The sequence below is a fragment of the Stenella coeruleoalba genome (assembly GCF_951394435.1).
Source record: "Stenella coeruleoalba genome assembly, chromosome: 4".
Classification (NCBI taxonomy): domain Eukaryota; kingdom Metazoa; phylum Chordata; class Mammalia; order Artiodactyla; family Delphinidae; genus Stenella; species Stenella coeruleoalba.
In genome coordinates, this window is record NC_137149.1 from 5,229,155 (window position 1) to 5,373,333 (window position 144,179).

A 144,179-nucleotide genomic window follows, 5' to 3' on the forward strand; every position below is an offset into this window, starting at 1 on the left:
TCTGCACTTGGCAAAACCCACAGAACTGTAAGACAGCGAGTAAACACTGATGCAAACAGTGGGCTTTAGTTAATAATGGATCAATATTGGTTCCTCAGCTGTAACAGCTATACCACACTAAAGCAAGATAATAGGGGAATGATATTAATTAATTATTAGGCTTGTGAAAAGTCTGATATTAATAATAACAGGGGAACCTCATTATGTTGTACATGGGAAACGAACATATAATGTTATATGTTAATTATACCTCAGTTAAAAACAGCAATTAAAAAAATAGGGGGGAGGAAAAGGAATATCTGGCTAGCCTTATTCATGCCCACACCTTTCAAAGTCCTCGCCTTCCCCGCCTCATCACCCAGGTAGGGGGTCATGAGCTCTCACACCAGTTGTGCTCCTACTGCTTCATTTGACGTGCTTGCGTCTGACCGGGTCTTCTGAGAATGTCCTCCCAGTTGCCCAAATGGTTGACAGAGGAGCTGGGAGGGACGTTTGCTGTGTGTGGCACATGTGGGCCCGTGAGCGTGCATGTTGGTGTGGCCGCCTCACCCAGATGCTTCGGTCCCAGCTACGCAGGTATACGACAAGAATCCCAGGGCACAGGTATGGTCTTTGGAAGCAAACCCACTTGGGATGGAACCCTGATTCAGTGACCTGCTAGCTCTGTCTTCTTGCACAAGTTCTTAAACTTCTCTTGTCTTTAATTCCTCATCTGTGAAGTGAAGATTATGATAGTCGTCAACTCAGGAGTTTGTTATGGGGATTAGATGAAATGAGGCAAATTATAGCTCATTGTAGGTTCTAGTAAATGTTAGTTATTTTTTTGGACCCAGGTGTGTGTGCGACAGAGTGGGGGGCATGTCAGTTCCTGAGATATCCATGAAGGCAGAGGGCCATCACCTACTGGCCTGATTTAGTCATTCCACAAACATTCGTCAAATGCATATTACGTTGTATGCTCTCTGCTTTAGGCCCCAGAAGAAAACTGAGTAAAAGCAGACATGGTCCCTGTCCCCATGGAGCTCAGAGTCCAGTGGGAGAGATAGACGTTAATCAAGTAATCACAAAAATGTGTGTAACTGTAAACTATGATACGTGTGCCAAGAAAAAAAAAAACCATGTGATACTGTGAAGGTATTACATAGGAGCACTTGATCTAGCTTGAAATATGGTAAAGCGTAAATTAAGTGCAGAAGGAGAGACCTGTATGTGTGAAGGTCATGTAGCAGAGGTAACCATGGTTTACTTGAGGAACCATAAGAGCACACGTGTGGTTGGAACCCACAGAAAAGTGGGGGGATAACTGTATGAAATGAGACTGGCAACGTAGGTGGAGTAGGTAGAATAATGGCCCTCAGAGATATCCATGTCCTAACCTCTGGAACCTGAGAATATGTTCCCTTAGTTATGGCAAAGGGACTTTGCATAAGTAATGAATGTTAAAGATCTTGAGAAGGGAGATTATCTTGGATTATCTGGGTGGACCAGATAATGTATGAGAAATGAGAATGGAAATGGGAGAGGGGTAGGGTGAGAGAGAGAAAGAGAAGGGGAGGGGAGGGGATGGGAGGGGAGGAGAGAGGAGAAGAGAGGGAGAGAGAGAGAGGTGCTATACTGCTAGATTTGAAGATAAAGGAAGGAGGCTACAACTCAAGGAATGCCTGTGACTTCTAGAAGGTGGAAAAGGCAAGGAAACAGCCCTGCTGACTCCTTGCTTTTGGCCCTGTGAGACCCATTTTAGATTTCTGACCTCCAGAACTATAAGCTAATAAATTTTTGTTGTTTTAGGCCACTAAGTTTGTGACAGTTGGTTCTGCAGAATAGGAAATGAATATGAAGGCTAGTATCAAGTCTCATTCTTGCAGGTCCAAAGGGCTCCCACTTAGAGTGCCCTCTGGGGAAATGAGAGGTAAAGGAATAGCTGGGGTGGTTGTGGCCATGCTGAGAGAAGGGTAGGGGCTGGGCAACAGTGGGAAGAGAAGAGATGAACCTGAAAAGTCGTGGGACGTGGCAGGATCTGGTGACTGACTGGCTGTGAGGGACAAAGAAGCAGCTCCGTCATTTAAGGGTTTTGAGACTGAAAGAGTGAGAGGATAGTGGTTGAATTGAACAAGAGAGGAAGAGGGAAAGGGGAGCTAGAGTGGACGGCAGGCTGCAGGTCAGTGTGGTTGAGGCAGAATTAACAGTGAACCTGATTTTATTGTTGTCGAACTTGGAGCACTGATGGAAGAGCCCTTGAACTTGAGCACTAGGATTTGGGGAAACATGGGATGATAGTAGATGAACAGGTAATAATTAGGTTAATAGAGTGAACAACAGAAGAGAAGTTTGGGTTGAAGATGTGCCTCTGGAAGATGAAGATTGAGATGGGAGCTGAAGCAATGAATAGAAAAAAAATTTCTTTGAGACAGTCTAAAGGTAGCAGGGAAGAGGGAAGTTAAGCTAGCATTCATTGAGCACCTGCTTCGACCAGGCATTAGAGTACATTTTATTTTTTAAATACATGTTAACTAATTTAATCCCAGTAACAGCCGTCCATTTTATCCATTATGACATAGTGTCGGAACTGTTTTGATGATAAGTACAGAATCAGAGAAGATAAGTAACTTGCTTATAATCAAACAATCAGTAAATTGTCTTTTACACCATGTACACAGTTAGGAGAAGCCAAGAAGCAGGAGGGATCTACAGGGTCAAATATTACTAGTCAAAGATCGTCCGATCAGAATTCAGAATCCTGAACGGTGCTTCACTAGAACCCAGCCTCTGGATCGCTGGGTATTAGGCGGCACTCTTTTGAGGTATGTTTCATTGTCAATGGTCTCTTCAGTTGTATCAGGGCTTCTATTGAAGTGTCTCTACAATATGCTGTGATGAGGAGGAGGATGATGATGTGTGTGTGACAGAGAGAGAGAGAGACAGAGAAATCATAGATCGCCATTCTCTCAGGCACGATTAAGCTTCCTGACTATAACTAAGGTTATAGAAGATGTTTTTGGTTTTCAAGATGCCAGACCTTCCCAGAAGTACTGGTTATAATTTTATGACAAACACGGTGGGAAGTATTTGACTTTTGGCTCGGAAGTTGCGTGGTCCAGATAAATCAATGATATACGACACATCTTTTAAATTCCCCCCAATCAGGTCTATGAAAGGCACACTTTCATGGCCCACCCACATTCAGGCAGAATCAGATGGTGTATTCATTCAGACTTGAATTAAAAACCCTCCCCTCTCTTGTTTTAGCTGTTCACGATGTGGTCTGCATCTAGTTATTAGAATGAACACTTCCAGTGACCATAGCCCTGGATCTAATACTCCACATGGCACCGGAGTGAAGGCTCTTGACATGTGCACTTTTGTCTTTGGTCATTTCAGACTGAAAATACAATTAGACTTGGCTGTCAGACAGATGAAATCTGTTATATTTCCCCTATAGGACCTGCACTTGGTCCAGATCAATAAATATAAAACCGCTTGCCCATAAATTGCAAACTAAGCTTGCAGCTTCAGTACATGTGGGCTTAAATTCACTTGTATCTGGCATCCACTGCTTCCTGGCCAAACAGTCTGTTTCTGTGATTAGTGCAGTATCATAGCTGGACCAGAAAAACAAGGCTGCAAACCATCACTATAAAGCAGCAGGTGGCTTTGCCACACCTTCCCTGTAAGGGCAGTTCCGCCAGAAAATGGGGTTGTAGCTGCTGCTGTCTAGAATGGAACTTTAAAATTGGGATGAGTTCAAGTCATTTCCTGAGTATAGCTCCACAAATCTGTTCTTATTTTTTTCCTATGCCTTCTCAAGATTTCAAATGGCATTTGTAATAAGCTTTGCCTGGACACGACTTGTCACACGGAAGAGACGTGCTTTATACACAGAGACACAAGATTCTCTGTGTGTGCTTGACAGAGGCAGCTTTTACCTGATGATACGTACGTACATGTTGGAGTGGCTTCATGGAGAATATGAGATGTGCTTTCTCTTTCTCCAGAGGACATTAACCGAGATAACATTGATTTGGGGGAAAGGTAAACTCTTAAAGCCTATTTTCTTTCCCCATTTAGTTTAACGTAGAGGTCCGGATTCACACAAAGGGAATTTTTTTCTAGTGGAATTAGGCTGTAGAATTTGCTGCGGTGGGATATTAAGGGAGGCAATTAACCTAGACTGTTTAGAGGCAAGAATTAGACATTTGCTGTATCTGAATAAGAAGAACATCTCTATTTTCAGGAGCTACTGTGGAATCAAAACCTTCATATTTCCAAATATGGTGCTTGCTAAGCAAAGTGATTACAAAATCAGGTCAAGAAAAAAAATCCTTTGAAGCAGACAATATAAAAAGACATGTCAAGCGAGCTGGTGGTGTAACTTCCTCGAAGGCCACTGCTCTTGGGGCTAGAACAGATTCTGAGATCACGGACATAGAGAAAAGACTGGTGGCTGCCAACGGGAAGGGGGTTGGGGGAGGGATGGAGTGGGAGGCTGGAGTTAGCAGATGTAAGCTATTATATAGAGAATGGATAAACAACAGAGTCCTACTGTACAACACAGAGAACTATATTCAGTATTCTATGAGAAAACATAACGGTAAAGGCTATGAAAAAAAGAATGTATATATATATATATATACGTATACACACACACATATATATGCATACATATATATATATATATATATATACACACACACACATGTATAACTGAATCATTTTGCTATACAGCAATACTTAACACAACATTGTAAATCAACTATACTTCGAAAAGAAAAATATTCTGAGGATGGCTAAATCCACCCGGCTGAGTGCTGCTTCCTTGCTTGGTCCGGACATTCCTCTTCTGGGAATTCATGGGGGTCCAGTAACATGGATGACGGATGTCTGACACTGCCCACTTTGATGTGCTCATGTTATAACAGAATCTTCTCATGAGTGGTGAATGAGAATAGCCCTTTGAGGGCCATTTAAAATTAATAATTCAAAATAGGTGGAACAAACAATACATATTATTATTATTTTTTTAACATCTTTATTGGAATATAATTGCTTTACAATGGCGTGTTAGTTTCTACTTTATAACAAAGTGAATCAGTTATACATATACATATGTTCCCATATCTCTTCTCTCTTGCGTCTCCCTCCCTCCCACCCTCCCTATCCCACCCCTCTAGGTGGTCACAAAGCACCGAGCTGATCCCCCTGTGCTATGAGGTTGCTTCCCGCTAGCTACTATTTTATGTTCGGTAGTGTATATATGTCCATGCCACTCTCTCACTTTGTCACAGCTTACCCTTCCCCCTCCGCATACCCTCAAGTCCATGCTCTAGTAGGTCTGTATCTTTATTCCTGTCTTACCCCTAGGTCCTTCATGACTTTTTTTTTTTCTTAGAGTCCATATATATGTGTTAGCATATGGTATTTGTTTTTCTCTTTCTGACTTACTTCACTCTGTATGACAGACTCAAGGTCCATCCACCTCACTACAAATAACTCAATTTCATTTCTTTTAATGGCTGAGTAATATTCCATTGTATCTATGTGCCACAACTTCTTTATCCATTCATCTGCTGATGGACACTTAGGTTGCTTCCATGTCCTGGCAATTGTAAATAGAGCTGCAATGAACATTGTGGCACATGACTCTTTTTGAATTATGGTTTTCTCAGGGTATATGCCCAGCAGTGGGATTGCTGGGTCGTATGGTAGTTCTATTTGTAGTTTTTTAAGGAACCTCCATACTGTTCTCCATAGTGGCTGTATCAATTTACATTCCCACCAACAGTGCAAGAGTGTTCCCTTTTCTCCACACCGTCTCCAGCATTTATTGTTTCTAGATATTTTGATGATGGCCATTTTGACCAGTGTGAGATAATATCTCATTGTAGTTTTGATTTGCATTTCTCTAATGATTAATGATGTTGAGCATTCTTTCATGTGTTTGTTGGCAATCTGTATGGCTTCTTTGGAGAAATGTCTATTTAGGTCTTCTGCCCATTTTTGGATTGGGTTGTTTGTTTTTTTGTTATTGAGCTGCATGAGCTGCTTGTAAATTTTGGAGATTAATCCTTTGTCAGTTGCTTCATTTGCAAATATTTTCTCCCTTTCTGAGGGTTGTCTTTTGGTCTTGTTTATGGTTTCCTTTGCTGTGCAAAAGCTTTGAAGTTTCATTAGGTCCCATTTGTTTATTTTTGTTTTTATTTCCATTTCTCTAGGAGGTGGGTCAAAAAGGATCTTGCTGTGACTTATGTCATAGAGTGTTTTGCCTATGTTTTCCTCTAAGAGTTTGATAGTGTCTGGATTTACATTTAGCTCTTTAATCCATTTTGAGTTTGTTTTTCTGTATGATGTTAGGGAGTGTTCTAATTTCATACTTTTACATGTACCTGTCCAGTTTTCCCAGCACCACTTATTGAAGAGGCTGTCTTTTCTCCACTGTATATCCTTGCCTCCTTTATCAAAGATAAGGTGACCATATGTGCGTGGGTTTATCTCTGGGCTTTCTATCCTGTTCCATTTATCTATATTTCTGTTTTTGTGCCAATAACGTACTGTCTTGATTACTGTAGCTTTGTAGTATAGTCTGAAGTCAGGGAGCCTGATTCCTCCAGCTCCATTTTTCGTTCTCAAGATTGCTTTGGCTATTCGGGGTCTTTTGTGTTTCCAAACAAATTGTGAAATCTTTTGTTCTAGTTCTGTGAAAAATGCCAGTGGTAGTTTGATAGGGATTTCATTGAATCTGTAGATTGCTTTGGGTAGTAGAGTCATTTTCACAATGTTGATTCTTCCAATCCAGGAACATGGTATCTCTCTCCATCTATTTGTATCATCTTTAATTTCTTTCATCAGTGTCTTATAGTTTTCTGCATACAGGTCTTTTGTCTCCTTTGGTAGGTTTATTCCTAGATACTTTATTCTTTTTGTTGCAGTGGTAAATGGGAGTGTTTTCTTAATTTCACTTTCAGATTTTTCATCACTAGTGTATAGGAATGCCAGAGATTTCTGTGCATTAATTTGGTATCCTGCTACTTTACCAAATTCATTGATTAGCTCTAGTAGTTTTCTGGTAGCATCTTTAGGATTCTCTGTGTATAGTTTCATGTCATCTGTAAACAGTGACAGCTTTACTTCTTTTCCGATTTGGATTCCTTTTATTTCTTTTTCTTCTCTGATTGCTGTGGCTAAAACTTCCAAAACTATGTTGAATAAGAGTGGTGAGAGTGGGCAACCTTATCTTGTTCCTGATCTTAGTGGAAATGCTTTCAGTTTTTCACCATTGAGGACGATGTTGGCTGTGGGTTTGTCATATATGGCCTTTATTATGTTGAGGAAATTTCCCTCTATGCCTACTTTCTGCAGGGTTTTTATCATAAATGGGTGTTGAATTTTGTCGAAAGCTTTCTCTGCATCTATTAAGATGATCATATGGTTTTTCTCCTTCAATTAGTTAATATGGTGTATCACATTGATTGATTTGCGTATATTGAAGAATCCTTGCATTCCTGGAATAAACCCCACTTGATCATGGTGTATGATCCTTTTAATGTGCTGTTGGATTCTGTTTGCTAGTATTTTGTTGAGGATTTTTGCATCTATGCTCATCAGTGATATTGGCCTGTAGTTTTCCTTCTTTGTGACATCCTTGTCTGGTTTTGGTATCAGGGTGATGGTGGCCTCGTAGAATGAGTTTGGGAGTGTTCCTCCCTCTGCTATATTTTGGAAGAGTTTGAGAAGGATAGGTGTTAGCTCTTCTCTAAATGTTTGATAGAATTTGCCTGTGAAGCCATCTGGTCCTGGGCTTTTGTTTGTTGGAAGATTTTTAATCACAGTTTGAATTTAATTACTTGTGATTGGTCTGTTTATATTTCTATTTCTTCCTGGTTCAGTCTCAGAAGGTTGTGCTTTTCTAAGAATTTGTCCATTTCTTCCAGGTTGTCCATTTTATTGGCATAGAGTTGCTTGTAGTAATCTCTCATGATCCTTTGTATTTCTGTAGTGTCAGTTGTTACTTCTAGTTTTTCACTTCTAATTCTATTGATTTGAGTCTTCTCCCTTTGTTTCTTGATGAGTCTGGCGAATGGTTTATCAATTTTGTTTATCTTCTCAAAGAACAAGCTTTTAGTTTGATTGATCTTTGCTATTGTTTCCTTCATTTCTTTTTCATTTATTTCTTATCTGATCTTTATGATTTCTTTCCTTCTGCTAACTTTGTGTTTTTATTTTTGTTCTTCTTTCTCTAATTGCTTTAGGTGCAAGGTTAGGTTGTTTATTTGAGATGTTTCCTGTTTCTTAACTTAGGATTGTATTGCTATAAACTTCCCTCTTAGAACTGCTTTTGCTGCATCCCATAGGTTTTGGGTCATCATGTCTCCATTGTCATTTGTTTCTAGGTATTTTTTGATTTCCTCTTTTATTTCTTCAGATCACTTCGTTATTAAGTAGTGTATTGTTTAGCCTCCATGCGTTTGTACTTTTTACAGATCTTTTCCTGTAATTGATACCTAGTCTCATGGCTTTGTGGTCGGAAAAGATACTTGATAAAATTTCAATTTTCTTAAATTTACCAAAGCTAGATTTGTGACCCAAGATATGATCTATCCTGGAGAATGTTCCATGAGCACTTGAGAAAAATGTTTATTCTGTTGTTTTTGGATGGAATGCCCTATAAATATCGACTAAGTCAATCTTGTTTAATGTATCATTTAAAGCCTGTGTTTCCTTATTTATTTTCATCTTGGACGATCTGTCCATTGGTGAAAGTGGGGTGTTAAAGTCCCCTACTATGATTGTGTTACTGTCAATTTCCCCTTTTATGGCTGTTAGTATTTGCCTTATGTATTGAGGTGCTCCTATGTTGGGTGCCTAAATATTTACAATTGTTATATCTTCTTCTTGAATCGATCCCTTGATCATTATGTTCTGTCCTTCTTTGTCTCTTGTAATAGTCTTTATTTTAAAGTCTATTTTGTCTGATATGAGAATTGCTATTCCAGCTTTCTTTTGATTTCCTTTTGCATGGAATATCTTTTTCCATCCCCTCACTTTCAGTCTGTATGTGTCCCTAGGTCTGAAGTGGGTCTCTTAGACAGCATATATATGGGTCTTTTTGTTGTATCCATTCAGCCAGTCTCTGTCTTTTGGTGGGAGCATTTAATCCATTTACATTTAAGGTAATTATCAATATGTATGTTCCTATTCCCATTTTCTTAATTGTTTTGGGATTGTTATTGTAGGTCTTTTCCTCCTCTTGTGTTTCTTGCCTAGAGAAGTTCCTTTAGCATTTGTTGTAAAGCTGGTTTGGTGGTGCTGAACTCTCTCAGCTTTTGCTTGTCTGTAAAGGTTTTCATTTCTCCGTCAAATCTGAATGAGATCCTTGCTGGGTAGAGTAATCTTGGTTGTAGGTTTTTCTCCTTCATCACTTTAAATATGTCCTGCCACTCCCTTCTGGCTTGCAGAGTTTCTGCTGAAAGATCAGCTGTTAACCTTATGGGGATTCCCTTGTGTGTTATTTGTTGTTTTTCCCTTGCTGCTTTTAATATGCTTTCTTTGTATTTAATTTTTGAGAGTTTGATTAATATGTCTTGGTATGTTTCTCCTTGGATTTATCCTGTATGGGACTCTCTGCACTTCCTGGACTTGATTAACTATTTCCTTTCCCATATTAGGGAAGTTTTCAACCATAATCTCTTCAAATATTTTCTCAGGTCCCTTTCTTTTTCTCTTCTTCTGGGACCCCTATAATTCGAATGTTGGTGCGTTTAATGTTGTCCCAGAGGTCTCTGGGACTGTCCTCAGTTCTTTTCATTCTTTTTTCCCTATTCTGCTCTGCAGTAGTTATTTCCACTATTTTATCTTCCAGGTCACTTATCCATTCTTCTGCCTCAGTTGTTCTGCTATTGATCTCATCTATAGTATTTTTCATTTCATTTATTGTGTTGTTCATCATTGCTTGTTTCCTCTTTAGTTCTTCTAGGTCCTTGTTAAATGTTTCTTGTATTTTCTCCATTCTATTGCCAAGATTTTGGATCATCTTTACTATCATTCTGAATTCTTTTTCAAGTAGACTGCCTATTTCCTCTTCATTTGTTAGGTCTGGTGGGTTTTTACCTTGCTCCTTCATCTGCTGTGTGTTTTTCTGTCTTCTCATTTTGCTTATCTTACTGTGTTTGGGGTCTCCTTTTTGCAGGCTGCAGGTTCGTAGTTCCCGTTGTTTTTGGTGTCTGTCCCCAGTGGCTAAGGTTGGTTCAGTGGGTTGTGTAGGCTTCCTGGTGGAGGGGACTAGTGCCTGTGTTCTGGTGGATGAGGCTGGATCTTGTCTTTCTGGTGGGCAGGCCCACGTCTGGTGGTGTGTTTTGGGGTGTCTGTGGACTTATTATGATTTTAGGCAGCCTCTCTGCTAATGGGTGGGGTTGTGTTCCTATCTTGCTAGTTGTTTGGCCTAGGGTGTCCAGCACTGTAGCTTGCTGGTCGTTGAGTGAGGCTGGGTCTTGGTGTTGAGATGGAGATCTCTGGGAGATTTTCCCGGTTTGATATTATGTGGAGCTGGGAGGTCTCTTATGGACCAGTGTCCTGAAGTTGGCTCTCCCACCTCAGAGGCACAGCACTGACTCCTGGCTGCAGCACCAAGAGCCTTTCATCCACACGGCTCAGAATAAAAGGGAGAAAAAGTAGAAAGAAAGAAGGAAAGAAAGAAAGAGGATAAAATAAAATAAAGTAAGGTAAAATAAAATAAAGTTATTAAAATAAAAATATTATTAAGAAAAAAAATTTTTTGTAAAGTAAAAAAATAAAAAAAAGGACGGATAGAACTCTAGGACAAATGGTGAAAGTAAAGCTATACAGACAAAATCTCACACAGAAGCATACACATACACACTCACAAAAAGAGGAAAAGGGGAAAAAATAATCTGTGTTGCTCCCAAAGTCCACCTCCTTAATTTGGGATGATTCCTTGTCTATTCATGTATTCCACAGATGCAGGGTACATCAAGGTGATCGTGGAGCTTTAATCCGCTGCTCCTGAGGCTGCTGGGAGAGATTCCCTTTCTCTTCTTTGTTCTCACAGCTCCCAGGGCTCAGCTTTGGATTTGGCCCCACCTCTGCGTGTAGGTCGCCGGAGGGCGTCTGTTTTTCGCTCAGGCAGGACAGGGTTAAAGGAGCCGCCGATTCGGGGGCTCTGGCTCACTCAGGCCGGGGAAGGGAGGGGCACGGAGTGAGGGGCGGGCCTGCGGCGGCAGAGGGCGGCGTGACGTTGCACCAGCCTGAGGCGTGCCGTGCGTTCTCCCGGGGAAGTTGTCCCTGGATCCCGGGACCCTGGCAGTGGCGGGCTGCACAGGCTCCCCGAAAGGGAGGTGTGGAGAGTGACCTGTGCTCGCACACAGGCTTCTTGGTGGCAGCAGCAGCAGCCTTGGCGTCTCATGTCGTCTCTGGGGTCCGACGGCTCCTTTAAGCAGAGCTCTGAATTCCCTCTCCTCGCGCACCAGAAAACAAAGAGGCAAGAAAAAGTCTCTTGCCTCTTCAGCAGGTCCAGACTTTTCCCCGGACTCCCTCCCGGCTAGCCGTGGTGCACTAACCCCCTGCAGGCTGTGTTCACACCGCCAACCCCAGTCCTCTCCCTGCGCTCCAACCGAAGCCCGAGCCTCAGCTCGCAGCCCCGCCCGCCCCGGCAGGTGAACAGACAAACCTCTCGGGCTGGTGAGTACTGGTCGGCCCTGATCCTCTGTGCGGGAATCTCCCCGCTTTGCCCTCCGCACCCCTGTTGCTGCGCTCTCCTCCGTGGCTCCGAAGCTCCCCCCTCCGCCACCTGCAGTCTCCGCCCGCGAAGGGGCTCCTAGTGTGTGGAAACCTTTCCTCCTTCACAGCTCCCTCCCACTGGTGCAGGTACCGTCCCTATCCTTTTGTCTCTGTTTATTCTTTTTTCTTTTGCCCTACCCAGGTACGTGGGGGGTTTCTTGCCTTTCGGGAGGTCTGAGGTCTTCTGCCAGCCTTCAGTAGGTGTTCTGTAGGAGTTGTTCCACGTGTAGATGTATTTCTGGTGTATCTGTGGTGAGGAAGGTGATCTCCGCATCTTACTCGTCCGCCATCTTCTCCTCTCACCTCCAACAATACATGTTATAGCTTCAGGCTGTGTATTTTGGGGGAATCATGATTTGGGTAAATTATCCCGAAGTCACGTTAGACTTTATGTGTCTTTTTAATTCTAGTAAGTAAAATCTGATCAAGGTTTGAATTGGTATAGACCAAGGATTACAATCTTTCAGACATTGTAGGAGGGGGAAGGGTACCGAACTGGTCCATGAACAGGCCAGAGAATGAACTTCAACCTTAAAAAAATCAAAGCACAACTGTAAGCCTCATTTTACTAACTAGAGATTAGTGTATATCAACAAACTGGTTTAAAAACATTCCCTCCCCTTTGCCCCTCAAACCCAGCAATACTTAACAGGAAACAAATGAAACACTCAAATTAGGATAACTCAAGGAAAATCTAAGGAGTTTTATTTACTGATACAAAGGGGTGAGTTCACGGAAACGAGAAGGGATAGTTTAGTAAACTGGAGCTGTAACAATTGAGCTGTTACCACCCCTGGGGCTGAGGGGGGGTGAAGATGGAGAGGTTACTGAACCAGTTACCAAAGCCACAAGAGGAAAGAGTTTCGTAAAATGTGAAAAACATGGTTTGAAAAGACACACGCAGCCCAATGTTCACTGTTGCACTGTTTACAATAGCCAAGACATGGAAGCAACCTAAATGTCCATTGGCAGATGGATGGATAAACAAGATGTGGTACACATATAAAATGGAATATTACTCAGCCATTAAAAAGAATGAAATAATGCCACTTGCAGCAACATGGATGGACCTGGAGATTATCACACTAAGCGAAGTAAGTCAGAGAGAGAAAGAGAAATATTATGTGTTATCACGTATATGTGGAATCTAAAAAAAAATGATACGAATGCACTTATTCACAAAACAGAAACAGACTCACAGACTAGAGAGTGAACTTATGATTACCAGGGGGAAGGGGTTGGGGGGAGGGATAGGGAGTTTGGGATTGACAGGTATACACTGGTATATTTAAAATAGATAACCAACCAGGACCTACTGTAAAAAAAAAATTTATTGGTTTCTAAATTGGTAATAAAATATGCCAAGATTGAAAAAAAAGTGTCCTCTTGAGAGATGAGTAGTGACTTTTAATTAAGGCATCTGTCATCTCCAGTGAAGCTTACAGGGAAGCAGCCAGGGAGATACACGCCCTTCTTCTCCTTTCTTCCTTCCTCGGATTTCCTGTTAGGACTTCCCACTGGCCAGAGGGCCCAGGAGCTCTGCTGATGTGGTCCATGATGGTTAGAGTAAAGGTGGAGAGCGTGTCTCCACCAATCGGAAGAGGTACCGCACACCAACCTAGTTTACCAAGTGAGAGCGGAGTCAATCAAATATTTTACTTTCTTGATAACATTCAGCTGCGCTGCAAGCATGGTAGTTTTGAGCAAGTGGGCATTTCTAGAAGGACAGGCTTCTGTGTGAGAATTAGATGCAGCCAGAGGACAGCGCAAGGGGTCTGGGAGGACACGGTAGCCGGGGAAAAATCTTTGCCTGCGTGGGTAAAGGATAAGCTTTGAGGTGGGAGAGCAAAAAAGGATGCTGTACATGACATTTTGTAGTTGGCAAAAGCACAGAATCCACTCCCCTGATTTTGCTATTAGAGGTTGGAGAGCTTATGGGCTAGCTCGGAGGCCCGTGAGAGTCATTGCAGTGTCAGTGTTCAAATCTTGGTCTATTAACTTGCTCTCTACTCAGGTTTTCTCTTTTCAACACTGTCTCCTGAACAGATATCATCAACTTAACATTTTGCCAAGACTCCTATTGACAGTGGCTACTCTATGTTTGAGCTACGTTTTTTCTCCTTTTTTTCAAATTGAAGTGTAGTTGATTGACAATATTTTATTAGTTTCAGGTGTACAGCATAGTGATCCAATATTCTTATAGATTATACTCCATTCCATTTAAAGTTACTACAGAAGAATGGCTACATTTCTCTGTGCTCTACAATATATCCGTGTTGCTTATCCTTGTTGCTTATCTATATTTTATACGCAGTAGTCGGTATCTCTTAATCCCCTCCCCCTCTCTTGCCCCTCCCCCCTTTCCTTCTCCCCACTGGTAACCGCTAGTTTGTTTTCTATATCTGTGAGTCTGTTTCTCTTTTGTTATATAAATTCGTTTGCTTTACTTTTTAGATTCCACATATAAGTGATAACACACAGTATTTGTCTTTCTCTGACTTATTTCACTAAGCATAATACTCTCCAGGGCCATCCACATTGTTGCAAATGGCAGAATTTCATTCTATTTTGTGGCCAGGTAATATTCAATTATATATTGAATATATAATTCAATGTAACCTTCATCCATTCATCTGTTGATAGATACTCGGGTTGCTTCCATATCTTGGCTATCGTAAATAATGCTGCTATGAATATTGGGGTGCATGTGTCTTTTCAGATTAGTTTTTGTCTTTGTTTTGGGTGTATACCCAGAAGTAGAATTGCTGGATCATATGGTGGTTCTATTTTTATTTTTTTTGAGGGCGCTCCGTACTGTTTTCCGTAGTGGCAGGGCTACATTTTGAATGCCATTTCCTGTGTTTCAGGCAGAAAAATATACAAACGTATACTTGGAAACTACTTAATGCTCATTATATATAGTTTATCTACCTATCTCTTGATCTATCGATCTATCATATATCTGGCACTGTGCTAGGTGTTAGGATAGTTATAAGCGAAATAATAGTCGTGGTGTCTGCCCTCAAGTGGTTTACCACCTACACTGTCTCACGTACAGCCTTGAACATCACTCTCTGTTTTCTGTGGTGTTTCCTGGGTTCTGTTCCCAGACCTTTTCTCTGTGGGCTCACTGCCTGAGAAGAGGTGATTTTCCAGAATGGAATTGGGCATGAAACCTCCAGTTCTCTGAACTTAACGTTGACGGGTCTGGAAGAATCATGAATGCAGAAGAGTGAGACATCTATAAGTGATGTGTGCGCTTCTGAGATGAAAACAGAAAGTACAGCAACATCAGAAAGCAAGGACTATGTTGGGAGTTCCTCTGATAATTACTGGTAGAATGCATTGAGATCTCCCTTTGGAGCTGAAATGCCATTAAAAAAAATCATAATGGCTACAAAACCTTGGAACTCATGAAAATTTATAAACAGAAAATAGAGATATTGAAGAAATGACGTGACGTGGAGACAATAGAACCTTAGACAAAATTATAAATGATGCATAAAAGTAAGAAAAATATGAAGTTCCACCGTATTCCACACTAAGCATATACCTGTTAAGCTGAGTAATCAATGAAGATGTGTTTTTGGCGCACAGCTTCTGCCCTAGAGGTACAAAAGTACACCGTGTAAGTTAGTTACTGAATGAATAAGTTAAGACAGAGGTGAGGTCATAGTCAGTTTATTTGTTCCACCATTTTTCCTTTTATTCGCATTGGACATTTTTTTTACCTGCTTTCTCCTTTCTGACGTTTCAGAGTACACACAGTGATTTGAATTCCGAGATATCCGATACAAGCAAGTTGGTGGTGAGATTTACCCAAAGAATCAAGCTTTGAGACATTGAAATCTTACAATAAACCTATGTCATCATATAACATAGGCAGATCTTCAATAAGCATTCCCGGGCGAAACATACAACTATACACACAGGGTGGGAACAGCAGAGCAGACAGTACCCCTGAGGCCAGCCCCTTACGCTTGTCTAGCTGGAACCTCACCTTCTGTCAGCCTTTTGGAGACCACACAGTTTTCCTGGATTTTGCTTCCAAAGAAAGGAGGCTGCCTTTGCCAGGCTATGAGACTTTAAAGAAGATTACTAAGCTTAGCTGCCATTTTAGGATTCAGACATTCATTCCACGCTCTAGTACCTAGAGAGAGGGGGGAAAAAAATGAGACAGGCTTTTCACGCTCATAAAAAGCACCGGGCATTCAAGCTAATGGACAGAAGGAGAGATGTGGGCTGTGGACTTGCCTCGTGCGGGACGGATGTTACACCTTTCTGCTGTGTCTTTGCTGATGGAAAGGCAGGGGCTGGCTGAAGACTCCCATGGGAGTGGGCATGAGTACCACCCCCTGGCCTCCTCTGGGGGTCAAGATATAAAAGTGGGTGCTTAGAAAGTCAGCAGGTCTGATTCACATCCTCCAGGCAGTACTTACGGGGCATTTTGGGCCCATCAGATGGCTCGTGATAAACTACAGTGGTGCAGTTTGTATTTTTACCGCAGGCCAATTAAGAAGGGGGAGAGAGAGGGGTAAGCAAAATGGTTATGTCCTTGCAAAGCGGAAACAACAGTCAGAGCAGCTGGAGGAGAGGAAAAAAAAAAAAAGACACAGAAAGGAACTAGCCAGCCACTTAAAGCAGTTAAAAGGGTCAGGCAGCTCGTGCTATGTTGCCCACCCCCTGCCAGAAAATCCCTTTTCCTGCTGGTTGGTGGAGCAGTGGGGATTTTCAACAGGGAATAATTGTGTGGTAACTTAGGTTCATCCAGACATAGACTGCTGAGCTTAAAATCAAAAAGTATTTTTTTTAAAAAAACATCATTGGAAGAGGAAATGATGTTTCTGGACATTCTTATCAGAGTGCTGTAAGGCTCGCACTCTCCCGTTTTGTGATTTAGCCCTTCCCTCCTATATCTGTTTCTATTCTGCCTTTAGAAAGCCAGGGAGGGCTTCCCTGGTGGCGCAGTGGTTGAGGGTCCGCCTGCCGATGCAGGGGACGCGGGTTCGTGCCCCGGTCCGGGAGGATCCCACATGCCGCGGAGCGGCTGGGCCCGTGAGCCATGGCCGCTGAGCCTGCACGTCCGGAGCCTGTGATCCGCAACGGGAGGGGCCGCAGCAATGAGAGGCCCAGCGTGCAAAAAAAAAAAAAGAGAGCTTTCGAAAAAATTTAATCATTTGATGACTATTTTTTTTCCAGCTTCACTGAGGGCAAGTTTTTGAGTGTGGGTTTGTAAAAACGCACCCTTTCTCTGATGTTCAGGGTGTACTACCTACTCCATGAAATTCTCTTGGGGCCTGTCCTCACCAGGCTGCTTCTTAACTTGCTTTTATTTCCTTGAGGTGCCTGGGATCGCTGGAGAACAGGAATAAGAAGAGAGAGCAGGGGGAAGGGAGGGATGGATAAAAGGGGAAATACATCAGGGATTACTTAACGAAGCAAGGACGAGAGAGAGGAAGGAGGAAAGGTGGAATCAATGGAAAATGTTAGTAATTTGAACAAGAATAACATCTTGCTACTTAAAACCAACGATGGGAAACAAATTCATCAGCCCTGCTGACTGCCTGTGGGAGGAGGGACAGAGTAGAAGAGTTGGGGTAAATACACCCAGTTTATGAATATCTGAATGTATTTGGTCGCTTAAGACATAATGATTGCTCCTGAGACAGGGGAAAAAAGAAGAAATTTTCCAGGTAATTTAAGCCCTAAATGCTACTATTGAAAAAAACAGGGGTGTAACAGAGCTAGGAGTAGGGGTGACATATCCACTCCCAGATGGCTGTTTAAGCTGATGGAATTCCCTGGCTGTTTTGTTTTTTTTCCCCTCACTGTTGTGGCCTCTCCCGTTGCGGGCCTCTCACTGTTGTGGCCTCTCCCGTTGCGGAGCACAGGGTCCGGACGCGCAGGCCCAGTGGCCATGGCTCACTGGCCCAGCCGCTCCGCGGCATGTGGGATCCTCCCGGACCGGGGCACGAACCCGCGTCCCCTGCATCGGCAGGCGGACTCAACCAGTGCGCCACCAGGGAAGCCCCCTGGCTGTTTTTGCACATTCTAGTTTTCTTTTTTTAACGAAGTTTTAATATTTTATTTTATTTTTAAAAATTTTTTGGCCGTGCAGCATATGGGATCTTAGTTCCCCGACCAGGGATCAAACCCGCGCCCCTGCATCGGAAGCGCAGAGTCTTAACCCCTGGACCGCCAGGGAAGTCCTGCACATTCTATTTTTTTTTTGGCGGTACGCGGGCCTCTCACTGCTGTGGTCTCTCCCATTGCAGAGCACAGGCTCCGGACGCGCAGGCTCAGCGGCCATGGCTCACGGGCCCAGCCGCTCCGCGGCATGTGGGGTCCTCCCGGACCGGGGCACGAACCCGCGTCCCCTGCATCGGCAGGCGGACTCTCAACCACTGTGCCACCAGGGAAGCCCTGCACATTCTATTTTGACTTCACTTTTTCAAACACAATTTCAAGCTTTATCTTTCTACCTGATTATAAAAATGCAACCCAAGTATCAGCCCTGTGCTTTCCCGACTCAAGGATCCCAGTGCTGTAGTCTTAGGGGCAGGAGGTGTATGTCTCACGTCCTTTTCTGAGTTGTGCCCCTGGCATCTGCCTGAGTCACACACAACCCTTGGGTTCTTCTGGGTGAAAAAGAGTGGCCATGTGAAAAGTGAGAGGGGCAAGCGTTAGCTGTGTCTCATGATCTGGATCTCAGGTTATCTGTGAAAATGTATCTCAGAGCTAATTCCAACGAATATGATGATCTTCTGCAAGTAAACAATCATTAGCAAAAAGCAGGAGCAAAACCACACAGTCCATCTAACCTATTCTATAAATTCACTGAAGTCCTGTAATTCCTCCTCTTAGGGACTCCAACCATCACTTCAGTGAAAGGGTCCCTTGAAACCCCACTGAATTCTCGAGACAACCTTCTCTCGCCCTTCATTTCATCAATAGGCACCTGGGAGTCTTTAAACTTGTGGCTGGATGCAGGACTATTAAGAATCTAGACTCACCCTGAAAATATAGCCCTCAGGCTGCTCTAGTTACCTGTTACCCTGTTGGTGCAAAAGGAGGAGGTGTCTTTAAAACGTTTTAGCCACTTCACAAATTTGAATCCTACACATTTCACCAGTGATTTGCCCATTTCTGATATCCATTATGCTCATTAGCAACCCATTAATGTCTCCTATGAAAACCCATTTCTGAAATTCAGTATGCTAATTAGTGGAACCATTTCTTGTTCATGAGAGATGTGGATTACAGAAGGGCTTTTAGTAACTGCCTCTGGAGTGTGGCCTTTCTGATAAAATGCCAGCTGACCGCCCCAGGGTGTGGATTCCTGATTAGAACAATTGTCTTCTTCTAGGGTGTAGCCTAAACTAGAAAGAAAAAAACCCGTGCACATCTATATTATACTATATTTGCTAAAGTATTTAGTAAGTTATGGATACGATAGGTCATGTGAATACAAATCTTTTTACTGTAAGTTTAAATGGCTATATCATATTAATTGTGTGTGTGCCACAGTAACGAATTCCCTTTTGTTTGGACATTTATCGGAGCGTCCTTATTTTTACTCACCTGTTTGGTTTCTTCCTTAAAATGAATTCCTAGAAATGGAATTGCTGGGTCAAAGATATGCATGTCTAGGTACACACTACTGTACATAGAATAAGCAACAAGGTCCTGTATAGCACAGGGAACTATATTCAATACCTTGTAATAACCTGTAATGGAAAAGAATCTGAAAAAGGATATATATGTGCGGGTGTGTATACCTGAATCACTTTGCTGTACACCAGAAACTGACACAACATTGCAAATCAACTATACTTCAGTAAAAAAGAGACACGCATGTTTAAATTATGTGCTACTGCTTTCCAGAAGGGCTTGTCTTGATTTAGATAGAGGGCGTATGAGAATGTGCATTTTCTTAGGCACCTGTCGGTATTTGTATTGTCCGTATTCTTAATCTTTGCCAGTCTCTTGGTAATCTCACTCAGCCTCATGGCCTTGAATTCCATCTCTCTGCTGATGATTCCCAAATGTCCATCTCCAGTTCAGGGAGGGAAGGGAGCATGGGAACGTACCTTGTAGATCCAGCTGACTCTTTGACATCTCCACTTAGATTCTTAGTATCTAAGAATATTCTTAGTCTAAGAATATTCTAGTATCCTTTCTGTTGCCAAAAACCTTGATGCCACCTTTGACTCATCGCTCAGACATTCAATCCTTTGCTGTCACATGGCCCAAGTCACTGATATCTCTCACCTGGATTAATGCAATAGTCCCCGAACAGGTTGTCTTACTTCCAGGACAGTCTAGTCTTCACGTGGAAGCCAGAATGATTCTGAGAAGTTGTGAGATAACATCACCCCCTAGTCAAGACCCTCCAATGCCATCCCATCTCATTCATAGTAAAAAGCCTGAATCCTTGCAGTGGCCCACAGGGCCTGGGCGATATTGACCACTCCCACCTATGTCCACTCTTACCCTTGTCTTCTCCCCCTCTGGCCACATTGGTCTCTTTGCTTGCAGATCAAAGCCTCAGGATTTCACAGTGGCTCAAACTCTGCCCGGATCACTAGCCTGGCTTGCTAGAGAGACCTTCCCTGATGATCCTACTTAAAATGCCACCTGTCCCATCCTTAGTAGCCTTCGTCCCCCTTTCCAGCTTAATTTTATTTCATATTTCATTTTATTTTATTGCTTATCTGGACCCAGTGGAATGTACATGTCCCAAGGATAGAACTTTTTTTTCCCTGTTTTCTTTATTCCTGGATCCTCAGCTCTTAGCATAATGCTTGTCACATAATGGTCACTTGACAAACATTTTTTTAAAAATTTTATTATTATTTTATTTATTTATTTTTGGCTGTGTTGGGTCTTTGTTGCTGTGTGCGGGCTTTCTCTAGTTGCGGCGAGCAGGGGCTACTCTTCGTTGTGGTGACCGGGCTTCTCATTGCAGTGGCTTCTCGTTGCAGAGCACAGGCTCTAGGCGCCCGGGCTTCAGGAGTTGTGGCTTGTGGGCTCTAGAGCACAGGCTCAGTAGCTGTGGCTCACGGGCTTAGTTGCTCTGCGGCATGTGGGGATCTTCCCTGACTGGGGCTCGAACCCGTGTCCCCTGCATTGGCAGGTGGATTCTTAACCACTGTGGCACCAGGGAAGCCCGACAAACATTTTTTGAGGAAATAAAGGAATGAATCTGATAGGTAAGAAATTAAACCTCATTTTTATTTGCATTTTTGATTACTAGTGGGTGAAATTTTAATAATTTTACTTGTACAGAAGGCGTTTCTTAGCTTAATAATCAGTTCACAAAGCATGAAGAAAAAAAATGGTAGTTTGATTACAAATTTAAAACATCTGTGTGGAAAAACATCCCTACCACAAACGGGACTGAAAAACAGGAAAGCTACTCGCAATACCTATTTCAGAAAGAAAGGTCAATAGCCCTAATACACAAAGAGTGCTTACAAATCAATAAAAAAGATGAACCCTATAAGAGAAAAATGAAGGTGAACTGGCCATTCATAAACAAGAAATGTGAAGAAGGTATCTGGAAAATGTTCATAATCACTTCATTTTTTCTTACATGTGCCTGCTTTGAGCCAGAGAGAATTTTTATTTCCTCTTGCTTCGAATGTCATCTTCCCTGAATTTAATTTCCAAGAAACTTTCATACCTTCTCTGACAACCACAGTGGATTTCCAGCTGTTTTTCCCAGAGCAAATAGAACCCCGTATCCTGTCTCCCTGTTCTATAATCACCTTCCCCCCTTTCCCCTCCTTAACCTCCAAAATACTCTATTATCATGGGCAACACTCCCCAGAGCTCTACGTCTGGCTACAATGCTTGCCTTCACCATCAAGAAAGAATTGGAATGTGAGGACTGACACCATGCTTATATACTGAGTAGCAGTGCTATTACAAATATTTTTGAATCACACAAAATGTACAGATTTGCTATTTCAACAACGATAAAGACCTGCTCGACTTGCATAGCATTTAATGAACAAACGTGCCAGGAATGCTGACTGACACTGTTTGGCTATCGAGTTTCCCAAGATTATTTTGCACAGTTTGTAAACTTAGGCTCTGAAATTATTTTTCTTTCATGCAGGCCAAGTGCAGCGCCCTTGTCTCACTTTGGAAAAAGCGTTGTGTCTTATCTTCAACTATGTATCTCCAAAGACAAGGAGAGAGGAAATAAGAGAGAATCCCTAACCAGGAAACGCAGGAGTGGAAACGGCTAGCAAGCAGAATGAGCATACACGACGAAACAAAGATGGTTTGGAGACTTTGATAAGGAGAGAATCCTCTGCAGACACCCACTCTCCACTCTAACTGGACCACCCCAAAATTCCCAGAGGAGTGTGGTAAACAGAGGAGCACTGCCATCCCCTTCTCCCCACCCCATGTCCACGTCTAATCCCCAGAACCAGCGGATATGGTATTTTGCACGGCAATGGGGACTTTGCAGATGTGATCAAATTAAGCATCTTCAGATGGGAGAGATTATCCTGGATAAGCCTGGTGGATCCAATCCAATCACAAGGGTCTTTTTAAGTGAAAGACGAAGGCCAGAGAGTCAGAAGCAGAAAATCAGAGATGGGAGTGATGCAGTTGCTGGCCGGGGCCCGCAGACCAAGGCATGCAGGCGGCCTCTAGACGGTGGAAACGCAAGGAGACATTCTCCTTTTGAACCTCTGGAAGGAACACAGCTCTGCAACACCTGTGTGAGCCCTGTAAGACCTCTTTTGGACTTCTGACCTCTTGAACTGTAAGATAATAAATTTGTGTTTTTTCAAGCTACTGAATTCGCTGTAATTTGTTACAGCAGGAAGAGGACATTGATACAAAGAGGATAAATCTTTTGTCATTTCGCTGCTAATGCTCATCTTTAATGTCAACTTGGAATATCTGGAAGGTGTGATGGGAAGTAGGGCCCCTCTCGGGAGCGCCTTCCATTCGAGGTCACATCCTGAGGTCCATGGGTCTTGGGTCTAGCTGCATAGCAGAAGCACCTGTGGACCTTTGAAAAACCACGGATGCCCAGCTCTTCCCCATACCTACTGAATCGCGTTTGCCAGCAATGGGGGTCTAGTCTTGAGTCCTTTATTCTTCGGCTCCAGAGGTGACAGTGACACTAGGAAACAGGGTCTCCGGTAGTTAGTTGCACTGCGGCCCAAACCGTCTCAGCCCACAAGACAGCCCTTCCCAAAGGGGCGCCCTCCAGCTGGACAGAAAATCCACTGTCCTCGCCCCATTGCCAGCTCAGAACAGCCCAGGCCAACCTGCCGAAGCACTTCCCACCTAAACTCCTCCCTACAGCCCACGGGGAGGAACTGATGGTGAGGGATGCTGGTTGCTGTTGCCTCAGGGAGATCCAACGATGATGTTTTCTCCATCTTCGGTGCCTGGCTCTGCATTACATGGTTAGTTTTGTTTTTCTTTTTCTTATTTTCTCTTTCCTTTTTAAGAAAAGAAATGAGAAAGAACAGAAGAGAAGAGAGTGTAGGTACCTAAAAATGTTACTTTGTAGGAGAAATCGGATGGTACTCCTTTTTAAAAAATTTGAAAAAAAATTTATTGAAATATAGTTGATTTACAATGTAGTGTTAGTTTCAGGTATACAGCAAAGTGACTCAGTTATACGTATATATCTATATAGATATATATATTCATTTTTTACATTCTCTTCCACTATAGGTTATTGCAAGGTATTGAGTATAGTTCCCTGTGCTATACAGTAGGTCCTTGTTGGTTATCTACTTTATATGTAGTAGTGTGTATATGTTAATCCCAAACTCCTAATTTATCCCCCCCCCCGCCCCGTTTGGTAACCATAAATTTGTTTTCTGTGTCTGTGAGTCTATTTCTGTTTTATAAATAAGTTCATTTGTATCTTTGTTTTAGATTCCACATATAAGCGATATCATTGATATTTGTCTCTCTCTGACTTGCTTCGCTTAGTATGATAATCTCTAGGTCCATCCGTGTTGCTGCGAATGGCATTATTTCATTCTTTTTTACGGCTGAGTAATATTCCGTAACATATATATGTACCACATCTTTATCCACTCACCTGTCGATGGACATTTAGGTTGCTTTCTAGTCGTCACTCCTTAGGCTTAGTCCAGGACAGACACATGGAAAGAATGGTGACAGAAGTTAGCTCTGCCCTGGTTGAGCATACGGCATATATGTACCTACACCTGACGGCCCCCCAGCCCGACCCTGCCAGTGGGAGCCTGGGGTCCGGGGCTGAGGATGGAAAGACAGGCTCCAGGGGCAAAACGAGGCTGTTCAGGCCACCCCTCAGGCCCCCGAAGATGCTGGGCCCAACGAACTGCTATCCAGTCGGCAAGCAGCTGGGGTCTGCCCCCTGAACCCATTCCTGGTACCCCTGGAGCTTCTGGGCTGGGTGGCCACCCCTGCAAGGTGAGGGGCCTGGCAGGCAGAGGACAGACAGACATTGGTGTTCTGTATCCCATGTCCTATAACTGTCCTATAACTGTGAATATTTTTTTGCCAGTCTCCCTGGCAAAAAAAGAAAAAAAAAAAAGTTGGCTTCCCGTGCTCTTATATGACGTCACACTCATGCATGATGTCATTGTTCTAAAATTAGTTACAGAGAAGGAAGATAGAGAGTTGGGTAGATAATTAAGTCCTAAATAAATCGACCCCTCCCTATTTCGAAGATTCTGAGGTTTGACCTGAAGAGGAGAGTGCTTTTTCTTCTCCGTGAATGCCCAGGGGCGGGGAAGTACAGGGCGATTTTGTGGCTTCCAGGAGCTCTGGGTTCCAGAGGGGAACCCAAGAAGGGAGAGTGGAGATGCCACGCTGGTGCCTGCAGGGAGGGGGCAGAGAGGGGGTTTCTGGATGAGTTAAGGGTCATGGGGTTATTGATAGTGTCTGGCCAGGGGACAACGGGGCTTATTAGGTTTCCAGAATTGATCCAAGCAGTAGATGTGTCTAAGGATGTCTCAGAAACAAGATGCTGGAAATGTAGGGGGAGGAAAAATAATCTTCGGATTTTCTTTGATTCAGGAAAGAGGCCAACTGAAACCTTTCTCCTGGGTTTGTAACTCACGTTTTCATGACACCAAAAGCTTTTCTAGACTATTATTTTTTCCTTGATGCAAAACTCTAATTCTTGGACAAGTCTTTAAAGAAGGAGAGACATGGAAAAGAAAGTGTGGATTTTCTTGGAAGCTCCCAAGATAGGTTCCTTATCAAAGTGGATAAATGTGTTATTCTCATTTTCTTCCTTGAGGAAAGCATTATTTATTTGCAGGAGAAAAGGACACGTTTGTTGGTTGATGGTTCTGTTACCATGGAAACATATAAATTTTAAAAATAAGAAGAATGTTTTAATATATGAATTTGTGGATCTCAGACACCAGCCTCCTTTTCCCTTGAGCTATGGCACGGCAGAATGAAGACACAGCCCTGACCGGAGGCAAACACAAACCCTCCCTTTCTCTCCTGCCTCACAGATTGGCCAGAAATGCATTTTAAACACACACGCTTTCAACGTGAGTAGGTTGCCTTGGGTGCATATAGAAAAATCTTCAGGCTCCACGTGGGCTTTGCAAATCTTTGCACATTGCCTGTGGGACTTGGTTGAATAGATACATAGAGAGAAGTCATTGGAATCGCTGACGGACCACTGTCAAGGTTTCCAAGTGTATGCTTTATTCAGTCCTCTAGATGTAATTAGCTCCTCTCTGCCTTCCTTGTGGGTGTGATGTGGTGGAAATTGGGATGGTGTTAAGATATTAAAAAGCTTAATTAAAGTAACCTCAGTGTTATTTTGAGCTCATGTCTAAACATCCCACTGCATTCACTTGTTTGGAGAGACTGTATCCTGTAGAAGGGGGAGCTTACCATGGCACTGAGGAGGCTTTGGAATCAGGCGTGACCTGGTTCTCGATTCTTCCTCTCCCTCTAACTAGTTTGATCACCTGGGGCAGGTGACATCTATTTAAGCCTCGATTTCATCGTCTGAAAAATGGGGATAATCTTGCATCGCAGTGATTTTCTATACATGTAAAGAGATCATACTGTCTGTATAAGGTGCCTAGCATCTTGCTGAGCTCTCAGTGAGTCCTTGGTATAGCGTGGCTGTGATTATAACCATCACTGAAATATACCAAATGTGTCAGGTGCTTCATAACGCTTCCCGTGGAAGGGGGGCGCCCTTCTGTGGGTTCACAGGGCTTCCCCATTCCTCAGAGAAGACCCCCCAAATCCCTGCTCTTTTGTTTACAGTTCTATTGGAAGCTAAACACCATCACGTTTCACTTTGCCAGTGTAAATTTGAAACTATTTCACAGAATTCTCCTTAATAAATGCATTTGTCTCTTTTTTATTTATCCAAGCAATATTTCTTGAGGACCCATTCTATGCCAGGCCCTGTGCTAGGTGCTGGGGATAAAAGGATGAATGAGATAGAAATGGCTTCTGCTCTCACGGATATTGCAGGGTAGTGGGGACGAAAAAATGCCAGTGAACAGGCAGTTACAAGGCAATGAATGAATCGAGGGCTCTGTCGGGAGAAGGGCGCTGCTGGAGAATTTTCCTGGGGCACCTAACTCAGGGTTCGGAGGGCTATCTCTGGACTGGGATCATTTTTAGAACCATCTCAGAGCTGGAGGTCTTTTCTGGGGCCCTTCTCACCCTGCTGGTGCAGCCCTGAATTGCTAGAGTTCATTCATTTATGCCTTCATTCATTCATTCATGCATTCATTCATTCACTCAGTGTTCATCAGTGCCTGTTAGTTGCCAGGCTTTGTGCCAAGCGCCGGGAAAACCACGTGAGTAAAACAGACGCCGTCCCTTCCTTTACCAAGCTGATGGGGTCAGCGGAAAGTGGGATGGTCTAGAAATAAACAGCAGTACCCAGGATGGAGAGTGAAGGGAGCTGAGATCATCCGGCAGGTGGACTTCATCTCTCCAGGGGAGGGGTTTGGGCCCAGAGCTGACACCTGAGGGGGAACAGAATTCAGCTGGGGTGAGGGGAGAGGCGACGGCCGGGCGTCCCAGGCCGAGGGAGCGGCATGGCGTGTGGGAAGGTCCCGAGGTGAAGGAGAGCCTAGCCCTCGGAGGGATGGGCAGAAGGTGAGACGTGCCGGAGGGCGGATTGGGGGAGCCCTAGACCTGGGAGGGGAGACTAGACCTGGGCGGCCCTAGACCTGGGAGGGGAGACCAGACCTGTGCGGCCCTGGGCCTGGGAGGGGAGACTAGACCTGGGCGGCCCTGGGCCTGGGAGGGGAGACTAGACCTGGGCGGCCCTGGGTCTGGGAGGGGAGACTAGACCTGGGCGGCCCTGGGCCTGGGAGGGGAGACTAGACCTGGGCGGCCCTGGACCTGGGAGGGGAGACTAGACCTGGGCGGCCCTGGGCCTGGGAGGGGAGACTAGACCTGGGCGGCCCTGGCCCAAGGAAGGCATTCCTCTCCTTCCGAGCCTTTGGGGCTGGGCGGACTTGATTCCTGGTGAGCCCTTCCCATCCCCACCGCCTCTTCAGTTCTTCTCCGGTTCTCAGTTTGGTAGGGAACGAGTGAGGCTTTCTCCAGGAATTTCGGGTTCTCCTTCCTGGAGGATGCTGTGATGTGTTGCCCATCTGCCCCTCCAGGAGTGAAAGACTTATTTTCCCAACTGCCCAGATGCTGCTGACAGACAGCTCAGCTTTCCGCTTCCTCTGGGGACTGCTTGGGCTCTAGATCTGCCTTGCCCACTTTCAGGGTGGTCCACAGCCCCTGACTGAGGGCTACAGGAGTGTAAAGGCCTGACCCCCTCATCCCAACTTGGGAGAACTCTGAAGGGTCATCCCAGCTTCCCAGCTCCAGGGCTCCCTGAGGGGGTGGCTGAGGTCCTCATTGGGCCGCACTGCTGCCCAGTGTCTTCCTCTGCCCTCTCATGCTTCCTCCCCCCCCCACCCTTTGTACGGGTGGTGTTCCCCAGGGTGCCCCTTAACCAGCGTTCTCCCTCAAAGTTGCCTTCCCTGGGAACCTAACTTGGGATACCCTTAAAATTCACCCCGTGAGAACAGAGTACAGATATATGGACATCACTTAATAAAAACAGACCGATTCCTAGGAAAGCGAGGATTCGGTTATAACTTGACAGAATTTCTCAAGGAGGAGGAGGGTTGTTCAGTCACAGGTAGAGAGAGCAAAGGGGCTCACAGAGATCTCCTCACCTCAAAGGCTCGTCCAAGCGAGAGGAAACCTCCGGCAGTCGAATTCAGGCCTGATTCACGAGGCTGTCCCTAGTGTGGAACTCGGTCCTGCATAAGCCATCATCATGAGATGCCTCGAAAGCTGCATCTCAGGACGTATATTCTGATTCCACGTTCGCCCCCTACTGGTTACGGGCTGAGTTGCCTATGGGTCAGCAGAAAAGGGAGACTGAGGTGGACAGTCTTCACGTGGCAGGTCAATTTTTATTGGACATTAATGCTTTGGGATTCCGGTTTTATACATGATTGCTCTTCCTCGACTACCTCTGAGATAGACCGGCGTCCACTCTTTGTGTAGTGAAGTGTCTCTTTGGAGACAGTCGTCTGACCGTTCCCTGGAGGCCACACACTAACTCGCTGCGCTCTGAATAAGCTGGCTTTTTTTCCTTTAAAAATCCACACCCATATTTCTGGAATCCGTTGGGACCGATCCATCCTTTGCATGATAGGCTTGAAAGTCACCTGGCTGGCTTTTACCAGACTCATGAATGAAAGGTGTCTTAAGTATTGTTTATGTGCAGGGGAGGTGGCTGGCATAATCTAATGGATCTTCTCTAAGTTTTTGGGGGGTGGTGGTGTAAGAAGACGTTTAGAGCAATCAGCATATCAGAGTGATGGGTGAGGGGTGAAGGGCCAGTGAAGCTGGGCTTGAATTCTAGATCTGCCATTGAGTAGCTGTGTGGCTTGCTAAGATTCCTTTCCCGCTCTGTGCTGCGACTTCCTCATAGGTTGTTGGGAAAAAGAAAGTGCTCAGAGTGCTGCCTGGCACCTGAAAGCACTCCCTGTGTGAAAACTACTCTTATTATAGAAAAAAGGCACCACGATAACCATTCATATTGCAGCCGTTTCCACGGCGCTCCAGAAGCTTTGTTTCAGGCGGCTTGTATGCTTTTCAAGTGCTATAATAAATAAAACTTGGATGCTCCCACCCCAAATAGATTTTCAAGGTCTCTTAGGATGCAAAGCAGTAAGGCAGATCTCTTAACGCGTCCCCGGGTCGGAGAGTCAGGTCTGACGGAAGGGCCGGAGCGGTGGTGTCTATGATTGTCGGTCGCCGTCAGCTGGGAGGACCTCTGCAAATGTGCAAACGTGTTAAATCTGTGGCATGTGGCGTCATTTTCCTCTCCCTCTCTCCCCAGTTGCGTTTTTTTAAAGTAATGCACTTAATTTTCATGAGCGTTTTAAGCCCAAATTAGATCTTATGTTGTAAACACTGAAGAAGCTGAGAAAGATCTTGTTAACAAAAGCAAATTACCAAACTCCCAGAAATCGGAATCAGACCCACAGAATTCAGACTTAGACGAAGTCTGTGCCCACCAAATTCATCCCGGTTCATTTCTGCAGGATTAAAGTGGATGCAGGCGCTCTGAGCTGCCAGCAGATCTGTGACCGTGGTCTCTAATTGCAGCCGCCTTTAAACTTTGAGCAGGTCAGTGGAGGCACAGTGACGTCAGGGATCATTTGTCTCTTATGCATTTCTCTGGTGTAATATGTAATCCCTTGCGGAAAAGAGTCCTTGTCAGTGTCAGCTTCTTCCCAAATGTAATGGAACGAGGAACTGGTGATTCTTTACGTCTCTCTCTTTCGTCCTGCATAATGTGGGCCAAACGGACGAGCCCACCTCTGTTAAGGCGGCGATGGGGGCACTCGACCCAGAAATGATTCTGGGCTTGCTTTGTGCTGCGACAGGGCTCAGCTGTCAGATGCTCCTGAAATCTCGCCACACTATAGTAACGTGTGGAAGAGCCAGAGAGCTGTTTTCCACTTGGCATTTTAAGTCCTACTTTCTCTGCTCACTCTTGAGAGAGCTAAGCACCTCCGCCGGGGTGGAGTAAAGAGATCTGAAGGAGTAATGGTGCTGTCTTGAGATGCAGGAGCCAGGGAGCGTGAAGAACTAGTTGCTCTGTGTCTGAACGTGTCAGAAGTCCTCTGCTAAAGTGCAGAGGGTCAGGTGGTCAGCAGAGGTTGATAGGAAAACACACACGCAGAGCAGGTGTCGAGCACAGCCCTGCCCTCGACGTTGCAGGTGTGCAGAAAGCACAGGGTTTCTACCCTCTTGACTTTATAGTCTGTTGCCTTTGCCTCCCCCGCTTTTTCCCTCCCTCCCCACCCCAGGCTGTTTGTAGACTTGAAGCGCCGAGGGATGGGGATGCTTCCAATAGAAAGGATGTGGGGAACCTTAGTCAGGCGGTGCCAGGAATTCCTCCCCTCTCCCTGCCCACTATCCAGGGTCGCCTCGCTGTACACCCATCCGTGGGAACTCCGTTTGGGGATACGGCAGAACCAGGCAGAATGAACCCATGTGTGAACGTGAGTCTGTACATCCCAGCTCCTTCCTCCCAGGGGGGAGGAGGGGCTCTCTGGACTCAGCTGCCCCCTCTCCTCAGCATCCTTTATCTCTCTCAAGGCTGCATTGCACAAGTGCCTCCTCCTGTTCTGAAATCCATTTACCTCCATTTTCTCTTCCTGAGTCCCTCCCTCCCTCCAGTTTCCTTTCTTTTGTAATCATTATATAACTCAGGTAGACAAATAGCCCACATGTAAGCTATTATGTAAGTAAAGATGAGAGTCGACTGAAAAGGTCAGCGATTGTGGAGAAATTAATGGGCAAAGCTTCAAGGAGGCGGTGGACCTTGGGCTTCTTTTATTTTTTTTAATTTATTTATTTTGAAGGTGACCTTCATTTTATTTATTTTTTTAATTTTAAGTTTTTAAAATGAAGTATAGTTGATTTACAGTGTTGTGTTAGGTGTACAGCAAAGTGACTCAGTTATACACACACACACACACACACACACATATTCTGGGAGGGATGGAGTGTGTATATATATATATGTATATATATATATATATATATATATATATATATATATACACATATATATTCTGGGAGGGATGGGGTGTATATATCTATTACATACATACTCTGGGAGGGATGGGGTTGGCTGATGGAAGGAGGAAGAATATCCTGTGTTGACAAAGATGGTCCAGGGTTATAGTCCCAGAGGTCTGGGGTTGTATCTTGGCCTCCACGTTCGTTTAGCTCTGTGGTGTTGGCAACATTACTCCAGCTCTCTGAGACTCAGGCTTCTCTCCTGTAAGATGGGTATAATCATACCTGGCTTCCATTGTTGTGGGATAAGTGAACAAACACATAATTAAAACTCTATTACGAGCCAAGAAGGATGCAAACAGAATAATGGTGTCGGTGGTTTCCACAGAGTGGTCAGAGGAGGTTCCTAGGATGTGGGAATGTCATCACAGCTCCTGGCAGGGAGTAAAATGAGCTCTTGGTAGATGATTGTCTCTCAGGGACACTTGCACGAGGATGGGAGAATTAGGGAAGGGCTGTGGGAGAAGAGCACATCTGGTAGCAAGGGGGACTGTTGTAGCAGTGGACTCTCCTTTCCCATCATGCCCTTTTTCTTCTAGAAGAGGTTCTAGAACCTTCTTCTAGGTTCACGTATAGCTTCAGGTGGAGGAAGAGGAGGAATTTGTTGGTTCACCACGTGTCCTTGGCCGGAACGCCCTCTCTACTCCATCAGCGTGCCGCCCACCATTGTGACGAGGTGGACAGAGTGCCCGTCAAGCATCTCGACCTTGGAAGGAACGCAGCCAGTGCGGTGGCAATATTAACAACATGGTTACTGGGCTTTGGATTCACGGAGTGTTTTCTCTCAAGTGCTCAGAGGAGAGGTGGTCCCAGGGTTTGTCATTATTGCCTCTTGGGAGAGAAAGAGGAACACCAAGGCACTGAAGGCATTTGCTAGAAATTTCACGGCTGGAATCAGCCAGGCCTTTCACGTGGGTTCTTGTCGCCAGTTCAGGACGTGAACCACTGGGCTGTTGGCTTTAGGTGCCTCCTTCATGCCACCTCCTTCTCTTCTGGCTACTTCGTGCTCATCCTCTCCAGGCTCAGCCAGCCCACAGCCCGGAGGTCCTGTCTGGGCTTGTCAGCTCCCCACCAGGGTTAGACAGGGCTGCACTCTCTTCTTAGGATAGTCAGACGACTGGGAAGCGAGATGGAGAGATTTTCTTTTTTTGTTTTTTTTGCAGTACGCGGGTCTCTCACTGTTGTGGCCTCTCCCGTTGCGGAGCACAGGCTCCGGACGCGCAGGCTCAGCGGCCATGGCTCACGGGCCCAGCCGCTCCGCGGCATGTGGGATCCTCCCGGACCGGGGCACGAACCCGTGTCCCCTGCATCGGCAGGCGGACTCTCAACCACTGCGCCACCAGGGAAGCCCGAGAGATTTTCTTGACATGGTAAAGAAAGCCGCAGCTTCTTAACCATGAAATTAACACGAGGAGGTCAGAGGTCAGACACTTTAAGAGGCCAATGTCTGGTTTAGCCCAGGCTAAAACCAAAGACAACTTATGGTTCAAAAGGTAGGGAAGATGTAGTTTTCGGAAGGTTCAGGGGAACCAGAGTGGGAAAGGGTGAGCATCCAGGATTTCCCACTGGATTTCCTTTCTTTAAAACCATGTTTAGAAATTGAAGTATAGTAAATTTACAATGTTGTGTCAGTTTCCGGTGTACAGCAAGGTGATTCAGTTATGCGCACACACACACACACACACACACACGTATTCTTTTTCAGATTCTTTTCCATTATAGGCTATTACAAGATATCGAATATAGTTCCCTGTGCTATTCAGTCGGTCCTTGTTGTTTATCCGTTTTAGGTATGGTAGTGTGCATCTGTTAATCCCAAACTCCTAATTTCTCCCTCCCCCCTACTTCCCCTTTGGGAACCACAAGTTTGTTTTCCATGTGAGTCTCTTTCTGTTTTTCCACTGGATTTCCTGAGAGACCTTGTACGAGGTGGATGAGTTCCCTGGTCAGAAGCAGATGCGGCAAATGTCAAAAGACCAGTGCGGGGCACCTGGGGCCTCGGGAGCCTCAGGTGAAAGGTGGAAGGGCAGATCCAAGGGTCGCTCAGCGGGTGATTATTATTTTTGCATTCGGTTAAAAATCGACAAACTAATTGCTGAGCCCATTGTTGGAAAACCGGCAACCCATTAGAGATGATTGTAAGCAATTTCTCTCTATTATTCCTAATGAGATGGACACGGCCTCCTCTTCTGTACTTACTGCTTCGAGAGAAAGGAGGGTTTTCTCTCCCTCAGAGCTGGAGAGCGTCTGCTGCACCAGACCTACTCTGGGCTGAGTGCAGGATGCAGCTCTCTCCCTCCTTCCCCACCTGAGCCCCAAGACAGATGATTTGTTTGCTGGTTGCTCGAGTGAATCTCTCACTGCCTCTTCATTTTCCACCTTCTCTCCCTTCCAAAAACTCCCTTCTTACTCCTGGCCAGCTCTCAAGACACCATTAATCTAAAAACCAAGAAAACAAAACTGGATAGGAAAACAAAAGTCAAACTGTTTGGGAAGTGAAACTTTACTGAAAACCAAAGGTTGTAGGAGTTTAATGTTTCAGTGGGGCTTGGGAAGGACCAAAATAGTCTTTAAAAAACACTGAAGATTATTTCCCACTTTCAAATATCAGAGTAAGTACTTGTGCCCCAGTGGAGTGTCCAGGATCTTGATTATAAAAGAGAAAGGTGGGACTTCCCTGGCGGTCCAGTGGTTAGGACTTTGCCTTCCAATGCAGGCGGTGCGGGTTCAATCCCTGGTCGGGGAGCTAAGATCCCACCTGCCGCGTGGCCAAAAAACCGAAACCTAAAACAGAGGCAATATTGTAATAAATTCAATACAGACTTTAAAAATGGTCCACATCTGGTGGTGGTGTGATGAAGTGGGACATTGGGATTGACATATATACACTGATGTGTATAAAATGGATAGCTAATAAGAACCTGCTCTATAAAAAAATAAAATAAAATTCAAAAATTAAAAAAAATGGTCCACATCAAAAAAAAAAGAAATCTTTAATAAAAACAAAAAAGAGAGAGGTATCTGATAGCCCTTCACTCTGGGTTATTACCTCCCAGCCTTTTCTCCCTGAGCTAGCCTAGAGAGAGTCCATATTTACGAGTCCAGTTCAAAGACAGGGTTCCTCACGTCAAGTCAGACCCTGGTGTCCCCTCTTGGTGGGGGCGTGGCCGTCATCTTCCTCCTGTGGCAGGGACGTACGTGCTCTGTGATGTCTCCCCCTCGTGCTCATCCCTTCCATGGTCTTCTATGACTGGGATGCATGTACCCCTTCTGTTTTTAGCAACAGAATGAGTTCTTGTCCATCTGGTAGATATACAGGTAGGGAAGTCCATTTTAGTGGAGCTCTCTCCCTCATTTGAAAAAAAAAAAACCTGTTTCTACAGATTCACAGGCAAAGAAAACCAACTTGTGGTTCCCAAAGGGAAAGGAGGGAGAGGGATAAATTAAGGGTTTGGGATTAACAGATACATGCTACTATATATAAAATAGATAATCAACAAAGACCTACTGTATGGCAAAAGTTGACACAGCAGGATAAAGCAACTATACTCAAAAAAAAAACAAACGCACACCAAAAAACAAGGACCTACTGTATAGAACAGGGAACCATATTCAACATCTTATAATAACTTGTAACGGCAAAGAATATAAAAAAGAATGTGTGTGTGTGTGTAACGGAATCACTTCGCTCTACACCTGAAACTAACACAACATTGTAAAGCAACTATGCTTCAATAAAGCAAACCCACACACACACAAAGACCTATTTCTGGGTCGGTTGCCCACTCTTTGTTAATCGTGAAGATCAGAAGAAATGATAAAATCACCGGAAAACTGCCAAGTCAGTTTCCATGAGCAGATTTCGTCATTCCAGTGCTGTCTCTGATGAATCCTTAATCATTTTTACTTTAAAAAGTCAAATGTTCAGTGGTAATTTGTTTTTTCGCTGGTAGTCGGCACCTATAGCTATAAAGTATGGGTCAGATTCTAATTATGCCCAGGAATATGACCGACTTTGAATGTCTGGCCACTGCTGTGGTGTATTGTCAATTTTGGATACATAGAGAATGGTTGTCATCATTCCTTTCAGAAAGGGCTTGGAGACTCTGTTCTTATTGCCACTGAAACAAATGACCACAAACTTAGCAGCTTAAAAAAATCACGAATTTAGGGCTTCCCTGGTGGCGCAGTGGTTGAGAGTCCGCCTGCTGATGCAGGGGACATGGGTTCGTGCCCCGGTCTGGGAAGATCCCACATGCCGCGGAGCAGCTGGGCCCATGAGCCATGGCCGCTGAGCCTGCACGTCTGGATCCTGTGCTCCGTGATGGGAGAGGCCACAACAGTGAGAGGCCCGCGTACAGCAAAAAAAAAAAAAAAGAAAAAAAAATCACAAATTTAGTATTCTGTAGCTCTGGAGGTCTGAAGTCCAAAATGGGTCTCACGGGACAAAAATCAAGTGTCAGCAGGGCTGTGTTCCTGGAAGCACCCAGATTCCTTGGATGGGGGCCCCCTTCCATCTTCAAAGCCAACAAGTACATCACTCCTCCCTCTGCTTCCACCACGGCAGCTCCTTCTTTGAACAACTCCCCTGCCTCCCTCTTAGAAGGACCCTTGTAATTACATCGAATCCACCAGATAATCCAGGATAATCTTCCCAACTCAAGGTCCTGGACTTGATCATATCTGCAAAGTCCCTTTGCCATGTAAGATAACATATTCACAGATTCCAGGGTTTAGGATGTAGATAGTCTTGGCGGGCGGGGGAGGGGAGGCATTCTTTTGCCTATCGAAGGAGCAAAAAACAAAATCAGACCAGAAAATCTGTTTTTACAAATAAGCAATATTAATACAGTTTTGGATTCCTTTTTTTTTTTTTTAATCTTTGCTTGAAACAGTTGTGTTCAGTCTCCTACAGGCTTGAAAATGGCAAAAACATTGATCGAATTTCTGTTCGACTGTGCTCTTCATGATTTATTTCATGTGTGTGGAAGTATAGTCGTTTTGCAGGATGAAAAATTTACTTTCTAATCTTCTCTTAAAGGTCAGGTGGCAAAGGGAACTAGTTTTAAATGCAAGTTACCCACGTGGAGCAATTAAGGAGAGAGAGAAAGTGGTATAGATTTTAAGATGCGACATAGGCCGGATACACGTGGAGAATTGACAACGACGTTAGCTGACGTAGGAAAATTCAAATCCTACCTCTGGGAAAATACTTGGATTCATATATATTCATTGTAATTCATTTTAAAAAAGCCCTCTCTCTTCTAAACTGTTTTATCATTAAATTTGCAATTTGCTTCTCTTTGGAGCCAGACATAACCCCTAACAGCCAACCTCTGAGGTAAATTCTTGTCCTAGGCCTCTCGTTGCTGTCACTGGGTAGCTGTGACTTAGAAACCACTTCAGCAGATGTATTGAAATTCTATATTAAGCTAAAGGGTGCTCTGTAGTATTTGATCTCTCTCCCAGAACAAACAGACCTGACATGGCCCCAGTATCCCTCCTCAGAATAAACCAGAAGTTTCTCTTCTTTTTTTTTTTATCGAATGAAAGATTCTTTAAATTTTATAGTGCTTGACAATTTTCAAAAGTTTCACACACGTGATTTCATATAGTCCCATAATAACCCTTCTTTCCCCCCATCCCTATATTGCCCCTGCCCACTGGTAGCCACTAGTTTGTTCTCTATATCTGAGTCTGCTTCCGTTTTGTTTTATTCACTAGTTTGTTGTATTTTTTAGACTCCACAGCTAAGTGATATCATACAGTATTTGTCTTTCTCTGTCTGACTTATTTCACTTGGCACAATGTCCTCCAAGTCCATCCATGTTGCTGCAAATTTCATTCCTTTTTATGGCTGAGTAGTATTCCATCGTCTTTATCTATTCCTCTGTTGATGGACACTTAGGTTGCTTCCATACCTTGGCAGTTGTACATAGTACTGCTATGAACATTGGGGTGCATGTATCTTTTCGAATTAGAGTTTTCCTCTTTTCCGGATATATACCCAGGGGTGGAATTGCTGGATCATATGGTAACTCTATTTTTAGTTTTTTGTGAAACCTCCCCACCGTTTTCCACAGGGCTGCACCAATTTACATCCCTACCAACAGTGTATGATGGTTCCCTTTTCTCCACATCCTCCAAAAGGCTCTTTTTTAAAAAATTTTTATTTAATTTATTTGTTTTGGCTGCATTGGGTCTTTGTTGCTGCACCTGGGCTTTCTCTAGTTGCGGCGAGTGGGGGGCTACTCTTCATTGCGGTGCGCAGGTTTCTCATTGCGGTGGCTTCTCTTGTTGCGGATCACGGGCTCCAGGCACGCGGGCTTCAGTAGTTGTGGCATGTGGGCTCAGTAGCTGTGGCTGGTGGACTCTAAGGGCAGGCTCAGTAGTTGTGGTGCACGGGCTTAGTTGCTCTGCGGCATGTGGGATCTTCCTGGACCAGGGCTCGAACCCGCGTCCCCTGCATTGGCAGGCGGATTCTTAACCACTGCGCCACCAGGGAAGCCCAAGGCTCTTTTCTTAATGTCATTCATGCTCTTAGAACTTCCCCTGCAGCTGTTGCTCTTGGACATCAGCTTGACCGCTGTGGGTCTTTCTAGATTTCCCCATCAGGCTGCTCTCCCTGTGGTGTGAGTGTGAGGGAGATTCCTTTTCATGGTTGGCTTCTTTGGCTGCCCCGGCCTGGTGGAGCTGAGGCGCTGCCCTCCCCACACACGGGCTGTGAAACTTGGGGGACCTGGCTCTTTCTGCTGGTGGCCGACAGCCGGCTGAGGGGGATGGCCCACAGAGCTGGTAGACCGTCTTTAAGCCTCACACAGGTTCCCTGAGGCGAAGACACAGCTCTTCTCCACCTCTCGCTGCCCCCTTCTGTGGTTCATCGAGGGGAACATGAAATACAGCCCATTGGTACTGGCACCCGTCCAAGCACTACAGCCTGCAAGGAGATAGTCTGACTGGGCTGGCATCCCAGCCCGGGCTTGGCAGGACCAGAGCACACTCCATTTTCACCAAGCCCTGGAACCGGACCCAGGGACAAGCGGCCACGAAATGTGGACAGAGAGAGGCCGAGAACTGTGGCTCAGGGGGAAGGGAGGGAAGCAGGAGGTGGCACCAGGGCCAGCCATGCAGTTCAGAAGGGGTGAAAAATAGGGAGTGCTAGCATATATATATATTTTTATTTCCTTTTCTTTTTTGTTTGGTTTTGTCAGGTGTTCCTCTATGAGGGCAGAGAGCTGTGTGGTACTCAAGGCTGTCTTATCTTCTGATGTAGTGACTGTTTCTGCCTAATGAATCATTTCATGTGACTTCCGGATGGGGCTTTTAGAAAGAATGGCTTTAGGGTAAGAAGTACAGTTAGAAAGGATTACCAGCAACGACCAGATGGTATCTGTGATCTGGGTTGGCTGTTGTCATTGTCTACTGGTTGGAGAGTGCCTTGCGTGGCCAAGTGATACCCTTTAATTTTGTAGAAAATCAAGGAAATGTGTTCATTGATAGGTATCATTTTATTTATTTTTTTGGTTATTCTGTAGTTTTATAATGGTTGAGAATTCCTGAATAGGAAAATTTTCTTAATGGAAATTTAAAAAATTTTATTGAAATTTTACTCATTGGTTCTCAAAGTTTAGTATGCACATTTTACCAAGAAGCTTCTAGATCCTATACCCAGAGTTTCAGACTTAATAGAGCTTGAATGGGCCCCCCAGTTTGCATTTTTATCAATCTCCCAGATTATTTTGATGCAGGTGGTTGGAGTCATGGTTTGAGGAAAAAGGAGATCATATAATACTTGACCTTGGGTAATCGTGGAGGGAGGAGTTCTCCACTCAACCCCTCCTCACATGTTTTCATATGACATAATTTTCTCTAAGATAGCAGTTGTATTTTCATGCAGCACAGGAAGGCGGCTTCTGATAGTGTCGTGTGTCACCTGCATTGTTGTTTTCAGAGTTTTCGGTCTCAGGTTTACTCCCGCTGCAAAGATTGAAGGATGATCTGAAATCAGGTACATTTGTCTGGGAGCTGAATGTCTATCAGACTCAGGCATTGATTTCCTTGAGCTTGGGTTCTCAGGAAATGTCTTACCAGTGAGAATTCCAATCAGGATTCTAAAGGTTATATGAAATAGGCCTGATTTCTGAGCTTTCTCTGGGGAGATCACTTAATTTACAAGCAAAAAGGGAGAGAAATTCTCTCCTCACCACTGCTTGTTTTGTAATCACCACGCATTTCGTGTTTTAGAATAAAACGCTATGTTGATTACCGGTGTGAAGCAGGCTGAGCCAGAAAAAATCTCTGTGCAGAGGATCTTTATGAAAAGATAGCAAAATGAAATCTAGGGAGGTTTGCCTCGGAGAGTCTCCATTTCTACAGGTGCTCTTGCGTTGTTCTATCACCAGGGGGCAGCATTGCACTTCGGTTGGAAAATGGTCTCTGTGGCCAGCAGCCCTTAAAACGAAAATACATCCAAGTGAGCAAAGCTAAAAACCAGAACATTAGAGAGAACCAGAAAACCAACAACACAGAACCCAAACTCTCTTTGTTATAATGCGCCATCTTTGCTCTTCTTGGTGTACAGAGTTTGATATTGTAGTATTAAGGCTCTCCAGGGCATACCTTATCGGTTCATTAATACATACTTAGGGGTGGTGGAAAATGCAGTAAGATTATTTTTCCTTTTCTCACTTTTTGTTTGGCTCTCCCGTCTTTTCTCACTGTCCTTGTCTCGTGGAAAGCAGCTACCCGCCTACGTACTTCCCGCCAGGAAGAGACAGACCTGGCAGCTGGCTGTGCCTTGGCATTGCTGGTCTTTTTGTGGAGCTGGTAGATGTGTATAGAGCTGACTGGAAAGCTCTGTCCTCTCTCCTTCTTGGTGTAAAGTCAGGCTCACAATTTGCATGATTCTGGCAAGTTCCTGGGGGTCACAGTTACTTTCAGGCACCCACACAAGCACACCTTTATAGGAGTCAAGCCATCACTTTATAGGGAGTGATACAAAATAAATAGATGCTCAAATGTTGCATCTTTTAAATTGACTCATATTATTACTGGATAAAGCGTGGGTGGATTCAAAACAAATTTAACCATCGGCTTTAGGAATGTAAGTTCCACCAGTACGGGGATTGTGTCCCAAGTTCTTAGAATATGCCTGGCGTGGAAGGCACTCAATGAATTTGTTGAGTGAATGAATGAATTTAAACACATATGCCATGACGGCCCCTCCCCGCCTTCTGGCTTTGCTCTTGAGCAGTGATTCTCTCAGGGTACTGAGGCCAACTTCCGCACCTGCCTTGTCTTCCTTCCTTGTTCCAGCCTTTGTTTTGTTTCTGGGCTCATGGAATTCCAAGGGCTGAGGATTTCCTGAAGGAAAGTTCTGAAATTCATCCTCCAAGGATAACTATAAACCCCGAACATCTTTGTTTCTCTGAAATTTGCTTGTAATGTTACATACACTTACAGTGTGAATTCCACCGTTTTTGGAGGGGGATTGATAAAGACTAGGTTGGAAGGTGATTTTCTGTTTATGTCCTTCTCTAAGGAAGTCTATTTCACTTCTTCCTCCCTTTTCTTCTTTGCAAGAAACAGGCAGGTTGGGAAACTTGACTTTGAACAAGAGAAGAAGTGTGCACAGGACAGGGAATAGCAGGCACTGTGAAGATGAGTTACCCTCGTTGGAATCTAGCTTGACTGGGAAGGGTGAGACAGTTCAGTTATTTAATCACATCGGCGCTCTTGGCTTCCGAGGCCTTCAGTGCTGGGATAGCCCTCCCTTCCCACTTCATTTATATGAGGAACGAATCCTCACCTCTCTGCTCCCAGTTGGACCCTCGGGCAGAAGAGAAGGAGCGATCCATTTTGGGAGGAGATGTTCCCATCTCTGCATCCTCCCAGGGTGTGTCCCCGCAACTTCTCATTGCTTTCGGAGCCTTTCAGGCTGTGCTCCGTGTAGTGGATGCTTCTTCCCTCTCGCACGTAGCTTTCTTTTGGCTTGAGAATGGTTACCCAGTGAGGTACAGGTCAGAGCACGCCACTGGATCAGAATACACCAGGGCAGCACCGTCGCATAGGACCTGCTGTGCTGATAAAAATATTCTGTATCTGCTCTGTCCAACATGGCAGGCATTGGCCCAGGGCGGCTATTTGCATTTGAAATGTGGCTGGTGCAATAAATTTAAAAACCCGAACAAAAAGTTCGTTCGGGTTTTTCCATACTATCTTACAGAAAAACGCGAACAAAATTTGTGGCCAACCCAGTAGTTCCCTGGGGCCAGTGAAAGATGGCGCCCGCAATGCCCGGGGGAGACATTGCCTTTCCAGGAATGATTTTAGTTTTTATGATGGAGCGTGACTGTTTCGCGCTATGATACGGAAGGGATGGCGTGCACCCCAGTTCCTGTGTTACTGCTGTAGTTTTTTCACCACATCTCGCCGGGCCCTCTTGTTGCGTCTTGGCCCTGTCTCTCCTCATCGGCGGCCAAGGAGGGACAGGAGAATGGAGTTTTACATATTCTGCCATAGTTCCTTGTTTCCCCATGGGGTGAAAAACCTTCATCACCATGGAAACTGTGCTCTCTCAAAACAGAATGAGTTAGGCTGGCGTGTCTTCTCTAGACACTGGAGTCTTGCATCGCCATGGATTTCTGCCATGGTGACGCCTCCTACTTAGCGACCCAACCTGGAAGTCAAATGCTCTGTTTAGTGTAGGGTTTCAAAGTTGTTCAGAGATTTAACGCATATCTAAGACCCGTCGACAGCCTGTGTGTCAAGATATCTGAGCCCTTTAAAAAGAGTGCCTTAGGATCCAAATGTCCATGGTCCCCACTAGACCCAACAAGAAAGGGATAGGACATAAAATATCACGTAGGTAAGAATGGAAGAAAATGGCTGAGTCATCCAGGTTGAGGTGTGAAGTCACAATCAATGACGTCCGTCTTCCCCATCCTCCAGCATCCTACCCGACCCGTCAACTCGTTCTTTTCCTGCTGCCTCCACCATGCTGACACTCAGACCTGTGCACCTCACGCCCTACTCGCTACAATAATACAAACAGAGAAGAGAAAAAGTCTGAAGAAAGTCTCCTGGTTCCCGTGGTTAACACTTGCTAGTTAATTGGAGCCCTAACGTGGGTCTCTCAGGCGACAGAAGCAACAACCAGTCTGCCGTCGTACAAGCAAGCGCGTGCAGCCTAGTTGCTAACACCCCTGAAAAATGTCCCCAGGAATGCAGCTCACGGAGAGTGTTCTTTAAGCTCGATTTGTAAAAAGCCCATTTACTGCCTGACTTAGAGCTAAATCCCGTGGCAGAATGGAATTCGAGGCTCGCTGCCAGTGAACAGAAAACAGCTTGGGTACCAAACCGTGAGCCGGTGAGCGGCGGGGAAAGGAGGGATGTTAGAACAGAAGGCGCCCTGAAGTCAGAAAGGAAAGAAAGAAATCAAAACAGAGGGAACTGTCTGGAGGCCAAGTACGGAGAGGTTGTCCAGGAAAGTTGGGACGCAGAGAATAAAGGGTGAGAGAGGGAGAAGGAATGAGAGAGGAGACGTCACAGGAGAGAAAAGGAGGTAGGGGAAGGAAAAGAGACATCATCTGCATTGTTTTCTTGCTTTGTATCCTTAAAGAGATGAGGCTGAATATCGAGTCATGTCAGCAGACAACCAGACAGTAGCCAGTCCTCAGGCAAAACTGCTTCCCTGCCTAGGTCACGGGTACAGATAAACAAGGAAGCAAGCAAACCCCATCCTCATGTCCTTGTAATCTGTTCTTTCTGGACTGCATTTGCTTCTTTTTTAAATTGAAGTATAGTTAATTTACAATGTTGTGTTAGTTTCGCGTGTATAGCAAAGGGATTCAGTTATATGTATCCCTTTATATATATATATATATTCTTTTAATATATATATATTCTTTATATATATATGTATATATATATTGTTTTTCAGATTCTTATCCATTGTAGGTTATTACAAGATATTGAGTACAGTTCCCTGTGCTATACAGTAGGTCCTCATTGTTTATCTCTTTTATACATAGTAGTGTGTATATGTTAATTCCAACCTCCTAGTTTATCTCCCCCACCCCCCAAAATCCCCTACTTGGCAACCACAAGTCTGTTCTCTATGTCTGTGAGTCTGTTTCTGTTTCGTAAACAAGTTCATTTGTGTCATATTCTAGATTCCACATATAAGTGATAGCATATGGTATTTGTCTTTCTCTGTCTGACTTACTTCACTTAGAATGATAATCTCCAGGTCCATCCATGTTGCTGCAAATGGCATTATTTCATTCTTCTTCATGGCCGAGTAATATTCCATTGTATAGATGTACCACATCTTCTTTATCCGTTCATCGGTTGATGGACTTTTAGGTTGCTTCCATCTGCTTTTAATAGGAGGATTTTTTCCAATATAGTTGATTTCAAATCTCTTGGTGAAGAATTTGGACCGTGATGAGAAGGAGGGTTTCCCTTCAGCCAGCCCGCTTCTCTTAACCTCCTGTTAAAATGCAGTCCTTCTGCATTTTCTCCATAAACGAAGACACCATGACTGACTGATAGCCTAGTTTGTTGTTGCTATTGTTGCTGATTGTTCCAAGAAGACATGAGAGACCAGCAGGTGCTCTGCCTATAAGGCGAGGTCAGCCTGGTTATGTCAGCGCCCTCCGTGTTGTGCGTGCCTGAGACGGGAAGGACCCCAAGAGTTCTTTGAGTAGCCTTGTTGTGAAGCACAATTATTTATTGGCGGGGAGGGATTTATCCCATGATTTCAAGGATTGACGTGTTAAAATTTTCGACGGTGCCTGTCCTTGATCCCTCCTGGGCAAGAGACAAGTTAGAGAGTCTGACACCCTCGTGGGAATTCAAACACATCAGACTCACTGACAGGCAATCATGATTCTAATGAGGGCAGAAGAATTTAACTCCATAAAAGAAACCTATTAGAATTGACAGTACAAATGTAAACAGGTCCCCGATGAATTGTTTTGCTGGGCCTTCTTCCTCTGCTGCCGTATTTGCTGACAAGAGACCATCACCAAACGTGGAAGGCAGATGCCCAGGTTTATTCCAGCGGGACGGGATAGATGCGCACCTTTCACTTTAACCGGAGATGCGGTGCGACACACCCTATGCGTGGAAACCATGGACATGGTCCCTGGGAATGGTCCCATGGAAGTGGCATTTTTGCCTCTCTTTTTTTTTTTGGAGGAGAGGGTTCGATCTTTTAATGACTGGAAGTGGATACTGTTGGGGATTTGTGTGTGTGTGTGTGTGTGTGTGTGTGTGTGTGTGTGTGTGTCCTTTTCAAGAGATTCAGGCGGTAAAAGGAAGTCTTTAGTCAGAGGTTTGGTTTTCCCTTGAGACTCTTAACCAGTCATGCTGAATAATTGTGTGAGTGTCTGGGGTTTTCCTTCTGTTTTAACAGCTGGATTTGAAGGACTTTCCGCTGGGCCAGTTTATGAGTTGTTGCCTCTTAGGGCAAATTTAAATTTCATCCAACAATACAGAACTTCATTTTTAGCAGTTATAATTGATAAGAATTAATCAGCATTCTTTCCAAGACACTCTGAGATGAGCTATGTTATTGTGACCACAAGTTCTTGTGAAAACAGTGGTCTTTTCTTCACTGTGGTTTTCTTCTAGTGCTTCAGAAAACAGATACTACAATGTTTGATCTCTTCTTTAAAAAAAGAGAATAATCTTAAACGTCGGTCTTACAAAAAAAATCTCTTTGGTTCATTAATGATATCAGGGATAAAAATATTCTCAGTATTTAAATGTTCTCATTTTCCTGTTTAAAAAAATTTTTAATTTTATATTGGAGTATAGTTGATTTACAATGTTGTGTTAGTTTCAGGTGTACAGCAAAGTGATTCAGTTAGACATATACATATTTCCATTCTTTTTCAGATTCTTTTCCCATATAGGTTATTACAGAATATTGAGTAGAGTTCCCTGTGCTATACAATAGGTCCTTGTTGATTATCTATTTTATACACAGTAGTGTGTATATGTTAATCCCAAACTCCTAATTTATCCCTCCTGTCCTTCCCCTTGGGGAACCGTGAATTTGTTTTCTAAGTCTGTGAGTCTGTTTTGTAAATAAGTTCATTTGTATCATTTTTTTAGATTTCACATATAAGCGATATCATGTGACATTTGTCTTTCTCTGTCTGACTTCACTCAGTATGATCATCTCTAGGTCTATCCTCATTTTCCTATTTTTAAACCTTTGCTCCCAAACTGCCCAGATTCTTACTCATCCTCAGCTTTTTTTGGATGGAGATTCATATAAAAGAAGCCAGAGGCCAGTGCCCCAGCGGGTGGCCCTTCCTCTGTGGGCGCTGCATCTCCAGGAAGGAGTTTGTCTACAACATGACTACGATGGGTCCAGAAAGCCGTATTCACACCAAGTGTCTTCTGTTGGGGGGATAAATAATATTTTACACACAAATGTCGAGATTCTTTTTCAACTTATGTGTACACCCTGGGGTTAAATAAAATGGAGATTCACATTTGTTTTTCAAGATTATAGATTTTCTTAATGGATAGCTAGTAAAAGCCCAGCTCCTATCATGGGGGGAGTTGGCATGGCAGGAGACATTTCATAGTTTTCAATATTGGGAACCCCTGTCCTGAACTAAAGTTGGATGACCAGAAAAGTGTTCTGAGTCTACACCCTGACTTATATCAGGAACGCGTTGGTTATTAGGATGTCTCTGCTTCCGCGTCTACACTTGGAAGGGAGATGGCTCGTTGGTCAGCTGCTTCCAAGCAGAGGTGGATGCTGTCACAATTCAGGGGGGCTGCAAGGGCCTCCTTAGGAAGCTCTCCATGCACCCGTGGGCATTTTGCTCCGTCCGCTGGGAGAGAACAGCACGAAATACTCATTCCATTTTGTTTTTGTTTTTGTTTTTGTTTTTTGCGGTACACGGGCCTCTCACTGTTGTGGCCTCTCCCGTTGCGGAGCACAGGCTCCGGACGCGCAGGCTCGGCGGCCATGGCTCACGGGCCCAGCAGCTCCGCGACAGGTGGGATCTTCCCGGACCGGGGCACGAACCCGCGTCCCCTGCATCGGCTGGCGGACTCTTAACCACTGCGCCACCAGGGAAGCTCTCATTCCATTTTTGTAGTGACCGAGAACAATGTTCCATTTCTGAGGGCTGCTTGCCTCATTTTTACTCATTAGTTCACTTCTGTTTGTTGGCTCATGACGGCTCAGCCTCCACAAACTGAAGTTCAGGACCTTATGAAAAGAATCCAACGTTGCTTACCAAAGCCACTGAGAAGGAAGAAAGGAGGGGACTCATATTTCCCGAGTGTCTGCTACATGCTAGGTGTCAACCTTACCTTCTTAGATGTCATTATCACGGGGAAGGATGTGGGGCTTGGAGAGGGTCAGTGACATGCTGCAAAGGAGATGGCGAGTTCAGGAATCAATCCCGGGTCTAGAGATTTCTAAAACTTCTATGCTTTCCTTCCCTCCCTCCCTCCCTCTCTCCCTCCCTCCCTCCCTCCCTCCCTCCCTCCTCCCTCCTCCCTCCTCCCTCCCTTTCTTCCCTCCTATCTCTGTAATACTTCAGTACATATGAACCATTTTGGATTTGGGGATGAATTTATATTTGTCATGGATACATGAGCTTGATTTTCTACTCAAGACTTCACTCATATTCTCAAACAGGTGCCAATCTCTCATCTTGGAATTTTTTTTTTGTAGCTAGGAAAGTCCAAACATAGGATTTATATTTCCGGTTTGTAACATGGAGATCTACTGAGAAACAGTTCTAAATACATTAGAAAGTGAAGTTCTTTGTGTTCTTGGAAAAAGAGAGCTCACAGGAACAATAGGAAAAATTCCAAATATGAATTCTTTTAACCAACAACTAACCTTTTGCTGACAACATTCACCTGTGTTTCAATGTTATTGTCCCGAGAGATTAAAGTATTGGGATGCGGTTACCCTAAGGGTCTTTCCTGTGTCCCAGGATCTGTCATTCTGCCCCCGTCTGTGTTGAGAGGCAGTGAGTATAATATCTAAACATACTATCAAACCTTACTTGTCTGTCATTTCCCCTGTGTTCTGTCTCCTGTTTCATCGCTAATTCTGTCATTTTCCTATTTCTTGTCAAGACTTTGAGCCGTGGGCAGTAACGGACAGCTCACAACTCTGACCTTTTCTGCTTCTCGCATTCTTTGGCAGAAGTACTTACAACAGTAAACAGCTGAGTGGAGGATTGCCCTTGGAGGGACAGCTCGGATGCCGGCCTCCTTTGCTGAGTTCGATTCCCAGGCAGCTCGGGTGTGTGGACGTGAGCGAGCCCCTGGCCGAGCCCTGGCCCGGACAACTCAGCCGGGTCCCAGCCGTCCTTCTGAGCACGCAGGGCGCCTGGGCCTCCTGTGTGGGCTGTTATTTCCTGCACTTTGGCCTTCTCAGCCATTTCGGAGAGGACAAAACTTCTGGGCTTCCCAGGACAAAATGCAATGACTTCCAAAGGGTTGCTCCCCAGCACTGAATTACCGACCCCAGGCTCTTGAAAGCTCTGGCCTGGAAGCTCTCCAGCCCAGCTCTCCTTTTCCAGAGTCTCCCAAAACATACAGCATTTCCCTCTCCTCAGGGCTGCTTTCTGTGTCTTTGTCCCCATGGCTTGCAGGGATTAGACCTCCAGCCTCTCGGCATCATTCTAGTGGCCCAGGAAAGTGCGAACCAGGAACAAACTGGTTGCTGCCTCTGAAAGGATGACCCGCTTTGCCCGCTCCAGCTGCGGAGGTGAGGCTGGTTGGTGGCTCGGGTGAGAGCCAGAGCCTGTTGGGATCCAGACGAGCTCTTAGATGTCTTGTACTAATTAGCTGATCACTTCCCCCATTTTTACCAAGGTTATTACCCTGGACTTGTCACTGCGGGGTCCTGTGCTCTGTGTTTTCGGTCCCTTCTCCAGCTCCTTGGGGCCTTTAAGAACAAAGTGACGAGAAGAAAGAGAAACATGGTGGGGCTGTCAGGAAGAGCAAATGCTTGAGACTGTATTGAAGCAAAGCTTCCATTCCTTTATCGTCCATGCCTCCATGCGTCCATCCATCCACCCTGTTGTCAAATATGTTTTTAAGCATGTTCAAAGTGCCCAGAATCATGTGAACTGCTCCAAGTAGGAATGGAACGCAACTGTATGAAAGATTTTCAGGCTTCCAGGGTCACTCTTCACTTTGTGAGCCAAAGTGACCCGGGCCTTTACTCTGTGAACCGCAGGAACACAGTCACCCTTTCTAAGGACCGTGTGAGGATGCCCCTACGCCTGCTGCTGGCACCTGGCTCACCTCTTTCTCTGGGCTCTGCTCTGTCTTGGGCTCCCCTCATCACCTCCTCTCCTTTCCCTTCTACTCCTGAAACCCCAGTTGTCTGTGGTCTGGTTTGTCCCAAAGCATAAACACATTTTCCTCCTTCACTGCCCCCCAAGACTGCTATTGGGGGGTAGGGGTGAGTAGGTCACAGTGGTATCTTAGGAGTCATCGTGAGAGAATTATAACATAGAAAAGGAACACCTTAGTGAGATGTTGGCTATCACTGCTCCAACAGCAACCGATGTTCCTAGCGGGTCAGTTCCCACCCGTCCGGGCTTTCCCTTTCCTTAGCCTCAGGCTCCTCGTGAGGAAAGAGCAGGGAAGACTATCTTAGCAGCCAGGTAAAGTCTCCAGGGGCGCCCCAGGCCCCCCAAAGGCTTGATTTTTAATACTGTTTGGTTTCTTATTGTCTTCATCTGTCTTTTCATATCTGCCGCTGGGCATTTTCTTTGCAAATTAAAAAGCACGCTACAGTGTTTTCCCCAATTAAAAAAACCAAGTTTTCCCAAAAGATAAATCGGGTTGCACCACCTGGAATGCAGAGACAGCTATAGGCAGCTTTCACAGTTGCATTTTGCTTCATAATTAACATGACAGGGTCCCTGCTCACAGCCTGAGCATAGTAGGAAAGACAAAGAATGAACCAGCTTCCCAGCAAACTGTGAGTGATGGGACAGAGGTGTGCATGGGCTGCTGTAGGACCACACAGGAAGGAGCGTTTAAGTTCCACCCACCGGTCCCTGGAAGGTTTTGTAGACTGACTTGAGTTAGGAATTTTCCAGGAAGATGATGGAGAAACAGCAGCTAGGACAGTGTGTGAAAATCACAGAGGCGTGCAAAAGCCCGGCAGCTTGATGGAAGCATGGCGTGGAAGGATGGGCAAGGACCTCCTAGCGTGCTCAGGAATTGACAGTTCTCCCTGGTTCAGCTGTGCCACCGTGAGCTCTGTGCTTTCAAGGCTGTGCTGTGGCAGTGCAGAGGATGGACTGGGGAGATGCCAGGTGGGGACACAGAGGTAGATGCTTCTAGTCATGGAGGCCTGAACTCCAGCAGGACATGGAGAAGTGGGCGTGGAGATCAGATACGTGACGAGCCAAGTGATTTCTCTCCAGCGTGCGACAGCTGGGGCTGCCCCGCTAGGGCGCTGTGCTCACCAGTATGCCTGAAGCTGGGCCTGATTCATCACAGAGACGTCAGCCAATAAATACGGGTTGAAAGAATGAATGGGGGAGTTGGACATCACGTCCAAAGATGTCCGCAGTGACTCATTTCATGTCATACATCTAAACGTGGCTGACAAGTCTTCACTGTACTGACATGTACGATAAGAGTTTTCTAATAAATGGGGCACTTATTTTCTACCATCTGTGAAGGGTAACTTGAGGATGGTTTGATAAAGAGATCAGCTACAAAGATGTGGGTAGGGTACAGGGAGTCTGCACATGATGGTAAAGTGCCCAGGGACAGTTCTTATCCCTATAGACCCCAAAGGGGAGGGGAGACGGTTCTCCTGCAGTCTGGAGGGGGAAAGTTCTGTAGGCTGGGCTGCCTCGACAGGCCCTGTAACCTCCAGTGGAGGTTTGCAGTCGGCTGGAAGAACCCAAGGGAATGGATACCTTGCCATGGCTTTCCTCTCTCCCTCCATCTTCTAGCAGGCCTCCCCGTTGGCTAAGTTCCACCAGAAGCTGAAGGTCAGGGGAGGCTGTGGCGCCTCCCAGGCAGAGGACAAGGGTATACCAGCCACTTTCTGTGTCTCTGCCTTGTTACTCAAGGTTGGAAGGCATGTGGAGGCAAATGGAAGTCCCCCTCCCTGGACTGTAGTCTGCCCTAATCTTCCGCTTCTGCTGCTGCCTCAAGGCTATCCAGGCTTCAAATTAGACTTGGGCAATTCTGTGTCCTGCTCTCCAGAGCTGCAGCCCTACTCTCTGATCTCTGCAGAGCCGACTGACAAGCCTGGCTCTGTAACCAAGGGTGAATTCAGTTGCGTGCTTTATTCATACAGTAGCAGAGCAGAAGGACCTCCTTAGAACTTATTTACAGAACGGAAACAGACTGACAGACTTAGAGAATGAATTTATGGTTACCAAGGCAGGGAGGGGAAGGGATAGATTGGGAGTTTGGGATTAACATGTACACACTGCTATATTTTAAATAGATAACCAACAAGGAAATACTGTGTATGAAAAAAAATGATGTGAAATTTGATCAGAAAACATAAAGTCTCAGACAGAAGTAAGGGCTTTATTTAAAAATTTATGCCATGATTGAATAGAAGCCCACGCTTTGGTCACCTTGAACGGGAAGGTTGCACGCCCATCGTGTTCAGGTTCTAGGTCGGGTGTTTTACAAGACTGAAGCGCTCAGGTAATTGAACTTGGGGGTCCACGTTAGTCATCACCAGTCAGTCATAGCTCTGTTAAAAAACAACCTTGATAAAACTTTCCATCTCTGGGTAGTAGCATACTTCTGTAAGACTAAAGAATTTTGCAAAGCTTTGAAAACTTAAACTAATGTAAACCCTCTTGTGGGCATTGTTGCCACAGCTGGCTAGAATGTGTCGATGATTAAATAACTCTTCACGAGGCAGCCAGACATAAAGCATCGTGCCCCATTGATGCCGCAGAGAAATCTAAATAGACGGAATGCAGAAGCTTAGTAGGAATTTGACGAGGCTAATAGTATTTCATGGGTCTATAAACCTGTAACGTAGCCTCAGGATTTCCGCCCTTTTTTTCCCTTCTCAGCTTGGTTTTCTCATGGACTTTGTGACGAGGAAAATAAGGTTGTCATAAGCCTTCCACCTTGGATGGTGGATTCATTGCAAGTAGCACCGGTTTTTACTACCAGCTACAAATAAGAGACAGTGGGGCACAATGATACCATTGGATTTTATGCAGTTGGACTGGGTGGCCACTGGATTTGTTGGAGGTCTTTGGGGCTCATGTAGCCCCTCTTCCGGGAGTTTTGTTTTTCCAAATGAAGCCAACCAAAGAGGTTTTCAACTTCGATCACTTTTCTTCAATGAAATCTTAACAACAGGGTTGGCTGGCAAACGTATCTCTTTGCCAGACTTCCCTAACACCCAATTCCATGGCCCAAATGAAGATGACAGCCTACAGCGTTCGAAGAGATGGGAAGGATGCATCTCTGTAACAAGGTGTTATTGGAGGAAATGCACTGCCCAGACGCTAACATTAAATCATAACCTTTCTGACTGAGCTACAGACAAATTGAAATTGCATTGCCATCAGTCAGGAGCTCCTCTTTCTAAAATCTCAGTTTTCTAGAAATCCTTTCTTTAACTGTGACTTTGGTAGCCCTAGTTATCTAGCCAGGCACACAAAAAAGTCATGTTTTGGAGACAATTTGCACTTTGTTAACTCTTGCTCTTACCTGCTATGACATGTACACTAGCTCCTTGCCAAATCACCCCACCTCCCCCCCCCATATTTCTGGAAGTTTCTATGATGTGACTTATGTGTGCTCATGAACCAGGGTGGCGAGGTGTCTGGTAGGTACCGCACTACCTGCTCCCGTTTTGCTGGGTATTACTGCGGCCAGCAGGTGCTACTGCTGGGGAATGGCTTGTCAGCAAAGCTTCACGGTGCTCTCTGAGGTATCAGTGTACCCAGCTATGCTATTTTAAGCACGGAAATAAGAATAATGTTATTCTCTGTTAGCCGGGTAGCAAGGCAGCACTGCTTATGCTTCAAAAACTAAAAAATATTTAAAATATAAATATAAATTAAATATAAAACATAAAATAAAAATAGCTCCTTCAGTTTTAATTTGAAGTCTATTCTCACCACCACGCCCCCGCCCCACCGTATGAATTTATGGGAGTTGAAAGAAGTATCAGGTGACAGTCACCATGCTCTTTCCCACTGGCCACCTGTTTGCCAGTCCTCTTTTGGGTCAGTTTACTCCAGGAAATTACCCAGCCTGTCAGGTGAAAATAGGCTCTTGGCGATCCTGCCTCACCATAGGATCAGACACACTCATGTCTGAGGCCTAGCTGTGGACACCATTGAAATTTAAGCTGGGATTTCCCCATCACGGGAGTGAGGCTGAGTTGAAAAGCAGTGCTTGTAGACTCTCTCAAGCTCAAGCCTAAGTAGACAGTGGGATGAAGCAAACCAGAGGGGCGGCATCTATTAGAGGATGCTGTGTGCAGCCCCTCATTCCTGTGCTGAGGTCCTGATCTCCAGTATCTTAGAATGTCACTGTATTTGAGATGGGGTCTTTTTTTTTCCTACTTATTTATTTTTGGCTGCACTGGGTCTTCATTGCTGCACGCGGGCTTTCTCTAGTAGCGGCGAGCGGGGGCTGTTCTTCGTTGCGGTGCGCGGGCTTCTCATTGCGGTGGCTTCTCTTGTTGCAGAGCACGGGCTCTAGGCGCACGGGCTTCAGTAGTTGTGGCTCGCGGGCTCAGTAGTTGTGGCTCGCGGACCCTAGAGCGCAGGCTTAGTAGTTGTGGTGCACGGGCTTAGTTGCCCCATGGCATGTGGGACCTTCCTGGACCAGGGCTCAGACCTGTGTTCCCTGCATTGGCAGGGAGATTCTTAACCACTGCGCCACCAGGGAAGCCTGAGATGAGGTCTTTACAGAGGTAATTAAATTAAAATGTGGTCATTTAATGTGGGCTCTAATCCAATATGGCTGGTACCCTTATAAGAAAAGAAAATTCGGGCACAGAGATACCACATAGAGGCAATATGATATGAAGACACAGGGAGAAGACAGCCATCTGCAAGCCAAGGTAAGAGGCCTGGGACAGATCCTTCCCTCACAGCCCTCAGAAGGAGCCAACCCTGTCAGCACCTTGATCTTAACATCTTGATTACTAGCCCCCAGAGCTGGGAGATGATACGTTTCTGTTGTTTAAGCCACCTGGTCTGTGGTCCTTCATTACGGCAGCCCTCGTAGCCGTACAACATCCCAGGAACAGTTCCCACGCTCGTGGTGGGCCCCAAGAGGTGGAGCACGCCACCCTGTGTGCCAGGCTGGAGAAGTACCAGTGTCAAGGCCGGCCAGCAAGAGGTGACCACTGGTGTCCTTGCAGGGAGGTGCAGCCCAAGGGCAAGCAGTCTAGAAGGGACAAGATGCTCAGACTCAGGAAGGCATCCACCATTGTCAGGGCGTCTGTCAGAGCCCAGACTGAATGACGAAAAAACGATGGGACTCTGGTTTGCGGGAAACTCAGGACAAGGTAGGGACCAAGGCTGGGGCTCAGTGGTTGGAAACTGGGGAGGAATATAGGTACCTAGTTATGGGAGGAGGGTCGGGTCCTGTTACTAGAATCTGACCCTAAAGTCAGATGGGACTACCAAGGTCATTTTCCATCCCAAACACTTACGTTTCTGACCTGTATGTCTTTAAATCACCCCTGACTGGGGATAATATAGGGTCCTCATGTCTCAAGCAAGCCTAGAAGAAATAATGTCAAATGGCTTCAGCGTAGAGTTAGTGATGGCCCAAGGAGACAACAAGGTCATTACACTAACGGTACCATCCTGCTCTATGAACAAGACGCTGCACCTTCCACAGGAGCCATTTGCTTGGTGCCCTTATTAATTTCCAATGTGCCATTCTGGGATCTTTCCCAGAAATGTCACCCATGACTCCCGTGAGGAAGTTTTCCAAGCCGGTGTCACTGCTCTGCCAATTATAGAGGGAGATTCTGAAAGCAACAGGAGTTGCCTTTCATGTACCAGGTATCCCAGGCAGAAGCAAAAATGCTCACCCAGCATAGGAAAGATTGTAGAAACTGTAACGAGGGTTTCAGTTGAGTTTTGCCTGGAAATGGAAAGCAATTTAGACCGTTGCTCCACTGGTTCGTGAAAGCAATCGGAGCTACTAGTAGAGAACATAGAGCCTCGGATCTGCCGGGCCTAATGCTCTAGAACAGCACTTTTCAGACGTTTGGCAGTAGAATCCTTTGTTCAAATGGATCCCTAAGGGGAACTCACCATATGACAGCAGAGCGGGGAGAAGCAGCTTTAGCTGAAGCGGGGGTGGGAGGCCCACGTCCTGCTCAGGCTCATCCTCCACCCAGAGAGAGTTTTTGGTGGAGGGCAGTTTAAATACCACACCCCGCTTATAATTCACTCAAAAAGAGTAGCTCATTCATTAATCGGCCAGGCTGATATATTATGAATATGTGATGAACATTGAAAAAACCTAGGACACTTTTAGATTTTCAAAATATGAGACTACAACCTTAAAAGATGAAAAGAAAGTTAGCGAAGTAGTTGTCCCAATCATTTGCTGTTTTTTTTTTCTTTTGCGGTACGCGGGCCTCTCACTGTCGCGGCCTCTCCCGTTGCGGAGCACAGGCTCCAGACGCGCAGGCCCAGTAGCCATGGCTCACGGGCCCAGCCGCTTCGCGGCATGTGGGATCCTCCCGGACCAGGGCACGAACCCGCGTCCCCTGCATCCGCAGGCAGACTCTCAACCACTGCGCCACCAGGGAAGCCCCCATTCGCTGTTCTTTAACAAGCCATCCGAATACTTCAACCGCTTGAAATCACAACACTCATTTAATTTGCTCCTGAATTGCAATTTGGGTGGGGACAGCTCTGCTCCAGTGGCCTCAGGCTGGGGCAGCTCGACAGGGGCTGGAACATTCACTTCCAGGATGGTTTACTCAGATGCCTGGCAAGTTGGTGCGCTGTCAGCTGGGGCCGCAGCTGGGGCCATTGGATTGGAGCCTTGATTCATTTTCACAGAGGCCTCTCCTTGGGAGGCGGGAGGTCCCACAGCATGGCAACCGGGTTCCAAGAATGAGTGTTCCAGACAGGCAGTGAAAGCTGCGAGAGTCTCCCAAGAGCTTGGCTGGGAAAGTTGCACAGTGTCAGTTTCACTTCATTTCATTGGTCAAAGCAGAGCCTGCCCACATTCAGAGGGCGGGGACATAGACCACACCTCTTTGTGGGAGGAGCGTCGAAGAATTTCTGGTCATCTTTAAACCATCACTGTGGCCATTTCTCTCTTTTTCCCTTTCTCTTTATTCTATCACCGTCCTCTTCCTCCCTTCAACAGTGACAAACATGTATGGAATTATTACTATGCACCAGGCACTCTGCTTAGTGTCCTAGCAGCTCATAAGGGAGAAGAGACGATTACACATTCACAAGAGAAGATTTATTTCCTCCACAAACTATCGTTAAAGAGAAAGAGTCACTGTTCACGATCGCTTGCATTCAACAAAATATTGAGATATTGCCGACTACATGTGCCGAATGCTAGAGGGAAAACCAGGATCCTTAAGACCCAGCACTTACCCTCAGGGAGTTTATAGTCAACAGCTATTTTACAAGACGAAATTTGACCGGTTTTATTGTAGACCTATAAGCAGCATCTTAGGAGAGCACAGAATGGGGGAGACTGATTTGGCCGAGGGGTGGGGAAGGATTCGCAGGGGAGGCGGCAGTTGAAGGAGCCTCAGATGAATGCTGAGAATGAGGAACCTTCCAAGACAGGAGTCTGTTGAGCAGGCGCTCAGCGGTTGGAAAGTGTTGGTTTGTTCAGTGAAAGATGCTTCAGGTGTTTTGGCGGGAGTTTGGTGCGCATGCAGGGGAGCTAAGGAAGATGATGTTGGAAAGATGGCTTGGGGCCTTGTTAGGAAGGTCCTGGAATCATTTTTTTTTTTAAGATTTTATTTATTTATTTGGGCTGCGCCGGGTCTTAGTTGTGGCACACAGGATCTTCATTACGGTATGTGGACTTCTTAGTTGTGGCATGCAAACTCTTTGTGGCATGCATGCGGGATGTAGTTCTCTGACCAGGGATCAAACCCGGGCCCCCTGCATTGGGAGCGTGGAGTCTTACTCACTGGACCACCAGGGAAGTCCCCCGGAACTATATTTTTAAGGCTTTGGAATACTTAAAAGTTCTCATGTTTTATTTGAGACTAAAGATTTGTCCTGAGCTCATAGGGATGGGAAGTTTTGAAATGCCATCCACAGCTGCCGTGAAAGGAGATATCGCCTTCCAGTGGGGAGCAGCTAGAGACCTGGGGCGTTGCTTCTTGTTGTTCTTGTTTAGAGCCGGTGTGGCTGTCTGCTCTTGGAGAGATTCCATTTCCTGCTGAAAACTTTGAGGATTATCGCCTTTTCCTAGGCTTTCCTTTTGGAGTCTCAAAAGCCTGCCCGCTGGTGTGGAAAAGCTTTCCAGAACAGCTGTTGCTCGCTTTGGGTAAGATGCCTACGGTCAGCTGGGGAAGGGCGAGCAGGATATGGGGCTGAGGACCTGGAAACGTGGCTGCCGTTCCCAGCTCTGCTGCCAGTTGACCGCAGGATCTTGGAGAAGAACAAAGAAGCAGATATAATCTATGCTGGGGACAACAGAGAAAAGTATTTTTCAAATTAGAGGTCAGGATAGCTGGGGGGTCCTTTGTGGTTTTAGGGCTGAGGGTAGAGGGAGAGTGTCAGTGATTATTTCAAGTTAGAAGATAATGCCATAACCAGAGGAACTGTGATAAAGAGTATAGAAATTCACTTCAAAGGGAAATAAGAGGGTCAAAATTAGATCGTTTGTGGGTGATAGCAAGGCCTGCAAACGTTTTAAAGGAAAAGATAAAATGCTTTGAGAGCTATGAAGACAGAAAACTAAGCAAAAGGGAGATAACCCTTCAACATTTTATTTTGCTATCCCTAAAGTCTGATAGAAAAATTGGGGAAGGTCTCTAGGAATAGGGATGGAATCGTGAAAGCGGTACACGGGCCTCTCACTGTTGCGGCCTCTCCCGTTGCGGAGCACAGGCTGCGGACGCGCAGGCCCAGCGGCCATGGCTCACGGGCCCAGCCGCTCCGCGGCATGTGGGATCCTCCCGGACCGGGGCACGAACCCGCGTCCCCTGCATCGGCAGGCGGACTCTCAACCACTGCGCCACCAGGGAAACCCAGAATGCGTTTTTTTTAGTCCCTATTACTTTCTTGGCCCATATGCTTGTGGGTGAACACAAATATAACGAAGAGACTATGCTACACCCTACTTCTGGGCGTTTTGCTTACAGAGAGAGAGGTCACTTCATTTACCAGCTTCCCACCCCCCCGCCGACCCCCAGTGGTTGATGGGGTCACAGGACATTCCTCTGCCCATCAAAAAGGAACCCCGTAAAGTCACTTTCTGAGGAGTGGAAGGGTCACTGCAGGGTGACCGTGGAATTTGTTACATGTGCTGCTGTCGCCTCTTCCCCAAAGTGGTGACGGACTTGCAGCTTGTGTCTGCCTTTAGGGCTTATCACAGCGTGTAGTCATCCGGTTTATTTTTATTTCCTTTTTGACCCTCTATTTCTCTCCTGTCCTCGCCTCAAATTAGGATGTAAGTTGCACCGGAGCGGGGACCTTGCCTGTTGTCCATTGCTGTGTCTTTAGTGCAGCGAACAGGACTGCCGTCACTCAGAGCTGTCTTTCCGTAACTTTTGGAGGAAACATTTTCCCCCTTGCCAGTCACGTGACAAGACTTTCCAGAAACTGTGTCTCAATTTAGAAAAGTACCCAAGGCCAGAGAATGAAGAGAAAGGGAAGTGTGTGGCAATAGAGACTCAAACTTCCAGGAGGAAGTGGTAGTTGGACGCCAGGGTCTCATCTTTGTAAAGATGACCGGTCTGAGTGGACCAAGGGATGGAAACACCACACGTTTGCTTGATGCTGCACACCCCTCAGAGCCCTCAAGAAAGCAGGAGGATGGGGTGGGCATCAGCCCCATTTGGCATGGGAGGGCGGGTTGCCCAGTGTCAGGAGAGGCTACTGGTGGAGCCGGGGTCAGGGTTCCACCCACCAGTCGTGCGGCTGCCAGGGGCCGACATTCTGTCCCGGCATAGGACGGCCTTGTGTCTGCAAGATGAGCAGTGAGAATTTGAAAGGATGGCTTCATGGACGATGGGAGGATGTTCCCACTCTCTGCGTGATGGGACAGTTAGTGGTCACCAAAGTAGAGGGCCAGAGACGTGAACAGCGAGAGTTTCAAGGCAACTCGTAGCTTTCAGACTGTATGAGCTCAATTCAGACAGGTGGGTAGATGCCCTAGAAGTATACACCAGTTTCTTTTCTTTCTTTAACTTTTAAAAATGTGTCCGAAGAGCCAAGCACCTGGGAGGCAGGGGGCCATTTGGTTTGCTGTGACGTGAGGCCAATTCCTTTACAAACATGAAATACCCAGGCAAGTGATGTGTCCGTCGTGTTTCTCTTCTGAAAGCCATCAGAGTTTGTCTGGGACTGAGGCCCCCGGGCATCAGTTGTACAGGGTAGAAGAGTCGTCTCTCCTGGTTCTGCAGTGTGACCGTGCCTGGTACGAGAAGCAGTGGGAAACTCTGTGTCTTCGCTGGCTGTACAAAGCCCACACCACTGGCAAGAGCTGCCTTGCAGAAGGCATTGGAAATATAGATAGATACACAGTGATGCCACGGTCATTCTGTAAACTCAAGGTCGCGATGCCTGGGAAGGTGGGAGAAGTGTTTCTCTTGCTTCAACCAAATACACACCCAGAAAATGGGTGTGAAGATCGTTTCTCTTCCCTTCTAGTCACTAGCAGCCTAGAAGAATCCTTAGCAGGAACATAGGGACATCTAACTTATGAGAGGAAATTTAGTACAGCGGTAGCCTTCTAGCAAGTGGGACTTTTATTCTGAAAAGTTCTGTTCAAAAGTTTTGAACAAAAATGATTTCAGTTAAGATGAGGTCTTTTGAATTACTGTTGATTTGCATGGTCCCTTTTTGCCACGTCGCCATGTGAATTATGGTAGAGCATTCTCTGCCCCACATTTTAATTAATCTTTCAACCCTTTTTATCTGTTAGAGCAGAGATTCTCAATTGCTTTAAGTAGAAGGCTACATTAAAACCCAGAGTAGCTCAGCAAAGTCCAGACTAAGTGACTGTTTCACTTTGAATGAGGTTGTTTAGGATTTTAAAGTCCTCTAACGTCTCATCTTCAAATGTCTTCTGAAGATGAAGTGTGGGCACGCCAGGGTAACAGGGTCAGTCCGCAACTATCCGTGGGCAATTGAAGTCCACAGATAATAGCACCGTCTCCTCTGCATCCAACAGTCGTAATCCCCCCATCTACCTGCCCCCCTCACCTAATACTTGTGGGAACTCTAAACAGGAAGCAAAATGTCGTTGTTTGAGTTTCCTGATGAGGTTTTCTTAGTCTGTTCAGGTTGCTGAAACAGAACACCGTAGACTGGGTGACTTGTAAGCAACAGAAATTTATTTCTCGTAGGAGGCTAGAAAGCTACAGATCAGGGTGTGAGCAGATTCGATGTTTGGTGAGAGCCTGCTTCCTGGTTCACAGACAGCAGACTTTTTCTCACTATGTCCTCACGTGGAGGATGGAGTGAGGGAGCTCTTCGGAGTCTCTCTTAGAAGGGTGCTAATTCCGTTCACGTGGGCTCCACCGTCACCACCTAATTACCTCCCTGAAAACCCCACCTCCTAATACCTTCACATTGGAGGTTAGGTTTCAACACATGATTCAGTCCATAGCAAGAATTGTTCTCTAATGTGCAGTGAAATGGAAGAAAGGGTAAATGATAGGAGGACAGGATAGAGGGACGATGAGACATACATAGGTGGTTGTGTTGAGGAACTCTAGTCTAACAGGAGAGTGAGGGCTCTAGTCTAACCCTCGGAAATGAACTGTCCAAGGAGACACACGTGCTGACAAAGCAGGAGGCTTTATTGGGAAGCGGCGTCCGGGTGGAGAGCCGGAGGGTGAGGGAACCCAGGAGGACTGCTCTGCCACGTGTTTCGCAGTCTCGGGCTTCATGGTGATGGGATTAGTTTCCGGGTTGTCTCTGGCCAATCACTCTGACTCAGGGTCCTTCCTGGTGGTGCGCGCATCACTCAGCCGAGAGGGATTCCAGCGAGGGGGATTCTGGGAGGTTGGTAGGACAGAGCGTCTCTTCCCTCCTCCTTTTGGCCCCTCCCAAATTCTCCTGGTTAGTTTCAGCTGCAGCAGCAGCGCGTTCTTTACGGGGACCTCCTATTGCGAGACAGCTCAGGCCAGCGTTACCGTCCTGCCTGGCCAAGGTGGGCGGATCTGGTCAGCGATTCCCTAACAGTTGAACTGCCTGCACTGCCCCAGTCACTACAGTGTTCAATCCTGATGGCAGCTCCCCAGGCCCTGGGGCTTTTGCTGCTTGGCCCACAGATCTCCGCAGCGGAGAGGGGCTTCCGCTCCTTCTAGCGGGAGGAACCCACGAGTGGCTGCCCCGCTGTCATGTCAGATGCACTCACACATGGACGTGGCTTGCTCTTTGGTATTCTGGGGACGCTCAGCTCGAGGCATTTGAGACTTGGACGTTTTGAGGAATCTGATGATCAATCTACCTTCTCCTTGGTGTCTGCTGAACCAGCCCCCTCCACTGCTCCTTTCTCTGGTAGGAAAGATAAACGAAAATTCCATTATTCAGCCCACGGTATTGTGATAGCGCTTTCCTTTGAGCTTCTCGGCAGAACCCTGCTTGCTTTAGAGCTGTACATCATATTGGATCCACTGAGAGCCATTATTTATCTGACAGGATATTTATAAAAGCCAGCATCAGCTGTAGCCCCACGTCAATGTTTCTTTCTCGCTGACACACATCACACCGACAGGCTTGAAATGTTTAAATACAATAGTCCCTTCAAGAAATCGTTAATTTTTCTATCACTGTTAGAAGTGATCATTGGATGGAAATGGATTTCGTTGGAATAGCTGAGCCGACTGAGGTGGAGACTTTCAAGGGTCTGGACTTCAGAGAAGCCTTCGCAGGACCCGGTGAAGGTCCAGCGAGGACCGAAACCCAGAGCCCCAGGCTCACTCCCAGTGTCGTCCCGCCCACTTTAGCCAGGAAGACGAGAGCTCTGGGGAGAAACGGTTAAATATCAAGGAGAGGAAATGAAGTAGGCTGAACTCCCTCATTACTGCCGTGTCTCCCTCTGTTCCAGGCTACCTCCCTCCTCCTCCACTCCCTTGCTCTCCTTTGCCCTCATTTCTCTTTTATCCGCCTCTCTCCCTGCCTCTGCCTCTTCCCCTGGCTTTATCTCCTGCTGTTTGATCTTCCTCTGCTTATTCACATTCCCCGCTCTACGCGGCTGTGCTGAAATTGAGGACGGTCTTAAGTGCTTCCCGGAGTCACTGCTCTGGAGGGGGTTGTAGGGGCCCGAGGAACAGCATGTGTGTATTTGGCTGTTGTCCCAATCTTTCCCCAGGATCCCTCATACATAATTAATGCAGAAAGTTTCCCTGACCCTTCACAATACAGGTCAGGGAGTCAAACTGCGAGACTTTTTGCATGGATGAAAGACTTGGACCTTTTCTGAATGTACGGTACTTTGTGTTCCTGGGTCTGTTTCTTGACCAGAGGAAAGAGGTCTGTGCAAACGTGCGGTTGCCAAGTTAGCGTTATGTCCTTTACGAAAGCAGCTTCATAGCCTTTCTGTCCCAGAAATGGCTCGTCTGCCTTGAAGGTGAGGCAAACAGTAAGGTAGGAGATAACATGTTCCTGGGTAGTTCTTGATGATAAATCTTGATGAAGCCAGGGAAAAGAAAAGGGCCAAACATTTCGGGGTAGCATTAGGTTGTCACGTTGGGGCAGCCTTGGCATTTCCTCTCAGCCAGATCTGCAGGGAAAAAGAAAATCAGAAGCTCAGAGGAGCCCTAGGCAGCATGGTGGGGAGGGTCCCCTGTTGCCTCCTGTAATTCTGTCCGCTGTGGTGGCAATGCTACCGGGCCCAGCCTGTCTTGATTTTCTCCCCTCTGTGATTAACTTTTAGCTCTAGGACATTCAAAAAAAAAAAAAAAAAAAAAGGAATAACAACTTAAACTCTGAATTCAAAGACCTTACAGCATATTTGAGATTTAGCTGGAGAGAGAGAAAAAAGTTAACAACTACAAGCAATGTATGATTAAAAGTGTAAACAGTGAGTGAAGAGGGAGGTTCACTCTAAATTGCAGTGGAAGGAGGTCCCAGTAGGAGGTGAGCATCTGAGTGGAACCCTAGAGGGTCTACTGGATGATGATAAGGGGAGAGGAGAGCGCACGGGATTGTGGGAGTGATGTGGCGAAGCAACAGAGCGCTAATGAGGGCTTGGCAATAGGACGTAGCTAATGTTTTGTGAAAGTGTCACCCCTCCCCAGGGTATTTGTTTACAAGGAAGAACTGGAAGTGGAATAATCAAAGTTTTTATGGTGTGAATTTCAGGCTCCAGGACAGGTGGGTGGAAACTATTTGCATGGGAAGCCTGTCCTCCTTTCCGTGGTAGATTCTCCACCAACGCCTGCAGTGAATCCTGTGGAGAAGCCTGACTGGTCAGCCACTTCCCATGGCGCCTTATGAACAAAGTCTTATAAAATGGAAGCGTTCCTCCCTCGCGTTGCCTTAGAAACGTGTCCTTGTGAAACTCCACAGAGCTTGCTCAGAGCCAGTTGTGAGATGTGTCTCCCGTTATTTCTGCTAAGAAAGCTGTTTACTCTCTGGATTCAACTTCAGAGTCCATGAAGAAAGAAGTGATTTAAGGTTTAAGAGGGTCGACGGTGGCATTCAGGCGTCAGACCATCTTTCTGGGTTGACTTACCGCAGTTCACTCAGAGACAGCGAACATCTGAGCTGGCAAAGACCTTAGAGACTCCCTAACTCACAGTGTCTCAAGCTGGTCACACAATCTTGGGGATTTGTGAGTTATCCACTAGAACTTTTTAAACTTTGAGTTTTTACTTAGATGATAGCCTAAAACAAGACTCAGGCCATATTCTGAAGGACCACCTTATTACCAAATCCAGCTCTTTCAGTGTCTGATGGTATTGATGGCCAAGTTGACAGTAAACATTATGACTTTAATTATGCTGGCTGGTGGATAAAGAAGACAGGTGGCCTTCATGTTGGAAAAGATGCCCTTGGATCAACGGAAGTCCAGATGGTGTTACAAAGCCATATGTGAACAAAGATTTAATGAAGTTTCAATATAAATGCCTCTCCCCCCTCCACTATCCTCAGGTAAACTTTGCAGATACCTGTTGGGTATTACACCCTGCCTTCCATTATGTAGATTGAGCTGATCAGCTGGGTGAAGTGAAGACAGGTTCCAAAGTGGTGGATTTGCATTGGAGAGAGCTCAGATTGGTCCAGTTGGGAAAAAAAAGGGGGAGAGGGGAGAGTAGCAGGGAGAAAATAAAGGAGTCTTTGGAGCCTCTGGAAGAGATTACGTAGGAAATTACAGATGAGGACGAGAGTCAGAGAAGATTTAAACCAGTTTTGGTATGAAAAATCTAAAAAATAAAAGGAGTGGCGTCAATGGGATTTTACACAGAGTTGCTCACACTGATGAATGGGATCTTCTTGTGTATTCCGGGACCCCAGAAGAATTGAAACTCTCAGCTAGAAGCTCATTTCCACCAGGAATTAAGTAGTGGTGTGTCGGTTAACATCTTTGCCTCATGCTACCCTTATGAAATTTTCATGAAGCCCGAGTGTTTACAGCTTCTAAATGGCTTACCTGCTTTCTTCCGTGGCAGAAGAACGGGGGGTGGGGTGGGATGAGGGAGGGTGAGGCTGTGCACCAGCGAAGCGTGTGGCAGGGCACGACTCGCGAACGTTTATCCAAGAAAAAGATTAAAATATAACTCGCATAGGAAGAAAAGACTGATGGGCTTGGGGGGATTTTGAACATGGCTTGGGGCTCATTAGGAAGATGACTCTTAGATGGAAACATCTACCATTTCCTGTTCATTTTGAGACCTGGTACTTGGTGTGGTCCCACTGATGGTGGCTAGTTCTTCATATAATGGCATTTTTCAATTTTAGGGGCTTTAAACAGAAGAGCAGAGTGTTCAAAAGCACTGAAACTGCTCCAGGAGGCTGTAGAGCTTTCAAAGTATGGCTTTCTCCAGAGGGAGGAAATGAAAGGAAGCCCTTCCTTTCCTAGATTTTAAAAACTGGAGCTACTATGCTTTGTACTTTTGGAGACTCTGTTGCTGGCCATGGTTATATGATCGTTTGGTAATCCGGGCAGGTTGACACGGTTAGTTTGATTCCACGAGCTCTCTTGGTCAGAGGAATAAAATGCTTGGCACTGATGCCTGGACCAGTTCTGTTTACCACGGAAGGGAAAATGCTCTGAGACCGGGCAAGATCTCGGTAACAACACAGTGCCACCCTTCTTGGACAGCAAGGTGGAAGCTCATCGGATTTCTCAGCCGGTTTTGAAGTGACTTTGAAGTTGGGGATTTTTTTCCTCTTTATCTATGGTTGATAGTCCTTTTCTCCAAGAAGCCACCATGGGACTCTATTAAAAAGCTACAGAAGAAAGTTTTTTGTTAGACACAATAATGTGCATATGCCCGTTTTTTCTTTTCTTTCTCTTCTTTACAGCTTCTGGGTTTTAATGCTTTTGGAACAGTAACGTACACAGTTGTTAATGAAATGCCTGAATTAGAGGACGGTGCTACTCTATATGCATGGCTCTTTTGACTCTAGATTTGAAACGCCGGAAACGATAAAGAAACTGTTCCAAATACCTCTTTGTCATTGCCTGGAAATGTGCATTTTCAAGAGAGTCACCAAAGGCAGTCTTGTCTAATGACGTTGCAGATGATTTTATCTACTTTTTCTAACAGTATAGCATGCCGTAATGTCACCTGATCTATATCTTGTCCAAGTGCATCACTTCCATGTTGTTCGCTTCTGTTTTTTTTACTTTTCTCATTCGATCGTGACAATTAATGATACTTGGCAACAGTTCCACCGTAAATATAGATTTAAACATGGGCAAGAAAATCACACGGCAGTTCTGGCTCCAGTAACTATAAGGTGGTCATCTAGCTCAATATTCAAATTATATTAATGTGATGATCAGTATGAAAACCTAAAAATTGAAATGTAAAAGTTTTTGTAGAAAACGTGCAAACCACCAAGAATGTATTTGTAAAACCCAGTGCTAGTTGCCTACCCAATATCCATTCTATCCTTCTTCCTTGAGGACCTTGATTTTTTAAAATTCTCCCTCCCGTATTACTTTACATTAAGGGATATACCTGTTGGCATAGTTTTGACGAATGAGATGCAAGCAGAAACCTGTTAGACATTTCAGAGAAAGTTTTGCAGTTCTTTCAGCCTTCACTCCTTCTTTTCTTCTTGTGTGAGACTTGAATGTGATGCCTGGAGGTACAGTAGCCATTCTGTAACCATGAGGCAACAAGTATGAGAACAAAGGCCCACATGCTAGGATGGTAGAGTGGAAAGATGGATGAATTTGGTTCCTAACGACATCATTGAGCCACTTTATCAGCCCTGGATTATCTACTTCTGGACTCTAGTCGTGGAGACCTCTATCTGTTTAAGTTAATATAGCAGGGTTTTCTGTTATCTTCAGAAGAATATAATCCTAAGTGAAACTCTCAGATTGTTTGACTCTGTTTGCAGTTATTCTTTCTTTAGTAAACCAAGAAAATAGTTAATGGGCAGCTTCTGTATTTGATCTTTCCGTAAGATTATATTATCCTTATTAGCTACTGTTGGCGCATTTCTCTGAGTTAACTGATCCCAGTATCCCTCTGGTTTCCTGTTCTTCAATTCAGCACCATCTGAAGTGTTCAGATTACATGGAACAAGTCAGGGTTCAGGGTAGAGGCTCTCTAAAGCTAAGCATAACGGATGGCTGTAATTTTAACATGCTAACAGTCTAATTAGACACCTGGAGTCATTGCCATTTCATTAAAAGAAGCGTTTTGTGGCTGACTGTACGTAGTCAGCGGAATTATTTTATGGCATAGCCGTATGTCACGCTCCATTTGATTTGTATATAACAGTTTTTCCCCCTCAGTATAGTCATTATTTATACATTTAATATTTTATTAATATGTCCTCAAGATAACCTGAATGGGCATAAATACTGATAGGTGTGAAATGAGATTTAATCCTAGTGCTTTAAGACTGTAGTTGTTCCATTTCGAATAAATGATTATTGTGTTCCTTTGGTTATATTTATTGTCAGAAGTATTAAGCACCCTTGTAGCTACTGCATGATATTCCTTTTCTCGTTCATGTTTTGATATTTTTAAAAGTTGGAGGTAACCCTATTGCATGCTTCGAAACTACAGCAGACGCACTTCATTTTAATACAAAATTTTTGCTATTGGGTTAACCTGCAAAATTTAGAAGTCAAATCTAGCAGTTGTCATTTCCTCTTTTTGAGAGGGGGACATGTTAGTGACCGTTGGGGTGTCAGGAGAGTTCCAGCAAATGCTCGTTTTGTAAACAGAATGCGTTAATGAAGAGAGCTCAGGACGGAAGCAGGAACTGGAGATAGTGGATTTGCTGTCCAAGGTAACACGAGGATAATTATTTTTCTGTTGCTGGGGAGGAAGAAGAGAGGGGAAGGGGAGGACTGAGCAAATGAGTGTGTGTCTGGAGGCTCCTTGTGGAAACATCTGAGAACTTCTTTAATATAATGGCTTTATGGAGATACAATTCACATACCATAAAATTCCCTTTTTTTAGAGCATGCACGTCAGTGTTTTTAGTATGTTTATAGCGTTAGGCAACTATCACCACTGTGTAATTTAGAGTATCTTCATTACCTCAAAGGGAGCCCTGAACCCATTACCAGTGACTCCCCTCTCTTCCTTCCTCCTGCCTCTGGAAACTGCTCATTTAGTTTTTGTTTCTACAGATTGGCCCTTCCTGCCCGTTTCATAGAAATGGGATCATACAGTATGTGATCTTTTGTGATTGGCTTCTGTCACTTAGCATCATGTTTCAAGGTTCACCCACGTTGTAGCACATATTGGTACTTCATTTTTTCTTTCTTTTTTTTTTTGGTGGAATAGTATTCCATTGTATGAAGAAACCACATTTTATTCATCCGTTCATCTGTTGATGGACACTTGGGTTGTTTCTGCTTTTTGGTTATTATGAATACTGCTCCTGAGAGCATTAATGTACGAGTTTTTGTGTGGACAAAACCCTCTCCTTGACCATGCTTTAGTCAGGCTCCTCTGATACCTCTTCTTGACTAGGCTTTGACCTTGGCCCTGTCCTGGCTGGGCCGGCATAGCCCAGTTGTAGCAGGTATCTTGCTAAGTCTGTTTAGCAAGCATCCCCCAACTCTTGATATCTGCTCAGATTCCTCAACCTCACTTTTTTTTTTTTTTTTTTTTTTTTTGCGGTACGCGGGCCTCTCTCTGTTGTGGCCTCTCCCGTTGCGGAGCACAGGCTCCGGGCGCGCAGGCTCAGCGGCCATGGCTCATGGGCCCAGCCGCTCCGCGGCATGTGAGATCCTCCCGGACCGGGGCACGAACCCGCGTCCCCTGCATCGGCAGGCGGACTCTCAACCACTGCGCCACCAGGGAAGCTCCTTCGTTTTTGAGTTTAGTTGCTGTTCCGTGATATGATTACCACTGATCTGTCCAACATTCAGTAAAGTTTTCAATATCATACATGGTGAGCGGGGAGTTCCCTGATGGTCCAGTGGTTAGGACTCTGCGCTTTCACTGCCGAGGGCCTGGGCTCCATCTCTGGTTGGGGAATTAAGATCCCACAAGCCACATGGCACAGCCAAAAAAAAAAAAAAGGTTTGTGCAGTGGGCTTAGGGAAAGGGATGGGTACCAGACCCCGTTTCTGCTGAGGCCTGGTCCCGAGAGAGGAAAGTGGGGCGCCACAAGTGGGACTGTGCAAGGCTCACGTCAGCACCAAGTCCTGTGAGAACAGAATCCCAGGGGAAGAGTGCTCAGAAAGCCTCCGATGGAGAATTGGGCCCGGCAGTTTAGATCGGTGTCTGGGTGATACCTTGAAGATACGAGTCATACACTTAGAAGGGTTACTGGTGTGTCCCAGCTACCCAGTAACTGTTGATTTCTTCCCCTTGACTTTCTTTTTAGAAAACACATAAAGAATAACCACATTTGCAGTTATCCTCAAAACGAAGACCCTCTTCCTGGCAAAGGTAACTGATACACACGTATTTGAAATAAAATGACTTACTAATTTTGCTTTGATAAATGTTTGCATATTTTGTTATGTGGTTGGCATGATTGAATTTATTCCAGGAGGTCACAAAACCAATTAAGATTAAGAACGACTGTTTTGTACAGTAATATTCAGGCCCAATACGCCAGCAATCCTGTTCACCTCGTACTGTCTGGTTGACTGTTCTGTTCTCAAAGGACAAGGAAGGAAATAAGAGAGAAGGACAAAGCCCAGAAGAATAAGAGTTAGTGTCTTCCCTTCCAAACACCTTAATGCTTTACCAGATGGTCTTATGTTTGTGTGCATGTGTTTGCGGACGCTGAAGCGTGTTCTGTAAGCATCGTGAGTACGAGATCATGAAAACACTTCATAAGTCCCTCTGTGGTCTCTGCCACGGTGAGGTTGGACACACAAGAAACATGGTTGATTGATTCTCCCAGCTTCTGCCCGCTCGGTTGTTAAAAGCCTCGATAACCAGCCAGCTTTCTTTCTGTAATATGTATTTTTTCAGAAGTCAGAGTTGGAACATTTATTTTCTTTTGAAATAGGCTCTTTTACAGACAAAATGTTGTAGATCAATTACTTCATTTAAAAAGATTTGTCTTTGCCAGAAGTGGAACAACACCAGCAAAAGAACCTATAATCTCATCAATGAAAAATTTTAACTGAATTTGGGACTTCCCTGGGGGCTCAGTGGTTAAGAATCTGCCTGCCAATGCAGGGGACACGGGTTTGAGCCCTGGTCCAGGAAGATCCCACATGCCGTGAAGCAACTAAGCCCGTGCGCCACAACTACTGGGCCTGCGCTCTAGAGCCCACGAGCCACAACTGCTGAGCCCACGTGCCACAACTACTGAAGCCCGTGTGCCTAGAGCCCGTGCTCTGCAACAAGAGAAGCCCGAGCACCGCAAGGAAGAGTAGCCCCTGCTTGCAGCAACTAGAGAAAGCCCACATGCAGCAATGAAGACCCAACGCAGCCAAAAATAAATAAATTAAATAAATAAATTAAAAAAATTTTTTAACTGAAATGGATTTTTTTTTTTTTTTTTTTTTTTTTTTTTTGCGGTACGCGGGCCTCTCACTGTTGTGGCCTCTCCCATTGCTGAGCACAGGCTCCGGACGCGCAGGCTCAGCGGCCATGGCTCACGGGCCCAGCCGCTCCGCGGCATGTGGGATCTTCCCGGACCGGGGCACGAACCCGCGTCCCCTGCAACGGCAGGCGGGCTCTCAACCACTGCGCAACCAGGGAAGCCCTGAAGTGAATTTTTTATAGCGCTGAAACGCAGTGCCTTTGAAGCAGGAAGTAGATGGTTTTCCATGAAGACACAAACCTTTTAATTCATATTCATAACAATTGATATGTATAATTTTGGTCACTGGAGGACTGCTACAGTTTTCCATTGATACAATAGAAATATATTGAGGCCAATGAAAAAGTAATTAACAGCTAAATATGAGGGTCAGACAGTTAAATTATTCCCTAGTTCGTATTAAGCTCTACATGCATACAGAATTATTTTCTGAAAGTAAGACAATACAGAATGTCATGTTTTTCTTCTCTAAATTGTGAGTCTAATGTTTTTCTTGGATACAGATGACTTTGCTTGCAAGAGGGATAATTAAACGCTGAACAGATCAAGCTTGAGAGTGGAAAAGAATTTAGGGATAATGATAGAGGTATAATAATAGATAAAAGAAAAACTCTGCTCTGAAATGTGGAAAGCATTATTGAAACTCAGAAATCTGGAGCGATTTAGTGTTTGAAATAATCACATGGAAATCTCTGTTCTGATCCTCTGTCACTGACTTAACCGGTGAAGATCGATAAGCTATTTATGTGTTTCTGGGCCAGCCAATAAATACTCATTCCATTCAATTTAGTTCAGATCTGCGTAGCTACAGAGCACCTTGTTTTGCTAAGGTTTCTGATGGTACCGAAAGACTCAGTCCCTTTCCTCAGGAAGCTTAAGAAGAAAACTGCATATGTGACGGTGGAAAGCTATGGTTTAAGGTGCCAGAAGTACTCAGCACTTTTTTTCCTCCTTGTTCTTCCTTATTTTAATACGCTTTTCAGAGTAGTTTTTTGCATAACAAAAAGGCTGAGCGATAAAATATAACGTGGCACGTGGCAATGCCTGTTGGAGAATGTGTTCTCCTTTTTGACGCAGTCCTAACTTTTCTGTCCCTACAGTTTGCTAATTACATAATGAAGAATAAAGCGAAGAGGCATGATCGTCTTGGGCACTAGATGCCACACCAGAGGCTGGCGGGATTCCATTGTGCTTAGGGTCAAACTGTAGCTTTTGAAGCATTATATCTAAGAGAACTTGCGATGTAAGTCTTGAATGATCCTAATCTTTCTCTCCAAGAGATGACATTCCATGTTTTACTGAACTCCATGTCCGCTGCCTAGGAGAGAGGTCATGGAGGCTTTGAGTGGGAAGGGGCAGAGGAGACGTGGATTGAAAGAATCCTCTCTATTTTCATCCTGAAAGCTCTGTGTGCTCGTTGGGGGATGAGACGGACAGCAAGGGGATGGCGGTGAAATGAAGTAGAAGGGGCAGAAAGCACCTGAAAGACCAACACTTCTCACCTCCATCCCCGTCAACTCTATGTTCTGCTATTATGTCATTGTAGGTATCCAGCTTCTCTAAACCTGCCATTTATTCTGGGTGAGCTAAGGCTGGTTATTCCTCTAATCATATCAGCAAGACAAAGGGACAGGAGACACAAAGAACATGAGTTTAGGAAATGAAAAGTAGGTAAATGAGATGATCCAGGGGTGGAAAGTGAATGGTGAGCTTTGGACCTGGAGGGGAGGAGAGGGTGTTGGGTTGAATGCCTTGGGATCAGAGAGCAGGTCCTAGAGTCTAAAGTGTAACCTCCCAAATTCATATATTGACATCCTCACCTCTAGGACCTCAGAATATGACTGTATTTTGAGATAGGGCCTTTAAAGAGGTAATGAAGGTAAAATGGAGTGGGCCCTAATCTAACATAACTGATGTCCTTCAAGAAGAGGAAATTAGGCCAACACAAACACACACACACACACACACACACACACACACACACACAGGGAGAAGCCACCATCTGAGAGCCAAGGAGAGAAGCCTCAGAAGAAACAACGCTGCTGACACCTTGATCTCGGATTTCTAGACTCCAGAATTGTGAGAAAATGAATTTCTATCGTTTAAGCCACGCTGTCCGGGGTATTATATTGGGTTGGCCAGAATGTTCGTTCGGGTTTTTCCATAAGATGTAACGGAAAAACCTGAACGAAATTTTTGGCCAACCCAATATGATGGCAGCCCTAGCAAACTGATACAATAGGACCTGGGGAGACAGGAGGCTGATAAAGTTGGTCTTCTCTGCAGTCTGTCCAAGGCCCTGGCGGCAGGTGGCATGCGGCCACACACAGGCGGATGGCTGAGGTCTGAACTCGAAGGCTGTCACACTGATTTGGAAGGCTGCACAAACTCAGCTCTGACTCCGCAGGCTGGGCTACTCTGGCCCTGCTCTCTCCGGGAGAGCTTTGATCCTCCCTGTCGTACACCTGCCCCCCTGCCTCTTAGAAGGAAGTGGGGAGAGCTTATAATGCAGTGGAGGAAGGAGGAAGGAGATGTTTCCTGTAGTCTTCCCGGGGGGAAGGCCGTAAAGCGATGTATTGCCTACAGAGAGTTGAAAACCAATAATAAAACCCACTGTGAGTTGGCGGGTTTCTCACCGTCCCCACGCTCCAGGAGCGTTAAGCAACGCCAGTGGTGAGATACTCCTGCCTCCGACCCACTCCCCAGCCCCCAGCCAAAGCACACATTTTGTTGGCCTCAGTAACCCCAATTGCTGTGGTTACCATTGAGTTTTCTGAATATATATCTAAGCTTCCCATTGCATGTGTTTTTATTACCTCTCCTTTAATAAAAATTGCATTCTGCACGGAAGTGAATTTGGAGAAGTCCTGGTTATATAGTCAGCCCTGTACACAGACCGAATCAGCGACACACGTTGGTCTGGAGGATGAGCTCACTAGGGTTCGGAATTGTTCCAACTCGCTTGGAGCACAGGTTCTGTCTCCCAGCCCAGTGGTACTTCATACTCCTGCTTTTAAACAGTAGGTTAAATGTGAATCACACAGACATAGAGAACAAACTTATGGCTCTCAAAGAGGAAAGGGGGAAGGGGAAAGATAAATTAGGAGTTTGAGATGAACAGATACACACTGCTCTATATAAAATAGATAAACATCAAGGTCCTACTGTATAGCACAGGGAACTGTATTCAATATCTTGTAGTAACCTATAATGGAAAAGAATCTGAAAAAGAATATATGTGTGTGTGTGTATATATGTGTATATATATATATATATATATATATATATATATATATATATATATATATATATAAAGCCGTACAGTACATTGTAAATGAGCTCCACTTCAATAGAAAACCAAAAACCCAGTAGGTTAGAAATTAACCACGACAGCATGTGACTATAAAGATGAAAAAAGGGAACTTGAGTTACTTCCATTCTGTCATGCTCTCTGATCGCTTGGAGTTTTTGTCTGTAGTTAATATTTTAAAGGGAAAAACCGAGTATGGACTGCAAGGTGTCATATTTTTGTTTGGTAAGTGGACCTTCTAGTTCCTCCATAAACTCTTTTACTGAATTTGAATGCTATCATGAAAATTAAAAGGAAGATTTATTCTTCATTTTAAATTGGTAATTTTCTAGAACCGTAGAGCCCTTCAAGGAAATAATGCTTATGACAGAAAACAATTTTGTTGTACGGGCGAGAGGGATATTAAAAAATGACCTGTTCTAAGAGCTAAACATACCCGCTTCACCGCTGGGTTGTATTCGTCCCTATTATCTCTCAGGGGAGAAGAACATTCATATGGTCCCAGTGTTTGAGGTGATATTTAGACTTCACGCCCTGGGAGCTCAGATGTTAGCCAAGTAAGGGAATGTAAATTATAGTTTCTCACATGAGCATTATATAGACATCCAAACGTAAGGTAGGCCGAGGCCCGAATCAATGTGAGATTAGTTCACTCCTTACTGGTACGTTCAGCAAACTCCCCTTGAGGGCTAACTGTGTGCCTGGCACTTTGCTTGGTACTGAGGATACAAAGATGATTAAATCGGCTCCCTGCTCTTGGGAACTCCTAGTCTAGGAGGGGAGACAGATATTGAAGCAAAGAATTGCAACACAGAGTATAAAGGTAGGGAGTATAGAATAATGTGCAAGTAATTTGCCCTGTTGGGTTGAAACTGGATGATGATTTTTTTTTTTTTTTTTTTTTTGTGGTACGTGGGCCTTTCACTGTTGTGGCCTCTCCCGTTGCGGAGCACAGGCTCCGGACGCGCAGGCTCAGCGGCCATGGCTCAGGGGCGCATCTGCTCCGCGGCATGTGGGATCTTCCCGGACCGGGGCATAAACCTGCGTCCCCTGCATCGGCAGGCGGACTCTCAACCACTGCGCCACCAGGGAAGCCCTGGATGATGATTTTTAAACTGGCATTTTAAAGGAGTGAGTCTTTGCCAGGAAGGACAGAAGAGAACATTGCAGGGAGGGGAAAGAGCTTCCACGAAATAGGGAGGCATGAAAGCACGTGGAAAGTTTAGGGGACGGTAAGTAGTTTCTGACCGGTATGCCCAGTGGGTGGGGAGACTCAGGAGCCAGGCTGGGTGGGTGAGGCCATCAAAGGATTTATAGAGGAAGGGTGACTCCGTCAGACCCACATTTTGGAAATAGCTTGGGTAGCAATGAATCAGAAGGAGGTGAGGCCAGAGGAAGGGAGTTAATTAGTGGGCAAGTTCTCTGCAAACAAGGCAGGTCAGGAAGCTGGCCCCAGGGCCATCCGGGGGGGACGGGCCCCAGAATACCCATGGTCCTGTCTCTAAGACACTCTTTCCACAGGTGATAAACTATCAAGCAAATTCTGTCCAGCACACGTGATTCTGCCCTGACTGGGCTGACTCGGCCTAAAAGGTTGCGAACTTGCGTGTGTCATTTTGTGTAAATTTTAATATAGTCCCCATCTGTTAGGTTTAATCTTGTTTGGCTAATAAGATCAAAAGTGGGAAATATGTTCACTCCTCTTAGTAGTCTATACTCTGGTTTCTTTGAAAGGTAAATCTTTAAAAAATTACTTTTTACAATTTCCAAGTAATACACATAAGTGATTTATTAGTATTTCAAGAATTTTACTGTCAGTATGGGAGCTCCCAGCCCTGTCGGGCAACCACTTCCCATGTTTTTGGCTGTTTCTCTGGCATTTACTGCCATATTTCTAAACCACTGGTACGTGCACAGGTAGGACGTGTCTTATGCTTGTCTTCGTGGGATGTATCAGGTGGTCAGGAATTTTTGGAGTGGAGCAGAAGTACCTTCAGTACTTAGACCTGCACTTAACTCTGTTGATCTCTGTCTAGCATCTCCTTCTTTATACTGTGCCTGTTACCATGAAACAGGATCTTCTCTATACACAGTAGAAGTGACTACAGGAGGTCTAATTACTCCTGATTCTCAGACTTTTTTTTAAAATTTTTAATTGAAGTATAGCTGATTTACAATGTTGTATTAGTTTCAGGTGTACAGCAAATTGATTCAGTTACACACACACATATATACATATCTACATATACACACATACATATATACATACACGTACATATATTCATTTTCAGATTGTTTTCCCTTATAGGTTATTACAAGATATTGAATATAGTTCCCTGTGCTATACAGTAGGTCTTTGTTGCTTACCTATTTTATATATAGCAGTGTGTATCTGTCAATCTCAAGTTCCTAATTTATCCCTCCCCCCATTTTCCCCTTTGGTAACCATAAGTTTGTTTTCTGTGGGTCTATTTCTATTTTGTAAATAAGTTCATTTGTATCATTTTTTTAGATTCCACATATGTGATTTCATATTCAACTCCCTTAGTGGAGCCCCTACCGCACTCTCCCCTCCGGAGATGACCAATGCCTCTAGCTCTTGAGCCTTTCCTACTTTGGGGGTATGAATTGATTGTATCTCTAGCTACTTCGCACTCAGCTTTCTTCTCACTCTGGTTCTTTGATTAGCTTTGCCTCTTCCAAACATTTGTTGATATTTCTCATCTCCTGCTGTTTCTTTGTCTTTGTGCTTTGTGGATTTGTATCTGTTAAACAGTATTATTCGTAGTTTGGCGTTATTTTAGGGAGTAAAGGGAAATGCATGGAAATCACCCGAAAGCAAACGGCATAATGATAACAACCACCGTGTCAATCAATTATTGTTTTAAGCTAGTGAATGGACTTTTACATAATTCATTTCATTTGATGCTTAGAAATGCCTGTGAGGTGGTAGGAAGGGGTTAAATGGGTAAAATAACTGGTCCAGTTTCACAGGATGATCAGTGGAAGAATTAGGATTAGAACTTGATTTTCTGACACCCAGCCAAGGCTCCTTCCATTAGCCTGTGAGGTTTTCTGGAGGTTAATATGTGGAATAAAACACTTTTATCTCTTTTGGACATGAAACTGCTGATAATTTTAACAAGAAATAAGTCCTTTTCCTCCATGACTATTATAATTTTACATCATTGCATATTCCTAAAGATAAGCATCTTCTTTTTTTTTTTTTTTTGCATTTGTAATGTACTACTTACTGAATAGATTCTAAAAGCACAAGTTCTCCCTGGGGGCTCCTGATCTAATGGGACATATAAGACCATAAAGGCAGAAAATGAATAAGGAGAAGTTGGGTAATTCCACTCCAGTAGACATATTTGGCACCTGGCTTCGTGTTCAGAGGCATTTTTCTCTGTTGAATCTTCTGATTTCCTCCCACTCCCGACCCCACCCCACTTAGTTATGGGAGAGACATTTAAGGGGAAGGAGGGAAGGACTTCTGAGGAGAAATTTAAAGAAGGGGAAAAAGGGGAATCGCTTTAGAATTGGATACAGAGCAGAAGCTTAGGCTTAGGCTGTGTGAAATAAAACAGCCCTTTCTTGGTTTACATGTGACAAAATAGCCCACCAGGAAATGAAAGTTCAATGAACACAGAGCAAGTGATCTCAAATGTTTTATAAATGTTTGCTCCGGAACATTTCTTCTCTCTCTGTTTGTTATCTCAAGAGTGTTCGTCCGAAGACATCTCCTATCTAGTGCAGGAACATTTTCAGACAAGGACGGAAAAACATCACAAACCTGGGTGCCATGTTGAGAGACTCGTGAAATAATCACACTACTTTTACATTAAAGTTTTAATGTAAATTAAAATTTTTAACTTACATTAAATTAATTAAATTTAATTAATTAATTTTAAATTAATTTTAATTTTTAAAATTAAAATTTACATTAAATTTTAATGTAAATTTCCTAGTCCCTCCTTTGATCTGCAGTTTAGTATAAGGATAAAAATGACCGAAATGTATATAGGCTCCCATGCCATTTTCTGGGCAGTTTTTGAGGTTTTTCTCAAGGTAAGCGATGGGGAGGGGTTGGGGCTTCAACCAGGGAACACTGGATAGGAAGGGGCAGATTTCATCACACTAAGTATTCCAAACCACGAATTTGCAAATGACAAGGGTTTTCTTGTATTACCAGACACCCGGTTACGTAATGGCTGTCCCCAAACTTTCCCCCTGTCTTTACTCCATGCTTCGCTAATCAATACGGAAGATTTTTCTTGGGACATTCTGGGGCACAGCCTGTGACGCCAGCCCACTCCAGTCTACTCTCTTTTGTGGAGTCCCTGCCCAGCCATCATAGTTCTCCCTCCAGAGCAGTCGATGAGGACATGGTGGGTCAGAGTCCAGAGAGCATGGGTTCTAGGATCAGGCTAATTTGGCTTTGGTGCCTGGCCGTCCCACAGAACCCTGTGATCTGGGACTGATTACTTCCCTGAGACTCAGTTTCTTTATATGTCAAATGGGTATAAAATTGTATTTGCTGTACTTCACGTGTTTCTTTAGCAGATGCAGTGATATAATGAATGCATAACGCTAAATCAGTGCCTGGCATATAATAGATACTCAGTAAAAGGCAGCTGTTATTGTTCATGTTAAACGTAGTTTCAAAGAGTCAAATTTATGAGCAAAATGTTCATCACTTCTGCTCCTTTTCCTCTCAAGTTAAAAACAAAGCTCAAAAGCATACTTAAGCTTTTAATTGTAGTACTTTTGTGTAAAGCTTGAAAATTAAAGCCGTCAAAATAGAAAATAATGTTAAGAGCAGATAACTAACTTCAAAGCTGATATGAGCGATTCTATCAAACTCATCAGAATGAACATTGATTCAACAGCTAATACATGCCACATGTAGAAAGAATGAGTAAAATTAGCCTCTGGCTTCAAAAAACTCACCATCTTGAGGGAGGTAAGGCTTTATACCTAACTATGCTACACAGTATGGTAAGTCCAGTGTTGGAGACAGGATACCATTGGAGTACAAAGAAGGAATGGCTGATTCTAATGAGTGGGTGGCATGACTGTAGCTTCACAAGGTGGTGGTGTGGTTTGGATGAGTAGGGTTTGGATGTAGTCAGACACGGAGAGGACGGGAATTCCAGATTAGGGAGAAGCTCTAGCAAAGGATGAAATAGTGGAAGCTCATGTTCAAAGGAGAGATCTGGTCTGGCCACAATGAATTTTTACAAAGGGAGATGAATGGAGATGAAAAGGTGTTGGGGTCATATTCTCAAGGCTTTACGTACCTTGTAAGAAGTTTCTATTTTAGTTAGGAGGTAATGGGAAGCCAGTGAAGGTCCTTGAGGCTGACAAGGACATGGTCCAGTTAGAATTTTAGAAGAGAGAGCTTTGTGGAAGGTGAATTGCCAAGGACAGAAGCAGAGTAGGAAAGCTCAATCAATCACCGAGCTCCTGGGCTGAGCTGTTAATATCTGAGACATGCTGAGCATTGGCGGGGGTGAGGACAACGTGAGGGGATGGTTAGATTTGAACATCATCTCAAAAGTAGAGTCCATAGCATTGGATGGCTGACTGGATACAGGTGAAGGGGTTGTTGGCACTCAAAAAATCCTTATTGTTTTTCTAAAAAAGGTAATTAAATCCTGGATGTAAAAATTCAAATACCGTCAAATATAAAATGAGAGAAGTCCCTCAGAGACAACCTCTGTGTCCTTGGTAATATTTTGGGGGAGAAACCCCGGAAAAGGTATCTGGATTGCGGGTTTGCATATTGTGCGAGGATTGCTCTAAGATACGTTTGCAGGAATGAAACTGTTGGGCCAAAGGGTCACTTCCATTTTGTAAAGAAGCAGGGTGAGAACAAGGAAAAGAAGAGGCTGCTCCAGAGACAGAGTGTGGAAAAGAAAAAATGGATGGACTGATGGCAGTTATCTTGGGTGAGCCATGAAATGCTGGGACGGCGATGCGGAGTACGGGGTTAACTCAGAAAGGAGACGGCCACTGTCTCCTCTAAAGCCAACAAGAAGGAGGAAATGATGGGCGAAGGAATGGGAGGGGGGGCTGGAAGGAGAGTGATTCTGATATTCTCAATTATTTCAGAGAATTAATCGTCAAAATACTTGGCTAAGAATCAGTAGGGTTAGAAATGTGGGGGAGGGCTTCCCTGGTGGTGCAGTGGTGAAGAATCCGCCTGCCAGTGCAGGGGACACGGGTTCGAGCCCTGGTCCGGGAAGACTCCACATGCCGCGGAGCAACTAAGCCCCTGCGCCACAACTACTGAGCCTGCGCTCTAGAGCCCGCGAGCCACAACTACTGAGCCCACGTGCCACAACTACTGAAGCCCACGTGCCTAGAGCCTGTGCTCCGCAACAAGAGAAGCCACGGCAACGAGAAGCCTGCGCACTGCAATGAAGAGCAGCCCCAGCTCGCCGCAACTAGAGAAAGCCCACGTGCAGCAACGAAGACCCAACGCAGCCAAAAATAAATAAATAAATACATTAAAAAAAAAGGTCAGGGAATGAAGGGAAAAGGCTTGAAAACCACATTTTGGAAGATAGAAAAGAGAATCCGTTGGGAGCAAAGTGAAATATTTTCAAGCAACAGCTAGCTGGGACCCAACTGAGACTGTGATGCACGAATTTGTAGAACATTCAACATGCATGTAAGATAGCAACAGAACGGGCTGTCATTCGCCATCATATTCCGGAAAACCTTGAAAAGGGATGCAAGCTTATCCTGAAGGTCTCTTGAGAAGACAGATAGGGAGCAATTACATCACACGATATACGGTAAAAGTTCTTCAAAATAAATTTTAGTGTTTTTCCTCCTTGAGGTCACTTGTTACGGCTGCGGTCTCTCTTTTCTCTCTTCTAAAACTCCACCCAGCCTTGCTTTGTCCTTATTCCGCTGTCCCTTCTTTCCCACTGCCTCCTCGACCTCTTAGATTTTTCACTTCACTTCTGAGGATGATTCTGTGGCCTATTTTATATAAATCAGTTTTCTCTTTCTGGCCTGTCTCCAATTCCCTTCTCTACTCATAACCTTCGTCATTTCAGCAAATGCCCAGGACTTGAGTGTCACCAGCAGAGAATTCTCTTGAGAAGGCAGGACAGAGGGAAAGAGAGCAGACGCTGGGTGTGTAATATTTCTGCCTGTCAGACAGCCGTTCTCAGCAATGGTGGAGAAGCGGCAGAGAAAACTGGTGTTTGAGTGGGTCCAATGATCAATCAACCCAAGCATTAAACGTGTGATTATCAAAGAAGATTTGAAGTTTGCAGTCATGTGTGAGCAACATATTTGTTGGTATGCTAGTTGTTAGAGTTGACGTATGTAGGGATCACTTTGATGTGACTTTCTTTTCAAGCATTTCTTTCACTGCGTTTTTATATCACCTTCCTTGGCAGTTTTCGAGGCTTAAACACAGGGATTTCGGATTCCTGAACTTTTACTTTATTTTCCAAACAGGTTTGCTTTGACTGCTGCCTCTTGTTCCTTTTGAGCTATGGGACGCTGTCCCTGACTGTCCCTTTCCCTGAAGCGCTCTTTCTCCAGATCTTTGCATAACTGGACCATTCTCATGCTTTAGATGGAAATTCAAATATCACTTTTTCAGAGGGCCTTCTCTGACCAGCTTATCTAAAAGAACACTATCCTTACTGCCAATCTGTTTAGTTTGATGGTTTATTTACTTATTCTTACATGTCTTTTCACTAGAATATAAATTCCATTAGGAAAGGGATTCTTTCGGTCTCATTGACCACTGTCATCCCTACACGGTCTAGCTCTGTGTGCAGGACTCATAGATTACAATTTCGCTTTGAATGTGATTACAATTTGATGGATTCTTTCGGGATTTGGCAATTAGGATTTTCCTAAGGTGATACTTTCTACATTAATATGTACGTATACTTCTCCTTTTATTCTCCTTTTTTTTTGTTTTTAAAAGAGAGGCATCTTATTTATTTATTTATTCATTTATTTGTGGCTGTGTTGGTGCGAGGGCTTTTTCTAGTTGCGGCAAGTGGGGGCCACTCTTCACCGCGGTGCGTGGGCTTCTCACCGTCGCACCCTCTCTATTTGCGGAGCACAGGCTCCAGACACGCAGGCTCAGTAGTTGCGGCTCACGGGCCTAGTTGCTCCGCGGCATGTGGGATCTTCCTAGACCAGGGCTCGAACCCGTGTCCCCTGCACTGGCAGGCAGACTCTCAACCACTGCGCCACCAGGGAAGCCCCTATTCTCCTTCTTAATTAAAAGCCAGTGGATTTATAGTTAATAATAACTTATGCTAATACTTGAAATTGCTTTTATATTACCACTATCAAAATTTTTTTCCCTGAATTCTATGACCCTATGATAGTGTTCTCTAATAAGGCAAAAAGCCCAGACATGATATCAACCAGGTAATTGTTTTACAAGAGAAAGGTGACTCTGAAAGGGAAGACAGTTCAAGAAGGATGGGGGAGGGGCGTATCTTGGGATGAAATTTGGAATGCTCAGTTATGGAAAGTGTGGGTGCACACGCAGTGTTGTGAGTGCGGATTTTAAAGGAGCAGATGTAGGTGGAAGAGAAAAATATGACAGACAAGCACAAACACAGGAAAAAGAAACCCCACAAGGTTTATGAAAAATGTGAAAGACGGCAAAAGGATGCTTTTAGAGTTCTAATAATAAAAGAGATAATCAAGGACTCTCTGCTGGTTGTAGATAGTGTGATACGAACAGATGGAAGGGAGAAGGCAGAGACTATTCCTATTCGATTTGGATTTTGTCTCCTCAGGGGGAATGGTGCTCAGACTGGGGAAACGAGAGCACGGATATTTGCTACGTGGTTGAAACCTGAGGTAAATAAAAACTCATTGGACAGTCTCTGACTATTAAAAAATGAAACCTCAAGTTTTTGATGGGTGACATGATCCCAGGCCACGAAAAGACCTTAGCACATGTAATAGTGAATTTTTGTTTTGGGCAATTATTTGAAAATCATGGAGACACGAAGAAGATCCAACAGGTCAAACCTAAGAAAATGGTGTCTGTATTATCAAGATCGGAAAACCTGTCAGACACCTGGAAGTTCAACACAGCTCTAGAAATATACCATGAACATAAGGAGGGAGATTCATGGCTAGTTCATTTCCTTTCCCAAAGAATTTTGTCTAATGAGGGATTTTTCCAGCTGGAAAGCAGTATTTAGAAACTTTTTAAACAGACCTTTAAATCTAGTTAAATTTGTTTAAAATGTCTCATACCTTTTTTTTTTTTTTTAACCCATGACTTGTATAAAGACATAAAAGTTTTGCTTATCAATTTTGTGGTTTTCTCCCAGAACCTGGGAGAGACAGATTCTATGATGGAGGAGAATCATCGTTCAAAATGACTTCATCAGATTGGAAAGATAGGTGGACCTCAACAAGATCATACTTCAGGTGGATAAAAGCGACATCCTGGATTTAGGGTTCAAAAAAAAAGTTTTGTGAGTGTTGTTAGGCAGACACAAATGATGAAGACACCTGGGACATTCAGTTGATTCCAACAAAAAGCAATGAAAGTTTGCATTTTATGCAAGTGTGTAACCTAGATCAAAGTTGGCAGTAATAACTATGCTATTCTGACTGTATCTGGGACATTGTATTCGTTGTAAGTAGGGCACTGACAAAACTCAGTGAAAAGACAAAGGCGATAGAGATCCTGTGAATTCTATCCCACGTGAAATAATTGGGAAAACTCTGGACGTTTAACAAAGAGAAGAGAAGACTTAGGTGAACTTGAAGGCTCTTTCTCAATGTGTGAAAGGCTGTTACATGAAAGCTAGAGGACTAGGTCTGATTCTTTACAGTAATAGCTTGTGACCATTATAATATTTCAGTTTCCCAGGAGAGACACATTATAATTGCACATGACTCTTTCGGTACATTTTCATCCCATCTTTTCTTCTTACACATTTTTAGTATATCATCATCATAGTACTACCTTACGTTGCATAGGGTTTTATAGGTGTGGTTCACATTACGTTGATTGGACCCTTATCACAAATGTGGACGATAGCAAGGGGGTTATTATCATTTCCATCTTGTAGAGGAGGAACTTAAGTCTAAAGAAGTTGGTGACGAATTCTGCCCCAGGTGAGATGGCTTTTGAGTGACGGTACTCTATACAGAATTTTGGATTTCTAGGGCCAGTGCTATTTCCACTAACATATGCTTCTTCTAAAGGTAAAACCTCTCCAGTTAATTAAGACTCAAAACAGTGTTGGTTTTTTTGACAAGAAAAATGATCAGTTCATGCTCTTTCCAACAAGTCCTTCAGTTCATTACCTTGGGCGTGTGTCATGGCACACACCCTAAATAGTGACTATTAACTGAGGTGACCCAAGGCCTTGGGTGACATGTACAAGAAAACCAATGAGATAGTACAGATTTTAAGGGAATGGGAAAGATTTCCTCTTTCAATATTTGCGTCAGTTTTGAGAGCAGAAAGAGCTGGAGGATGATTAGTTAGCATGTCTTTCCTATTATACATTATTTTTTCCTTTTCTTGGTTTCAGCACCTTTTCCCTTCTTTCAGCAAATTGTTTTTAAGAGCACGTAAAGACTCTTAGATCATGTAAATACTCTAGCAAAGATGGAGATAAATGTTTAAATTGTTGCCAGTTGCCTATGCTTATAAGTTAAAACAGGCTATTGTACAGTTTCCAAAATGTTCACGTTCGCTAATATTACAGTGGTTAAGAGGGCGGTCTCTAGCATTTTGTTGTACGATTCCGCCATTTTTGACCTGTGTGGCCCTAAGCAAGCTATTCAGCTCCTCCAAGTCACGGTGTCCTCATCTGTAAAACGGGTATGATTAATATCAACAGAATGGCGGTGTTGTGACAATTCAATGAGGTAATCCTGATAAAATGCCTGGAACAGAGGAATGGTCTATACATATTAGCTATTTTTATTGTTCACTACGTAGCACTTAAGATTGGGGTGAGAGTAAGGAACAAGAATGATTAAAGAATTTGCGCCTTCTTTTCTTGTGTATGGGGTTGGAGATAATTAGCGATACTAGAAATGCATTCTGGATCTGTCAGCTGGTGTTTGTTTTTCTCTGGCGTAGGCGGAATATGTGGAAAGTTCGCTTTTTGCGTACGGGGATTTGCGCACTTTTTGGTAGGAGCCACATCACCAAGACAAGTGCGTGTTCCTATCCCGTTTTGAAGCACAGTGGGATGGATTCTTCCATTCTGGGATTCCACGGCAACTTCTCTTTCCAGAATGCACTGATATTATGTGTGGTTCTTCATCAAACATGGGCTGCTTCAATGCCTTAGATTTATATTAAGGGAAAGAGCTGAAGATGGACCTCTGTTAGCTGACTTGCTAAAGATTACCTAGAAAATCAAATTCTAGAGCTTTCTCCAGGAACTTTTTCAACAAAGTTCAGCATTCTAATCATAAAGAGGGACTATGAAAAACAGAGCTACCCCGAGTGCGATTAGTAAAAACAGGGCAAGAGCCATCCTGAAATGTCAGGCATTAGTGATGAACTTAAATAGATTTTTCATAATAGAGTTATACTTTCGATGTGACATTTGCAAATGAGCTCCCAGCCCAGGATGATTGCTTAAATCTTTTTCTCTGAACTATGATTTTTCTAATAGCAGACCCTGATATTCTGGGTATCCTTGTTGCCTGGCTTCTGACACAGTGACATATTTCATATGTTTTAGGGCTGGAATAAATATTCTTTTTCCATTTGCTTGGACCCACTGCCCATGCTCCTTAGCTGTCTGTGACCCATGGGCTCATAGTGTATGGAACACGGAAACATTTTCCTCCAGAAAACCCCACAATTTAAAAGATTTTTAACATTTCAATTTACTGTATTATTAACTTATTCGGTTTTCTACTTCGTTTTGAGATTTTTTTTGTATAATTCCCATTTTCCTAGAAAATTACTCATATCAGGCAATCTTTCAAACATGCTATTATAACATGTTATATGTATTCTAACATTTACTCTCTTTTCTATTGGTATTTATGACCCCGCCTCTTTTCTAATGCCATTTCAGTTGTCTTTTTATTCTTACTAAGGTTTTCCAAAAGGTTATAGTAATGTCATTCATGTTTTCAAATAAATAACATTTTCTATGATTAAAAAAATAGATTTTAACAAATTCTGATACAGTCTCTATAAAAAGTGGTTGCATACTTCCTTGCTTTCCTAAATAGAATATGTGGAACAGAACTTGAACATTTGCTTAGAATCACTGGAAACCCAGTCACTGTGTGATCTGTGTGAATGGGATGGTCTTAGGGTTTATTGAGTGGTGCAGGCTGCGTGCCTTTGACATATGTGGCCACTTTGCAAACATTTGCTTTTGATTGTTTTTCTTTTCCTTCTGAGGCTGCCACACTGACGTGCTATTTATTTCTGCTATTGGTGTGACTATTGTTAGCGGTTTCTCTCTTCCAACTTTCTCTCTTTAATCATCTGTGGGCCAGGATGAAAGATAAGTGAACATTTTAGAATGGTACATAAAATATGGGAAAATGGGCACCGAGTTAAGGTGTATGAGGCCTTCCTATATGCAAAATACTTGAGTTTCAGTGTTCAGAATTTGTTGTATGTCTTTTGACCATGAGATGTTTTCTTCTTTTTCTGTTTTTCCTTCTCGTTCCTGTCTGTAGCTGGCTTTGGCATGTTCTTGTATTGCTGTCATTTAGAGAACTTTCTTTTCACTGTCACTGTTGTTTGTAGCTTTGTCATAGAACTCAAGTTTCTGTCTTGCATTAGAGCTGTCTGTTGTAAGCTACATGTTCAGCAAATATTTGTGGAATGAATGAATGTTTCTCCTATTTTATGCCATATTAAATTGTAAACTTCTTGAGGTGGAGAGATTATTTTCTTTGTCCTTGTGTCCCCTCAGCACCAGGTATACATTCAAAGTTTGCCAAATGACTGACTGAATAAAATTGTTAGACGACACAGAATTGTTGGTAATAAATAACTTCCAAAGAACTTGATTACTGGGGATAGAAAGACATAGGAAATAGGAATCCATGGGATCACAAATGAGAGAGAGTTTACAGTAAAAAACATGTTAAATGCTTATTAAGTACTGTTGTATATTCTAGAAAAGTGTTTCACTTTTTATTGGGTCAGAGAATGATTGGGAATGTGAGAATGATTGAGACCTGGAGGTATTGGGGAACAGAGGGAGCCTGGACTTAGGCTGAATAGGAAAGTGAAGAGGAAGTGGGTTTGCCAGGTGGAACTGTCCTACGATGCAGTAGACTCCAGATCCTGCGAAAGTTGCTACTGATGTCATTCTAACTCATTCTGTCTTAACTGTTAGGGAGTCAGAGAGCTTTCACAAATCATTTTTTTTTTTTTTGTCTGTGTGATTAATTACCCTTTTCAGGAGTAACATCACTGTATTAGTTTCCTAAGGCTGCTGTAACAAATAACTACAAGTGGCTTAAAACGATGTAAGTTCCTTATCTCACAGTCCTGCAGGTTAGATGAATAACAGGTTTCACTGGGCTACTATCAAGGTGTTGGCAGGGCTACATTCCTTTCTGTAGGCTCTAGGGGCAAATCTATGTCCTTGTCCTTTCTAGTTTCTAGAGGCTGCCTGCATTCCTTGTCTTGTGGCCTCCTTCTGTTTTCTAAGCCTGCAATGGCTGGTCAATTCTTTCTCACATTTCATCGTCCAGACGCTAAGTCTTCTGCCTTTCACTTCCACATTGAAAGGACTCTTGCGATTTCGTTGGTTCCTGCTAGCTAACCCAGGATAATACCCTTCTTTTAAGGTCAGCTGATTAACAACCCTAATTCCATTTTACCGTGTAACCTAACATATAGGTTCTGGGAATTATGTGGATATCTTTGGGGAGCCATTATTCTTCCTACCACAATCATCAAACAGAATATAAAGAGCTGAGATTAAGGACAATATCAATAATTGTAGATTTTAATGGTGGAGAAAGCTAGAGAACAGGGAGGTTGGAGCAGAGGGGCTTTGAACAGGGCTCAGAGACAAGACAGCCTGGTTCTTAAGCAAGAGAGCCAGTGACCAACATAGCAGGCACCTGTTCCTTGCCTCTCAGGTCCTGTAAAACTGCCTGTAGGCCAGCCAAACTTTTTTGAAGATTTGGGTGGTCAGAGTTCCAAGTGAGACGTAGCAGGATCTTCATGGAAGACGTGGCATGTTTTTGAACGGGAATTTGAAGTGAAAGAGCCTAGAGTTTCTTATCCATAGGCGAAGACACTTACTTTTTTAATATTAAGGAGAAACTGAGAGTTTGAGAAATGAAAGAACCGAAGAAAATTAGTGATGAATTGAGATACCGGATCCAGGAATCTTGTTTTCCTGAAACCATCCAGGTCTCTTCCATGGTAAGTGGAAAAGGATGAGTCACTTATCCACAGACTTGATTCAAAGAGAAGGATGAATCGTGGTACAGATAACAGCTAATGTGATGCCAGACCTCTCTCAGGAACTGTGGAGATTTCAGACGGATACGTAGTCAAAGGTGTGATGACTTTCTGAAAACTTGATCAATAAGTATACATCACCAAGGTCAGAATTTATTTGAAATTATGAACAGCCTGGAAGACAGCCAATGCCTGAGTAATAACTCCAGGCAGTCCAAATTCATGCCAGCTTCCTCCGTTTATATAAATTGCTGGAATCTCTCATGCTTGACCCCACTTGTGTATCAGCTTTATGTCAGTTTAGATATACGTAAATTTCCTATGGGCACTTATTAGCTTTATTAAAAAAAGAGGCAACTGTCCAAAGGCCTCTAGGCATATGCACCCAAAACATAAAATAAAAGAATGAAATTTAGTACTCAGGCTGACAAATACCTCATAAAAAAGCCAGGCCAGTTCAGCCTACTGAGGCATGCCAGATTGGCAGGCTCGGGCTTGTGTTTTCCCCCAGAAAGTTCACACACCCCTTCTACTGTCTGGTTGGATGGAGAAATAAATTGCAAAGGCAAAGACCGTCAGCAGCCTTGTTTTGGGGACTCAGATCTGGAATCCTTTATTAGAAGTAGGATGGCTGATCTCAATATATTTGAATGAGCCAGTGGTTGGGAGAAACCCTCCCAGGGACTCTATCTCTTTATCACAATGTATCTTCCCCACATTCTCTGACTTGCTGTACCACTCTGATTGATGGCTTTCACCCCTGGAATTCTTCACATTGTCGCTTCCACAAAGCCCACCATTATTCCCTATCTGCCTTCTGACTAAAAGAATTGCTCGGAGACTGCATTGCTCTAAATCAGTGATTTTCCACCCAGAGCAATCCTGCCTCCCAGGGGGCATTTGGAAATATCTGGAGACATTTTTTGGTGTCACAACAATGGAAGGAGGGAAGCTTTGGCATCCAGTGGGTAGAGGCCAATGGGCATCGTAGCGTTTCTGCCATTTTCACGACTTTTGCGAAATCCACATACAACCTGCATTGTTTTTCGCTTAGTGTTTTCCCCAAATGGAACTCACTCCGAAAAAATTAAATATATTTATTTTAAGTTGAGACTTTATATTACTATCATAAGCTGAACAATTGTAGCTTTCATAAAAGGAAAGTCATTGTAAAAAGTACATCCAAGGAAGACAAAACAATATTATCAAATTACAAGTTGATACCTGACGGCTGCTATCTTTTCTCTGAAATGAGAAATTAGCAAGTTTTAGAGAAGTGCTAAAGAGAAGCACCAAACTTAAATCAAGTTAAATAAAATGGGTTGATGGATTGACAAGAGAATACTTTTCCCATCCTGTGATTCATTGGTATTTAAGTCCATGTCTTACATTCATTTGATACTGAAAACCATCTTCCACATTGGTTAACGTTATTGTGAACATGTCTCACATTTTGGGAAACACTGAATTATTTTATTCCTCATGTATACACTCTTCTGCCTGGATTCTTGCTTTTTCTGATAGTTTGCCACAGATTTGAACCACAGCTTCAGGCCCATTTTTAGGGTGTGGATTTCAAATGCTGCATCCAGATAATGGCCACCTATAGCCAGGGCTGTTCCTCCGAATCCAAGAAAATCAGAAGGATCGTAAATTGCAAAAAAAAAAAAAAAAAAAACCTAGAGCCTGTTATTGCCAGCCAGTGGCAAATGCCGTCATGGAGTTTTATTGCCCACTCCCAGATCGTTAAAAAGCCCACCTAGCTGTGATTTATGTCATAGAGTGTTCTGCCTATCTTTTCCTCTAAGACTTTGATAGTTTCTGGCCTTATATTTCTGGCCTTACATTTAGGTCTTTAATCCATTTTGAGCTTATTTTTGTGTATGGTGTTAGGGAGTGATCTAATCTCATACTTTTACATGTAGCTGTCCAGTTTTCCCAACACCACTTATTGAAGAGTGGTGTTTCTTTCTCATTGTATATTCCTGCCTCCATTGTATATTCCTGCCTCCTTTCTCCATTGTATATTCCTGCCTCCTTTATCAAAGATAAGGTGACCATATGTGCGTGGGTTTATCTCTGGGCTTTCTATCCTGTTCCATTGATCTATATTTCTGTTTTTGTGCCAGTACCATACTGTCTTGATTACTGTAGCTTTGTAGTATAGTCTGAAGTCAGGGAGCCTGATTCCTCCAGCTCCGTTTTTCGTTCTCAATGTTGCTTTGGCTATTCGGGGTCTTTTGTGTTTCCATACAAATTGTGGAATTTTTTGTTCTAGTTCTGTGAAAAATGCAAGCAGCTCATGCAGCTCAATAACAAAAAAACAAACAACCCAATCCAAAAATAGGAGAAGACCTAAATAGACATTTCTCCAAAGAAGATATACAGACTGCCAACAAACACATGAAAGAATGCTCAACTTCATTAATCATTAGAGAAATGCAGATCAGAACTACGATGAGATATCATCTGACACCAGTCAGAATGGCCATCATCAAAAAATCTACAAGCAATAAATGCTGGAGAGGGTGTGGAGAAGAGGGAACACTCTTGCACTGCTGGTGGGAATGTAAATTGGTACAGCCATTATGGAGAACAGTATGGAGGTTCCTTAAAAAACTGAAAATAGAACTACCATACAACCCAGCAATCCCATTACTGGGCATATACCCTGAGAAAACCATAATTCAAAAAGAGTCATGTACCAAAATGTTCATTGCAGCTCTATTTACAATAGCCCGGAGATGAAAACAACCTAAGTGTCCATCATCAGATGAATGGATAAAGAAGATGTGGCACATATATACAATGGAATATTACTCAGCCATAAAACAAAATGAAATTGAGTTATTTGTAGTGAGGTGGATGGACCTAGAGTCTGTCATACAGAGTGAAGTAAGTCAGAAAGAGAAAGATAAATACCGTATGCTAACACATATATATGGAATATAAGAAAAAAAATATAATGAAGAACCTAGGGGTAAGACAGGAATAAAGACACAGACCTACTAGAGAATGGACTTGAGGATATGGGGAGGGGGAAGGGTAAGCTGTGACAAAGCGAGAGAGAGGCATGGACATATATACACTACCAAACGTAAAACAGCTAGCTAGTGGGAAGCAGCCGCATAGCACAGGGAGATCAGCTCGGTGCTTAGTGACCGCCTGGAGGGGTGGGATAGGGAGGATGGGAGGGAGGGAGACGAAGAGGGAAGAGATATGGGTACATATGTATATGTATAACTGATTCACTTTGTTATAAAACAGAAACTAACACACCATTGTAAAGCAATTATACTCCAATAAAGATGTAAAAAAAAAAGCCCATCTTAAATGTACTTGTAATCCTTTTTTGTAGAATTAAAGTGACTCTGCTTCAGAATGTTTATTAGAGTAATTATTCTGGGTCATAATATTCTAAAGAGAAGGACTACATTCTCTGATATTAACTGATTGCCCATTAAATGTTCCGGTGCGTGAGGATGAGTCAGTATCATTATTCATAATATCCACTTTTGGTTCTATATTTTTATCCTGTGAATCAGTTTACAGGTAACATCATCTTTGTAAACTGCAGGATATACTGAAGGGGTCTGATATCTTTACTGTCTATCTGCTCGCTGGAGAACCTGCAGCAAAATAAGTGATGCTGCATCCTGGCTGCCTTGGCAAAAGGACGGAGAATTGCAACAGGCCCTTACTTACAGCTTTTGAGTTCCCACTTGCCTCCTGGTGCCCTGTGCTGGAGTCTCTGGTCCAGGAGACCGACATTGCAAGAATTTCTCCCCCTCGGGGAAAACCAATTAATGTTTCACATTAAAAGGGAGCTATGCTACATTATGAAAACAGTCTGGGCTTGGCTGAATTCTTTTCTCTCTCTGGAATTGGTTTCTATACCTATAATTATCTTCAGACACCACCATAAAAGCCCTCCAATCTTCTTTACCTCATGTTGTTTTTCCTTTGGGGCACCGCTTCCGGACCCATCCGACTTTTCTACGAAGCCGTAATTAGTAGAATAATATCTAATAATTCTCCCTCATTCTGAAGGGAGCAGAGGCGGCATGGAGTGAGCACAGCGGCAGGCCACAGAGGTTCTCCCTGAACTGTATTCAATATCGTCACCATCCCGCAAGCCGTACGCTGCCGCTGTCACCCAGCGTCAGCCTCAATGGCCCAGCAACCTCTGCCTTGGTGACAGCTCCAAACAAGGGAGAGACACGTGCTACCCGTGGTTTTTCTCCTCCCTTTGACTAAAAAAAGCCACCTCCTTTAAAGAACACACATAGGACTGCTCTGTTCTGTAGCTGCAAGATTTTTCTAGGTGCGGAACAAGGTACTTCCAAATTTCCTTAGCGTAGGATGAGGCGTTGCATTATTCATTTCGTCGACGGGATTCAGGCCCAATAAAATGAGGTTTTAGAGTGAGACGAATGAATCAAGACCTCACTCACTTGAGAGTTTATTATTTCACTCTTAACGTGAGCCATCACGTGTGTTACTCTGAATGCTTGTTAGAATCTCTTTTTGTAGGAAATCAACAGTATGAAATAATTTCCCCAACAGTAAAAATTATATATTAAAGGGCACACGTACTTCATGTCTTTGTTTTTACAGCAGGCGAAGACTTATCTTCCAGCTACTTGTTTTGTTTCTGTTTGTTCTAAAAGGATCCTAAATAAAATGGTTTTGCTTTTAGATTTAAGAGGATGTCCCGCCTGACATGAGCTCAGATAAAGGAAAAGCGTTTATGTGTCATCTCTGGCAGACAGTGAAACTGGTTCCTATACAGACTCATAAATTTTACTGCTGGGAAGGACCTTAAGGAACGTTTAGTTGAACCCCTTGTGGGTCATCAAATGGAAGTAGTAGCATGCTGCCTTCAAGATTGAAGTGAAAGTTACTTTCTGAGAAGAAACTTAGGGAAAACAAAACCAACAACCAAAACGTGTAATGAAGGTGATCCGCCTTTTGTAGAAGCAGTCGATCAAAAGACATAAACCTGTAAAAGACCAGTCCCCAAACCCAATTCTGGAGACCTGGTATTGTATGAGGTATGCATGGCTTGGAACAGTCAACCTAACCAATTGTGTTGTGCTTGTGCTCCAGACGGGGGTAACACACGGAATGTGGGCAGCCTGCGACAGAGATAAAGAAGAGGTGAAGAGAGTGTCCGTTACTGCTAGAGCCAAAGTCAATTGGCCTGTGTAGTGAGGAGATGTGATACTCATCTAGCAGGGGGTCCAGAGGCAGGGCAGGCTTCAGACACACGCCTTTGGGCTCCAGACCCCCTTCCTTCTCTTCTCTCCCAGTCTTTTCTCTAGGTGGCTTCATCCTGAGGCTACCAGCACAAAGGCTGCAGCTGCCTCACAAAATATCTTACGGAAAAATTTTTTGTTGTCACTGAAAATCAAGAAGAGTTAACCAGAGTACGGATTGGTGAAGTCATCTCTAAATTGAATGCTGTGGAAGTAAAGACTTGAAGCCAGGGGTTGTGAGGACACGTTCACCCCCTGAGACTTTGCAGCGATCATGGCATTGGAGTTTCCTCTGGAGAAGTAACGTAGGCTTGAGCCCAGTTTATCCTATTTTATTCTTGTCTGCAGGACTGGGTGGCCCCAAATGGCATCTGGGATACAAAGGAAAGTCCATACGTTAGCTTTTTTGGGAGGAATAATAAAACTCCTTTTGCTCTACTGTGAACATTTAGTCTTAACACTTTTTTGTCTCAAGATCAGATGTACATAATATTTTGTAGCAGTTAAGATACAGAGAGCTTATAGGATAGGGAGCACAGCTCAGGGTTAAGGAGGGGCTCCAAGTTTAAATGAAAAATAATGACCTAGAACAAATTGTTCAGAACACGATTTTTTTTTTTTTTTTTTTCAGATTCCCAGTTCAGGGAACTGCCCCAACAAGGTGAGAAATTCTGCACAGCTTCTATACATAAGGACAGATTTTCAGCCTGTGCCCGTAGTTACAGGAAGTGAAGTTTGTAGCACTTGGGAAAATACGGGGAGGGAGATGCCCAATGCATGTTTGATAAATGACCAGTTTAAGCTTAACAGGAAATGTGAATAAAACATGCTGGACTCATAGAAATAGAGGCTAATGGAACTGGGAAGGAGGATGGATCCTTCCTTTAAAAGGACAGGACGAAAGAGGGAAGGAGGGTGTATGAAACAACCACTGAAAGAAAAGAGCGCTAAGAAGCTGCCCATGTAGTGTTAGGAAAACTGAGCTTCAGGAAGACATAGAACAATTCTAAGTAAAGTTTATAGAACAGGCCCAAATGAGGAAGCTGCCGCAGTGTAGCCTGAATCAGAATGTTTGGTTCATCCAGGCACCCTCGCTAATGGACCTCTCGGCTTTGCCTGGAGCGAGGACAGGGTGGTGGGGCAGCCAGAATGCCTGGGCATCGTTGCCCAGGGTGGATCGGATGACCAGGGGGAACGCACAACTGTATAATTCTGCATTTTCTCCTCTCCTTTCCATGAAGGTGATTGATGGTTTTTTGCGGTACGCGGGCCTCTCACTGCTGTGGCCTCTCCCGTTGCGGAGCACAGGCTCCGGACGCGCAGGCTCAGCGGCTGTGGCTCACGGGCCCAGCTGCTCCGCGGCATGTGGGATCTTCCCGGACCGGGGCACGAACCTGTGTCCCCTGCATCGGCAGGCGGACTCTCAACCACTGCGCCAGCAGGGAAGCCCGAAGGTGATTGATTTTAAAACCAGAAGGGCAGGAAAATTTTGGAAAGAGGTAACTGAAGAAATAGTGAGAGAATCGCTGTTTGTGTTAAATGAGTTTAAGGCTTTGGCCTGGAGGAACCACATCCCATGATGCTGAGGGTTCTTGGAGAAGTGATGGTGAAAGACACTACAGTAAGTCCCCTACATATGAACGAGTTCCATTCCAAGAGCATGTTCATAAGTCCAATTTGTTCGTAAGTCCAACAAAATTAGCCTAGGTACCCAGCTAACACAATCGGCTATACAGTACTGTACTGTAATGGGTTTATAATACTTTTCACACAAATAATACATAAAAAACCCTCACAAAAATAAAGAAAACATTTTTTAATCTTACAGTACAGTACCCACAGTACAACAGCTGGCATCCAGGGGCTGGCATCGAGTGAACAGGCCAGGAGAGTTCCTGACTGGAGGAGGGAGAGGAGGTGGGAGATGGTAGAGCTGAATCAGGATCGTCCTCAATAGGAGACGGAGGGCGAGCTGCAATTCCACTCACGCCTGACATTGATGGAACGCATGTTTGCATCTTTGAAAGTTTGCAACTTGAAGATTCATATGTAGGGGACTTACTGTATTGATAACCCTGGCGAGGGGGGGGGGGCACCAGAAGATGGAAAACATGCTAATTTGGAGAAAGTAGAAAGATGTGGGTCCTCAAGGCATCTATGAGTAGCTTGAGGTTAACTGCCAAACAATTTTAGAGATGAACCTGAAAGGGTGTATGAGTTCACTCAAAACAAGTCATGTTAAACTAACCTCGAATACAATTTGATAGAATTAACAGACTTAGATCAGTTACATGCCACAGCATCGTTTTATAGGGCTTTTTCAGGATACTTCCTGAAGAGGTATTTTCAGGATACCTCATGAGTGTGGGCTGAAAGCAAAAGATTAAAGAAATTTACACCAAGAATGAAGATTAGTTGATTAGTGTTAATCTGAGACTGTTGTTTAGCGGCATCCTTCAAGATTCTGTTCCTGATATATTTTTTTCTAACAACTTGGATTAATACATAAAATGAGTGCTTACCTAATATGCAGATGTCTTCAACTGAGAGTAGTGATAACATACTGAATGTGAGATTCAGAATCCAAGATATGGGTCTAAATTAGTAAGGTGTACTAATGGAATGAAATGAACGTATCAAATTTATAAAGGAAAAAAAGGCAATGAACAAGAGAGTGAAAAAAAAATGACCTTCGTAAATTTATTACCCAAAGCACAAGGCAAACCAAAGAAAACCTGCCATTTTATTTGATGGTAAGTTAGATGCGTGCCTTGCATTGCGGCTCCCAAATATTGACCCACAACGGGTTGGCTAATACTGCTGGCTGAACTGCTCTATAATATTACATGTAGTTCTAAGCACCCCATGTTCATACAGAGATTACACAACATTCAGTGACCTACAAGCGAAGGAAGGCAAGAGTCTGGAAACCAGGTGGATGAAAAATGGCGTGTTTGTTCAGTCATTTCAGCAAGCATTTATTGAGTGCCTTATATGGTGCCAGTTACTGTGCTAGGCACAAATTGATAATGCAGACTGTCTGCTGGTTAAGGAAAGAGTCTAGTCAGGGCAGCTGACATGTAGGCCAACAGCAAAGTATTCGGGGCCCACTGGGAGGAGAGAGCACAGAGAAGAGGTTAACCCTTAGGTCCATTCTTTTTCTTTCTTTTTTTTTTTTTTTTGCGGTACGCGGGCCTCTCACTGTTGTGGCCTCTCCCGTTGCGGAGAACAGACTCCGGACGTGCAGGCTCAGCGGCCATGGCTCACGGGCCCAGCCGCTCTGCGGCATGTGGGATCTTCCCGGACCGGGGCACGAACCCGTGTTCCCTGCATTGGCAGGCGGACTCCCAACCACTGCGCCACCAGGGAAGCCCCCTTAGGTACATTCTTGATGGATAAAAGTAGTGAACCAGATAGAGACAGAGGGAGAGGTTTCCATGCAGAGGGCAAAGCACGTGGGAAAACATAGTGGCGTAGAAGATCTGAGGGCACTTGGGAGTGTGTCTGGAATGTGTGTGTATGGCATGAGATAATGGCAGAAGTAGATGGGGGCCGCTCTTGGCCAAAGTAAGGGGTTTAACTTCATCCTTGAAGCACTGAGAACCAGTAAAGGGCTTCAGCAGGTGACATGATTAATAATGTAATTTAGAATGATCACTCTGGCTTTAGCTTGGAAGATGGATTGGAAATGACCGATGCAGTTGTCCAGGTGAAAAGGTATGAGGGCCTGAACTGAGGCAGCAAAGAGAGAAAGATGGGGTCAGATTCTAGAGTTACTAAGGAATTAACATCAACAGAACTTTGATTGGGATGGAGGGAGGAGGTGGGAGGAGTCCAGTTTGATTTCCAGAATGGTTACCAGCGTGACTCGGTACATCGTAATGTGATGGGAGAGGGAATGGAGGAAGAGGAACAGGTTTGAGGAACGGGTCCAGCTTGAGTCTCCTTGGGAAGATCTCTATTGACGGCCAACTGGCAGTTGGGTATATGGGTCTAGAGCCCCAAGAGGGGCCTGTGATACAGCTCCAGGTAGGGAGGCAGGACTGTGGAAGCCGTCCTGGATAATGTGCGCAAGTGAGGAAAGAAGAGGGTCAGATATGGACGCTGGAAACAACAGCATTGACACGACATGCACAGAGTAGCGACACAAGTCCCTGCAAAAGAGATTAAGGGGTAGCCAAAGAGACACAAAGCAAAATTTCAAGCAAGTGTCCATTAGAAATACAAGGTCAGGGACTTGTCACAGTATTTGGCAACCTGAGGGTCACAGGGGCACACGGAGAACAGACTGATTGTATGGTAGGAGTGGCGTTCTGGTCTCCTCGAGGGCTGAGAAGTAGAGGAGAGCCGAGGAAGTGGTGGCCTGGAGGCGGGTGGCTCTGCTGAACCCAGGGGATGGGTGACAGCTTCCTTCAGGCTTTGCTCCTGCGGTTTCTTTCACAGGGACCTCCTGTCCTTCCCAGCCATTTCTGCCTGCTCAACTCCTGCTAAATCTTCAGAACGCAGATGACAGAGAAAAGGAAATTCAGGCTAGTGTGGTGTCCCTTTCAAGGTGTCTTTGAATGTTGCATTTTCTTTTCCTTCTCACATTCCAAGAGGGTCAGAGACAAACTCAGTGCGGAAAGTCCTGAACTTGACTCTGCCCTGCTTACAGCCCATCTCGTTGCATCATCAGAGTTTCTTCTCCTGTCTTTCTGCCCCAGGCTACTGTGAACGTCTTAACAGTAAGAATCACACTTTTTCCCTCATCATCACCATTAACACGTTTACTTTACTGCTGGGGCTCAGTATTTCGCAAATGCATTAATGTGTCTGTCGGTCATGTTACGTGCTGTTGAAAGAACCGGGGATGTTGATTCTGGAAAATCCATTCATGGGGTTTCGCACCACGAACACGTTCTCCTGACGTAGTGCGTTTTCAGATCATGAGATAAGATACGAGGTAAGATGTGCACAGATCGTCTGAAGATGGTACCTTTTCACTGACCTGCTGGATCCTGACTTGGCTCATGGCCTTGGCCTTTCAATGCTTGGTGCTGTTATCTGAGCACTGTTTGCACATCCTGTGGAGCGAGCTTATTGAAGACAGGGGCCCCGTTTCACAGATTTGCTAATCTTTTTGTAGTCTTCATAGTGCTTAGCAAATTGCCCACAGCATAGAGTAGATAGTCGACAAATATTTGTCAGGTTGAATGTGAATGGGCTGCAGGGAATCTAGCTTCATTAAAATTAGCAGTAAAACCACACTATCTACTGAAAAAAAAATCAAATACTGCATAAATCTGAAAATTTGTCCTTGTTCTCAACTGATTATATTTTATTTTTGGCATTTCTTTTATTGGAGGCCTCAGGTGGTCTCTTAGTCATGTCCCAGCAAGAGTACATTGGCAACGGAGGGGAAACCTCTACTGAGAAGGGCGGCTCAGGTGGTCCAGGTCCTGGCTCCACCTTTGACACGTTGTCTGACTTTGCAGAAATGTAGAAATTAGAATGATTTCTCCTCCCCCTCCCCCCTCCCTCCCCTTCCTCCTCCTCCTCCTCCTCGGCTTCCTCCTCCTCCTCCTCGGCTTCCTCCTCCTCCTACTCCCCTCCCTCCTCCTCCTCCCCTTCTTCCTCCTCCTCCCCTTCCTCCTCCTCCTCCCTTTCCTCCTCCTCCTCCTCCACTTCCTCTTCCTCCTCTTCCTCTTCCTCCCCTTCCTCCTCCTCCTCCCCTTCCTCCTCCTCCTCCCCTTCCTCCTCCTCCTCCCCTTCCTCCTCCTCCTCTCCTTCCTCCTCCTCCTCCTCCTCCTCTTCCTCCCCTTCCTCCTCCTCTTCCTCCCCTTCCTCCTCCTCCTCCTCCCCTTCCTCCTCCTCCTCCCCTTCCTCCTCCTCCTCCCCTTCTTCCTCCTCCTCCCCTTCGTCCACCTCCTCCCCTTCTTCCTCCTCCTCCCCTTCCTCCTCCTCCCCTTCGTCACCTCCTCCCCTTCTTCCTCCTCCTCCCCTTCCTCCTCCTCCCCTTCCTCCCCTTCCTCCTCCTCCTCCCCTTCCTCCTCCTCCTCCCCTTCCTCCTCCTCCTCCCCTTCCTCCTTCTCCCCTTCCTCCTTCCCTCCTTCCTCCTCCTCCCCTCCCTCCTCCTCCTCCTTCCTCCTCCCCTCCTCCCTTCTTCCTCCTCCTGTCCTTCCTCCTCCCCCCCTCCTTCCTCCTCCTCCCTTCCAGCCTCCTGCTTTGATTGGGTACAGAGCTGGAGTACTGCTAACAATTTACCCAGGAGCCTCAGTTTCTTTATCTGTAGATGGTCTGAGCTCTACACCTAGCTCCAGCTATGAGGATTAACTCAGATGATACGTTTACTGTGCTTATCACAAAGATGGTATATAGTAAACACTTCATATGCTTATTTTTGTTATGATGAGGGGATGTCAACGGATCTGCCTCAGTTTGTAGATTTCTATTAGGCTGACAGGAGAATCTGACATAGCTCAGGAACAGGCCCTGGGAGCCAGCTCTGTAAAGACAACTTGTGACTAATGAGTTTCCAAGTTGCTGCACACCTCGCATGTGCCTTTTCACGCGTGCTCTCCTGGCTGCATCTAGGCCCTTATAACCCTTGTTCTTGGAAAGATTTTGTAACTGCGCTTCCCTTAATTCACTTCTTGCTGTCAGAGGACTCTTCCACGAAGACAGATTTGATGTTAACACTCCTTGGTTTAAAACCTCCAGTGGCTTTCCGTTATCTATTTAATCTGTGTAAATGGTCATTTGAGGCCTTCAGAAGGAGACCTCCTCCTTCTGTGACTTACTGAAATGAACTTGGGCTCTGGCGCTCCAGCATCTCTTGTTTAAACATGGCTCTTGGCAAAAGTATTCGACCTTGGTGCTTATTTGAATTACCTGAGCCTCTGTTTTCTCATTGGTAAAATGGAGATTATGTTATTTGCCTTGCGGGTTGATATAAGGCTAGAGATGATGGAAGTACAGTTGGTGGCTCAAAAAAATGACAGAGATTATCCTGCTACACCGCTTTTGCCCTTTCCTGTTCTTTCTTACCCCGGTGTCTTTTCTCAAATCCAAAACGTAGATCATTCCACTTTACCTCGATTTTAAGAATTGAACATCATTATCCTTGAAGATTTCTACCCAGATTGTTATCAAATGTAAACATGACATGTGAATGAAGTCATCTTCTTGGGTTTTAATGAAACCAACAACTTTTTCATTTTAAAACTTGATTTTAATGGGCGTACTTCCCTATGTCAGAGACCCATAATGGATATGAAAATGGGGAGTAAAATACTAAGTTTAGGAAAAGCAAACATGGACAGGATTTCTACTTGTAGTGATTGCCAAGGAGACAACAGAAGGTCAATTTTTCTATGTCTTGGCTTGACTTTTCAGCCTACTAGGTGCTCCTTCAACTTAGTAAATATTCATATTTACTGATTCCACCGCACATTTGATGTCCCTCAGAATCATGTCCAGAATATACCTTAAGTGAATACATTTTTTAGCAAGAATGATGAATTACAGAATATCTGAGCTGTAACAAATATATCTTAAAAGTTTCAAGCAGTTTGTTTTGATAAGTAGAGAAGGCATGAATTCAGTTTGGAATTGAATGTTTGAACTTTCTCTTACTTTCTTTTCAATTCTTGTGGGACTGAACAGTGTTTATTAAAGAAAGTAGAGGAGTGTGTAGGTTTAAGCTGTTTCTTTCCAAGAGGTCCTGGCAGGATAAAGTTATTGATAATTGGATGGACAATATTTCCATCTATTTATGAAAAGGGAACAATAATTATAGTCGTTCCAAAATATAGTAAAGAATTAGAATTAAATACAATTAAAAGCCATTTAAGAAACCCAGAGAGCAGGTAATTAGCTTCATTTGACGATTGGACAGGTGATGGTTTTCTCCCCTTACTTACCTGTGCTCATCCACAGGCGATGCTTGAGCCTGGATCTTTCGATAATTCTTAACTTAAAACTTTTAGCTCTGCTGCGGGGTCAAGACCTGTCACACAGCGGATCGTGTGGCATCGAAGAGCAACATGAAGAAATGAGATGGGTTCTGCTGTCAGATGATAAATTTGCCTCAGGTGTTCCCAGGCTCAGATGATAAATTTGCCTCTTATCACTTACGTTTCCTCTCTATTTTCAACACGGGAGTAAGAAGAATACAGCAGTTATCTTATTTAGTGAAATTTCAAACAGTCAAAAATTTCTATTCATCATGCACCTTCTTTCCCAACTCACACATAGAATCATAGCGCTGGGGTGCGGCAAAATGTTCATCTTGAATCTTGGGATGGCTTGGTTAGGTCTTACTACCCACAGAGGGCCATGTCGTTCACTGTAGTCTAATTACTTTGAAAATCGACAAGTTGCCTTTGTTATATGCGGTAAGACTCACTACTCTTGACAAATACGAGGGAGCTGTACCTGCTATTGTCGGTAATGCATCTTGGTAATCTTCAAAGGAGATTATTAAGTGTATTTAGAATTTTAAGAAAACATTCCCCTGAATATGCCCTTGGCATTGGCGTCCTTTCTCTTAGTCAGCGGGTCTGGATACTCACAAAGGAGAGATACCTATGCAGTGTTCTTCTCAGCTTAGGAATCAAGATGGGTATTTTCTGGGTCAAAACCAACCAGTTCTAGAAAGGAACTAAAGCTCTTTAGCCTACACTGGGTGCTAGCAAGATTAAGCTTGTAAAGTTTATTGGATTGATTTGAGAGCTTTTAAAGACAAGCTGCAGCTCGCTGGTCTAACCTTCTATCCAAATTTATTTACTTCTTGCATTTTACCTCCAAATCCTCCACTGAAATCGTCTGGTTGCGCTAGCCAGGATTGACAGCAATAGGAATTCACTTAATGGACAAATCAGTTTCCCTTTACCATTTCTTATTGCTTGCATCTAAAGTCAAGACCCTAGACTTCTTCCCCTTGTCCAGTCTCCATCTCTCTTCAACCAAATTCAGACACGCAGGCATCTCATGCGTCACCTTCTCTTTTGCCTCTAACCTAGACCACATCCAGCTGCTGCTACCATTTTATATCCTACCTTTGCCTTCGCTCCCCTTTTACCCAACTTTATAAACCTTGGATCACAAAACAAGAAGAGATAAACTGTGTCTTTATGAACCATAGGCACTGCTTTTGAATATTTATGCATTTAGTTTTTCTTATGGTACTTCACCCATGCACAGAACTGAATTTCCTCAAAAGATAACTTGACAAAAATCTTTGAATAAGCTAAGTGATGTTCAATCATCTAGCATGATAAAGCAATGTAATTTGGTTAGATGATAGTTCCGTATGAGAGAAACGGAGTGGGAGGGAAAATAGAATGAGCTTAAAAAATTATTTTCTCTTAAATTTACCTTTGTAGGAATCTGTCTTCATAGATACAGCTTTCTATTTGGACTACAGCTTGGAATCACTGAAGCAAACATTGCTTTATATCCACTGTGATACCAGATCAATGATGCGGTCGGTGCATTGAGCAAAAGGAGCTCGAGATTATGTTGCTGTTTTCTTTTACTGTTCAGTCAACAGAAAAAAGAGCCAAAAGGAAGGAAATAAAATACAAAAGGAGACATTTTCATCTCCTGTTTTCAGAGCTTTCGTTCTCCATTAACTCCCAGGGAACTAGTGTGCAATATCATGTAATTACCATTTTAAAAGGAAATTATAGAACTTTTTAAAAAAAAGCATCTAGGATGTTATGCATGTACAAATAACAAGGGCTTCTTTTTTTAAATTTTATTGTATTGAAGTATAGTTAATTTATCAAATACAATCTTGTGTTAATTTCAGTGCTGTACAATGTTGTGTTAATTTCAATGCTGTACAATGCTGTGTTAATTTCTGCTGTACAGCAAAGTGATCCAGTTATACATATACATACAGTTTCTCAAATTCTTTTCCATTATGGTTTATGACAGGATATTGAATATAGTTCCCTGCGCTCTACAGTAGGACCTTATTGTTTATCCATCCTATATATACTAGTTTGAATCTGGTAATCTCAAACTCCCAGTGCATCCGTCTCCTACCCTCCTTGGCAACCACAAGTCTGTTCTCTAAGTCTGTGAGTCTGTTTCTCTTTTGTAGATAAGTTCATTTGTATCATATGTTAGATTCCACAAATAAGTGATATCGTATGGTATTTCTCTTTCTCTTTCTGACTTAACATCACTTAGTATGATTATCTCTAGGTCCATCCATGTTGCTGCAAATGGCATTATTTCATTCTTTTTTATGGCTGAGTAGTATTCCATTGTATATATGTACCACATCTTCTTTATCCATTCATCTGTTGATGGATGTTTAGGTTGTTTCCATGTTTTGGCTATCATAAACAGTGCTGCTATGAACATAGGGATGCATGTATCTTTTCCAATTAGAGTTTTGTCCAGATATATGCCCAGGAATGGGATTGCTGGGTCATATAGTAACTCTATTTTTATTTTTTTAAGGAAGCTCCATACTGTTTTCCATAGTGGCTGCACCAATTTACATTGCCACCAACAGTGTAGGAGGGTTCCCTTTTCTCCACACCCTCTCCAACATTTGTTATTTGTAGAGTTTTAAATGATGGCCATTCTGACCAGTGTATGGTGGTACCTCCTAGTAGTTGTGATTTACATTTCTCTGATAATTAGCACTGATGAACATCTTTTCATGTGTCTATTGGCCATCTATATGCCTTCTTTGGAGAAATGTCTCTTTAGGTCTTCTGCTCATTTTTTGATTGTTGTTGTTGTTGTTATTGAGTTGTATGAGCTGTTTGTGTATTTTGTAAATTAAGCTCAACAAGGGTTTCTTTAATGAAGTTTCAGTTAGGCTGGTAATAATATTTGACAAGCATTAACACAGTATACCTTTTCCCATTCTTTTGACCTATTTGTGTCCTTATTTTTAAAGTGGGTTTCTTATAGTGATTATATAGTTGGGTTTTGCTTTTTTTTTTTTTTATTTGGGTGCAATCTCATCAATTCTGCTTTTTAATTGGGTTGTTTAAACCATTTACATTTAATGTGATTAGTGATATAGTTGGCTTAAAATCTACATATTTTGTGATTTGTTTTCAATTTGTCCCATTTCTTTGTTCTTTTCTGTCTTCTTCTGGATTGCTTTTAATTATTCCATTTGATCTCTTTTGTTGTCTCGTGTACTAGCTCTAACTCTTTGTTTTGCATTGTGAGTGGTTGTTTCATGGTTTATAATATACATCTTTAACTTGTCTTAGTCTACCTTCAGAGATATTATACCACTTAATATGTTTATAAGACCTTACAATATAATTCCATTTCCCACATACTGGACACTGTATTATTATTGTTATACGTTTTACTTCTATAGACATTATAAATCTCACACAACAGTATTATTTCTGTTCTAACAAGTCAGTCTTTTAAAGGTAATAAAAACTAAGAACAAAAATTATATTTACCCATTTCTGGCACTCTTCATTTCTTTGTGTATATCTAGATTTTCATATGGTTTTCTTTCTGCCTGAATGACTTTCTTAAATATTTCGTGTAGAGCAGGTCAGCTGATGATGAATTCTTTCAGGTCTTGTGTGTCTGAAAAGTTTGTATTTTGACCTTATTTTGGGGTATAGAATTCAAGGTTGACTTTTTGTTCCCCTTTCAGTACTTTTAATATGATGCTATGGTTTACATTGTTTCCAAAGACAAGTTCACTCTCATTCTTATTTTGTTCTTCTGTCCAAAATGTTTCTTTTTACTCTGTCTGCTTCTAAGACATTTTTCTTTTTCTTTTTTTTTTGTGGTACGTGGGCCTCTCACTGTTGTAGCCTCTCCCGTTGCGGAGCACAGGCTCCAGACACACAGGCTCAGCAGCCATGGCTCACAGGCCCAGCCGCTCTGCGGCATGTGGGATCTTCCCAGACCAGGGCACGAACCCATGTCCCCTGCATCGGCAGGCGGACTCTCAACCACTGCGCCACCAGGGAAGCCCTAAGACATTTTTCTTTATCATTGGTTTTAAGCAATTCAATTATGTTGTGTCTTAGTTAAATTTTCTCCATGTTTCTAGGTGCTTCTTGGAGTTCTAGATTTATAATTTTCATCAAATGTGGAAAAAAGCCAGCCATTACTTTTTCAGATGTTTTTCTCATACTCCTTTTCCTCTCCCTTGAGTGTAGTTTTTTCACAGGTCATTTTTGCTTCATTCATTTTTTTTTTTTTTTTAAATTTTATTTATTTATGGTTGTGTTGGGTCTTCGTTTCTGTGCGAGGGCTTTCTCTAGTTGTGGCAAGTGGGGGCCACTCTTCATCGCTGTGCGCGGGCCTCTCACTATTGTGGCCTCTCTTGTTGCGGAGCACAGGCTCCAGATGCGCAGGCTCAGTAATTGTGGCTCACGGGCCCAGTTGCTCCGCGGCATGTGGGATCTTCCCAGACCAGGACTCGAACCCGTGTCCCCTGCATTGGTAGGCAGATTCTCAACCACTGCGCCACCAGGGAAGCCCCATTCATTTTTTAAAAGTCTCTTTTTACTCTTTGTTTCATTCCTGAGAGTCTTTATGGCTATGGGACAAGTTCACTCATGTTTTATTTCTATAATGTCTAATCCACTAGTAATTCCATCTAACATCCAAGGTATTTTTTTTTATCTCAGTCATTTTTTTATCTCAGTCATATTGTTTTTAATCTCTAGAAGTTTGGTTTGATCTTTTAAAATATTCTTTTATGTCATAACATGTTCAATTTTTCATCTAGCTTTTTGAAAATATGGAATAAAGTTATAATAATCATTCTAACATCTTTGTCTATTAATTCCACCAATTGCATCATTTCTGGGTCAGTTTTGCTTGATTTGTTTTTATCCTCATTATAGGTCATATTTTCCTACCTCTTTGCATGCCTGGTAATTTTTTAAAAAATATTTTTATTTATTTTGTTGTGCTGGGTCTTAGTTGCAGCAGGCGGGCTCCTCAGTTGCGGCTTGCCTGCTCCTTAGTTGCAGCACATGTGCTCTTTAGTTGCGACCGGTGGGCTCCTTAGTGGCAGCTCACGGACTCCTTAGTTGTGGCACGCGAACTCTTAGTTGCAGTATGCATGTGGGAATCTAGTTCCCTGACCAGGGATTGAACCTGGGCCACCTGCATTGGGAGCGCCGAGTCTTAACCACTGTGCCACCAGGGAAGTCCCGTGCCTGGTAATTTTTGATTAGATGCCAGACATTGGGATTTTACCTTGTTGAGTGCTGGATAGTTTTCAAATCTTTATAAATATCCTTGAGCTTTGTTTTGGGATACAGTTAAATGACTTGAATAGTCTGATTTTTTTCTAGGCTTGCTTTTAAGCCTGATTAGGCAGCACCAGAGAAGCATATAGCTTGCATCTAATATTGCCCCCGTACTGAGGCAATACCTTCTGGACACTCTATTTGATATCTCATGAATTAAATGACTTCCCACTGGGACTGGTGGGAGCAGACACTGTTTCTGATCTATGTGAACTCCAAAGATTTTTTCCTCTGCTTCTTTTGTGTTCCATTTCTTTCTTTAGTCTCAGGTAGTTTCCTCATACACGTGTGCTGACCAGTATTACCCTGAAATTTCAACTGAGCTCTTCTGCAGTGTCTGTAGTTGTTTCCTCTCTTTACTCTGCCCCACAAACTCTAGCAGTCTTGTCCTCCCTGCTCTCTCAGCTTTATTTCTTCAACTCAGAGATACCACTGTGTCTCTCCTAGATTCCTCCTCTATGCGTTGCATCCTGGAAACTCTCTTCAGTTAGTTAGCTGAGGTATTATAGGACTTATCTCATTTGTTTTTCCCTCTCTTAGTAATCACTGTCCTGTGTTGCCTGATGTTCAATTTCCTAAAACTTTTTTTTCCCCACATATTTTATCTGTTTATAGTTGCTTTAGGTGAGAAGATAAATCAGTTCTCTAATCTCCATTGTGATTGATAGCAGAAATCTCTGTTAATCATACTGAAAGCTTGTCAACCTATCAAAGTACATTTCCAGAACTGGAAAAGTTTTACCTGCCTTTGCAGGAAATATATTGAATCTGATCAAGTTTTTCCATTATTTGGGTTCCCGTCTGTTAATTTGTCATCTGCTCAGAAAAATATAGCAAAAGGTATTCTATCATCAATTTATTAGTCAGTTATTTTATATGCAAAATTGGTACAATACTATCAGCCTTCAACTTTCATAGAGGTATATATATATATATATATATATATACCTTTTTCATTAAGATACACAGAAATATTCAACTTCAGGCAATGACTGAAAAAGCTTTGGAAATGGAACTTCATGAATGCAAACCATAGCAGTGTATATTTCATGGCTAAAACCTGAAGTAACAGTAGATCCTTCCATTTCTAAAATTCTCTCATTTTGTTTTTATGATAGCCTCAAAGAGGGACAAATTGTCTTTTTAATATTTGCTAAGTAGAACTCTTCAAAAATGAGTCAACCATGTTCAGCATAAATGGAATATCAAAGGCTTTTGTTAAAATGAAATAAAAGACTTAGGGATATAAATATTTCTTGAACAACTAGCATTGGGAATAAAAGACCAAGAGAAATAACAACAAATTAATTCCTTAACTGTGCTCTTTTTCAAGACGCTATTGGTTTTTGTGAGTTCTCTCTCTGTCTACAAGCATGTTTACATGTATGTAAAGCTATGTTTGTGTACGCATGTGTGTGTATGATATTATTACAATTGGAAGAACCGTGTGGATCATGTATTACCACTCTGATCACTTAGAGGAACCTCTACCTAATATAATGTCATGCCTCAAGTTACTGGCACAGGAGGACAGAGTACACATCTCCTAACCGCAAGTCCAGTAAAATTCCCTCTCTGCTTGTTTCTGTGTTTCTCCTTCATTCTTACAGTGGAGGAAAAATATCTGGAAAGATTTTACATTATTCTACGTCACAACTCATTTTTTCCCATGGAAATGATTTTTTTCTATCCATTAAAATAATTTACGTGAACAACAGGTTATTTGATAGTTGGGCATGGTTATCGAGGCCATGGCTTCATCGTATCATGTGATCAGTGTTGAATTACGAAACCATTTTATCTTAGATAGTAGTATCTGTATCATATTTTTTAATCCATCAATTTACAATAGTCATTAAAGATAGAGGGGACAGTTCCTTATAGTTTTTGGTACTTCTTACCAAAATAATTAACGCACTGGACATGTCATTTATCAAGCATTCCATCTGTCCTTCTGCATCTTCCATCCCTAAAATACAATAGCTCAAGAAACAGTTACAAACTGTATTTATTTGCTGATCACTCCTCAGCACTCAGGTCAGTAGTCTTAATGAAGTGATGTCTCTTCTCTACAAGAAAAAGTCTTGTGTTGCATGAAGTACAATTTTACAGAATAGGATCTTTGGTAGATAGAAGTGGCCACAAATACTTTACAGTTTCTCCTACCAAGAGGTGGAGTAATGTCCCTACTGCTTGTGTCTGGATTATCTTAAGACTCGCTTTGATCAGTATATTATGGTGGAAGTGACATTATGGGAGACCTGAGCTGAGGCCTTCTAAGGTTTTGAAGTTTGTTTTAGTTCTCCTAGGACCCTGTCTCCTGGAGGGTGAGAGAGACCCAGATACCTCAGTTATCTCAGTCATTCCAGTCGTCCCACCTGAGACCCCAGACATGTGAGTGAGCCCAGTTGACACCACATGGAGCAGAGATGAAATTGTTCCAGCTGAACGCATTCCAAATTGCTGACCTACAGAATCACAAGCAAATTTTTATTTTAAGCCACTAAGTTTTGTGGTAGTTTCTTACACAGCAAAGGCACGTATATACTGTACAGATGAAATGCCCTCCACTCTGCCTTCCTTTTTCCTTCCTTTTAATCAGCCTTTTTAATGACTTCAGTTTCTCTTCTCTGGCCCTTTAAAAATCTGTCATTTGTCGTATCATACTCTATGCAATCCATTTGCTATTAACTACTTATATAATGTTTTATAGGAGCGCAGTTTTTTTTTTTATTTTTTTTGGAGTGCAGTCTTTAAAAAAATCTGTTTATTTAATTCTCCTAGAACTCTTATGAAATAAATAGATGGCAGTGGTATTCCATTTTAAGACGATGAAGCAATGCTTTGCGTTAATATAATACCTTTTTTTAGAGAAGCTGACTTTGCTTTGTAGACATGATCTCACCATTCCTTTAACTGTGCAATGAGATAGATAAAATGTGATCAACAAACTTAATAACTTCATGGAATTTCTGGCGCTGTTAGTGTTCCTTTCTTTTGCTGAATTTTTATATATGATAAAATAGGTAGTCCATGTAGGAAATAATCACAAAGGCATAACAGAATGTTTTACTTTGTTTATACAGAACCAAAGGATAGGCACAGTTACAGATTTTTGAGTTTATTTGAGGAAGATAAAAACGATTTACCCTCTGGTTTTCCATTCCTAACGTTTTCCCTCTTAAGGTTTTGTCCTTTAGGACATCTGCTTTTGCTTTTAGGGATTGTGTGAATTGGTTAGCTGCTAAAATTTGTTTTATCTTAGAAAGTTTGGAAGGGGCGTGTTTGTTAACAAGTGTCCTTTGTTTCTTGGAATTGGAAGACCTGCCTCATGTTTCAAAAACACATTTAGTTGTCGCCACCACCTCATCACAGGACGTATTGTCTTCACATTCCTAAGCTCAAGTAAAGATTTGCCCTTAAATTTGTGACCTAGGAACATGTTCGTTTATGAGGAAAATCTATCCTCAGGTCTGTAAAACCACCAAAAAGGTATAAAATTTGTGTGGATATGCCTTTTTTTTTCCTGGAAAAGCATAGCTTTCATCAGTTTTCCAGCAAAACTGTTGCTCCCCAGTGTTTGAACCTGTATCCCAGGAGCTCAGATTTTATGACATTTCTCTATTCCTGCTTCGGTTCCACCAAGAATTATGCTCCCATAGCATCAGTCACATAATCTAAATATATAATTTCCTTTAAAAGAGTAGTCCATTCAAGGGCCCATAAAGAGCAAATGTCAGTATTAGGAAATTAACAGTGAAATCATGTCACGGAGGAAGTTGTTGTATACGTTATTGTCTTAGTTTGAGCTGCTGTAACAGAACACTATAGACTGGGTCACTTAAACAACAAGCATTTATTTCTCTGGAGTCTTCTGGAATTCTGGAGTCTGCAAGTCTAAGGTTAAGGTGCGAGCACCACTGGGTTCTTGGTGAAGGCCCTCTTCTTGGTTTGTATCTTCACATGGAAGAGAGCTCACTCTCTTACAAGGGCACTGTGCCCATCATGGGGGATAAATTCTCATGACCTAATTACCTCCCAAAGCCCCGACCTCCAAATGCCAACACATTCAGGCTTCAACATATGAATTTTGGGGGAACACAAACACTGTCTAAAGCGGATATTAACCCACATTATATTTCATTAGAATTATAGTGTAGTGTTTCTCAGACTGTGGTAGAGGAAAATCAGAATTACCTGGACCTTTTCACCAGACGAATGAACAGGAACTTTGAGGAACAAGGGCTTTGGAATCTGTATTTAGACAAATTTCTTTGATGATTTTAACATACATTGAAATTTGAGAACCACCAATAGACAGTATATTGGAAAACTACGATCTGTTTTTCTTTTTTAATGAAAAATGAATTCAAATACACAAAGAATATAGATCTATTTCAAAACACAGCAGGAGTTATAATCAGTGAGTCATGTGTTCAACCAAATAATTAATTTCATGCTGGATTTGGTTATGGTCTTTTTTTTTTTTTTTTAAAGTGAAGGGAAAACTGACATCCCCTTTGTTGAGACAGTTTATGAAATGCTATCTTTTGAGAGAACACTTAGATGGCACTGTGTCTGTCTGGTGGGAAAAGGTTTTAAGCTCTTGTCTGTTCATCTTGAGGTTCTGTTGCACTAGGGAATGAAACACTCAGTGTGTTATATCCACAGAAGCAGAAAGTACTTTCTTCCCCCAGCCCCTTCTTCCTAAGATGTCATATCTTGAAGAGAAACAAAACAGAAAAGGAACAAATTTATTCTCAGGGAGCTTGGAGGAGCATGAATTATTTATTCTCAGAAATTCTCTACTATCTTTGCATGAAAGAGAGCCCTATTATTAAAAGCGAATGTTTCGTTTTCTGCATGTCAATAACTGGGCGATCAGCTCGGACTGGCTGTTAGATAGCTCCCTCCTTGGAGACCAAGCTCCCCAAGGCAGCCTCTGCAGAAGCCAAGTTATTTTTAAGACAATAAAATCGTTGGAACTGATATATTAACACCCAAAATTGATGTGACAGAGGTCTGCCGCTGAGGCAGTCTAAAAGGAAGAAAAGGCCATTAAAATGATCCCAATTACCTTTTAATGATGAATTAACACATTTGCGTAAATCACAGCCCAGAGAATTTCTGGGTGCTTGTGCATGTGTGTGTGTAAATTGCCTATGTTTATGAGCCTTCCTATTTTCTCTCAGCTAGGTTGGGCGGAAATTCTTCACTACCTTCGTCCTGGAGCACAGGAAGTCAATTCTGGCCTGGGGAAAAATTTACATTTTCCCTTGGTAATCTCATTCCCTCCCCATGCCACACAGTTGTGCAAATGTGAACAATTGTTTTGTCTTTTCCAGTTCACACTGGGTTTCTCTAGAGCTGAAAGAGCATGGTGCTTCTTCGATACAATAAATTTTGGTTAGGAAGAGGCAGCTGGACATTTTAATCCCGGAGGGATAGAAGCTAAAAGGAGAATTACAGATTAGCCTTGTCATTCTGCTGGGCAGTGGCTTTGGGGGTTCTAGCTTCTGGTGGCCCACCTAGCAACCTGGTTCTCTTTGCTCTAGGGAAGGTGGTAAGCTGTTAGCATTTTATTCCTGGAAATATAATACTAGCTGTTTGGAATCAGCTCTTCTTGTCTTTTTCAGAGTTGAGGGAGACCCCGGCATTGGTATCATTGTTAGATAAACCCCTGTGTGTCCCATGTATGTATACTGTCCTGCTTCACTAGAGAAAAGGCCATGTTTGTTGACTTCCCTTTCTTAAAATAAGGAACCTTTTTTAAAAATAAATTTATTTATTTTATTTATTTATTTTTGGCTGCGTTGGGTCTTTGTTGTTGCATGCGGGCTTTCTCTAGTTGGGGTGACCGGGGGCTACTCTTTGTTGCGGTACGCGGGCTTTTCATTGCGGTGGCTTCTCTTGTTGCGGAGCACGGGCTCTAGGCATGCGGGCTTCAGTAGTTGTGGCACGTGGGCTCAGTAGTTGCAGCTCACGGGCTCTAGAGTGCAGGCTCAGTAGTTGCGGCTCACGGGCTCTAGAGCGCAGGCTCAGTAGTTGTGGCGCGCAGGCTCTAGAGCGCAGGCTCAGTAGTTGTGGCGCACGGGCTTAGTTGCTCCGCGGCACATGGGATCTCCCCGGACCAGGGCTCGAACCCATGTCCCCTGCATTAGCAGGCGGATTCTTAGCCACTGTGCCACCAGGGAAGTCTCCAAATAAGTAACCTTTTAAAGAAAAATGTCAAGGCTGGTGGAGGGCAAAATTTAAAGAAAATAGCTGATCTGCAGTGTCACAGCCCCCCTCCCCCATCTTAGACATTCCCACTCCCACAAGTGCTCACGGCCTCTGTGCCGCCAACAACCTTCCCCACTCTGATTTCCATGTCTCTTTCCTTTCTGTCTTCCTGTCATTTTCTTCTTATTATTTAAGAGCTTGATATATTTCTATGGAGCAAAAGATCAGAAACAACTCAAATGCCCATCAGTAGAGAGGGCTGGTGAAATAAAGTGTGGCACATCCAGTTAATGAAATACAGTGGAGCTGAAATAAAGGACGGACACGCTCCATCTCTCCATAAGAAGAGATCTCCAAGATTCACTGTTAAGTGCAAAATAAAAGGCACAGGGCAGTGTGTGTATTGTATCTTTCATGCCAAAAAAAAAATGGTGGGGGAATAAGAATCTGTATCCTTATTTACTTGTATATGCTTTAAAAAAAAAAAACCTGTCTGGAATGATACATTAAAAAAAAATGAAAAAAAGACAGCAACCCTAGTGACAGTGGCTAATGTGAGGCGGGGAGCGGTTAGCTGGGCAGAGATATTTCGCCAGCTCGTTTTTGGTTAACATTTATTTATCTTTACATGAAAAATGGGCTTTTCATTGAAGTATAACAGAATCATCAGAAAATCACAAAGAGCCTTAGTCTACGGCTCAAAGGGCTCATCTGTACAGTCAACACCCACACCTGGAAACAGAACGTACCAGCACGTCAGCAGCTTGCTGGATGCCAAGAACTCCTTTGCCTTAGTGGTCCTCCAGAGCTGCTCCTACTGGTTAAACATGAATCTGTAAAAAGAAGGAAAATCGTGACTCCCATACAAATATAAGATGCGTATGGGTCGACAATTTTGACTCATTAATTAAGGAGGAAACTGGTCAAATATAAAACAACAAAATAAAACCCAAAACCATTCCAAGGGAATCCAAAGAACGGACACACGGATAGCTAATTAGGAATGTTGAAATGAATTAGCTAAGAGACGCACAATTAGCCAATACGCACAGGGCAGTAGTTAACTACTCTTCACCTGACAAAATTCATTTGTGCGAGTATAGACCAGAATATTTTGTATTACTATCCGTTGTCTACAACATATAGAGCTATAAGGTAGCTCTAAAATGATGAAAGGCACCGGACCCTGTAGAGACTCAGTAATTTTTTTTGCCCATTGCAAGTCCTTCCCTATTTTTTCTGACATATCAGGCAGTAATTTTGTCTGGTTTTAAACGTTAAATGAATAGACTCATACATCAAAGTTCTGGTTGCTTTCTTCAATGTGGTGTTTATTAGATTGTTTGCTTCATCGTGTACAGTTTTTGTAAAATTCATCTTCATTGTGTGAATATATCACAATTTATTAACTGTTGTTCATGGACACTTAGATTTTGTTTCCTATTTTGAGCTAAGAAACTAACTCAGAGGTTGGTTAACTTTTTCTGTAAAGGAACAGATGAGAAATGTGTTTGGCTTTGCAGGCCTTTTGGTTTTAGTTACAACCATACAATTCTGCTGTTGTTACAGGAAAGCAGTCATAGTCAATACATAAATGAACAGATGTGGCTGTGTTCCAATAAATCTTTATTTACAAAAAGAGGTACAGGGCCGGATTTGGAGAGCAGACTGTAGTTTGCTAACCTCTGACCAAACCTTCTATATAGGTAAAACTTACTGCTTATTTTAATATAACTTCACTATTTCAGGAATCATTTGACCTGGTAGGTATAAATTACAAATAACTTTATTGTTTACGGAACTTACCAAGAATCCCATTTGAACAAAAATCGGACTGTTCGCCTTTTCAAGCAATAGCACCAAAGGATGGTTTACTTTCCAAGACTCTTTGAAAGCCTGAACTCAAAATACTTGCCTTCCTATGTCCATCAATCCTAAATGATTATATATATATATATATATATATATATATATGTTTTTTAAATTGGGGTATAGTTGCTTTACAGTGTCTTGTTAGTTTCTGCTGTACAAAGAAGTGAATCGGCTGTATGTATACATATCTCCCCTCCCTCTTGGACCTCCCTCCCACCACCCCCGCCCCATCCCACCCATCTAGATCATCACAGAGCACCGAGCTCTGTGCTGTACAGCAGGTTCCCACTAGCTATCTGTTTTACACGTGGCAGTGCACATATGTCAATCCCAATCTCCCAATTCACCCCACCCTGCCAACCCCGTGTCCACATGTCCGTTCTCTACATCCACGTCTCTATTCCTGCCCAAATAGGTTCATCTGTACCATTTTTCTAGATTCCATATATATGTGTTAATATACGATATTTGTTTTTCTCTTTCTTACTTCACTCTGTATGATAGACTCTAGGTCCATTCACGTCTCTACAAATGACCCGATTTCATTCCTTTTTATGGCTGAGTAATATTCCATTGAGTATATGTTCCACATCTTCTTTATCCATTCATCTGTTGATGGGCATTAAGGTTGCTTCCATGACCTGGCTATTGTAAATAGAGCTGCAGTGAACATTGTGGTACATGACTCTTTTTGAATTATGGTTTTCTCTGTGTATATACCCAGTAGTGGGATTGCTGGGTCATATGGTAACTCTATTTTTAGTTTTTTAAGGAACCTCCTTACTCTTCTCCTCAGTGGCGGTATCAATTTACATTCCCACTAACAGCGCAAGAGGGTCCCCTTTTCTCCACACCCTCTCCAGCATTTATCGTTTGTAGATTTTTTTGATGATGGCCATTCTGACTGACCTGTATGTATCATCTATTAAAAAATTAAATTACGATGCAAAAAACAAGGATTAAAAAAGCAGAGTCAATATAGTCAAAATGTGTGTTTATCTAGCCATCAATAAAGGAAAAACTATTTTATGGACAAAAATATCCTGGTTTTTCAAAAAATGTAGGTTATGCTGAAGCAAATCTAGTTCTTCAAGGTCTGCTGCAGCTATAGGACCACATATACCACAAGAGCCTTTGAATCTTTCTGCTCTACTTCCACGTTCATTAAGCAACACTCTCAGTTATGAATTCCTAATTGAGAATTCAAGATACCTTGCATGCTAGACACCCCTTATACTTTGCCTCACATCCTTTTGGATCCACTTCCGATTTCAACTATAGCTAGAGGACCTAGTTGTAATCGGTGCAGGTTTTGTTTTATTTTATTTTATTATTATTTTTAAAATTAATTAATTTATTTTTGGCTGTGTTGGGTCCTCATTGCTACACGCAGGCTTTCTTTTAGTTGCGGTGAGCGGGGGCTACTCTTTGTTGCGGTGCGCGGGCTTCTCATTGCGGTGACTTCTCTTGTTGTGGAGCACGGGCTCTAGGTGCGTGGGCTTCAGTAGTTGTGGCTCATGGGCTCTAGAGCGCAGGCTCAGTAGTTGTGGCGCACAGGCTTAGTTGCTCCATGGCATGTGGGATCTTCCCGGACCAGGGCTCGAACCCGTGTCCCCTGCATTGGCAGGCGGATTCTTAACCACTGCGCCACCAGGGAAGCCCTAGGTGTAGGTTTTGACTCCCATTGTGCTGATGGTATCATGCCTCAAGCAAGCCTTGTGTGACCTTACTTTTGGCCCTAGGGCTTCTTCAGTGACACAGCGTGCATGGGACACAGAAGGGAGCCCTGAAGGGGGAATGTTGGAAGTTAGCGTTTGCGGGGGCAGTGCTCAACCAATGATGGGTAAATGCTTCTCCCAAGTAAGGGGTCAGTTCCTGAGTCAATCCTAGCCCCTGAACCAGTTCCAGGAGGCTTTATCTTAATACTGACCTGGGGATTTTTGCAGAAACTGACGCCTGTGGCCTGTGATTTTTATTTTGGCCAGCCAAAAAATTAATTCTGTTATTTTACTAACACTATGTGGGTTATTACATTCAGGAGTTGTACCTGACGGACCTGTAAAGTCTTTTAATTTTCGTGAAGTGTTGTTTCAATCCACTCCAGCACCGTGAGTTTTATTTTCATTTTCCCCATCAGAATCAATCACTAAGGTTTGCTTTTTTTTTTGTCTTTTTCTTGATCTAATATTCACATCGTCTGAATCAGAACTATATTCTGAAGAACTCTCATCTTCTGAGACACTAGGACATATGTCGCTCGGACAGTCAGAGAAAGTATCTGCATAAAATTCACTGAAAAATTCTTCTTCACTCAAAATTTGGCGATGCGTCATTTTTGAAAATTTTATGGTAAGAAACTTGCATTTACAATATACACGAGGTTGGAACAAAAACCTAAGGGAGCAAAATGTGAATGATAATAACAGTCATAAGTTGTATAGTGGACCCTTGATCAATTTTAAGCTCTAACAACTTCTCATGGTGATGTTAATTGTATCACTCCCTAAAAACGTATTGATACATCTCTGGTCAATAACATTTGGGTAAAAAAAGACGTGTTACTATGTCTCTGGTCAATACTGTGTTAAGCAGCATAAAAGTTGGGTTCTTTTATCCTTTAACCCCAGCACAAATGTGATGTCTGGGATCCATATTCAGTTGCATACATTTAAATTCTGGAAAAATGTAAATTCTGTGTGAAGTTTGGAGCCTGAAGGCGGAGCCAGAGAGGAGAGCTGATTCCACAGTCCCTCTGAGTCTCTCATCTGTGAATAGTGACTGCAAACCCTGTCTAGAATTTGGACGGTCCTATGGGAGATGCTGCAGTTCCAAGCCCACACATTATGCCTGTACACCAGTTTCTGGCAAGTAGACACGAAGAATGCCCCAACGGCACGCTAGCGTGATAACTGGGATGGTCTGCTTCCTGCTTTCAGGGCAGCCAGGCTGTTGGCCTCCAGTGGGACTCCGTCTTATACGAGCTATTTCACAAACCTTCACACAAAGCAAGTTCCTCATACAATTACAGCCTTCACTTCCACAGTGCCCTTCCTACTGTTTATGAACATTTCCACCACAATATCTGACCTGACCTTAAAGACGCCCTCTGCTGCCCTCTGTGTGCGAGAACAAGGACAGGTGTGGAGCCCAGCTTGGAAGCACCCCACTAGAGGAAAGGGATCCAGATATCCAGACAGAGGCCTGGGTTTGGCTCTTCTTATGCCATAGACATGTTCTTTGAGCACAAAGCTAGGAAAGTTCCTGGACGCCTGTCAAATATTTCAGGTCAAAAACGGGGAGATATCTTTTCTCTTCCCTCCTTCAGGTGTATATTGGAAGACCCTGTCTGGGCCCTGCCTTGTACCCCAGATTCAGCATGACCTGCTCAAGGGCTTCAAAGTGTGCAGGATCTGGTGGAACGGGAGGTCTGTGCACTTGGAGACTGTGCCTCGAAGCCCACGTTTCACCTTCAGCGTATGAATACTACGTAGGAGACTTTCACTGGGCCCATCCAGAGAATCCCTGGCCCTGTCCTATTAGAAAGCCCAGATTCTATCTGTCATATTCTTTGCACCTCTTCTTCTTTGTAGTTCTGTGAGTTTTTTTCTTTCTTTTTAAAATGTCTCCTTTTCTGTTTCCCTCTCTTCTTTTTCTCCCTTTGTTGGCAATTACTACGTTAGGCTTCTATTGAATAGAGTTCCATGTTTCAAATGCTTAATTTAAATATAATGAGGGCAGCTTTGATTCCAGTATAACTTGTGGAATATTGTAAGCAAGTGTGTGCTTCTGGTTAGAAAGCTCTGTGATCTCAGGTGAAGCGATTTTTGTTCTGGATCTGGGAGCAATCCCATTCAATAGTTGGGTTCTGATCCTATCACTGTTACTCCTATTCAATGCTGCTTTTCTTAGTGTGACAGATGTGAACTGCTCTATGACAGTGAGGTTGTATCCGTCAGGGTCCCAGCGGGAAACAGAAGACGTACTTGAAACACATTAATTCAATAAAAGTTTATTCTCAAAGGCCCTATTTTAAAAGGTATGGTACAGGGGAACCACAGGGAATGGTGTAGTAACCTGGCCTAGCAGAGGTGGAGGTGTTACTACCCTCAGGCCTACGGAATTTAAGAGAGAGTGGTATAGCTTTAGCTTCCTGGAGAATAGCCGTAGCCTTTGCAGGGGCGTAGCCAGCTGGAATTTACCTCGCAGGGAGGGAGCCTCTATTCTTCACAGAACCACCAGGGCTGCCCATTCACTGAACTCAACTGAAGCCAGAGGACTTTGACATCATCCACAGGTCAGCTGCCTGGGAGCAGAGATCAAGACGGAGGAGAGAGGAGAGTGGCTCTGGAGAGGCAAATGGGAGCTGTCTGGCACAAGGGTACAGGTTTTTCCAGTCCATATGAATCTAAGTCATGATTAAATATCATTGAACCTCACCACTGTGGGTGAGGAACCCAATATTATTAGTCAACCCCTATTTTGGGTTACATAGGGAGCAACTTCTGTGGTCCTGACAAGATGTCCTCTGGCAATCACTCCTGGCTGCACACATGCCCTGTGGAAGGCTGGTCCTCCTCTTGGAAACCGTGTACCTTCTTCTATTTCCTATTACTCATGGTGGTCCCTTCACCTGCACTCAAATCACACAGTCTCCTTCATTTCCCCCTTTTGACAATCTGGCTAAATCTCTCAGTGGACTTAGATCAGCATCGTAACAGTCACATCCCTACAGGGACCAGACAGGTATCAAGTGAGTGTTGGGGGGTGGGGGGGGCGGTAAGTATAGGGTGGAGCTGTGAGTCAGAGAAATGTTTCACATTCCTTTTACCCTATGGTCAGGTAAATCACCCAGCAAACATGATGCTTAAATGACAGCTGAAGCTTGAATTCAAGAAATACTGGGGCACTGGCTTCTCCGCTTTAGCTGTTTGCTGTCATTTGGGAATATAGGCTATTTTAAGACACACTGGTAATTCAGATTTTCAGGTAAAACCTCTCAATTTTTAAACACTGACAGTGGGGAGCTATGGAAAGGTATGAAGACAAATACTACAGTGTCACATGGAGGAGATGAAGAAATAAACTTTTTTTTGAGGGGGGATTTGCAAAGCTGAAGGTCAAGAAGAATAGGCATGTAGTCCCCTGTCCTTTCATCACCCCACATGGGAGGGTGCTGGGTCAGGCGAAGCTGCTGGACACACAACTTCCTTTAGAGGAACTGTGTACACCTGCTACTTCTAATAATGCAAGTGTGAAAAACCAGCTGGGTGTAGGGAATAGAATTTTGAGCATAGGCACCAGGCAGCGTGGAGTAAATACCGGCTATGCGGGGAATTGTTGGGAAATGCCAGCTGTTACCTGGAAAAGTCATAAGAAGGTGGATTTGCGCTCCTGACAGAAGGAAGCCCTGGTCCCATGGAAAGTTACACTCACCAAGTGCTGGTCAGCTCATTGCTAAGACCTTGAGCTCCGTGGGATAATCCTGTTTATTTCTCTGCACTGCCGCTAATTTACAAATCTTGAAACACTGAATACACGTCAAACAAACAAAACCTGTCTTTGGGCCACCGGTTTGAGGACTCTTGAGCAGACATTAGAAACAAAAATGCCTACTTGGGGACTTTCTACAAAGGTGAAGACCTTCCTTATATCTCCTTTTCAACCCTCACACCAAAAAGGCATCCTCCTTTCCCCTGAGGTCAGGGAAAACCCAAATATTTGGAAGAAAAACTAAATGACTATTCTTCTGGGGAGGAGACGGATACCTTTCATTGAGTTCCGATGAGTCGGCAGCAGATAAAAAGCAAAACACAAGTAATTTTTCAATACCCTGTTATAGTAGATTCCTTTTATTTTTTAACATCTTTATTGGAGTATAATTGCTTTACAGCATTGTGTTAGGTTCTGCTGTATAACAAAGTGAATCAGCTATATGTATACATATGTCCCCATATCTCTTCCCTCTTGCGTCTCCCTCCCTCCCACCCTCCCTATCCCACCCCTCTAGGTGGTCACAAAGCACCTAGCTGATCTCCCTGTGCTATGCGGCTGCTTCCCACTAGCTAGCTATTTTACATTTGGAAGTGTATATATGTCCATGCCACTCTCTCACTTCGTCCCAGCTTACCCTTCCCCCTCCCCGTGTCCTCAAGTCCATTCTCTAGTAGGTCTGCATCTTTATTCCCATCCTGCCCCTAGGTTCTTCATGACCTTTTTTTTGTTTAGATTCCATATATATGTGTTAGCATATGGTATTTGTTTTTCTCTTTCTGACTTACTTCACTCTGTATGACAGACTCTAGGTCCATCCACCTCACTACAAATAACTCAATTTCATTTCTTTTTATGGCTGAGTAATATTCCATTGTATATATGTGCCACATCTTCTTTATCCATTCATCTGTCGATGGACACTTAGGTTGCTTCCATGTCCTGGCTGTTGTAAATAGAGCTGCAGTGAACATTGGGGTGCATGTACCTTTTTGAATTATGGTTTTCTCAGGGCATACACCCTGTAGTGGGATTGCTGGGTCATATGGTAGTTCTATTTTTAGTTTCTTAAGGAACCTCCATACTGTTCTCCATAGCGACTGTATCAATTTACATTCCCACCAACAGTGCAAGAGGGTTCCCTTTTTTCCACACCCTCTCCATCAAGTAGATTCTTCTTTTTATTTTTTTTTAATTAATTAATTAATTATTTTTTGGCTGCATTGGGTCGTCGTTGCTGCACGCGGACTTTTTCTCTTTCTTGTGGTGCGCGGGCTTCTCATTGCAGTGGCTTCTCTTGTTGTGGCGCCCGGGCTTCGTTGCTCCAGGACATGTCCAATGCGGGGCGACACGGGTTTGATTCCCTGGTACGGGAAGGTCCCACATGTCCCGGAGGGATCTTCCCATACCAGGGAATCAAACCCGTGTCGCCCCTCATTGGCAGGCAGATTCTTAACCACTGCGCCACCAGGGAAGTCCCAAGTAGTTATTTATTTATTTTTTTTTTTGCGGTACGCGGGCCTCTCACTGTTGTGGCCTCTCCCGTTGCGGAGCACAGGCTCCAGACGCACAGGCTCAGCGGCCATGGCTCACGGGCCCAGCCGCTCTGCGGCATGTGGGATCCTCCCGGACCGGGGCACGAACCCGTGTCCCCTGCATCGGCAGGCGGACTCAACCACTGCGCCACCAGGGAAGCCCCCAAATAGATTCTTAATAAAAGACTTTTCTCTCCCAGTAGTGTTGAACGATAGTCAGGATTGAGGCTACGAAGAACAAAGAGCTTTATCTGGGGTCTTAAGAATTGCAACTCAAGAGGCTAAGATTTGGATAAAACCCAGAGTGTTCTATGGAAGAGAAAGAGTCAGGGGCTTAAAGAGACAAAAGCCACAAGGTTGTTAAAGTTGCCTGACAGGAAATGTGATGGCCTCCGATGCAAGTTGGTAAATATCTGTCCTTAAGGAATCACTAGTTGCTCTAGGGTAAGTGTCTGATAAGCATCTTGAGTAGGACAATGGGTGGTTGAAAGCTCAGATTCCATGCAGGCTGAGTTGTGCAGAAGTCACGTCCCCTCAATGCCCTCCCTGTTCCATTTTAGGGAGCTCCCTTAGCAATACCAGTAGATAAATTAGAATCTTTAAAACTGACCAGAGAAGGAGAATGTCCTTACGGGAGGAAATGACCGGACTAAGGGATCCTCTCCTTTTATTTTTATTTTTTGGAGTACTTGCTCACGACTGCTGTGTTGCCCCCGTTCACTGGGTGTGGGCAGCAGCTACTACTCCCTGTTAATGCTCTAGACCAGACGTTGATTCAACCCCTTTTTCTTTGTCTCCATAGCACAGCTAGACAGGGCTGTCCTAGTTAACTAAGACTGTAGTGATGTCATAAGAAAATATTCATTCACTCATCATTTAACAAACATTTATTTGTGCTTCCTGGGTGTCAGGCATTGTGCTAGGTTTAGAGATGTATTGGTGAGCAAAACAGACACAGTCCCTCCTCTCCTGGTACTCCTCCAGGGCTCATCCAAAAAGGGTGGTATAAATTGGATAATCTTAATTCCAATACATGTCTTGCTCAACGTCCTATGTTCTATTATACAGAACTTTCTTAGCCCCTGGCCTTTTTCCAGGTGGTGGAAGCTGCCTTACTTATCCTTGGCTACATGGATATCCAGTCTCCTCAGAATTCAGGTGCAAGAGAAGAAGCAGCAGGCTTGTTCACTGTCCAGACTCCGTAAGTCAGCCTCATCCAGCTTAGTCTCCTTTTCGAAGACACTTGTCCTTCCCTGGGCAGACTTTCCCCACCCACGAGTGTCCTCAGCTACTTCCAAGGGATAAACATATCCGAATGCAACATAACAACCCTGGATACATAACACAGAAATAGAGTTGTGGTGAGGTGTCTCTTCACAAGTATGTGCTTCGAATTTCCTCCTTTTAAAGAGACAAGGAAGGATAGGGAGGGTGGGAGGGAGACGCAAGATGGAGGAGATATGGGGATATATGTATATGTAGGTCTGATTCACTTTGTTATAAAGCAGAAACTAACACACCATTGTAAAGCAATTACACTCCAATAAAGATGTTAAAAAAATAAAGGGACAAGAGTTGACATGATATTGCAGAAAAACAATACAGTCGATCAGGTCTGGAACCTATCATCTCTGAATAGTACTTTCAATAGGCATATTCTATTTAGTTTAACATTTGGAAATTAAACTTAACAGCTCTTTGATGTTTGGCATAATTTTCAAGAAATACTGAGCACTGACTTCCATGGGGTAGAAGAGTATTTGTAACTGATCTAAAAATTAACTTGCCACTCATTTTGAATTCGACCAATATCGAGCCCATATTTTGTATCAGATACTGTGCTAGGTATGGAGGGTGTAGCAAAAGACTCAGGAACATATATATGAGAACTATATTATATATAAGGAATTTAATAAATAATTATAAAATATATAGCATGAGTATATATATGTTTGTATGTAACACGTGTAACTGGATCAGTCAGAATTCATTTGGAAAAGCAGAGTCACTCTTTGTATTGTGGCATAAAGAATGAATTATAGGAATAAGTCCTTATGCAACTGTGAGAAGAGCTTGGGAGGTGAAGGTCCAGAAATGGGAGTCAGATCAGGGAAGAGTCCTCGGTCTGCCCCGGAGCCCTGCATGTGTGGCCAAGCTGGAGCTTCCACATCAGGCTCTTGCATTGGAGGAGCACGTGGTGGGGCCTTGGGGAAATTGTTGCCCCTGGGGGCCCACAGCTCTGTGTCTGATCGTCACCCTGGGGCCATTGCTGGGCATGGAAGCCAGCAGTCCGGAAGAAGAATTAAATGCAGAGCAGAGGGGCCAGAGAGCAGACGTTGCCTCTGACCATGACCATATCTGACTGTGTTTACACTTTTACTCCTGCATTCCAAATTTTTGTACAGGTTCCTTTATTTTGTCCACCGTACTTGGAACCATACAGAGAAGGCTATTTTGGGGAAGCATAGTTTGCATCTTTAATCAACTCGACACTGCACAGCACAGCAAAATAATTCTATAAGTAAAGGGTTCGACACTGCACAGTTCAGCAAAATAATTACACAAATAAAGGGTACTCAAATCTTTGGCATAAGGAGTATTTTGAGCTGAAGTATTTGAAAAATAGCAGATGCAGGCAGAGGTTTCCTCTGCCTGAGGACAGATACTCCCAAAGGGACTAAATGGTCATCATTCCCCTCCCCGGGAGTTTCATCAACTTGGGAAGATTGACTTTTATCACAGGAGAGACTAGGAGTCTCACCACTTTACCTTCTTTACCACAAACCGACAAACTTTGTCACAAATGATCGTACCTCCCATCTATTCTTCTAAGGGCCCTTTCCTGTTTACCTAGAAATCATTTACTCTCCCTTGAGTGGTTTACATCTCCAGTCCCTTTCCCCGATTAAGTCAGAACATAAGCTCTCTCCAACCTCAGCACTTTTTTAGGGGTACTCACTTTTTTTCATGTGATGCTCCCATGCGTGTAATATTAAAAATGAATGAATTTGTATACCTTTTCTCCTGTTAATCTGCCTATTGTCAGTGTATTTCATAGACCCAGTTATTAAATATTGGAGCGTAGAGGGATGTCTTTCCTTCCCTACGTGAGGACTGTCACACACACCATGCTGGCCTCTTGTGATTTATTACAAAACTTTCCTGAAACGGCGCCGTGAATACATTTACATGGACACTATGATTTCTAAGAGGACGTTGTTACCGAGTCCAAGCTTGCTCTGCTCGCCGCACGACAGGCCAATACATCGGGAGATGAGGTCCTGAGGCAAGGAATACGACTTTATTCGGAAAGCCGGCAGACCGAGAAGGTCCCACCAAAAAACCGTCTTATCTGGGTCCGGATGACAGTTTCTTTTATAGAATCGGAGAGGGAAGTAAAGTAAAAAGGCAGAGAGGGAGAGGTGGGGAGGAAGTAAAGTAAAAAGGGCAGACCTCTCCGGGAATGGCCAACCTCGGGAGGGGATGTGTTCATTTCTCCTGTCTTGCAGCCATTCACAGGTGGGTAGGGTTCCCTGCAGCAGGCCGTGATATATGATTATAATAACAAAAGCAAGGAAAAGCAAAGGCTAAAGTCAAAGAAACGGATCCAACGTGGAGTCCAAGTTGTCTCTTCCCTGTTACAATGTTACTCTTTTCAGTAATAACTTATCTTACAGTGATGCTGAGTAGGAGTTTTTAAAGCAACCAGAGAGTCTAATAGATTTTTGTCTCTCTTAGGTGCAGATCGGCAGAAAATCTTCTTGATCACGAGTGCTTAAAATAGCGCGTGTAACCCCGTGACATAGTGTACAGTTTCCGCCATTTCAGAGCCTCTGTGGATGTCAGCCGACTTCCCATCAGTTAGAAACACTCATAAATCACAAGTTCTTGTTGTCTTGTTAGGTGTTCAGCTCTTGTTGGGCGAAGTCCATTTAGAGAACACGCACACCTTTGTTTAACTCTTACGCCCCCCAGAGAACAGGAAACAAATATCCTTGTTCTCAAACGACAATAGGTTTTACTTGGCAAGTGCTACAGAATCTGAGGCAAAAGGAGTCCTCAGGGATTTTCCTTAATGACTGCTGTCAACTCATGACTACAGAATCCTCGAGGTTCTTGGGTAAATACTGCTACAACAAACGCGTAATTACAACGAAAGGAATTTCAGACTTTCTTTCATTCACAATTTCTTTCTTGAATTGAAAAGGGAAGGTCATCTCTTATATTCTGAAAAGCTTGCTCCAAGGCTCCTTTCACTTTATTTGATGACAAAAGTCTCCAGGTGATGCAGGGGCAGAAACCGGAGGGAAAGGAAAGAACTGGGTTTCCATCCACAGTGTTTACCATCTGCGGCTTTGGGCTGTTAACCATTATGGGATTGTTCCCTCTTTTTTTGCCAAATGGGGACCTTAAAGGATTTTTGTGAGGACTAAATGCGATAAGTAATTCAAGTACTTAGTTAATTGTAAGTACTCCACAAATGTTAATTTCTTTACTAGCTACTCAGTACAAAGTTATTTTATCATGGGAATAATGTATCCTTCTCTCCTAAAGCTATCTATCACGAAGACGCTTTTGGGGCATTGATTATCCTCATAAATAAAGACTGATGCTTCCTGTATGGGTAATAATAGATTTGCCTAAGTTTCCTCACTGCTTTTTGCATTGAAGAGGGACCATGGCTACTACAGGTTGTCAGAATAACAGGGGTTGAAGTAAATGTTTAGGCTCCATCTTCCGCTCCTGCCTGGAATGCCATGTGAGCAAACAGAACTTTCACGTTTCTGTAAATGCTCTGTTTGACCAGAAATCCAGTATTTCCAGTCAGCCAATCTCTAAATGCCAAGCCAACTCCGGACTTTATGCATATTTCCTTGATCTTTCTAAATAAGGTCAGATACGCAACCCTAGCCAATCATGCCCCGTTTCCACCCTGCTGTTTCCAACACTCTGTAAAACTCACTCTTGTCCACAATCCCTCAGGAGGAGGGCTCCACTGCCTGGGAGACAACGTACCGCCTAATCCGTGGATTGCTTTTTTCCTTGAATAAAGGACATCAGCCTCATGACTAAATTTTAGTTTTGCCATTTGACAGAGGCTACTGGAAAGATGGGAAAAAAAATCTCACTAGGCATGTTCTGGAAGATGATTGATATTTTTTATAGAATGATAGGAATATTGTATTGCTTAACAGCAGGAAGAAGGTCTGAAGTTAATCTGTTCAAATCTCAGACAGTCAGCCATTGGATTGATTCCGTCATGTATAAGTGGAGACGGTTGTTTACTGCTACGGAACATAACCAACCACTGATTGACTAGACTTCTAAACGGGCATGCTTGTGCTTTCTCCACTCCAGATCCAGGTCAAAAAACATCTTGATGTTTACCTCTTATTCTCGACACCCATAGAAATATTTCTTTTCTTTTTTTTAAGACACATGCACCCCAATGTTCATTGCAGCACTGTTTACAATAGCCAGGTCACGGAAGCAACCTAAATGCCCGTCAACAGATGAATGGATAAAGAAGATGTGGTACATATATACAATGGAATATTACTCAGCCATAAAAAGGAATGAAATTGGGTCATTTGTAGAGACGTGGATGGATCTAGAGACTGTCGTACAGAGTGAAGTAAGTCAGAAAGAGAAAAACAAATATCGTATATTAACGCATATATGTGGAACCTAGAAAAATGGTACAGACGAACCGGTTTGCAGGGCAGAAATAGAGACACAGATGTAGAGAACAAACGTATGGACACCAAGGGGGGAAAGTGGCAGGGGGTGGTGGTGGTGGTATGAACTGGGAGATTGGGATTGACATGTATACACTAATATGTATAAAATGGATAACTAATAAGAACCTTCTGTATAAAAAAATAAATACAATAAAATTCAAAAATTCAAAAAAAAAAAATAAAATTGCCAGTTCGAATAAAAAGAAATCTTTCTTTTTTAAATTTTTTTTAAAGTTTAAATTTTTTTTATTTTTTGAATTTTATTGTATTTATTTTTTATACAGCAGGTTCTTATTATCTATTTTATACATATTACTGTATACATGTCAATCCCAATCTCCCAGTTCATGCCACCACCACCACCCACCCTGCCACTAGAAAAATTTCTTGACTGAAAAATCTCATATTCCTGTTAAAAACAAAGGAGCCTAGGGAAAAAAAATCAAACAAACCCACATGAGTCCTGTAGTACCGCAAATAAAATATTTTCCTTATGTTTATGCAGATGAATATAAGTTTCTAGCTAGGATATTTCATTGCCAGATTATTCTTCACAATCCTGGGGGAACTCAGATGTGAGCCAAACTCCCGACTTACGTTAGGTCTCCTTGGAAATTATTTAAATAAGACATAATGTACCACTGAGGCTATAATTTACTTTCATGTTATGTTCTTACTGTAAAAGAGTTAAATAGCTTCTTTTTTTTAATTTTTGAATTTTATTTAATTTATTTTTTTATACAGCAGGTTCTTATTAGTCATCAGTTTTATACACTATCCCCAGTAAATAGCTTCTGAGTCTAGCTTGTGAGTTAGGAGAACTTGTCTCTATAGATTTAATCATTAAAGTTTATATAAATTTACATACGAAATTATATTGTAATCCCAAATCATGCACATTAACATATCAGATATTTTAACTTTTACCGGGGCCAGAACGAGACAGAAGTTCCTTAATCGAGATGGAAGTCTGTATTAAAATGATTTGAACTGCGGTTGGGCTAAAGACCTTTGGACAAGGAGTCAGGAGACCTGGACACGCCATGTCCCCTTTCTGGGTCACGGTAGCCTTGTCTATAAAATGAACAGGCTCTTCTGATGGCCTCGGGTGTGATGGTTATAGGAAATCACCTTCAGCACAAGCACGGGAAGATATCCTTGCGGATGAGGTTTTCTCAAATAAGAAATGCAATCCCCCTATCCCCACTTCATACTATTTTCATTGATTTTATGATAGAAAATCCACTCCAAGTCTTTTGTCTAGCCTCTTAATAATGGTTCACTTCTTAGCCCTTGAGATGGGTACTAGGGCAAAAATAAAAAATCACAAAATAAATGGAGTTGGAAGGGATCGTGACAGATCGTCTGGCCTGGCCATCTGCAATTGCAGCTTGCTTCAGTGTCCACTCGCTCTATAAATAACCAAAGGACCCGGCCAACTCCGCATCACTTTGACATGGCCCAGAGTGCCGGTCAAACTTAGGAACTTTCCTTTATTTACTCTTGGAACTCTTTCGCTTGACTTGGCCGCAGCTTCTGGAAAACCATCTGATTCCAGAATGGAATCTGAAACAAATAAGTGTAGAAAATTGGGTTCTCTAGGCAAGGAGGCAATCAGGGAATCTGGCATCAACTGTCTCCATTTCTACCTCTGTGTTTATCTTGAGGGCAGTCCCATCTCTGCCTCCAAACTCTTGTTTCGTCCCCATTTCTTTGGGGCTTAAAGAGAGAATGCACAGAGCTTAGCACAGTGCTAGGCCTGGAGTAACAGCTGCAGAATGTCTTTGCACAACTTCTGCAATGTCAGTCCCTTGTGTCTTGTTTCCTGCTGTTTTCTGCACACCTAGAATAGTGCCTGGTGCATCGGGGGTGCTTGGTAAATACCTTGTGAACTTACTGACTTGCTTATGTGTTCTCTCCTCCCTCTCTTTTTCTCTGTCCCTCCACTCTCTTTTTGAGTATCCGTTTCTCTCTCTTTTTTTCTCACTTGAAGAATCATTAAAGGAAAAAGGAGATTGGTAGGGGCACCCTTCTTCGGTCACTGGTCATGGACTAGAAAAATGGAAAATTTTGGTGAGTGTGTGCACTGGACAGGACGAAGGCGCTTCTAGGAGAGCTATTTCTCCAGCTTATTTGTGAGCCAGGATTCCCAGAGGAAAAGGCTCATATAAGCTCGTTTATCCCAACCGCAAATTCCGCCTTGAGGTGTTTCGGAGACGAATGGCTGAGGGGCGCGGATAGGAAGCAGCTGGAGGTTAGCAGTTTAGTCGTGTTTTCAAGTTCCCCCGCCAGAGGACTCAGTTACCTGGTGGGCACACGCTTCCCTGCAGAAGAGCCTTGTTTGTCTATCTGGTGCACGGCAACCCTAGGCCTTGCAATGGTTCCCTTTCTCCTTCAAATTCCTTAAGGTCTATTTTTTCCCGTCTTTCCTGCCCCAGAGCAGTTTCTAATGCTCGGGGATGCACAGGGATCTTCTCAGGGGTGTTTAGGTGCGCTTATGAAGGGCTCCTTTAAATTGCAAGAGGACAAGCCATAAAGCCCTTATATTGCAGACATTTCTTAGTCCCGCCAGCTTGCTTCTTCCCTTTCACCTTGCAAACAACACCTGAGCCATATTAAACTCCTCGTTCTCCCAAAAGCCCTTCGTGCTCTCTCACAATTTCTGAGTCTTTGCAAGTGCCTCCTGTTCGGCCTGGAATGCCCTTCCCTGAGGCCTTGTGTGGCAGGTTGAAAGTGGACCCTCCAAAGATATCCGTTCCTGATCCTGGAACCTGTGAATGTTACCTTCTATGGACCAAAAAAATATAAAGGATCTTTGGGCATGTGATGAAGTTAAACATCTTAACAGGGGAAGACTGTCTCAGATTACCTGGGTGGGCCCTAAATGCACTCAGCTGTATCCTTTTTCGAGGGAGATCGAGGGAGAATCGACCCTCACAGAGAAGAAGGCGTGGCGAAGACAGAGGTGGAGATTTCAGTGAGGTGGGAAGAAGCCCAGGAATTCCGGCAGCCCCCAGCAGCTAAAGGACGCAAGGAATAGCCCTCCTGAGAGCCTCCTGGGGAAGCGGGGCTCTGCCAGTGTCCGCCCAGGGATACTGATTTCAGACTTCAAGCCTTCAGAACCGTGAGTGAATACATTTCGTTTCTCTCAGCCACCAAGCTTGTGGTAATTTGTTGCAGCAAACGTAAGACACGAATGCACCTTCTTTTATCCTAGGCTAGCACCTACTTAATCTCAATAGCTTAGGTGTTACCACCTCCAGAAAGTTTCGCCGTATCCCCCTTGGGTCCAAGTTATGTGAACGCCTTGTATGTTTCCACAGCATCTTGTGCTCCCTTTTATTAGAGAACTCATGGCATTTTCCTGTAAATGTCTCTCTAACTTGTTTATTTCACCCCTGAGTCTTGGCAACCTGAGGGCAAGGACTGTGGCTGTCAACTCTCCCTCTCCTGTGCAGGCTGAAGGGGCCACACACAGTAGGTTTGTTGTAAATCTTGGTTGAAGACACAATTATATGTGGCTTCTATCCTTCTATTAGCCGTGTACTATTCCAGTTGGAATGCAGTATTACCATATTATACTTTCTTTTCAACTTCTGATTGAGGCGATTAATCATACACCGTTGTCAGGATTCCCCGGCAAGTTTACCCGGCGCCCCACCCAGGGGTTGTAGAGCGCTGCAGCCTGCAGTTTTCAGCCGAGGCAGCTGTGATGTCGTGGCTTGCCTGGCAGTCCCCACACAGCTCTCCTCTGTACGTCCACACTCCACGCTGAGGAGGGCTCTTGTCCAGCTTCCCTTCTCGCTGGTGCCACTGGGTCACGATGTGTTCAGTCTAGTCCTAGTCTCTCCTCCCATGTGAGGGACTCAGCCCAGGTTTTTGCATAATTCCTTCCTGTTCTTTAAAGTCTATGTGTTTCTGCTTGTGGTCCCTGGCGTCCGTCGTTATTGCTGATCCAGGATGTGAAATTTTGTGCCGTTATAGGTGATTTGTATGGGTGAAACAGCCCTATGATGAAATCAATGTTTTGTAGCGATGATCCTCATGGCGTTGTTCAGGTCATGGGATGGAGAGAGTGACTGAGTTTCTGAATATTAGTCAGCAGGTTGTTGCAGGAATCTGGATATCGGGCCGTGAGGACCCGGACCAGGGTGATGATGGTGCTGAGAATTAAGTGGGAAGGGATTAAATCAAAACACATGCTGTTGTTACTTACGTTTCCAGCCCATGCTCAAAGCACACAACCCAGAATGGGAATTGAACCCACTGTCTTTTAATTGAAATCACACACCTGGTCTCAAGACTTAATGAAGCTCAGGTGCTTGATGTCTCGTGGCAGAAAGAATTCAGTGAGAGACAAAGTGATAGGTAGGACGTGGATTTATTTAGAGAGATACACATTCCATAGACAGAATGCAGTCCGTCTCAAAAGGCGAGAGCGGCCTTGGGGGAAACACACTCCACAGACAGAGTGTGGGTCACCTCAGAAGGCAAGCGGCCCCCAAATAGGGCGTGGTTAGTTTTTATGGGCTGCGTAATTTCATAGGCTAATGAGTGGGAAGATTACTCCAAGTATTTCAGAGGAGGGGGCGGGGATTTCCAGGACTTGGGCCACCACCCACTTTTTGGCCTTTTATGGTTAACCTCAGAACTGTCATGGTGCCTGTAGGTGTGTCCTTTGGTATATGCTAATGTATTACAATGAGCGTATAATAAGGCTCAAGGCCACTAGAAGTCAAATCTTCCGCCATCTTGGACCTAGTTGGTTCTAACCAGTTTTTGTCATGTCCTATAACTATGTCACTCTTTTAAAGGTTGTGTCCTGGCCCCTTCCCTCCTGTTTCAATGTCAGTCTGAATTTTCTACTTAAGCATAAATGGTCATTGATAATGACTCTGCAACTGCTGTGATTTTTAGGGTATCAGGCCCTCTCATAGCCCTTCTTATTTTTTCTTCCGGGAGTCCTGTCTTACATCTGCTTGGGGGAACATCTCCTCTGCTCCAGGCTCCTGTCAAACAGCCCCACCAGGGCCTCTATCACCTCCTGAAGTTCCAATCCACTCCTACAGCCTGGGGCAAAGGCTTCACTCTACTGGCCCTGCTTTTTCTTTCATTCCGTGATTCCTAATTAGGTTAGGACCTTTACTGAATTCCCTACACAGAGTTGACACCAGATTCTGCATTTAGTAAGATTTTATCGACAGTTCAGGGGTAATAGTGGAAAACACCATGGGAATAAATTTACAAACAGCTATGAGACGTGTATGCTCTTTCACACCTCACAGTCCTAATTCGGCCTCTAGCTGGACCTCCCTCTTCCCATACCCCCCTTTCCCCCTTTCAGGGCTCTGAGCAGCTGCTTTGGAGCCTAAACCCAATTACCATGCAGCTCAGAGAGGGAGAGGAACACCTGAAACCACTTTCTGGTTCTAGATGATTGGCTATGGGAAAGTCCTTTCCCTTCAAGGGAAACCACGCAAGGTCTCGTAGGACAGCGCCCAGCAGGCCAATAGCTGTGCATTTTGGCTTTGCTGCCTTTTGAAAACCCACAGCGTGAGAGGTAACCACTGCCCAGCCCAGCTCCTTTTCACAGCCTCTCCTCCAATGTGAATTGAAGACGAAGTCTGTAAGTTTTTCTGGCCATCTTTTCTGTTTTCTGTTTTTTGGTTTTTTGGCCTCAAGGCATTTGGGATCTTAGCTCCCCAACCAGGGATCGAACTCGCACCCCCTGCATTGGAAGGCGAAGTCTTAACCGCTGGACTGCCAGGGAAGTCCCCTAGACCATCTTTTCAATGTCAGATCTCTATTTACTACAAAAGGCAGTGAAACATCAACAATAACAACGACAACACAGTACAAACAAAAAAATCCTCCACAGTGACAAGGAATGATTTGAAATACAGCGCACTGCAGCAATGATACAGAACCCGAACTAATATCCTCTCTGGCTCCATGCCTGGCTCTCTTCTCTTCTTCCCAAACAAAGGCACCTCCTAAGCAGAGTCCTATTTGCATCTCAAAACAGCACACTCAACTTGTCTAAAACAACTTTTCTGAAACCTGAAACAGGTTGATGGTGGCTTCAAGGTTTCCTGCAGAATCAATGAAGGAATCGATTCTTTACAATGTGTAATTAAAGGACCCGTTCTGATGACTTTCCCCAATGAAAGTATGTTCCACAGGTCGGTGCATTTCTGCTTCCACCACTCACGAGGCTTCTGCTCGTTAAAGCTTCAAAAACCCTGGTACCCAGGGCTCAGTAATAAAACGAATCCTTTCCCAGATGTAAGTACTGGCAGAACAGGTGGTTCCCTGATACAATGGTTCAGTGGAGAAAGATTAAGGTTTTCAAACTGGGTAAGTGTGCTGTTGATACACTTGGGGTGCTAAGAACGGAGAGTGGTTTTGGATGATAAGATAAAACTTGGGGTTCAGGTAAAATAACTTTTTTGGGGTCAACTCCAATTCACAGGTGGGGAATGTGGGTGAACTTCTAGCTTTGTTTCCAAACGTAGCAGCAGCCGTGAAGAGTCATGCCGTCTTTTCCTGTCATTAGAATATAACAGAATAGCCTTTTCATTTTAGGCTATGGAGTTAAGAAATTCGTTGTTTTGGCAGTTCATCGTTCCCCTAAACATAGGAGTTATTCTGTAGGACTGTTCTTGAGGGTAGAATTCTCATCTGAATTGGGACTTTTCAGAATTTACAGTTTTCAGAGTAGTCGAGTTTAGATAAGTTAGCAGATGGTTTTAGTGTAATCTTAAAAACTATACTTACATTCTCCTTAATACAAGGTGAAGACACCTGTTGAAAATCATGATCTTTATTGCCCAGCGTTTCTCTAGAATTTGAGAATATGAAGCAAGATCTCAACAACAACACTCAAGTCCATTTTCATCATTAGGTGTAATTATATTACTACTTTATCTGCATATATACAGAATCGAATCCATTAATTATAATTACAAAGTGTTTTATTTTTGAAACTACCCTAGAGGGTCATTTCACGTTCTCAGATAGTAAACGAATAGCCATTTCTCACCCTTATTAAAATGACTGACTTTTTCTTATCAGTTAAAAAAATTAGGAACAGTGATAATTGTTCTTGATACTTAGTTAACATATTGCATGTTTGGTTTTCTGTTTGTTAATAAAACACTTTTCTTTTTCCTGTTTTTTTTTTCTTCTAGACCTCTGTCTTATTTAGATGCAAACCCATACTTAGCTCATTAACCGTACCCTTTAAACTTTCTGCAATGTATTCCTTGATATCTGTCTTAATCTTTAAATAAGCTTCTCTTTCAATTTCAGTACACTGGAAATAAGTCTCTTTAGCTTACTAATGACTTATTTATTGATACCTATTTTCTTGTTGGATTAAAAAATAATTATATTGGCATATGCTTGACAAACTTCTTAGTAAATCACTTCAGTGTTCTTATCCTTCTGTCTTCAATTTAAGGTAATGAAAATTAATCAATCTGCTGTAGGTACACTAAAATGTAACTTTTCCCTCCTGGGTCTCAATAACCTTCATGCCTCTGCTACCTGGAATGCAATAATAATTTCTTCTTGTTTCAGAAAAAGTTGGGAAATGACTATATTGATTGTCTTCTAAACTATCCCCAATTTCTCAACATCTTCATTCAATCTCATTTGAATTAGTGAGAACTTTAGCTTTTCTTTGAAATACTTGTCTAGAAATTAATAAGAGCACTGGGAGAAAATATTTGCAAACCATCTATCTGGCAAAGAACTTGTATCTAGAATATATAAAGAACGTGCAAAACTCAACGGTAAAGAAACAAACAACCCAGTTGGAAAATGGGCAAAAGACATGGACTGACATTTCACCAAAGAGAAGATATGGAAGGAAAATAAGCACACATGAAAAGTCGTCCGGCATCATTAGGGAAACGCAAACTAAAACCACATCGTCCGGCATCATTAGGGAAACGCAAACTAAAACCACATCGTCCGGCATCATTAGGGAAACGCAAACTAAAACCACATCGTCCGGCATCATTAGGGAAACGCAAACTAAAACCACAGTGAGATCTCACCACACATTTTTTTAAAAAAAATATTTATTTAGTTACTCGGCTGCCCCAGGTCTTAGTTGTGGCATGCGAGATCTTTAGTTGCGGCACAGGGGATCTAGTTCCCTGACCAGGGATCGAACCCGGGCTCCCTGCATCGGGAGAGCAGAGTCTTCACCACTGGACCACCAGGGAAGTCCTCACCACACACATATTAGAACAGCTAAAATTCAGAATAGTGACATCAAATACTGGCAAGGATGTGGAGAAACCGGATCAGTCGTACGTTACTGGTGGGAATATAAATTGATACAGGCACTCTGGAAGATAGTCTGACTTCTTATGAAACTAAATATGGGGCTTCCCCGGTGGCGCAGTGGTTGAGAGTCCGCCTGCCGATGCAGGGGACACAGGTTCGTGCCCCAGTCCGGGAGGATCCCACATGCCGTGGAGCGGCTGGGCCCGTGAGCCATGGCCACTGAGCCTGCACTTCCAGAGCCTGTGCTCCAAAATGGGAGAGGCCACAACAATGAGAGGCCCGCATACTGAAAAAACAAAAAACAAAACAAAAAAACCCCAAAAACTAAATATGCACTTAGCATAAGCCTCAGGAATTACACTCTTGGCATTTATTCCAGAGAAATAAAAACCTACGTTCACACAAAACCTGTACATGTACAGCGGCATGATTTGAAATAGCCCCAAAGTAGAAGCAACCCAGAAGTCCCTCAGTGGGTGAATGGTTAAACACCCATTGGTACAGCCATACAGTGGAATACTACTCAGCAGTGAAAAGAAACAAGCTATTGATACAACAGCTTGGATGGATCTGAAGGGCATCATGCTCAGTGGGGGAAAAACCAATCTCAAAAGGTTACAGTCTGTACGATTGCATTTATATAACATTCTTGAAATGATAAAACTATAGAGACAGAGAACAGTGGTGGCTGGAGGACAGGAACAGCATTGAGAGGGAGTGGGTACAAATATAAAGGAATATATGAGGGTGTCCTTCTGTGGTGATGGAGCAGGTCTGTATCCTGATGGCGGTGTGGGTACACAAATTTTACATGAGATCAGATTGTATAGAAACACATACACATGCACACACACACACAGAGGAAAGCATGTACACGCTCATGAAAGCTCACTGAGTTGTATTGTCTGGTTAGTAGCATTGTCCCAATGTAAATTTCCCGGTTCGATAACGTCAAACAGTTACACAATATGTCAGCCTTAGAGAACCTGGGGAAGGGTTTCCAGGAATTCTGTGTCCTATTTCTATATACTATTTTTGTGACTTCTCATGAATCTACAATCATTTGAAGGTAAGAAGTTGAAAAAATGAGTACTGGAGAACTTGAAATACTAGCGAGCCGTTTCAGTAGTATGCGGCATACAAAATTCTTTAGAAGAAAAGTTGCTAAAGGAAATACATGAAATAGAATTATTTTTATTATGCCTGCAAAGCACAACACAGGATTACTTATAAATTTATTATGGCTTAATATGATGAAATAAAACTGACAGTCAAAATATATTAGACTCAGATTATATTTGCTTTGTCCCATGCGTCAGAACCATATTTTCAGTGTCTGCCCTCTTGGGAGGAAGGGACAAGGGGTACGAGCAGGGTTTAATGTGGAGGGAAGTTGTTGCTCGATAGATCTGTGAATTAGTACGAGGTTTATCTAGTTTTCTGGAAAACGGGGAGTCCACTAGGCAGGGTAATGAGGGCTGTCTGCTGCAACAAGAAAACTCATGAAATCTCAGTGGCTTACCACAGTGAAGGTGGCATCCTGTAGGATGTTTATAAAGGCCAGGCCTAGAGTAGCTTTCCTCACTTTTACCAACATGCCCTGGGCCAGCACCTTGTCACCTGGCAACCTAACTTCAAGGGAGCCTGCAAGATGTGAAGGAACACGGGAATATTTTGTGAGCGCTAACGGTCTCTGCCATAAGGAGGATGTTCTTTGATAGATCTGTGATAGGAATAGTGAGTTAATCACTGCAATTGTCTTGATTATACTTGAACTAAAGTATGTTACTCTCAAAAAGACTTAAAATGTAATGCCATGAATTAAGTATAATGGTCAATATTATTGTCTCAAATTTTCTTTCTGCTGGTAATGAAATGGTTTTGCCCTTATAAATTGAGAGTCTCCTTGAGGGAATAATTTGTGCCAGAGGTTCTTTAAAATATATATATAATCTTAAAGTATATTCCATAGCCTGTTGTAGTCAGTAGTCACCTGGCTACCGACCTGAGTAAATTAGAAAGGCAGTTTAGTTATAAAGGACTTCAAAGTCACCTAGACCAAACTCCCCAGTTAATATTTAGCAGTTTGCCTAATATTAGGCACCAGAACCTAGTTTTGTTGCTTCTAAATCTAGCACTCTTTCCCTTTCCCACATAGTTTTGCAAACCACGTAATGGCAGGTGGATGACTGCATGCAGATAAGTCTGCACTCCCCTCTGAAAGTCAGGGGACATAAACAGCTAACCTTGGGGAGTTCAGGAGGCTCAAAGGTTTTCCTCCAAGCCACCATCACCCTTGGAGTCTTCTGTGTGTCTCCACTGGTGCTGGAAATTCAGGGGAACTTCTGGGGGACTAGGAATTGTGGGGCATTGTGTGGGAATCAAGGGAACTAAAAACCTGCTTGGTGTCCGTATTTTTTTTCTGTTGTCATTCTTCGGATTGCTGCTATCCCAACAGTGAGTGCTGGGTACACAAAGGAAATGAGCAATGCACCTACGGACGCACAGGCAGTGAGAGGACATGCAGCGCTGGCGATAATGCTTCACAAACTGGCCCCTCCCTCTCTTTTCCATTGTAGTAAAAGCCGTGGTGAGCTGGTAAATGTTTAGCAATTGCCTTCCTGAAAAAAAAAATATATATATATATACACACATTTATTATGTATTTTACTGATACCCAGTTGATTCTGACAGAATGTTTATTGACATTTAACAAACTCTGTATCCATGGTTGCAAAGGATGAACAATCATAGTTCCAACATGGTTATTATTTTTATTTAATGATGGAGAGGAACCTGAAACAACAAAGGTGTGTGCTGGAACTTCACTCATTTATCCGTGACACAGTGTCTTCTTTGCCGAATCACGTAAAGGATTTTGAATACTGGAAGAATATTTCCCCAACTTTCTGTGCTTATACAATGTAGCAGACACAACCACCTACTTGTAAGTTTAAACTACAATATTAACATATTCGCCAGCACTTTAAGTCTAGACAAACAACAAAATAGTACATCAAGCTCTGATTTCTTTTTTTTAATATTTTCCAATTTCTGTCATGTCAGCACTCCTACAGGGGCTGACTTCAAGCTACCAATGTGACATCACTAAATGCACGGTTAGGAGGAGAGACACAGCACGCCATTGTGTGATATTTACACCCTAGAGATATCACAGCTGTAAACAACCTCAAGAACCTTATTATGGATGAAATGCAGTAAACAGTGTGAGTCTTGTACTTTTGTTTTTAATATAAATTATTTGGAAGTTGGTGTAATTTTTTATTTTATTTATTTATTTATTTTTGGCTGCGTTGGGTCTTCGTTGCTGTGCGCGGGCTTTCTCTAGTTGCGGCGAGCGGGGGGCTACTCTCCGTTGCGGTGCGCGGGCTTCTCACCGCAGTGGCTTCTCTTGTTGCGGAGCACGGGCTCTAAGCGTGCGGGCTTCAGTAGTTGTGGCACATGGGCTCAGTAGTTGTGGCTCGTGGGCTCTAGAGCGCAGGCTCAGTAGTTGTGGTGCACAGGCTTAGTTGCTCTGCAGCATGTGGGACCTTCCCGGATCAGGGATTGAACCCGTGTCCCCTGCAATGGCAGGCGGATTCTTAACCACGACGCCACCAGGGAAGCCCCCAAGTTTGTGTAATTTAATTTTGATAATGTCTGTGTTTAAGCACCAGCTCACTGAATCCCTGGGAATTTAACCCTTGCCTCTCCTGGGCCAGTAGAGCCAGCTCCAGCACACTGCTAGATGGGGCAACTCCATCTTTCCCATTGTTGATGCTAAAGAACTTGGAGTCGCCCTTTTCCCTTTTTTTGTATGCTCCACACCCAGTCCATCACAAATTCTATTGACTTAGTGCCTTGCTTTTCTATGCTACAGAGATAATGAAAGAAATTAGAGGGAATCTTGTATAATTCCAACGACTACATTAATTTACATCCGTATCTGTATCTGTGTTCTCTCCTGTCCTTCCTGTTACAACAGAATCATGGGTGAATAATTCATGCTATCCAAAGCCACCTCTACCGTGGAAGAGGTCAAACTCCTCCGCTACTCAAGGGCATTGCTCCAGCAATTCTTCCCATCTCCTAAGTCTACTGACTCATTCCCTTCAACTTGCTAACATTGCTGTTATTTTAACCTCTTAAACATTCATTTTATTTATTTCACTTCCTTGCCAGCTTCGACCCATTTCTTTCTTCCACTTGGAAGTGATAATTCTTGGAAGAATTGTCTATATTCACTGTCTTCAACTCTATTTATTTCTCCCATTATTTTGTGACTCTATTTCCCACTTTACCGCTTGCTGCCTCTCGTCTCCTTTGCTGGTTCCTTCTCTCCTTCCCAAACTTGTAATGTTGGAGTGCCCCAGGGCTTAGTGGTTGGCCCTTTTCCCTACCCACACTCATTCCCTTGATCATCTCATAGAGTCTCAGCATTTTATTTATTTTTTAAATTAATTAATTTAGGCTGTGGTGGGTCTTGGTTGTGGCATGCAGGCTCTTAGTTGTGGCATGTGGGATCTAGTTCCCTGACCAGGGATTGAACCCCGGCCCCCTGCATTGGGAGTGCTGAGTCTTAACCACTGGACCCCCAGGGACGTCCCTCTCAGCAGTTTAAATACTATCTGTATTCCAATGACTCTATTATATCTCCAGCACAGAACTCTCATCTGATCTCTTGACAGTTCTACCCCATCTCCACTTGGAGGGCTAAGTGACATTCCAAACTCAAGTCTAAATCTGGACTTACGATCTTCCTCTCCAGACTGGCTCCTTTTTATCCCTCCGGTTTCTTAGCATATCCATTCTTTCAGTTTCTTGGGACCAAAATTTAAAGTCATTCTGGACTCTTCCATCTCACATCCCACATCTCACCCCTTAGGAAGTTCTGTTGGCTGCACCTGCAACATACATCTAAAGTCTCACCGCTTTTTACTACCTCTTCTGCTGTCACCTGATCTGAACTACCATCATTTGTCATCTGGATTATTGTAATAGTTTGCCAACTGGTTAGATCGTTCTTGTCTTCCTATAGTTGATTCTCTAAAACAGCAGTGAACCCATCAGACACAGTCAGGTGTAACTCCTCTGTTCAAATCCCTTCAACAGTTCCCATTTCACTTAGTAAACGTCAAAGAGTTTCAATGGCCTACAAGGCCTTACAGTATCTGCCTCCCAGCGTGGTTCCTCTTCACCTCCTCCTTTCTCCTTTGCTTCTGCTACTCTGGGGACAGAGTGGGCACACTCCCAACATAAGGTCTTTGCTAACTGTTCCTAAGGAGCCTCATTCCCCAGGTATCATCTTCACTAACTCCCTTACCTCCTTTAACTGTCCTGGGACACCTCACCATCTCAAAGAGGCTTATCTTGACCACCCCATTTAATCACGTGCTCTGCACTCTCCCCCAAGTCCCTTTACCAGCTTCTACTTTTTTCTCCATAGCACAAATAAACTTCTAACATACTAATTAATTGGCTTATTATTATTGTCCATTATCTGCTTCATCCTCATAAGACCCTGGAGAGTCACATTTTTTCTGTTTTATTTTCCCCTCATGCAATATCAGATCCTCTAATAATAAATGCTCAATAAATCTTTGCTGCATACAAGACTGGCTACATAATTTGTGGATCCAGTGTAAAGTGAAAATTCGGGTCCCCTCTTTTGAAAATTACTGCGAATTTCATCATGGCCACAGTAGAGCATTAAACCAAGCGTGGACCCCTTCTGAATGTGGGAGCCTGTGCTCCTGTGCGGGTTGCGTGGCCATGAAGTCGGCTCTGGTTGAATGAATGAATGAAAAGGTGGCTTTACTTTCAAAACGCAAGCGGAATCTGACCACTGTTCATCACCTCTACTACTCCCAACGTGGTACACACCATCGTCATTTCTTGCGCAAACAATGCAGTAACTCCCTAACTGGCCTCTTTGTGTCTATACTTTTTTATACTACAGGGGTTCTCATTTACATAGACTCTAGTGTAAACATTTCCCCTAGACCTGTGCAAGGTGGTGGCCCTGAGACAGGCTTACGTAATCTGTCTGCTGCTGTTGCTACTTTCCCTGATCGTATCAGTACCTCCTACTCCCCTCCTTTCACTCTGCTCTAACCACCCTGACCTTGAGTTCCCCCTGCCTGGCGTGCTCATCTCCCAAAACTTTCACCTCCTACAGGTCTTCGCTCTATTTGTACTTAGTGAAGATTGCCTTGACTATATAAAACTGTAATCTACCCTTTACCCTGAATTCCTTGGTCCTCTTCCCTACCTTGTTTTCTCTATGTCATTTATCGCTCTGACACACTATGTATTTCATTTATCTATTTCACCTTTCGATGAGGGCAGGGGCCTTCCTCTGTCTTTTCCACCAGTGTATCCCCAGCATCTATAAAAGTGCCTAATGCCTAGTAGGCAGACAACACGTTTGTTAAATCGTTCAGTGGGTGATGAAATGAATGCACACCCAGAATAGAAATCTCCTAGTGAAGCAGAACCGCTGGAGGAAACAATGTCATAAACTAAAAAGTACTGGAGCATGAGGGAGATTCAGTTACTGAATAAAGAGACACATTTGATTTAAGACAAGCAAACAAATCATGACTTCTCAATTTAAAATTTGGTAGATAAAGGGAAAGGGAAAGATAAAGGGAAAGGGAAATTAGTGAGACCAGAACTGGAGGCCTAGAAGATCAAATGGAAGAAGTCATCTGAATGCCAGAGTAAAAATAAAAGGAATTGGAAATCTGAGGGAAAATGTAACAGATTTGGTTGACATATTTGTATTTCCCAATAAGCAAATTATAGGATTTCAGAGGGAGATGGAAAAAAAAAACAAAACAAAAAAACACAAAGTCAACAGATGGAGGGGAGGTAAACAGTAGATTAAAATTCTCCTGATCTGAAAAAACATTGAGTCTGCAGGTTAAAGGAGCTCACAAAGTTCAAGATAAGACTTATATGCCATCTCCTGGAAATATTCCTGAACCCTGAGAATAAAGAGAATATTTTCTAATCTTCTAGGCAGAAAGAACAATGACTACTAAAACAAGAAAGAATCAGACTGGTATCAGACTTTTCGTCTTCAAATTGGAAGCTAGAAAAGATGAGATGCCTGAGGGAAAAGTGCTGAAAATCATCCCTCAGACTAAAAGAGATCTATTTATCTATGTAGACAACGTGCTATCTATCCACTTGCCCCATCTGAGGGAGAGCACTTCAGACAACAAATAAATGGAAGAGAAGATGATATAGGGTAAGCTAGAGGAAAGTGCTGATCAGTCAAACTTGTAATATATATATATTGTTAAATGTACAGGCATACCTTGGAGATAGTGCAGATTTGGTTCCACACCACTGCAATAAAGCAAATATCCCAATAACTACACACACACATTTTTTGGCTTCCCTGTACGTATAAAAGTTATGCTTGTACTATAGTCTATTAAGTGAGCCATAGAATTATGTATAAAACATGTTTATACCTTCATTTACAAACACTTTATTGCTAAAAGTGCTAACCGTCACCTGAGCCTTTGGCAAGTGGTAATCCTTTTGCTGGTGGACGGTCTTGCCTTGATATTGATGGCAACTGACTGATCAGGGTGGTGGTTACTGAAGGTTGGGGTGGCTGTGAGAATTTCTTAAAAATAAGGCAACATGAAGTTTGCCATAAGAATTGACTCTTCCCTTCATGAACAATTTCTCTGTAGCACGTGGTGCTGTTTGATAGCATTTTACCCAGAGTAGAACGTCTTTCAAAATTGGAGTCAGTCCTGTCAAACCCTGCTACTGCTTTATCAACCAAGTTTGTAATAGTCTAAATCCTTTGTTGTCATTTCAACAATCTTCACAGCATCTTTAACCAAGAGTAGATTCCATCTCAGGGAACCTCTTTCTTTGCTCTTCCATAAGTGATCCTGAGATTACAGTGATTCAGTCACATCTTCAGGCTCCACAGAATTCTGGTTCTCATGCTACTTCCTCCACTGAACCTTGAACCCTTCAAAGTCATCCATGAGGGTTGGAATCGACTTCTCCCAAACGCCCATGTATGTTTGATATTTTGACCTCTTCCCATGAATCACAGATATTCTTAATGGCATCTAGATTGTTGAATCCTTTCCAGAAAGTTTTCAATTTGCTCAGATCCACCAGAGGAAACACTATCTATGGAAGCTATGGCCTTACAAAATGTGTTTCTTCAATAATAAGACTTGAAAGTTGAAATGACTCCTGGACCTGTGGGCTGCAGAATGATGTTATGTTAGCAGGCATGAAAATAACATTAATCTATTGTACATCTACATCAGAGCTCTCGAGTGACCAGGTGCATTGCCAATTGAAAGGAATGATAATTGTCATTGTCATTAAAAACAGTTTTTTTTAATGAGCAGTAGGTTTCAACAGTGCGATTAAAATATTCAGTATACCATTTTGTAAACAGATGTGCTGTCATCCAGACTTTGTTGTTCCGTATATACAGTGCAGGCAGAGTAGATTTAGCATAATTCTTGGGGGCCCTAGGATTTCACAATGGCAAAGGAGCACGGGCTTCAACTAGTCACCAGCTGCATTATCCCATAACAATAGAGTCAGCCTGTCCTTGGAAGCTAGGCATTGACTTCTCCTCTCAAGCTATGAAAGTCCTAGACGCCATCTTTTTCCAATAGAAGGCTGTTTTGTCTACGCTGAAAATCTGTTGTGTGTAGCCACTTTCCTTAATTATCTTAGCTTGATCTTGTGGACAACTTGCTGCAGCTTCTGTATCAGTACTTGCTGCTTCACCTTGCACTTTTATGATATGAAGATAGTTTCTTTCCTTAAACTTCATAAACCAACGTCTGCTGTCTTCAAACTTTTCTTCTTCAGTTTCCTCACCTTCTTAGTCTTTATAGAATTGACGAGAGTTAGGGCCTTGCTCTGGATTAGACTTTGGCTTAAGGGAATGTTGTAGCTGGTTTGATCATCTACCCAGGACACTATAAAACTTGCTTTATATCAGCAGTAAAGCTGTTTTACTTTCTTATCATTTTCATGTTCACTGGAGCAGAACTTGAAATTTCTTTCAAGAACTTTTCCTTTGTATTCACAACTAGGCTAACTGGCCCAAGAGGCCTAACTTTTGGTCTAAGCCGGCTTTTAACACACCTTCCTCACTAAACTTAACCATTTCTAGCTTTTGATTTAAAGCAAGAGATGTGTGACCCTTCCTTTCACTTAATCACTTAGAGGCCATTATAGAGTTATTAATTGGCCTAGTTTCAATATTGTTGTGTCTCAGGGAATAGGGAGGGCTGAGGAGAGGGAGAGAAATGGGGGAGCAGCCACTTGGGGGAGCAGTTAGAACACACACAACATTTACCAATTAAGTGCTCTGTCTTATATGATTATAAGCATAACATCAGAGATCACCGATCACAGGTCATCATAAGAAATATAGTAATAATGAAAAAGTTTGAAAT

The 144,179-nt window shown here is 43.5% G+C and overlaps 1 long non-coding RNA gene across 1 annotated transcript; it reads left to right on the forward strand.

The window, feature by feature from the left end:
- The first annotated feature begins 23,133 nt into the window (after positions 1 to 23,133).
- Positions 23,134 to 115,957, forward strand: LOC307185809. The gene is made up of 3 exons (XR_013828175.1): positions 23,134 to 23,225; positions 68,118 to 68,182; positions 115,858 to 115,957. It is a non-coding gene; the product is annotated as an uncharacterized lncRNA (long non-coding RNA).
- Positions 115,958 to 144,179: the final 28,222 nt, after the last annotated feature.